Source organism: Phoca vitulina, unplaced genomic scaffold, assembly GCF_004348235.1.
Source record: "Phoca vitulina isolate PV1807 unplaced genomic scaffold, GSC_HSeal_1.0 scaffold26, whole genome shotgun sequence".
NCBI classification, from domain to species: domain Eukaryota; kingdom Metazoa; phylum Chordata; class Mammalia; order Carnivora; family Phocidae; genus Phoca; species Phoca vitulina.
The window spans coordinates 19,597,605-19,727,944 of NW_022589729.1; the positions used below are offsets into that span (position 1 = coordinate 19,597,605).

The following is a 130,340-nucleotide window of genomic DNA, read 5'->3' on the forward strand; positions in this document are numbered from 1 at the left end:
CCACTTCAAACTGAAGTTTGCAGTTCCCATCTTTTCTTTTTTTCCGTGAAGGCCCCTGAGGTCCCCGGCTCCCCGAACCACGGAAATCACCTTGATTACCCACTCCAGATCCCACGAGCCACAATAGGCCCGCCTCGGGGCAAACAGAAGGAAAAATAAACAGCATTTAGTGGAATTTATTTTATTTCTTTGGAGATGCAAATCAGAAGGTTCCAGATGAGCTCTGGGAGTGTCAGTGTGGGGCTGGAGGGAGTTGGCTCTGGGAATGGGAGCGGAGACTGCGGGAGAACAGGGCCCTGTGCAGCCGGAGGGCCTGCGCCCGATGTGATGCGGGGTACGGGGTAGAGGGGGGGAAGTGGGAAGCAGTGCCAAACCCCAAACCCCAAAGCATTGCATTTGTTATCTTGTCTCTGAGCAGGGGCTGTTGGGAAACCCCCGTCCCTGTCGCGCAGCCTTAGCCGTGTCTGCTTCCCGGGTCCCCGGGAGGGGGCAAGCTCACTGGCCCGGGGATGGTCCCAGGCTGCTTCCTCAGACGCCATCGCCTGTGGCATCTTCCCCCAAGTGGGCAGAGCAGGAGGCAGGGAGATCTGTTTTGAGCTTCCATTTTTTTCATTCATTCACTCATTCAACAAACAGATTGAATGCCTGCTGTGCCAGGCAGTATTCTGGGTACAGCGAGGACAGCAGTGAGCAAATTAGCCACGAGCTTCTGATCTAATGAGGACGTGACGCGCACAGACGATCAGATACAAGTGGCGAGGGGCATCGAGAAGAAAACCCAGGATGAAGGGGATAGAGAGCGGTGCGGACGAAGCAGTTGGAGAAGGTAGGCAGGGAAGAAGGGACATTTGAGCAGAGGTCTCCAAAAAGGGACCTGGCCGCCCAGGCCTGGCTCCACCAGCCACCCAGCCCTTCTGCTCGTCCGGACCCAGGGCTGAAAGTGTTTATACTGCAGTCTCAGGATCTACCCTAAACCTTGTGCACAACAGACCTCTCCGAGGTCCCGCAACGCACCCGTGAAGTGGGATCTGGAGGGCTAGCCGGTGATCACATGAGACGCCATGCACGAGCGCGTGCAAGTTAAATGTGTGGGCAGTATGCTCATTTGAAAGACGTCTTCCCAGTGTGGCCCTTCCAGCCACTAGGTTGCTACCGGTAGGACACAAGCTTGACTCCCTGCACGAGGAGGTAGCTTTGATGTAGTTGAGAAGGAGGCTTGCCCCCGAGAGGGAAGGAGCTTGGCAGCCGCAGCTGACCCAAATAGCTGAGAGGCAGTGTGAGCAAAGATGGAGGAAGTAGAAGGCCTAGGGGTGTTAGGGACCATGGTCTTAGATCCAGCTCTCACCCTTTCCCTCCCAGTTCCCACTTTCTCCCTTAAAGAAAGCGTGCATCATGGGGGTCACCTTGAAAGCACATTTGTGTATATATAAAACTCATTTGCAAATGTGGATCCCTTATCGGTAGTAACAGGTCATTTGTGTTATATACCTCCGACTGCCTGGGTTCTGAGCTCCTTGGTGACAGGGACCAGATTTTTATTATGTTTATTATCACTTCTAATTCCTGGCATTTGGCACACAGTGGGCAATCAGGAACTGCTTAATGAATGAGTAGCCATTTTTGACTGTCCCTTCTTCCCCTCTGCTGTGGCATTGGGCCAAAGGCAGGAGACTCTCTGAAACCAGAAATCTTAACTTAGGTCTACAACCAGCATGACTCAGCAAAGGATTAAGGGATTTGGGCGACGTAATCCTCCATACGTGACTCCTGGGCAATGTTAGGATGTTGGAACCAATGCCTCGGGTTTCCAAGAAGAGAGTGCATGGCACGGGGCTTCTCTAAAAGGGAACAAATTCATCTCGTCCTCACGATGCATCTGGACCTCAACATTAGAAACTAATTGCTATGATCACAGAAGAATGCGTCAACAATTGCTCGCCTTTCAAAGGGTTATATGTGTGTGTGTTCTCTTTTAAGTTGTGGTTATGGAAGTAGTTCTGCAAGTCAAGTATTAGCTGAGGCTAAGAGTTTGTGTTCAGCTGGTTGCCGTGGTAACCCATCAGCTTCCTTTGCTTCGCTCTGTCCCCCTCCTCAGTTACAGAGAAGCTTCCTTTCTAACCAGGAGGGCCAAGATTAGTGAGAGAGAAGGGGCCATTGTCCACGCCAGCCTCAACTGCTCCCAGATACCCCAGCTGAAGAGGTGTTGCTGTAAACCCCGTGTGCCTGTCTGCCTGCCCGCTGGGCTCAGGCTGGTACATGGACTGCCGGGCTCCCTGCTCCAAGGTCACCCGCCCCCTTTCCTGTTCAGCCCCCGCCCCACCCTGACAGCCAGGCTGGTGCTGTGGGCACAGCTGTGCCCAGGGACTTAATTATATACTTGGGATTCTGTTCTCTCCAAGACCAGGTATTAGTTTTTAAAATAGGGGCGGCAAGGGATTGGAAGGAAGACAGGAGCTCCGGAGAGGCAAAGACATCTAGGAAGAATGACAGACAGACAGAGCTGGAAAAAGAGCACAATAACCTTTTGACCTTTCGCTATTTTGAGCAAACAACAGTCCCCAGAGGTCACAGGTGGAGTAACAGAAGACGAGGTCAGGCTCAGAGCCAATGTAGCCTTAGCCCAAACATTCGCCAGCGTGCAGGTTACCACTTGACGGCACAAAGCATAAGAACCCACACCGCCCCTCCCCCCTGCCCTAGTATATAAAGGGCCTCACCCTTTTCTCTTAATATTTTCCAATATAGTTACCTTAGAGCAAGGGGACAGATCCAAAGAATCAGACTTGAGGTTCTGTTTAGACTAGATGACTGTGTTCCAGACACTGCTCTCATGCTAGCACAGGTATTAATTAACTCATTTCATCCCTACAGAAAGCCTTTGATGTAGATGCGATTAAAAGCCCCCATTTCACAGAAAGGGAAATAGTGGGTAAGGAAATTGTCCAAGGTCACACGGCAAGCAAGTAGCAGAGCCAAGATTCAGGCTCCAGGGTCTATGTCTGCAACCCCTACGCTAACATGGCTCAAGAGAACTGAGAGAACATCTTCTCCAACCATCTCACTTTACTCGGCGTAAGGAAGTGACTCGCCCAAGGTCATCCAGCTTGTGAGCAGCAGGTGCCAGGGCACGTGCCCAGATAACGAAGCCCGAGCTGATCCCTCCCCTCTGAAAAAGGTCAACAGGGACAAAGATCTTCAATCCCCCAATCCCAGTTGCCCCGCCGCCAAGGTTCGTAGTCCTTGCTGCCTTTGAGGTGCCCCTCCCCAGATGCCCCCGCCAGGCCTGCCTAAGGCTCACCTCCTGGGTGCAGGGGAGGAGGCTCTGCCCAGCCGTCCTGCAAAGAGTGACAGCTCCGCCTACCACCCTGTCATCTCTGCCTAGCTCATCCCTGTCAGCCGCCTCCCAGCTCCCAGCTGTCTGTCAGCAGCTGCTCAGGGATATAAATAACCAGCCGTTGGCAGATGCACCCTGGCAGAGAAGGGCGGGGGCGGGGGGTGGGGGGAGGAGACAGAGTGGAGTGGTGACGGGCAGGGAAGAAACTCAGGGGTATCCTTCAGGCTCGGGGCTCGGGGCTCAGATACTCTGAGCTGCTGCTCAGGGGTGTTAGTTGAGGCCCAAAAGAGGAAGGGGAATTTGGGTTTAGCAGGAAGCCACAGAGCAGAGGACTGGAGCAGGCCGGCTCCGTCGTGCGCCCGAGGCCCTCCATCTGTTGGGTGCCTGGTGATACTGAGTGACCCCATTCTTCTCTCCATCACCCGATTCTTGAGGCAGTACACAGGGGGCTCCTCTCCCCGCCCACTACTGATGGGGTATAAAACGGCTAATTCTATAAAGAGAAGGGAGGTCCCCCGAGGCCTGACCAAAGCACAGACTACGGCAGAAATAAGGAGTAAGAAGAGGTTTTGGCAAAACTGGGAGGACAAGAGAGTGGTTTAAGACTCAGCAAACATTTATCAGGCCCCGACCACATGTTGGGCACTTTCCCCCCATATCACCCCGTTTCCCCGTCTCTGTGATCCCAGGGGTGGGCATTATCTCGAGGTTGAGATGAGGACTCAGAGGAGTGATAAGGAGAAGCAAGCATAGGCAGGCCTGGAAGCAGCTTTCCAGAGCATCAGGTTCGGTCTCCACATTCTGCTCAGGAGACACAAAGAAGGGGGTGACAAGCCCAGAGACACACAGCGGGGAGTGACAGGGCAGGCTGGAAGCGGCTGACAGCTCCCAGCGGCCAGGCAGCCCCTGCCCCCACGCCCCAGCTGCATGGCAGACTGCGGAGCAGAGTCCGGTGAGCGGCCCTGCTTAGCTGACGCTGGGGGAAGGGGCTCCCTCGTGGAAACACCTCCGGGAGCTATTCTATGGCTGCCTTTCTAATACTTCTTGGTCTCTATAGAGCAATGGTTCTCGCACTTCCCCAGACGCCAGAACCGCCTGGAGAGGTGTTAAAATAGAGTGCTGAGCCCCTCCCTGGACTTTCTGAATCAGTGGGTGTTTTGTTTATATTTTTTATTTTCTGTATATAATGCTTTGACATCTTTAAAACCTTTCTGGAGGCCCCCAGGTGGCTCAGTTGGTTAAGCGTCCAACTCTTGATTTCAGCTCAAGTCATGATCTCAGGGCCGTGGGATGGAGCCCAGTGTCCGGCCTATGCACTCAGCACAGAGTCTGCTTGTCTTTCTCCCTCTGCTCCTTCCCCTGCTCACTAGCAGACACACACTTTCTCTCTTCTTCTCTCTCTCGCTCTCAAATAAATAAATAAAATCTTTAAGAACAAACAAACAAAAAACCTTTCTAGTCGGGGAGAGAGACTGCCCCTTCTAGGACTAACCAGTTCTTAGAGATGGCAAAGAGTTCAGGGGAGCATGCCTTTGATATGGAAACTCACCCCGAGCCACATGTCCTCTGCCTGGCCCCATACACTCTGGGAGGCAATACTCCTCTGCCTTAACCATCCCAGGGCCAGATACCTGGGACCACCCCTACCACTTAGAGCCCACCGAAATTATTCGAACTAGCCAATCATAACCTCTTTGCTCTGCTTTGCCTTTCCCTCAGAAACCCCAATAACGGCTGTGGGCCAGGCTCCCTCCTTTGCTTCAGGTCCTCCGCCTCCTGACAACACTGGTGTGGCCCCACATGGCCCTGCGCAGTGTGCTTCTGTTTCCAGAATCTGTGAGTATAATAAACTTTGTTTTCCTGAGCTTCTCCTGCATCTCTTCTTGTGGCTGCCTCTCACCGACCATCACATAGAAGGACACAGTATAGTAGGTGTGGGGTGAGGCCCAAGAATTTGAATTTCTAACAAGTTCCCAGGTGATGCTTACGCTGCCGGTCCAGGAAACCCACTCTGAGAACTATTGGTAAAGGTGTCTCCAAAGTAGCCAGAGAGGAATAGACACATTTGCACAGGGCTCAAGGAGCCTCTTGAAAGGAGAAGGGCCAAGACGTCGATCTCTTATTTACTCAGATGCACTAAGTCCTGATGGACCGAGACGGTGACCTTGAACATCACTGGCGGGAATGGACACCAAGGAGAATTTAGACAAGGCTCTGCATTGTGGTCCCTGGACTGCATCATCAGCACTGTATGGGGGCTTGTTAGAAATGCACCTTTTTAGGCTCCCCCCATCGCAAACCTGCTCAGCCAGAATCTCTGGAGGTGTGGCCCCGAATCTGTGCTCCAGCAAGCTCTACACAGGAGATTGTAGTACGCAATACGATCCGGGACACACTGATCTAGACTATCTGGCCTTCCTACTAGAGTCTAGAATATCTTGGTGGCAGACTGGCTGGTTCTATGGCTGGAAACTCTCCCTGACCCAGCTACTTAGCTGGCCATCTTTGGGGACAGTGGCTGAACCCGTGAGTAGACACTCATTTGTGGTATGTCAGGGGCCCAAGCCTGGAACACTCCTGTGTGGGGCTGTGCAGGAATCCGATCAGCAACAGAAAGCCCAGGGGACCGTGTGAGCCCAATGTGGACCATTGTTTCATTAGCAGGGACAGAAGCATGGGCTGCTCAGGCCCTCCAATGACCTGCTTACAGGTCCCTTCTCACTGCCCAAGCCCAAGGACTTTCCTAACAAGTATGAGGGGCAAGAGATGGGGAGGAAGACAGGAACATCGAGAAAGACATCCTGGGCTTCTCGCTAAATCCTGCCGATGGATGCTTAAAGGATTAATGTAAGTATCAAAAACATCTGCGACCTGATTTGTTACCCTGAGCTGATAAAGCACATCACCCCGATTATCTTTTGATAATTTCATATTTTATTTATGCTTCTGATAGAGTTGGTTGCTGAGACATATGTCGATGAGTTCTGACGCATGGTAACCTGAGGGCAAGGGCTAAGGAAGGTCATCCCTGGCAGCACAGCGTGGAGCCCAGCACGTCTACCCTGCCCTGTCCTGAAGGCCCGCACAGGCCAGCAGCTGAAGAGGCTTCCCTGAAGGCCTGCTGCCCGGGAGGGTCGAGGAGAGGGGGGATAGGGATGACGCCCCTGAGCACCAGGGCAAGTCCAGCCTCGTCCTCTCTGCCACGCCTTGCATCCACCTGCAGCCCCCGAGCCCGAAGGCTGGTTCCCACCTCGTGGCTCTGCCAAAGCTGTTATCTCGGTCTGCAATGTCTTCTCCACCAGCCCCGATGCCAAACACCCACGCCAGCCCTGCCCTCACACAGTAGGGCCATTTCTCGCAATGCCCCCTGCTGGATGCCCTATGTGCATCTGTCAGAACCCACACAAGTTCTGCCAAATCCCCAAAGGCAGAGGTCGCCCTGCCTTGCTCTCTCTTTAGACTCAGCATCTTGTTTGGTGAACAAGACAGCTGCTACCCAGGTGGAGTTTATACTCAGATGCAATTTTTATAAAGATCCAGAAAAGGAATTAAACCCTGATGACGAGCCCTAAATGCCTGATATTTTACCAATTAAACGACTAAGACTTGAGTACCTCATCTGCTTAAGAAACACTCCTGCTCTGAGAAGCTCCCAATTCGACGGGGGAACCCAGCTCCCGCCCCCGGGGAGCTCTAATCTGGTAGAGGTGACACATCCCTTGCCCTCGAGAAGTTCCCAGGATGATGGATAAATCTATTAGTCATGACACTGTTTCCTGCTGTTTACTGGTCCCTTTGCGTGTGGTGGCAAAGGTGCTCCTGGAAGCCCATAGCTAAAGTGCCCCAAGTTCACAGTCCAGAGGAAGAGTCCACGTCCTAATATCAGATCTCAGAGAAGGTACTATGTGGCCTGGCCAGGTGCCCCCCACCTTGGGCCGATGGAGCAGGGCGAAGGAGGGGCGGGCCGGTTGGCTGGACCAGTCTGCACAGAGTGGGTTTGCCATAGGAAAGAGTTCTGGCATGGGGGTGGGGGGAGGGTGGCATGTTGTGCTGGACACACGAAGATACTGCCCCAGGCTGCCGAGGAGGCTGGACTCATCCATCCGGCCCAGAACGTAGCTGTGGGCACATAGGACAGAAGCAAGTGCAGATCAATACCCCAGAGACCACGTAAATGCTAGGAGGATCCTGGCACTTGAGGTCAGGTGGAGTGAAACAGGGAACACATATAGGGGTGGTGAATCTCGACCAGGAGTTGGAAATCAGAGGGCAGCAGGTCCTGGGGGCACAGAGGAGACTGAGGGCTCCTTTCAGATGCCCCGGGGACAGGATGGGGTGCATTGCAGGGATACTCAGAGACCTAAGGCTCTACCATTCCCACAAACCTGGCCCAGGGCCCTTCCCCCTCTGCTCCCAGTTACAACATGGGGACACTACCCCCATCAGTGGTTGGGACCAGTTCTTAGGAACCCACAGTCTTAGGACTGAGGAGAAATATGCACATCCTTACTCTTTCCAGAGGGAGAGACAGGGGAGGGAGATTTAAGTCCCATGGAAATTAGGAATAATGGTAGGGGGAAGGGAAATTGAGAAAGATGGAGAGACAGAGACAGAGAGAGGTTTTTAGCCTGTGAAAGGAGCAGAGTACGGGGTGGAGAGAGAACAGGGGCAGCGCTCACTCCCTCACTGTTGTCATGGCAACACAGACAAATCCAACTGTGCCCGTAAACACCACTGTGTGTGAGTCTTTTTCTAAGCCAAAGTCCCAGGACAGAAAGGAAGGGGGACAACAGAGCCCAGGGTATGGGGATCACCCCCAAAGAGCTTGCACCTAGCATGGTTGGGCCCCGCACAGAGGCCCAGGGACCCCCCGCAACAGGGGCAGGAATGGGGGGCTCCTTTCAGAGGTCACCTCTCCCCTTGGAGCAGACAGAGGAAAGCCCCGAATGCCAAGGGCCTTCATCTAATAGAAAGGGACCTGATGATTACGCACAGGGTTTACCCACTAGGACCGGTGGGGCTGTAGGGGGAAGGGGAAAGGTTTCCTGTCAGGTGGGCCAGGTCTGCCCACACAGCTCTGCGCACACATATCCCACAAAGCCACAGGGGCTCATCCCCAGGACCAGGTCCCTGCCGCATTCTCCCTGGGATGGGGTGCTGGGCTCCAGATGAATCCCAGGAAGGCGGATCCCTCCAGTTGGCTGGGGGAGGGGTGGCCTGGGAGGAGTTTCCGAGACCACCAGGGAAGCTGTGTTACCCACCCACCCCCACCCTTGGCTCCCTCCCTTTTTAGTCCCTGGCTCCCCTATCCTCTGCTCAACTTCCTTTGCAGCTCTTCCCTTCTTTCCTCCCCGCCCTGCCTCTCTGCCCACCCACCCTGCTTTTCTCTCCTTTTCCTCTTCTCTTCTCTCCTTCAGGCTGCCTCTTGTTCCCCAGGTCCTCTCCCCACTCGACCCCTCCCACCTGCCTTCTCTATTTAAATCGATACCAAAGCCAGAGGAGTAGGTGGAAAAATACGGCGCTGGGGACAGCAGGGAGGAAGGCTTTAACGGTAGGCTTTTTGCTTCCTGCCTCAGTAGAACCAGAGCAGAGATCCCAAGAGGCATTACCATGGGGATGCAGGTCACCCACGCACCCTGGCACTCACATCCTGCATCCCAGCCCAACACTGTCCCTCCCTGATGGCAGGAGACAAGGAAGGAGAGAGGGGCCCCACACTGCCACACCACACTGCAGCTCACTGTGGTTCTAGACTCATGGGGAAACTGGAACTTAAGTGTGGTTCATCTTGGGCTCAGCCCCATAGAAATCTTAGGTATTCTGCATTTGTTGAAGCCACCCCAAAGCCCCTGCATACAGAGTCATATACTGATGTACCAAGGAAGCGGGGAGGTGGGGGGAAAAGGGGGCTGGGTCCCTGCTCTGGGGAGCTCCCAGAGTTGCTGGAACAGCTATGCCAGGGCTGTGTGCTGGATGGCCCAAGACCTGGGGCTGGGAGGGGGGACATAGGTTGGCCTGAATGTCTGGTGTGGACACATCGGTTGGGAAGACTTTCTCCAGACTGAAACTAAAGTTCAATAATAAAGAAGGTCCTTTGATTCCCATTCTGCTAAACTAGAAATGCTTTTTAGCTGTAAACCCACCCAATGAGATAGGAGCTGTTACTAATGGCCCGTAAACACATTTCCTGAGGCTCACAGACTCTTATCTTCGGTGGGGGGGGGGGGGGGGGGGCAACTACCCACTGAGGAGCCTTCCCCACCTGGAAATAGCTATACTAGGTGCAGGCTAGCCAAAGAATGTCCCAGGATGTCACCCTGGGCCCCCCAAGGGAACTGTCGGCCCCGGAGATCCCCCAAATGGATCCAGATTTATATCCAGAGTCACCCAAGCGTCTCCTGGACCCTAGAGTTTGGGCTGTGGGTGGTGAGGAGCGGGGCTGTCACCCCAAGAGCCTTTACTCCTGGTCCAGGGCCCCATGCTGTGGGGAAACATGGATTCTGGGCCCCCAAAGTGCCTGGGGTTGGGGTGTCAATGATCAATCAGCAGCACATAGAGCTGCACGTGTGTGTGTGTGTGTGTGTGTGTGAAATGACTGAAACACACACCGCGCAGAGAGAGAAGAGACAGGACCCGGCCAGCAAGCACAGGTGGTAAGCACACAGACTCAGTAGGGCCTGTGGAGTACTCCGCTTCTCCCGGTATTCACCAGTTTATACCTTCTGATCATAGCGGTTGTTGTGACATTCTAGAACACTTTGACTTTTCAGAGCTTTCTCATCTAATATCTCCCTTGATCCTCAGAGCAATTTCACAAGGATCACTTTCCTAACTGCCAGGATAAAAAGCTCTGAACTCAGAGAGGTTAAGTGACTTGCCTAAGATCACACAGCTTATTAGATTTAACGTTTGATGTTTCCAGTGGGCCAGAAATGTCTTCTTTTTCAAAAAGAGACAGCACATTGCTTTGTGGCTCATTGGCCTAATATATATCAGGTCTAACACTGGTCTAATACAGCCCAGGAACTTGCCCCTGTAAGACCTTCTGGGCTTGGGCCAGGGTGGGATGTGTGGGCAGCTGCCCGAAAAGATGAGACAATAAGTAAAAGACCAAAATTCTTGGAAAAAAGGCAGACCCCACAAGACTCGTGACCTGCACCTCAATATCAATTTATCTGCACACATACACATTACCTGGGTGTCCTCTCCCTGGGTGCCCCGGATGTCCTCTCCCTGCCTCTTGGCATCCTTGTGGCCAGGCCTGCTCCCAGAGCAGAATCCCCGGTCTAGAAGGGGGAGCAGCCCTCCTTCCTGCTCTCCAAGCTCTGCTCACGTGGGCAGGACACACACACACACAATGACTTGACACAGACAAAGAAAACAAACAAATGCAGAGGCCACAGCCAGCCAGCCACAGGAGCTTTGCACAGCCACGCCAGGGGGTGGATGAAGGAGCAGAGAAACATCACTGTGGGGTGCTGGGGCCAAACACCTGGGTTCTGGGTTTGGGAACTCACTCTCAGGCTAAGATCTGGTCGGTATGTAAGTCCAGAGTCCCCTCCACATACCCACATCCGGCGGGGGGAGGGGTGGGGGGGAGGGGTTGCTTAGACACCACAGGCCCTGACCCAGGTCCTGAGGCTCCCTTTGGGTCTGGAGCAGGAAGGTGAAGTGGCAAGAGGCCAGATGTTGTCCCCGGCGAGGGGTAGACAGGAGGTGCTTCTGTCATCGAGGGCTTGGCCAGCCACCTCCTGGGGCCAGAGAAGGCGACCAGAAAGCCAGGCGTGGCCCAGCCCAGCCACAGAGCTGCGCCAGCACCCCTCCTCCGTCCCGTGGGTCCTCCCTGACAATAACCGGCCTTCTGAACAGGCTGGGAGGGAGAAGCCACCGCACAAAGGAGGAGACCTAGAGGACACGCACATCAGGTCACACTCGACCCACCACCAGGCCCCCTTGCCTTCTTGCAGCTCCCTCTGGCCTCATCTGAGATCTTCTGGAGGTTGGTTTAAATCGAGCTTTAAAAAAAAAAGAAATCCCTACCTCGTAGCCCCCTGGCTTATGCTCCCTAGCCTCCAGTTTCCTGCTTGCAATTTGGACGGCACCGAAAGATATAAACATCTCTGTCTGAAGAGCCCCCTGAGGAGCCGACAGCAGCGGATCCCCGGCCGGGCGGCGATCAGAGGCGCCACCCTGCCTGCCCTGCCGGCCCCGCGGTCTGGGGGCGCCGCCGGCCATGGATGGGGTGCTCGCCGGCTAGCGGAGCGCCCAGGGAGACGCGGAGGAGGGCCCTTCGGCTCCCTGCACCACGGCTGTGTCTGCAGTTTACAGCCGGGCACCTAATTTATAAGCTGTTTTTACTGCTGTTGTCAAACAGCCACAAACCAAAGAAATAAAGTAGCCAAAGGAACAATGTCTCCCCTCTGCCTGGGCCCTCCCAGCCTGTCTGCTGGGTCAGGGCCTCTGTCTCAGGGGCTGGGGAGCCAACGTCCTCGGTGACAGACCCTCCACAGTGACTCCCTCCGGGCCCGGTTAGGGCGGGAGGCCCACTGGAGGAGGTTGGTGGGGAGACCAACCATATTGGAACACCTCAGTGGAGAGCTCCCCAGCCCCCTCCGGAGGGAACCGAGGACCTGCCCCCACCCGCTGCCTCCTGGCTGAGTGTACCTGGGACCCGCTCTCGGCCCTGTGTGTGGCTCCCTCGCCAGCTTCCCCGTGGTGCTGAGCGGACCAGGGCCAAGGAGGATGTTTGGCAGGAAGAAGGTGGTGATAATGTCATCACCCCAGGGCTCCATGCCACCCCCCTCACCCCCCAGGGACAGCCCAGCCATCACTCTGCCAGCTCACAGCCCTCAGGGTCCATAACAGATGGCCTCCAGACTAGCCCTTGAGTGGACTGTGCTGTTCCCTCGTGGGAAATAGTGTCTTCTATAAAATGATACCCTAGAGAGCTTTGGGGCCCCCTTCTTATCATTCCTGGGCAGGGCCCATGGCAGGCAGGTGATGGATACGTATGTGAGGGACGAAACAGCATGATTCGGGGAGGGAAAGGGGGCAAAAGCCCATGAAGGAGGTGGCTGAGTGGTAGATGTAAGGGACCCCAAGGGAGTAGTTGGTAACCACTCTGGACCCTCCCACTGGGCTCCGGGGAAGGGGGCAAGGGGAGCTGGCTATTTCTGACAGCCACTCCTCTCCGGTGGGCCTCAAACACATCAAGTGTTTGGTTAGATGTCGAGGGCCTCAAATGGCCTCTTCTGCGGTGAGAAATGTCAAGGCAAGGCCTCTCATTAATCACACACAGGAGTGCAGGCAAGAGAGATTGCTTCTCCCGGGGCATCCAGGAGCGTGTCACAGAGCTGAGTCCCGAGGCTGAGCTTCCTGGCTGGAGAAGAGACAGCTGTGGAGAGCAGGATAGGTCACGGTAACTCAACTGCTGAATCCTGTTTGCTCTGGTTCAGCGCAGATAACCAGTGGCAGCTACAGCTCTGAGTCAAGACCACCCTCTCTCCACAGCCACCCAAACCACAAGCTCACCTAGACCCACCTGGGATTCTGGTAGAACTGCCAGCCTAAGCGACACCCCGTCCACGTTCTTCAACCCAGACAGAGACAGACCACAGAAGCCCTGCTCTTTGTCTCTCCTGCCCAGGCCAGGCCGCCCTCCACTGGTGCAAACGCATCACACCCCCTCACTCTCAACCAGCACCCCTTCCCACTCACCCCCACACTCAGCTAGTCTGTCATTCCACAAGCATGTGGGCCACCTCAATGCAGGGAGGATGGGAGATGCTGGGGAGGGAGCCTGGACTGAGTTCTTGACTCTGCCCTCGAGGAGCTCACAGTCGAGTAGGAAATTCTAGCTTGAGAGTCAGGAGTGATGGCAAAGGCCACCCAGCCCAACCACCTCACGGGAAGGAAGCTGGGAAAGGTCACAGAGCAAGCCAGTGGCAGGACAGGGCTAGACTTTCATGCTTTTTCTGGAATTATGTTGTAATATGTACAGATTTGGCATCGGACCAGGGCTCGAGTTCTGGTTCTGCCATTTCTTAGCTGTGTGACCTTTGAAAAGTTACCTAATATGTCTGAATCTTAGTTTATTCGTGTTTCAAACAAGGGGACCAATGCGTTGCTTACAGGGTTCTCATAAAGGTCAGAGTAAGATGATGTAAAGCACAGGCCCACAGAATGAATTCAGTAGATGGTAGTGTGTGTGTGGGGGGGAGGGTGAGTCCAGAAGAAGGAAGGGCAGTAATGGCGGCTTAACGTGACCGTTGCAAGGACTCCACTTGCACTTCTTCCCATCCACCCTCTGAGTAAGCACTTTGGCTTTTGAGGACAGGTGAAGAAAATGAGTCACTTGCCCCAGGTTGCCTGGAGAACGGGGGCGGGAGAAGCACCAGCGGGCGCCCACCCCCCAGTCCTGCCTGTGCTCTCCTGGCCCCGCTGCCTCATACGCAGCCCTCTGACTCTCAGCCATACACATTTCTTGAGCCCCTGAGGCTTACAAAGTTACACGGAGGCTATAGAGAGAAGAAGGTGAAATCCTTGCCATCTAGGAACGTAGAGTTTGGGCAGAGAGGACATAAATATAACAAGGTAACCGACAGTCAAATCAACGCCAAATAATCCCATGTGAGTTCCAACCCAGGAGGGGTCACAGCGGGTTGGAATAATCAGGGAAGACTTCACAGAGGAGGCAAGGAAGTCCAACTGGACCTTGAAGGATGGGAACGTTCAAGAAAAATGGAAAGGTAGGGATAGACGTTCCAGAAGGTAGAAATGGAATGCCCAAAGCCCCAGAGGTAGGACTAGTCTCAGTATGGAGAGGGCACATTGAGTCCCACCTTCTTGTATCATCTTTGCATTCACTCATTCATCTTTTCATTCATCCATTCATCCAACACATCTTTCTTGAGCACCTGCTATTTGCCCAGCATTGTGCTAAACCCTGGGGATAGAGAGATGGGCAAGGTGTGGACACTGTTCTCACACTCAGTCTGGCTGGCAAGACTGACTAGACAAGGTGAAAATATTAAGGTAGACAAGTCTAGGGTGCTAGAGGAGCCAGAGGAGGGGCCCTTCATCCATTCTTGTGGGGCCAGGCAAGGTTTTCTATAGGAAGTAGTGTCTAAGCCGAAACATGAGGGACACAAATACGGAATTTTTAAAAAACATTCATATTCACTATCATCATGATCAGCATTGTCAAAATAACTTACATTTATTGAACCCTCACTAAGTACCAGGGATTAGATTGGGTACTTTACATATATTCTCTTCTAATACTTATGACATTCCTATGAAAGAGGTGCTATTCATTACCCCTATTTAGAGATGAAGAAATGGAGTCTAAGAGTATCTACAAGGCTCACCTGCGTCACATAGCCAGAAAGTGGCAGAGTCCAGATTCACACCAGGTCGTATGGGTCTTAACCTTTGTGTCCTCAATCATTCACCATCCTGGAAGTCAGGAAGAAGTATGCTTAAACCCCCTGCTATGTGCATGCGTACATGTGTGCATGGTTTGGGGCGGTGGGAGGGTGCTTGTTTAACCAACTGATGACTGCTGTCCAGTCTGCCCGCAGTACTCCCCAGCATCACTCCACCTGCCCGCACCGTCCAATGCTCAGCCTTCCCGACGTGGAAGGGGCTGATCCTTCAGAGTATAAACCTGGTGCTCCAAAAAGCCAGAACAACAAAAAGCAAAGGAGCCCCCAGAAGAGCCAGAAGCTTCTCCTCCTCCTGATCTTTCCCCACCCCATCAGCCCCTTTTGAAGATCTGGTCCCAGGGGAAATAGTGGGCGGGGGCCCAGAGCAAGGGTGGCTCTAAGTTACTGCCAGGTCAGCTCCAATGAAGTCCTATATCTCTTGTCACCCAAACTCCCCCAGTTAACAAACCAGGGCTGCCAACCAGAAATAAATGAACAGAACTCGTTCTCCAAGAGAGGCTGACTACGGTGGGCTGCAGATCAGCTCTGCCATTAATCACTGCAGGGTCTCAGGGTCTTCACCCACAAAATGAGGGGCTCTGTCCAGGCAAACCTAGTCTGTTTCTAAGGGAGATAGGAAAGGGGGTGAGATTCACTCCCAGCTGATTGTCTACCATCCTGGGAGCCCCAGATCAGGATGCAAAAGGTGGGGATGGGCCTAGACGAGCCACAGGGAGATGAAGAGTAACCAGAGCAGAATAAGGCCCTGTCTTTCCCCTCCAGAAGTTTAGGAGGGGTAAGAGAGCAGAGCTCTTGCGATTGTTCACTTGGGGAAGGAGTGAGGGAGGTTAAATGAATCAAGTCTTAGAATGGTTCATTCAGCACCCCCTCCCCTGGATACCCCCAAGGGCAGGCAGCACTAGGTACCCCACGACAACCACAGGGTGGGGCCTCAGATCACCAGGAGCCCACCATGGGCTCAGAGACTTGGCACCAAAATAAAGCAGCAGCACAACCAAGTCCTACGGTAATTGAATTCAGAATCTTCCTTAAACTTGAAGGTGAAGCTGATTAGGCTTAGGATAATCAAATAAACAAAATAAGTTTGTAGTCTTACTTCACAGGGTAGATAATCCACTTAGAATACAATACCCCAAGAGGAGGCATAGGCTGGAAACACACAGAGCTCCCAGATGAAATTATAATGATTCTGGGAAAATGGATTCATTGTAGGTTAGAAGAACTAAAGTATTTTAGTCATATTCCTAATATTGGAGAATCTAGCCCTTACAAAAGCTGAAGGTTCTTTTTTTGTAAAACAAAAACCAAAACCAGGAGATGGGTATTGGGACAAGCCACGGACCTTATGCAGATTACGCAAGTTTCACGTGCACTTGTATGTGCGCACATGCGTGTGGCTCTATGCAATCCTATCACACATGTAGAATTCGTGTAACCACCACTATAATCGAGAAACAGAACAAAGATCCCTCGTGCTATCCCTTTATAGTAACGCCATAGCCCGCTTCTCATTTTTAACCACCCCTCCTCCCCAAACCCTGGCAACCACTAATCTGTTCTCCATCTGTATAATTTTGTCACTTTGAGAATGTCATATAAATGGAATCACGAAATATGTGACCTTTTGAAATTGGCTTTTTTCACTCAACATAATGCCCTGGAGATCCAACCAGACTGTTGCATGTATCAATAGTTCATTCCTTTTTTTGTTGCTGGCTCGTATTCCGTGGCATGGATGTACCACAGTTTTTCTAACCATTCATCCACTGAAGGACATTTGGGCTGTTTCCAATTTGGGGCTATTACACATAAAACTACTACGAGCATTTACATACAAGATTTTATGTGGACACAAGTCTTCATTTTGCCGGGACACATGCCTAGGAAGGGGAGTGCAGGATCACATAGTAAGTATATGCTTAGTGTTTAAGAAACAGCAGTTAGGGGGTGGGGGATGAATGGACAGATAGACATGTCTGGGAACAGCAGGCTGGGAAAGGAATGTACACTTATTGCCCTATAAAGACTGAGGCTGCAGGAGACATGGCCGGGAAATGACCAAAGGCAACTGGAAGGAAGAGCTATCTGAGCTCCAAAGCTATTCAAAGCAATCTAGGGAGAAGTCAGAAACAAATTGTGAACAGCAGAGTGATACTAGCCTCCCATAAACCCCTAACCATGCTAGAAAGATGGGCTGACCAGAATGATTTTCAAGCCATGATCATGTGCTGGTAAGTCAGGGCCCTATACACAAAAAACACAACCAGGGAGGCTTAATTATTTACCAAGGAGCTGTGTGGTCCAGCCCCAGCCTCCCCTGACCAAAGGGGCTGCCAGGGGAGGGCCCCAGACCCTTCACTCTCTCCCTCCACAGACATGAGCTGAGGCCCTTCTCTGAGCATAGCACTGTGTTGGGCTTCTGTCTACACCAAAAGAAGCTGGTATCTGGACAAGCGGCAACCATTTAGAGATCACACCTAAGTTCTGCAGAATGAGAGGATGTTGAGGGCTGTCCCAGGGCACCTTAAGAATATAAGCATCTCTTTGGGGCACCTGGGTGGCTCAGTCGTTAAGCGTCTGCCTTCGGCTCAGGTCACGATCCCAGGGTCCTGGGATCGAGTCCCACATCGGGCTCCCTGCTCCGCGGGAAGCCTGCTTCTCCCTCTGCCGCTCCCTGCCACTCTGCCTGCTTGTGATTCCTCTCTCTCTCTCTCTGTGTCAAATAAATAAATAAAATCTTAAAAAAAAAAAAAGAATATAAGCATCTCTTTGGGGTGCCTGGGTGGCTCAGTCTGTTGGGTGTCTGACTCTTGATTTCAGCTCAGGTCATGATCTCAGGGTCATGGGACGGAGCCCCACATTGGGCTCCGCGCTGTGTGTGGAGCCTGCCTAAGATTCTCTCTCTCCCTCTCCTTCTGCCCACCCCCCCCCACTCATGCTCTCTCTCTTTCCCTAAAAAATTTTTTTAAAAAATTAAAAAATAAATAAAGCATCTTTCTCTTAAAAAAAAAAAAACAAGAATATAAGCATCTCCACCAGCTGGAGCTTCTTAAGAACGGTGGACTCCAGGACACGGGGACGGGGGTCTTAGGAACAATGGCTAACACTCACGGAACACCTTGTCAAGCACCAGGCCTGTGCCAAGCACTTGATAACAATTCAATACTGTAAGAGTCATGCAACAGGTACCTCCTGAATTTCCTACTATGTGCCAGAGTGACCGAAGAAGATGCAGATTTCACGGGATGGGGAGAATGACAAGACACAAAAGTGTCCTAGGATAGTCCCAGCCTGGCATAGTTAATGCTCTTCTGATTTCCTGTGCTGGATATCTAAGCAATGATTCAGTGATTCTCCAGTGGGGAGGGGTGGGGAAGTTTAACCTCCAGTTTAGAACTTAAGTAGAGATTGAAGAGCACATTCGAAATGATACTATAATTCTGCATTTGAAAAATAAACATTCTTTTACTTTTATAGTAAAAACTAGAGTAAGTCAGGCTTGATAAAATGGTCTTAGCTAGCACAGGATCATTCTTGAAGAGGGCAAAATTCTGGGGCAAGATGCAGCAGAATCTCTGAAGGCGTGTGTGCTATTTTTATGCTCATCACAGGAAGAGTTTGAGTGAAGAAAAAACCACCACACAATGTTGTTCTAGGGGGTATCATATTCATGCTGGCCCTACCCACATGACAGACCCTCTCTCGCAACCAAAGTCCGGTAACATGAGCTTCAGAGCACAAGTCGGGGGCCTTAGGTGCCTCCTGCACCATCTTTCTTTGATTGACACTGTCCCTTTCCTCCAAGAAGCCCTTTGTAGATGTCAGGTTGTTCCCCTTTTCTCAAGTTGTCCAAGGAAGAAAGCATCTCTCATTCTGGAAACTGGGGCCAGCTCTGCCTGAAAAATCCACTGTATTGGTCAATTTGCCCAAGAGTCTGTCTGGGTGGTAAAGATCCTTCGCATCAAGCACTCCCTTTGGGAAATCTGGCCATTGGAAGGCAGGGAGACTAGATAGTGGGAGATGATAGGGTCTCTAACCTGAAGCTCTCCCTGAACAGCATCTGGCAGCCCCTAGAATGTTCTAAACCTCAGTCAATGGGAAAAGAGCAAGATCAGCTTCTTCTCTTTGTCCTTAAGAAAGAAAAAAAAAAAAGATACATTCCAGATAATTTCACCGTGATGAAGAACCGCTGAAGTAGCAAAGGAAATAAATTAACACCATCTCAGCTAAAATCACACACAATTAAAACCTGGATCTGAATGTACTTTCCTGTGCAGAGAGAGCATCTTGAAAATGACATGCATTAGTCATCCACTCCAGCCACCCAAGTCAGTGTGTGGGGAAGCCATCCCTGAGATTGCAGGGGGGCAGGGAAGGAGAGGGGCTGAGTGCCTGACCCTGGTCCTCAGCTTTCTGTCCTCGCATGTGGAGGCTGAAAATTCTGCTTCTCTGTAACCCAGGCATCCAGGGCGAGACCCACCCAACAGTGGCAGGGGCCTGGGGTCCGTGAAGGGAATTGGACCATGAACTATTTGTGCAGAAATACACAAAAGTGGCCCAAGCTCCTGGATTCTCTGATAAGGGTCCTGGTCTGTAAGGAGCACAGCATCTGGGGGGCCATCTCCCCATGTCCTGCCTTCAGGCAGATTGGTCCCCCTCAGCTCAGGGAGACATGGCACGAATTTATGTCTTAGCTCACTTCTTCCCCCTGCTTTTCTTTTTCCTCTCCTTATAATTTTTCTTCTTCCAGAAAAGAAAAGAAAACCCCCAGCAAAGGAGATGAGTTTAGAGTGTCTGAAGAAAAAGAGCACAAAAAAGACTTTATGAACCAAAAGGCCCCAGGGTCCCTACATAGAGAAGTTGGTACCCAGTGACAGGCTGTTCATCATCTCCCCTGGGGGTAAAATGGGCAGAAACATGATTTGTGGCAGAAGGAGCAATAGGGATAAAACCTAAAGATGAGATTCCCAAAGGTGAACAGTTTAGTCCCTTTGACAAGTGGCTCTCCGGGATTGTGGGATCTCTTTTCCACAAGAGGCAGGGGAGTTATGGAGGGAGAAGAAAGGAAAAAACAAACAAATGAACAAACAAATCCAGTGGACTTCCACCAGAAAACCTGGGGCGCCCTCCGTGAGCCTCATAAGGACCAGAATGCTCCTGGCACAGAATCAGGGGCTCGGGGTCAATTTTACTCAAGCTGCTCATCATGCAGGACAGCTGCTCAGGGCAGGAAAATGGACCAGGCTGACCTCTGCCTGAAGAACCATCAATCCTCAGCCTTCTCTCCCTTGGTCCATTATAAGGCCTGATGGTCAGGACTTAGGGCCCAGGGTGCTTGCTTTAGCCTGCAACTAGGCTGGGACTGGGCTGGGACTAAGGTGAGGCAGGGAAGCACCTAGAGCCAAAATGTATTAAGGCATTCTCTCTCAGGGTCCTGCAAGTGCAGGGTCAGCTCCTGAGAGCGACTACTTCCGTAAAGGCACTAGCTTGCCTCTTTCTTGCTTTAGCCTTGCTGTTCAGCCCTCTGCCTTCGCTGTTCGATGTGTTTCTAGAACTGAAGAATATAACAGCCCTCGATGAAGCTACAATCCCAGGGGGGTCATCTGGACTCATTAGTTTTTACCGATTGACTTTTCCCTAAACCCATGGAGGTGAGATGGAAAGGACAAAGTCAGACTGAGCCAAAATCACCCAGTCGATAGTGCTGTTTGATACGGAGAACAACTCAGTCACTTATCCCTGCCCTAAAAACTCCTGGATGGGAACCCCCACCCAGAGGATAGGGGCCCGGAGGGGCAGGGAGTTATATGGGAGGATTCTGTCCTGTGCACAGAGAGCTTATGGGAAGTCTGCCAGGAGCAAGGTCTTCTGCCGGGCGCTCTGGGGAAATTGTAATGAATGATACAGTTTGTTGGGGGGAGTTTATAAGTTAAGTAGGAAGGCGGGATACCCAGATAAGGTAACTTCTTGGACAAAGTGCAAATGATTGCAAATAAACATAGAGTGGCATACACTGAGACTATTCCTGCAGAAGGGAAACAGAGTAGAGTGATCAGAATCAGGAGTGAATGGGTGAAGAATGGGGGGATGAGGGAATCCTGGAAAGAGTGGAATTTTCTCCATGGTTTATTAATAGTGGTCATTAAAGTGTGGTCCTCAGAACCACTTGGGGAAGCTAGTCAAAAATGCAGTTCAGGAGCCCCAGTTTAGTGCTACTAGGTGGGATCCAGAAAACTACATTTTAATCAGTTCCCCAGCTAGTTCTTTTGCACACCCAGCTTCAGAAGCATGAGTTTAGGAAGCAAAAATAGACCCGGGTGGTGGCTACTAGGACAGACCTTAGGAATGATTTTTTGGAGAGCCCTGTGAGCTCTAAGAGCTATGTTGGAATTAATCCAAATATTGGAAGTAAGATCATAAAGACTTCCTTCTCTGAAAGAAAATAAGAAGGAAAATAGAGGGGTCAGAGACAGTACAAAGAGAAAAGGACAGGATCCGGATACATGGAGTCCCAGTTTCTTTGCCCTGTGAACCACTTCTGAAATGCAATGTTCAGAAATGAATAGAGTCTGATTGGAAAAGAAGACAAGCAACAAAAGTAATGCCAAGTAAAAAGGCTGGATTTGAGTAAATACTTTATTCTTAACATGTGAGATACCCCATGTGTATCTTATTTGCAGGCTTTGGGAATAAATAACCAAAGTTTGATAAAGGCCCATGGTAAGGTGTGTCCCAGCCAGCCAATCATCCCCGCCGTGCCTTGGGCCAAGGCTTCAACAGACCTCACCAAAATGCCATCTCAAATGGAACACACCATGGAAACCACGATGTTCACGTTTCACAAGTTTGCTGGGGATAAAGGCTACTTAACAAAGGAGGACCTGAGAGTAGTCATGGAAAAGGGGTTCCCTGGATTTTTGGAAAATCAAAAGGACCCTCTGGGGGTCATGGGCAAAATAATGAAGGACCTAGACCAGTGTCGAGATGGCAAAGTGGGCTTCCAGAGCTTCTTCTCGCTAATCGCTGGGCTCACCATCGCATGCAATGACTGTTTTGTAATACACATGAAGCAGAAGGGAAAGAAATAGGCAACATTGAGCAACACCCCTGCCCGCCCAATGAGAGTTCTCCCAAAGGGTCTCTTAAGGAATCTGTCCCACAGCTTCCCCCTGTATAAAGTATTCCATGAGCAGATCGGGACCCTCAGAAAATGTACAAATAAATCCAACCCCCATTTGAGAAGCAGAGAAAGAAAAGTCAGATAAGCTTTTGATTTTTATATTGCTTGCATCCTCTTGCCCTCAATAAACAAATTCCTTTTTTAGTTCCTCAAAAAAAAAAAAAAAAAAGACCCATGGTAAGAAACACACTGAACACCGTGACTCAGTACACACATATGTTTACATGACACTGAACGAAAGTACTAATGAAGTATGTTGTTTCCTATTCTATTTCATTTTTAAAAACAAGTTCTTATTGTAACCTGCTCCTGGGTCTCCACCTGCAATTTGAAAAATATTGAAGTAGATGCGAGGTGGGAAATGAACACTTAGGGACAAAGTCTTTTTGACAGACTGTGGGTTACAATGAGGTGGGTCAAAAATCAAATGAATATGTCCTGCGCATCCCTCATGCTAATCCCTCAGGAAACCTAACCATTTTGCACGCCTGCCTTCAAGTGTCTTCTCAAAAATGTATTCCTCCAGGAAGATCATTCCAGATCAGCCTCATCCAATGTCAAGCACCCCAAGCCCTCTTAAATGTCCCCCATTCCTGGTGTGTGTGTAGGCAGCGCTCGACTTACAGACGTGCACATCAGAATCAGCCAGGTGTACTCACAAATGATGCTGCCTAGTTGGTTTCTTTTCAGATGTGCCATGGGGTACGAAACCTTGTCCCCCAGCTTCGGACCTCTGAGAGTCTCCCTCTTGCCTATACAGGTTTCATATGGAGGGAAGGGGGAGCCTCTCTGATCCTCTCCACCACTCCCTCTTGCACCCCCCAAAATGGCAGTTCTCCTGGGAATCTTTTGAATACATTAAATTAAACAGAATGGGATTTGGTCACCATATTGCCCGATTTAGCTGTTTTGTATACTCAGATTCAATTTAACAGAGCACAAGTGTATCATTTACAGTTGATTAAATATGGTGTTTATGGTATGTATACTTATTCCTATAAAAAGTTGGGCACCAGGACCTTGGTGAGGAGTGTAATTTCCATTATCACATTGTTTCTGGGCAAAAACAGATTCAACCTCCGTCATTTTTACCTGCAGTGCCTTTTCCAGGAATCTGAGGACCCCACACAGCTCCACACAGCTCTGCCATCTGCAATGTCCTCCTGCCCTTCTGGTTCTCTGTGTTCCAAGGGTATCTGTGGATCCTGGGAGCTCCCTGAAGGCAGGGGCCAGGGAAGAGCCAGGTTTCATGGGGGTCTCTCAAGAAAAAGAACCAATACAAAATTCAATCCAATGGTGATATTTCTTTAGAACTAGAGAGATCACAGCAATGTACGCAAGGTTTAGAAACTCAGATCCCTTTCTTCTAATGTCTCTTCGTTCAGCTGACCAGAAATGCTTACATAAAAATGCTTCCTATTTGCAAAATGGCCTCTCCTCCCCACCTAGAACACTCTACAACTTTCCAGCTTTCTCCCCTCATCCCACAAGTGAGCAACCCTAAAGTTTAAGCTTCATCAACTTTCCCACGAACCCACTTCCGGTAGGGACCCTGCGTTCACCTTTCACTGTTTCCCAGTAGTCAGAACAGGGCTCTACTCGCTGAGCCCAAGCAGGGAGCTGTCAGAGAGCGATGGGCACCTTGGGTCAGCGTGTCTCAAAACAGGGTTCCACTACTGACCTGAATCAGAATCACCTGGAGAGTGTGCCAAAATGCAGATTCCGAGAACTGCAGAATCTGGCTCTCAGGAAGACCAGCGGGGCCGGAATTTGTACACGTGCTCTAGGTGAAGCTTAAGCCTAGGGACCGCCGCTCTGAGCCGCACTCTCTACCTACCTAGAGCGCTGATGGTGCAACAGTCCCCGGGGACTCCAAAGGCCCCATCCAGGGCCTCCGGAGGTGGGGGCTGGGCAAAGGCTGTCTTCAGCAGTGGAACGCCCACAGAAGGAGGCGCCACCACACCCCCAGCCTTCCTTCCCTGATTCGGCTCATCTGCCAGGTTCCAGGAGGAGCCCCCCTCTCCTCACTGCCCCACCGCACAAACAGCATGCCTACATACCTACTAGCTTGGTGTTTGACCCCTGCTTTAAGTGCACTGAGGGGGATCACTCGTAGGGGCGTGTACTCAGCATCTCTCTCCACAGACACTCTGGGTGTCACAGCGTCCCCGCCTTCCTGGCAGGGAGTTAGGCATGGCTAAGCCTAGAGATTAAACTTACGGTGCAAAAGGTCAGTAACAGGGCCATTAAGTCCTCTGGTAATTATCTAAGAGCTTCCAAAAGACTGAACTGAGTCCCCATCTTTTCCCAGCAAAGTACCTGGCTCGGAGTGGCCGCCATGAGAGCCAGGTTGAGAGAGAGAGAGAGAGACTCCCATTTATTTATTGAGGTGTGCTATGTGCCAGACACGATGCTCGCTGCCAGACGTGCACAACCCATTACATCCTGCAACAGTCCTGTGAGTATGAATGAATACCCTTGTTACTACCCTCATCTTGAAGAAGTGTTGCTAGGTGGCAGTTAGGGCTTAGACTCGGCCATCAGATAGCCCTGGGTTTAGATCTCAGCTCTATTATTACAAGTTATGTAAATGTGAAACGTTTCTCCCCCTACCTCCAGAGTCCTAGGGTTGGTGGACTTGTCAATGAGCTGATGCATAAATGTGCTTAGCATCATGCCTTCCATGTTGGTACTCACCAAGTATTAACTGCTACCCCTTGAATTAATATTTTTACATAGGAAAGAATTAGAGCTCAGAGAAGTTAAGCATTTTTCCTGAAGCCACACAAAGTTGATAAATAGTGATAAATAGTTTCAAACCTCTGGCTCGAAAACCTACGCTCTTTGCTCTGTCCCATTGGGTTATGTGAAATTTAGAGTCAGCTCAAGAGAACATTGCCTCCTTCTCTCCCCACAGGGAATGATTCCCTTATCCCTTACCCACTGTGTGTCTTGCAGGATCTGTGACTTAGGACCCAGCCACTTGGCAAACTTTACGTGCTTTTGCCCCATCTATTCTTCAGCAATTGGTTATTGAGCATCTGCTGTAAGGTACTAGTCTTGACCTGATGCTGTGCAGAACGGTCTCAGTCCGCCCGAGGCGCACCGTCTGGTCAGGAGCTGAGACACGCATGGCGGCATGCAGAGATATTGCGGGGGGCGGGCACTGGATTGAACGCTCAGGTCATTGAGAGATAAAGGACTGGTAACCTCTCCTCCTTCTCAGGATCAGTCTGTGAATACACTGACCTTAGGAGGACGAGGCGGCTCCACTGAATTGACACAGGACCCAAACACTCATGCTCAAAAGCCTGGAGGCAAGTTTTGACCTCTTTCATTCAATTAGTCGGTGTTAGAGCTCTGCCGGGTCTTCCTGACAAAGGCCCACGGCATTTACTGTCCATGCTCGCTCCCCATCACTCCTACCACAGCCTCTTCTCTGGTCTCCCACCTTCCTGCCTCTTTTACCCCAAATCTCTTGTGCTCTGGGCCATAGCTGAACTGCTCAGCCTGGCAATTCAGGCTCACCAGCTGCCCTCACTCTGCATGCATATCTCCAATATAGTGTTATAGCAGGGGCACCGTGTGTTTCTAGAAGAGGGTTCAAATTCTGCCTGAAGATCTTAAACTCTCTGATCCTCCATGCTCCTGTCTGTGAAATGGGGTGAGAACCAACTCAGAAGGGAAAATAAGAGAAATATGTGAAAAGGCCTGGCATCTATTACTAGCTCTATACATTTCCTCCTGCCCCCTAGCCTCCACACAAGCCATTCTGCTCTGCTTGTCTCCACTTTCCTGCCTTTGCTGGTCCCTGTTTTCTCTGTCACTTCAAATCCTATCCTACCATCTGGACTCAGCTTGAATCTCAACTCCTCCATAAAACCTTCCATGAATAAACCCTAGCCAATAATGGCTTTTTCATTCTGTATTTCTATGGCACTTCCATTCCCTCGAAATGTTAAAATTTGTTTCATATCCCTCCAACTCATCCTCCTAAGCTCCTTGAGACCATTATGCCCCACGGCAGGGGTGGAGGGTGGGAGGGTGGGGTGGGGGTTTAGGAGGTACAATGGGAACTTAATACCTGCTTATTGGCTAGACGAAAGTGAGAACCCCCTCTGTGCACACAGAACACACAGAATTTCAAGCTGACTTTATAAAAGCCTCCAGGCATGGCGTTACCACTGGCTGTGCCCTTGGAAAAGACAGAACCAGAAAGCTCCGTCGGTGTTCCGTCCCGAGCTCAGCTCACCGGAGGCATTGAGCTCCAACCCCGAGAGAAGGAAGACAGGCTGGATGGATGCCACTCCCGGCAGGACTCCCAGTACCTTGGGCTCCCCCTCGCCCACTCCCCTGTGGTTGGTTCTGCAGGCTGCTCAAAACCCAGCCGCGGGGTGTGGCCTATCATGGAGCTGAGCTTGTGTGCATTCTGAGTGATCCAGCCTGAAGGCCCCCCACCCCCAAGGCAAGGGCCTCAAGCAGTTGCTTCCCGCAGAAGACTCACTCTACGAAGCCCCAGTCAGTAATAGTGACCCAGCTTTGCTAAGGCACCGGGCAGCAGCCCGGCACCATCGCCCCCCCCCCCCCGCCCCCGACCCCCCCCTGCTCTCCTTTCCCAATGTTCATAGCACAGCCAGCAGAACGGGCATCCCCCAAAGCCAAGCCCCTGAGCGGACTTGCCAGTTCCTGCCTAACACTTATGTAGGTTGCCATCCTTCACTTAGGGTCATGATGGGATCTTCCAGAATGCCAGAGCTGCCAGCTCAGGGGGCAATGCTGGAAGGGCATGAGAACTGGTGGGGGGCGGGGTGGGTATTCCACTTCATTCTTGAGGATGAGAGGTGCCTGTGCCCGGGAACAAGTTCTAACCCATTCATTGTATTCCTCAGTCCGCTGTTAACTTGGGAGGGTGGCAAAAATGTGGTCTTCCGAGCACGCTATGCCTGCCAGACGCACCTGTCCTCTAAAAGCTGCTGAATTTCCCCCTCTGTCCTCCTGGCCTTTGCAGGAGGCTGAGGCAGTATCAGAAGGGCCATCCCCTTTGCCCTCAGATCTGGGCTCCGTGCCCCCTTCTCTCAGCCAAGCCTGGCGTCCAAAGGCACAGGACCACCCCCGGCCCCAGCGACTCCAGCCTTAGCATCGGCCGCACCCAACTCCTCCCTCCGGGGTGCGTGTGCGCGTCAGGGAGAGGGGGGCCTCCGGCCACTGAGGAGTTAAACTGGCAGCGGGACCGGAGGGGGGGGGGGCGGTGGCGTGGCATGCAGGCGGGGAGGAGGCGACCGGAGCGGGGCGCGGAGGTTGGGAGAGCGGCGGCGAAGCGGGCGGGCAGGTTGGGCGCGAAGCCGGGAGGAGGGGCGCGCGGCGGGGCGCGGGGCGCGCGAGGGCCTGCTCGGTGCACTTGCGGCCGCGCCGCGCGGAGGGAGCGCCCGGCTGTCGCCCGCCGGCCTCCGGCCACGACGCGCAGGGCGGCGCGGAGCCCGGGGCGCGGACGGCGCGGGCGGGGGCGGCGAGGACGGCGATTCTGCGGCCGCGCTCGCCCGGCCGGGGCCCAGGACCGCTCCCCGGACAACTCGGCGGCGGGGAAGGCGCCCGCGACCCTGCCCGGCCTGCGCGGGCGGCGGCGGCGCGGAGGGAGGGTGCGCCCCGGCCTCCCCCAGCCCAGCCCCGGGCCGAAGCCGGAGCCGAGCGGCGGACGGCGGCCCCGGGAGCCCGGACGGCGCCCGCGGGTGAGTGTGCGGCCCCGGGCTGAGCCCCGGGCGGCGCGGGGGGCCGTCGGCGTGGCGGCGGGGGGACGCGGCGGGAGCGGCTGGGCTCGGGGTCCCCGCCGCCGGGTTTCCCCCCTCCCCCTCCCCCCCGCCGGGCCGGCCGGGGGCTGGGGGAGGGGCGGGCCGCGGGCGGCCGCGGGGACGCCGGCCCCGGGAGCCGGGGACTCCGGGAGGGAGGCGGCCGCCGGCGCTGACGGAGGCAGGGCGGGAGAAGGTAAAGAAGGCGGCCGACCGCGCGGGCAGCACCGGAGGCGGCAGGGGAGGGGGCGGCTGGGCCTTAATCCCCCCGGGGAGGCCCGAGCCGCCCCAAACTGTTGCTGGGTAGAGCGGCGCCCGGAGATGTCGGGGAGCCGAGAGGTGGCCGAGGGGATAGGGAAGGCGGGACAGGGGCGGACTGGCGGGGTGGAAGCTCTCCGGGGCCGCGGGGACCTCCCCTTGCTTGGAGCTCAGGTGTCCGTGCGGAGGGACAAGGTGGCCTTGGTGTCTGTCCGAAGTATCTGGAACCAGGAACCAGGCTTCTCCCGGGCCGGCAGGGGTCTGTCCGCAGCCTGAGATGGGACATTTGGGGTGGGGGATGGGCCGGCCTTGGGCCCAGCCTGGGGGCCCTGGGAGTGGCAAGCGGCTTCGGAAGGACAGGTCTGGGCCCACCGCGGCACCCAGGAGACAGGAGGGGTTGGCCAGCCACAGGTGGTCCGTCTGTCCTGCAGGCGAAGGGCGGCGCAGGCTCTGGCTGGCCAGCCAGCGAGGAACCGCCGGGTGTGAGGGCGAACTGACCTCCATTTAGGGCTGAGCTGAGAAGCTAAAGAGGTGCAGGAGACCTGGGCACTGGGGGTGGGCCCTAGGGGTGTTGCTGTGCACACCCCCCCACCCCACCCCCACCCCCCCGTCCCTGTTCTTCCTCCCCCGCGGAAAGAACAGGAAGGAAAATGTCAGCTGGGCTTTGTGCTCTGTTCCTCAGGCTGCCGCAGCTCCCATCTGTTGGAGCCAACGCAGCTTCTAATTGGGCGACGGCAGGGTCGGGAAGGGGTGGGCTGGGCACAGCATTCAGTTGCCAGAGATGGACGGGTCAGTGCGCAGTTTGAACACCCCAGGTGGTGGGGTGGTAGAGAAAACAGCCTCCCGGGGTCAGGGTAGTAGAGACAGCTCCCCCCCAGCTTGGTCACCATCATTGAGATTTGTGTCTTTCCACGCACCCAGGCCAACAGCAGACTCCCTCCTCCCCGCCAGCCTGGGATGGGCTCTGGCCGGGTGTCTTCTTCCTGAGTGAGAAGGCCAGGATTGGTTCCCACTGCCCACTGCTTCTTAAAGGTCCCACCAACAAAGATCACTGGGCATGGGATGGGCAAGGGCTGTGATTAGGGCATTGAGACAACCCCCCCCCCTTGCCTGTTGTTATCAGAAAAAAAGTCAGATGTAGGTGGCCTGACCCACTTTCCTGGCTGGCCAGGTGCCCTTGTGTGGAGAGGGAGGAAAGAGAAGGGCACAGCTGGGGGTCTGAGCCTTCCAGGCCCTTCTCGCTCCCCCTGGGCTGGTTCACCCTGAGTGTCCTCCTTCCTGCCTAGGGGGTCCCTCTGGACCTGGATGGGGCCTCATTCTCTGGCAGGGATGGAATTAAGGGCACAGTACTTCAGGGATTGAGACCTGCCCGGGGCCTGGTGGACACCTGGTATCCAGGAGCACCCCCAGATGCACACCGTCCCCCTGGCACAGCCTGACTAACCCCAAGGAGGCAGCAGAGGCAGTGGGAACTCAGGGGTCTACTGAGATGAATTCCCCAGCAAGCTGAGACAGCAGCTTTCCTCTGTAACTGTCCACGATTGCTCCCCACTTCCGTTCTTTTCTCCCTATGCCTCCCTCCTTCTTCCTCTTTCTCTCCTCCCCTCACTCTCTTTCTTCCACAGGCATCTCCTTGTTTCCCTTTCCCTCACACTGCTCTCCAAGACCTCTCCCTCCCTCCCTTCCTGATCTCTGTCTCCATCTTTGCCCCCCTTCTCTTCTGAAAACTGCAGCATAAACCACAAGCCAGGCAGGTGCGATCGGTTCCCGAACATCCTGAAGGTGGGGACACACACACTGTTGGCTTTGCTGTATCCCCTTTGCAGAGGAGGAGCCTGGGCTGGTGGGCCTGGCAGCGACATTTCCCTGGCATGCCCCCTGTCCCCTGTCATTTACCCCTCCTAGCCCACCCCTATCCATCTTTTTATTTGAAAGAAAGTCCATTGCTTTAAAAATAAAAAAAATCATTCGCAATTTATTGAGCACCTACTATGTGCCTGGTACTATTTTAAGAGCTGAGGATATAGCAATTAAACAAACCTCCATGTCTCAGGGCAGAACTGAACTTGTATCTGGACTTCCCAGCTGATTATTTCTGCGCCCACCAGGCTCTTTCAAAGACCCGCTGCTTGGGGGCGGGGGAGGGTAGTGTGAACAATCCTAGTGAATTGTCGTCATCATCATCACAGCGAGTGACCTCTAGCAGGACAGGCTTAGCTCCTTACAGCATACCACTTACCACAGAGCTTACAGACCCAGGGTCATCCTGTCCTTAAGACATTTCTGATCTGAAAGGCTGGACTGTTCATATCTCTCCACTTATCTGAGAGGTGGAGCAGACAGCCAGTGTTTTAGACAGAGAACGGAGAAAGAAACAAATGTGTTATTTAGCACCTACTAAGCACCAGTCTGTCAGGAGCTTTACAAAAATTATCCTATTCGATGCTCCTGACAATCTAAGGTCCAGATTATCATCCCCTTCTTCATAGCTAGGATACTGAGGACCACAGAGCATAAACTACTTGTCCTAGGTCACATAGGTCTCTGTTTTGAAATCACTAATTGTCTGCAGTTCCTTTCTCGCACAGCTGTCCCAAGTTACACTGTAACCGCCTTTTTCAGAAGCGTGCCTCTTCTCCTCAGAGTATTAGAATATATAAGGATCTGCTGCATTCAGATTCATGGCATGAGTAAGTTTTCTCAAGTGCTCGGGGAGGGCTTCTTGGAGGAGTTGGGACCCTGAGAGGGGAGGCGGGAAGGGCAGCGGATCTTCCTCATCCCACACAGATGGGTGACAAGCCGTAGGCAGGCAACCACCCCCCACCAACACCCCCACTCTGCATCCAGGTAGAATTGATGGGAAATTGCTGTTTTCATTCAGGGTCAGGCTGTAGGAGCTTGGTCCATGGCCAGTAAATATTGGTGTTCTCAGCCTCCTTGGGCAAGCCTGGACGCTATAAAAGCTCCAAGGCCAAGAGTGGGGGTAGGAGGGAGGCTTTGAAGCACGCAAGAGCTACCGGGAAGGACAATGGCGGGGGCTGGATGGGGCAGGAAAGGGGGAGAGTGATCAAGGAACAAAAGGGGAGGAGCACAAAGGCAGAAGATAAACTGGGAAACAACAAAAACAGAAGGCAAGGGACAAGACAGAAGCAGACAGGGCAGACAAGGTGTGCGGTGGGATCGCTAAGAGAGCGAGTAAGAAGGGCGCTTTTATCTTCTACTTCCCTGAGAAGCTTGGTTTCTCCGTCCTGCTGCTCAGAGGCTGGAATAGTCACCAAGTTAGCCTTAAACGGGCACTGGCTTCTGCAGTCAGCCCATCTTTTCTAAGCACGTACTGTGCGCCCAGCCCCGTGCTAGGTGCTAGGGACAGAGACTCATCAGATGTTGCCCCTGCCTTCCAGGAGTTCACGGTAAGAGCATAGAGTCTGGAGCCACACCGCGAGGGTTCAAATCCAGGCTCCACCTGCGTGGAGCTCCACTTCTAGCTGAGTGACATTGGATATGTCACCTAACCTCTCTGCGCCTCGGTTTCCTTGTATCTAAACGGGATAATCGTAGTACCTACTTCAGAGAGTCGTCATGATGATTAAATGAGTGAATACATGTAGCGAGCTCGGAACAGTGGCTGGCATAGTAAATGCCGTGTGACTACCATTATCATTAAGTAGGGGGTCAGTCTTACAACAGTGAAGCAAGTACCATAATACAGGGTACAGGGATGCGCTGATAGAGAGGTGACTGGCTCCGTCTGCAGGTTAGGAAATGGTTCTCAAAGGACGTGACATTTGGGGCAAGGCTTGAAAAGGAGTCAGCCGGGCACAGATGGTGGGTCTGGGGACCGTGGTGCCGAGGGGGGTCTGGGGCCCCAGAGTCGTGGATGCTGCGCTGTATGCGTGTCGCCGTCTGTGGATCTCAGGAACACCTGGGACATGTCCCACCTTGGCCTCTTTGTCTCCAGTGCTCAGAGCTGAGCTTCCAGTGGGGCTGGCAGGTTGCCCAGAACATCCCCACACTTTTCAGCCTAACACTGTTGGCCTTTGGGCAAGGGATCTGGTGTATCCCTGCTGGGCCTGGTCTCATGACCATGGCCTCTCAGATGTTCACATGGGCTGAGGGAGCTGCCTTTTAGGAGGTGAGCAGAACCAGGTTTGGTTTAGAACTCAGTTTCTCTTTGTACATTTCTTCCCCCCACTCCTTCCCTGCTGATCAGCATTTGATGGACTTGAAGTGGGTCCCGCGTTGAAGAGGAGGCAGGGGGTTCCTGGGGCAACAGCTGTGTCTCAGCCTCCACCTCTCACACTGAAATGGCACTCACGATAGCCGCGGGCGTCTACTGAGCACTTACTACGTGCCAGGCGCTATGCCAAGTGCTTTACGTACGTTAGCCCATTAAATCCTCCAAAACACCCCTATTGGGTAGGTACTTTTATTATCTCGAATTTAAACACAAGGAAACCAAGACTCACGTTCAGTAACTTGCTCAAGGAGTGCAGCTAGAAAAAAAAAAAACAGAGGAGTTAATATTCTCTCTGACCCGAAGGCTCTTGCACCACTCCCAGAATCCAGTGCCCCTTGGACCTCCTGGAACATTCTCTGGGAGCATCCTGCCCATTCCCCTCCCTCCCTAGGCTGAAAAGTTCCCAAGTCCTGTCCAAGCTGGGAACTGCCTGTCCCCTTTGGGGGACCTTCAGAGAGGGTTTCCCCTCTTCTTGCCCCTGTAGGTCACAGTTCTTCGAGAGCCAACATTGCTTCCTTCTGTTTCAGCTCGGTGCCTCTGGGGCCGCAGGGAGCCAGGGGCCTTGGAGAAGGGGGACCTGAGAGCCAGTCCCCACAGCCACAGTAGTGGGAACCAATATGAAGGTGACTGCTAGGAGACATGAGGATGGGGCACGGAGCCCAGATTAGGCAGATTAGGTGGGGATGGTTTGGAATTAGTGCCGTCAGTGGGAAGGCTTGTGTGTCTTGGGAGGAAGAAGTACAATCCTTCACATTTACAAACATGTCACAAGGTGGATCATCCAGGAAAAAAACATATGCAAGAAGAGGCAGCAGAGTTAGACAGCCAGCATGGGTCCCCAGGAAAAGTGGGTCTGTCTTACCTGACCCTGTCTTTTTAGAGACAAAGGAGGAGGAGAGAAGAAAGGCAGAAAAGGTTATGTTCCTCTATAAAGTGTTCTCAAAATGAACATTCAAAGGCAGGGGATGAAGTGTCTGTCTTTGGCCTGGGAGGGCAAAGGTGCGACATCCAGGGGAGGGAGCGAGCACAGAGGGGCAGCTGCTGTGCAAGCTAGAAATTAAAAAGCTGTGTATGGGGGGGGGGGGGGACTTGACACTTGCCCTTGCCTGAAAGTGCCCCCCCTTCTACTTTTGGACAGACCTCCCAGTGGGATGAAGGTAGCTGGGGCTCACACAGCTCCAGGCCTCTGAACTTCGGAAGGTGCTTCCCCGGAGTTGGTCCAGGAGTGGAATCCTGGAATCCCACTTCTAGAAGGGACTTCCAGAATGTTCCTGTCCATGACCCATCTCTGAGCCATCTCAGACACAGCGTGGGCCTGGGATCTCTTCATTCAGCAAGTATTTATTAAGCATCTGTGCCAGGCACTGGGGGCACAGAAAACAGTGAGCACCCAGAGATCTCCGCTCTTGAGGAGCTTAGACTTTATGGTCTGGGGAATACAGTGAAATGAATAGTACGTTTGAGAATGGCAAGTGCTGGAAAAAAAATAAAGCAAGGCGGGGGCAGTGGGACAGTCTGTGTTAGGAAGAGGAGAGTTTGTAATTCTGCACAGGATGGCCTGGGGAGACCTTGCTGAGAAGGTGACTCGTGAGTAAAGATGAAGTGGCAGAGAGATGGGAAGGGTGCGCCAGGCGGAGGGAGCAGCAGGTGCAGGGGCTCAGAGGCGGGGCTGTGCCTGGTGGGTTTGAGGGACATTAGGAGGCCAGAGCTTGGAGAGCCCTGGAGTTGGAGTGAAGAGTTTTCCTCAGAGCCAGATGGGGAGGCATTGCAGGGATTAGGGCAAGGGTGACAGGACCCGACCCTTTAAAACTTGAGGTTTCCTCTGTCCATTTCAGTATTTCCCTGGGTGGCTAGTCAGGACCTTCTCCAGCCATCGAAGCCAATGGGGTCCATCAGTCCTTACCCACTCAGTCCCCTTTCCACGGGGACTGTCTCCCAGGCAGGGTGGGCTCTGGGATGGGGGAGAATGTAAAGAAGCATAAGACACGATCTTTACTGGTAAGGAAACCCACCAGTCAGTTGGGGAGGCAAAACTTACACTCACAAGCAATAACGAGGGAATAATACCAGACAGTTATTTAAAACCAAGTGCTAAACTGTGTGATTTAGACTATAAATGTTATCAGAACTGCGAGCTCTGTGTGGGAGTATATAGGAACGCTTCCTCGAGGAGGTGCGTCTGACTTGGGCCTGGGAAAGGGGGTACAGTGTGGCTCTGCAGAGGGGAGGGCTCTCCCGTGGGCAACTTCCAGCTTGGGGAGTGGGAGGGGGAGAAGGGTGACCGAGGCGGGGGCATGCATGGGAGGAAGGCCCAAGGGCAGGCCCTCAGTCACTGGTACAGTCCTTACCCCAGCATCCTGGGACGGGAGAGCAGCCCTTCAGAGAATGAAAACCACGCTCCTGTGCTCTTGCCCTCTCCTCTGGAGAGCCAGCCATCTCTGTCCTGTGAAGCCCTCTTGCTTTGAGAAGGCCCTGTTTCCAGCTCTCCAGTTGTTTTCCTATATCTGCACTCTCCTGGTCTGCTGCCGCCCACCAGCCTCCCCCCTTCCCCCTCCCCCCCTGGCGCATCCCCCCCAGCTGGTTCTCTCTAATTCCCATGAGCTCCATTTTTCCACCCTGTCTGCAGCCAGCTTCTTGTCGCCCTTCCCCTCACCACCTGAGCTCCTGTTGGGTAGGTTACTCCTAGGCCATTCCAGTTAGTTTCACTTAGAGTGAACTGGAAATATTGTGCCGAAAGGAGCAAACATTCCCCTATGGGGGTGGCGGGGCGCGGTGTGAGTCTGTCCTCACCCTGGAGAGAGGCTGCCTGGGGCTTGGCGGTTTGGGCTCACTCCAGTTACGTGGAGAGAGATCGCTCTGGAATGGAGTGGGACCCCTTGATAGTGCCCTGGCCCACCAGGGCCACAGGCGGACCCTCCCTGCCCCGGCCGCGGGACCAAGCCGTCTGCTCAACAGCCTTCTCCCCCTCCTCTGGGCCGTGGGCAGCCTGAGAAAGGAGAGCCCAGCAGCTCTACCCCAGAGGCTCCTGGCGCAATCTTTGGAAGACACAGGCCTAAGCCCGAAGCTGTCCTCATGGCTCACAGACAGAGGGACCAGAATCAGAGCTGGGTTAGAGCCGCTTCCCTAACCACAGGCCCTTGGGCATTTGACCTAACCTCTCTGAGCCTCCGTTTCCTCATCTATACATCTGGGTTAATAGTGCCCACTTCATGGGGTGGTTAATACCAAGAGCTAACATCGGTGAGTGCTCGGGATGTACTGAAAGCTTTACCTCATTTATCTCATTTAATCCACAGAACACTGTGAAGTAGATATGATTTCCCCCCATTTTTCAGTTGAGGAAACCACGCTGGGAAGCATTAAGTAACTTGCCAGAGGCCACACAGCCAGCTAGTGGCAGAGCCGGGATTCAGCCCCAAACCTTTCCGACGCCAGAACCCTGGTTCTTAGGCACCACATTAAAGGAGCTAATCTGTGTAAAGTGCCTGCTACAAAGTAGAAGCTCAATAAATGTGAGTTCCTTTTCTCCTCCATGTCCCCAGGGCCGCTCCTCCAAAGAACAGCTTTCCCCACCACATCACATTTCTTTTCCAGCATCCCCTGAGACATTTGACAGAGGGAGCGATGAGAATGAGCTGTCGGCTTATACCAAGGGTAAAAATAAGGCTGAGAGAGGGCGAGGAATTTGCATAAAATCTTAAAACACCAGGGCTGTGATTAATACCCGGGGCACCTTTCTTGTAAGAGTTTTGTTTCGCTGTACTGGGCCCTGGGAGGTCAGCAGGGGGTGTCTTGCAGAGGTAAGAACAGAAGCCATGCCGAATGGGAGGAGGAACAGAGCCCACCGTGCCCCCCAGGGGCAAGTCAGGGCCTGCCCCGCCTGCAATGCTAGAGTTGATCATTACAGGCCTCAAAAGGTGCTAGCAGGAAGATTCTAAGACCTGTGCTTTCTGAACTTGGGTACTGGTTTCCCGAGTTTGTTATAAATAATCTGAGGACTCCTCTGGATAAATCCAGGAAGAGGACAGACAGTATTAGAGGTCAGAGTATGGGAAGGAAGGATGCTCTCTCCACTTTATGACTATGAAATCAGCATCCCTTCTGCACCAGGTGCAGTGCCGAGCGATGTGGGTGAGTAATGGGCAACAAAGAACAAGGTCATGGCCTCAGGGAACTTTCAGTCTGATGGGAGAGATTGTACACTGCATACACAGTTCCATCTGACCTTCCCTGGAAATAAAAATAAGAACAGATGATGGCAGAGGAGTCTGAATATAGGGGTGCTTACGGAATGCTGAGGAGAGAGCCGAGACAGGTGGGTTCCCCAAAACATCCCTCCTGCTCTCCTCCCTGGGTCCCCCTTTCCTGGTGGACATAGAGACCCATCTCTCTGCACACCCCATCGGGACAGCCCAAGCCTGCCGACATTCACACTCCAGGGGCAGTCCGCAGGGTTCCTCCGGATTTCCTCGCAAGGATCCCCCAGGGAGGAAAGAAGGCGTCCAGGTCATGGTACCTTAAAACCGGTGGCAACCGAGAGTCCTCTGGTCATGTGGCTTTCAGACATTTCTAGAAATGGATCCGTTTTTGTTTTTGTTTTCAAAACAAAGTATACAGCTGACCCTCGAACAGCACAGATTTGAACCGTGCAGGTCCGCTTACACGTGGAGGTTTTTCAAAAATGTATCGGAAAAACTGTTTTGTAAATAAATATGAATTTCTTTGTCATATCGTTCTCATTTTTGATGTCCAGCGTTAGTAACACGTTTAAGACCTCCGGTGCTTTGTATCCTGTAAGACAGTATCGAAATAGGTACCGACAGATGATTCATCTTATAAACAAATGACATAAACTTACGGTATCAATAAATACAGCCCAGCGCTGTAAATATATTCTCTCTTCCTTTTGAATTTTATTTGATTTATTTTTTTTTTTTTAAGTAGACTCCACACCCAGCATGGAGCCCAACGCAGGGCTTGAACTCACGACTGTGAGATCAAGACCTGAGCTGAGATCAAGAGTTGGACCCTTAACTGACTGAGCCGCCCAAGCTTAGTCTTTTGACATTCTTAACAACATCTTTTCTCTAGTTTACTTTATTGTAATACAGTGTATAATACATATAACGTGCAAAATATGTGTTGGTCAGTGGTTTATGTTAGCAGAAGGGCTTCTGGAAGGTCAGTAACAGGCAGATTCCTGGCCTCCCAAAGACGTTCGCCTACGAATCCCCAGAACCTGTGAATATGTTACGTTATACGGCAAGAGGGTATTAAGGTTGCAGGTGGAATTAAGGTTGCTAATCAGCTGCCCTTCAAACAAAGAGATTATCCTGAATTATTATCTAGGTAGGGCCAATGTAATCAATCGCAGGCATCCTTTAAATGTGGAAAAGGGAGGCAGAAGTCGTTAGAGCAATGAGAGGTGAGAAAAGACTTGCCAAAAGACTTCCATCTTGAGAAGACGGAAGGGGCCATGAGCCAAGGAATGTGGGCAGCTCTAGAAGCTGGAAAAGGCAAGGAAGCAGATTCTCCCCTCCGAGCCCCCAGGAGGAGCACAGACCTGCCTGACGCTCTGGCTTTAGCCCAGTGAGACCCATTTGGGACTTCTGGCCGTCTGAACTATAAGTCAACAAATGGGTTGTTTTAAGCCGCTAATTCTGTGGCTCTACGTGGCAGCAGCAGGAGGTTAATATAAAGCTGCTGCCAGTGGAGGAAAGCTGGGGGACCGGAACCCCACGGCCTCGGCCTCCTCCTGGCCCATAATCGCAGACGAACCCCTCCAAACGGAAGCTCTGGGGAGCTCGGTTGGAGATACACTGTGTGTGTGTGAAGCACGATCCAGTTGTTTTCCAGATAATGAAACTGAGGCCGCAGAGAGAAGGGCCTGTGTCAGAGGCCACACTGGGCTAGCAGAAGGGCGGGGGCTGCTCCTGTCTTGTCAGAAATCTTGGGGGCTTACACGCATTCGCTCGTCCACTCATCCGTTTTCAACAAGTGTTACATGTGTGTTCTTGCAATAAGCACGGGGCAGAAGCAAAAGTGAGTTTCCAGGGGAAGATGGGAGAGCGTTGCCTGAATGCTGGTCCTGCCTGCAGCCCCTCCCTGACTCAGTTTCCTCCAAACCCGGACAGTCAGCACAGGCTGCTTGGGGCCCCAGGGCCAACCCCCAGCTGGGCCTTATCACAGCCACCTGCTCAGGGTGCAGGCACAGCTCCATGAAGGGCGGGGCTCGGACCCCTGGCCGCCTCGCACCTGCCCTCCCGCAGCACCTGACTGCAGGGCCGCAGGGGTGCCGGGCGGGCCTAGGGAGGGGGGCCAAGGCCCGGAATCAGCACCCTGAGAGTAGAGCACCTTCTCTCCCCTCTGCCAGGCATGTGGACCTTCCCAGCTCTCCCCACAGCACACCTGAGCCACGGGGCCGGCCCCAGGGCTTCCGGTATTGGTCCTGGTATTGGTCTCCATGGCAACCCCGCATTTGCCGTTCTGGTTTCTAATGACTTATTGGCATGTGTGGTAATTTGCAGAGCTTGGCAGGCAGAGCTGGGGGAGCTAGTGAGGAGGTGGGGGGGGCAGCGAGAGGGCCACGGTGGGGAGGGGGTTGGGGTTTGGGATGAGAGAGGCATGCTCTTCATCCCGCCCCACCCTTTCTAGTCCCTGCTGATTAATCTCTGGAGTAAGGGAGCTGCTTCCGGTCCAGGGCCTCCTCTCTCAGGAGCATCAGCTTTCTCCCGGCCCCGAGAGGGAGACAGATGGACAGACAGATGTAGAGTACAGCTGCTCACCTGTCAAGCAGAGGCGGGCAAGCGTGGGGGGGGCGGCCAACAGCCGTGTTCATCCCCGGCAGGTCAGAGCGCTTGTGTTTCCTGACGTTCTCCTGCCTGCTCCCTGGGCTCACTAGTCGCTCTGCCTCATGCGGAGGGAAGCAGGGAAGGTCTGTCGCCAGGACGAGTCCTTGCAGCTCCCTGGCCTTCGCAGGCTCAGAGAACCAAGCCCGGCAGCACTGAATGAAATGCCAGACTGCATAGGTAGTGGGTGAAGCAGCCAAACAATCAAAGGGGGCGAGATGAGCGAGCGCCTGACCCTCTGCACTTTTCTTCAGCAAAACTTACCCAACCTCAAAAGCAGCTCCCCAGGTTAAGGCAGTAGGGAGTCTCTGACTGGGTTGCTAGAGCCTTCCTGCTCACTTCTCTGCCTCCACTTTGCGTCCGACTCTCTCCATTCTGTTCTGTTTGTGCACCATAAGAGGTGGCCCCATGTGCCACAAAGATCACTGTCTTTAAAGTTGGATACCTCTGGGTTAGGATCCTGTGGCCACTGCTTACCAGCTCTATGACCTTGGACATGTTTCTCTACCTGTCTTTGAGCCTTGGTGTGCTGATCTGTAAAATGGGGTTGACGTACCCATCTCACATGTTGTGGAAAGGAAACCAGCTCATACTCGTAAAATGCTTGCACCTAGTAAGCACCAATAAATACTAAAGAATATTAAAAGTGATCTTTTATCTACACAAATACATAGGAGCAATGTGATCAGTAATTTTAAAAATTCCAGTGGGCTTGGTAGGGTTTTCTTTTTTAAGTATTTGAAAGTAGTCTTCATTTATTCAGTAAATATTTATTGAGTATCTACTGTGTACAAGATACTGGGTCAAGTGCTGGGTCTTTCCTGATATTTTGTGATTAGGGTGGAATTAGGCTGCGTGTACATTCTCTAAGCATATCACATCCGATGGGAGACGGAGGGAGAGGGAGGCCAAGGAGGGCCAGTAGTCTCGGGAGGGTGGTCCAAGGTCAAACACAGAAGTGGATCATCCGTGGATTTCTGAGAAGTGGCTAGCCCCAAGAGAAAGGTGTGCATTGTGAAGGCTCTGTCCGGGTCCTGTGCAGACAGACCTGCTGCCTGACTCCTCAGAAACAGTGAGTCTGTTTTTGGAACTGGAAAGTGGGTGAAGGAGCCAGTGGGTGGCTGTTCCTCCACTTTCATAAGCCACTGCTGAGGCTTGAGGGGGCCGCCAGGGACCACCCAGCCACCAGACAGAAGAGGGGCAGACGCACCTACCCTCACCTGGGCACCTGAGCAGATCACAGCTCCCTCGGCTGGTGCTGGGTGGGAGGCGAGAGGAGCAGGGGGGAGCTGGGAGACTTGGCTTCCATCTCTGCCAGCAGATGGACTTCTGCCTGCAGCAGGAGTCTGTCTGTTCTTCCATCAGCCTCCCCACAGCCCCCTCCAAGACCGAGCAGCAGAGATGCGCACAACAGAACGTCAGACACGGCGGCGGCCCTGAGGAGTGTCTGGCCCATGCTTCCCCACCTTCTCATTCACGTTAGAGCACACATACACAGTGATGATGGCTCGGGGACTCTGACCCAAGGGCTGGGGTGGGGGGTGGGGATCAATATCTCAGCACGCCTGAACCCATTTGTGGCTCCCTGACATCATTTGGGAAGGTCTAGCTTAGCCAGTCCCCCCCAACCTGTTTTTATTGATGAGAAATCTGAGACTCCAGGAGGGGAAAAGACTTGCCCAAGGTCACACAGCATGTTGGTCTCGTCAGGACTACCTGTGAATCTCCTAACTTCTGACCCTGTGCTGTATCTATTACCTCTTCTTACGACTCCTCCCATTTTCTTTCCTGAACTTTCACTCTGGAGAATGTACTTCAGAGTGAAAGAGAATATAATTTCTCTAAGAGACTATTATTCCCAAATCTCATAAATTCAGGCTACACCCCTCCCCCCATCATCACCAGCCACTCTCCTCATGCAGTGAAGCCTTCGACATCTGCCCATAGGCACCCTCTCCTTTCCCAGTCCATCCATTGTCCTGGTTGAGACCAGCGACTCCATGGGCTGCTCTTACTACCCTAGACCATCAGCCCTTCCCGCCTCAGCCAGTCACCTGAAAATCTGCCATCACCTGAAGATCACCTGGTGGAGCACCCTGCTTTCTGGTCACCCCCTGTTGGTCACCAAGCTTGCTTGTCCAGTGACTCCCGAACAACCATTCTGTGGCCTCATGGGGATCTTCCATCCACTGGCCCCCGCAGCCCCTCTCCTCTCTTGCCACCTATCACCTTCCTCTGCCTTTTCTTCTCCAAGTCCAGATACGTTCCATGTCCCATCATTTTAAGAACCGCCCCCTCCAGTGTCCCAGACTCTCTGGACCCCCTGTCTTGTTACTGCCCCCGTCTGGCAAAGCCCCAGTTCTGGATGAATCACTATCTGCTGCCTTCCACCTGCATCCAGATAACTCAACCCGCTTAGAAAAAGGCACAAAAGAAGGCAGATAGGTACCTCCAGAAATTCACCGTCACTAACCCACCTTATTCTTCAGGAGTGCCTGGTGTTCCCACCACATTCCCCTAGCTGTCTCTCTCATGACTCTCCACAATGCCTGTTTCCTACCTTCTTCCCCAGACCTCAACCTACGCCCTCACTCTCTGTGGAGGACCTCACCTCCCACTTGCCAGAGAAATACAAGTCATTGGGCAGGACCCCTCAACTCATCGCACCAACTCCCCCACCCAACACACACCTGCCTCTGCGCCAGTCCTCGCTCCCCACCCCTTCCTGTTCCAGCAGAGGAGGCCAGGTTCCCAGTCCCAGTCCACTTCTCCCTCAACCTCTGGTCTTGGTCCCGCCATCTGGTCTCCTCGGGAACATCCTTCCCACCGTGCTCAAGCTTCTCCCATCTTCAAAAACAAAAGCAAAAGCCTTCCTCAAGCCCAGCTCCACTCCCTGCTCACACCTTGGGTCCTTTCTCCTTCTGAGCCAGGTCTCTTGGAAGAGTTGACTACCCTAGCGCTCCTCACATCCGCACCTCCGGCTTCTTCCTCTGCCCCACTTCAGCCTGGCTTCCTCCCCCATTGCTCTTCCGAAACAGCTCTCCGTATCGCTACACCAGGGAGCATATTTTAGTTCTCAGAAGCATTTTTCACTCCTTTTCTGACACTTTCCTTTCCCTTGGCTTCTCTGGTCCCATATTCCTGGCTTCCCTGCTCACTCCCAAGTCATCTTGCTGACTCATCCTTCCCTTCTCCAACTCTAAACGTTGGCGTTCTGTCTGGTCTGGTTCAAGGCATTCTCTTCCGACTAGACACTTGTCCCTAGGCCATCTCATGGAAGGCTTCTGTGATCAGCCCCATGCAAGTGACACCGAGAAGTACGGCTCTACCCTGCATCTTTTCATCTCAGTTCGTATCCTTACATCCACCCACCTAGTTGACTCAGTTGGACGTCTCCAAAAACCTCAGACTTAGCATATCTAAAGACAGAGTCATGATTCTCCTCCTAAACCCCTCACTGCCTTCTCCGCCCCCTGCTGGGTCCCCCTCCAGCCTAACCTGTGTTTGTGAATGGCCCCTCCTCCAGCCAGTTGTGTACCCTGGGAGTCAGTGTCCAGGCTTTCCCCTCACCCCTCTGCGTCCAGTCCCTCACCAGTGCCTGTCTGATCCCCGGACAGCATGGAGACCGGCCACTCCTCCCTGTCTCCACTTTAGCCCAGCCTGCACCACTGGGGTCACCTTGTGACTGGCATGCGAGCATCTCCCCTTGCACTTCAAGTCCTGTCTCCAAATAGCCGCCAGAATGACCTTCTAGAGACACGAGTCTCTAGATCTGGTCACCATCTCTCATACTCTCAAAACACTTCAGTGGTTCCCAGTACCCTCCCTTGCTCTGCACTCTGCACACTGGCTTCTTCAGTTCTTTGACTGCTAGGCTCTTTTTGCCCTCATGGCCTTTACTCATGCTGTTCCCTGGCCCTTAGTCCCTCTTTCCACCCATACTGGTCCTCCCTAAACTCTTGTGATCTTTTAGATCTCCACCCAAATAGCCCTTCTTCGACAAGCTTCGCTAGGCTACCTCCAGAATCTTTTCAGGCCCCGTAGACACTCTCACAATGTCCTGGATGCTTCCTTCCCATAACGTGCATCATGATATCTAATTAGATAATTGGGTGTTTATTAGATAAATGTCTGTCTTTGCCAGTAGACTGTGACTCCATGAGAGGAAAGGCCCTAGCTATTGAGTTCACCATTGTGGCACTGGTGCCTGGCACCTATTAGGTGTTCAAAAAATATTTGGGGAGTGACTTCATTAGTGAAAGACCTTTAGATACAAAAAGGATCTCATGGGAAAAGCTGGAGAGAAAAGCTACCCTCTGAGTGTGGCATTGGTAGACCAGATAGCCGCTGCCTGGCCCCTGCTCCTCTCTCTTTTCCTTTCCTTTCTCTGTCCTTCCCTCACTAAAGACTCTGCCCAGATTCAAAGGGGACTTACTCTGATTTTCCAACCAGAGGTGCAGGTTGAAAGAACCAATTTCAGGAGCAATAACAATAATCATTCATATCTGAACAGTTCCTTACAACCTGCAAAGCTCTTTCACATACATTATGGTGTTTGATTTATCTGTGTCCCTGGAGCCACACCCCAGCTTCTGGTGCCTTAGGAACCCTTGTTTCACGGTGGGGGAACCTACAGCTCGGGACGGTTTGGTGGCTTTCCCACAGTCGGGGTCAGTCATTCGGAGTTCGTCACTTGAACCTGGTGTTTGTGGCCCCACTTCTGTGGGGCACCGCTCCATACACAGGCTTGTAGAAAAGAGCAGCTGGATTCCACAGTAGTGGAAGGAGGAGTGGTCCCAAAAAAGTCCACAAAAGACAAAAATCCACGTGGGGTGGGGAGGAGAGAGTGGGTCTGGAAGGTGACGTGCAGTTCGGTTTGCAGCAGGCTTATGTCCTATGTAATTAAGGCCAGTCCAAGTTGGCTTTGCAGAACCTGCCAGGCCTCTCACTTTCTCAGATACTTACAACCCCTCATTCAAGGCTGGGACAGAGTCACTGATCCAGCCCTCTCTGGGGTCCCAGCAGCAGGAGCGCCCTGGGAATCCACAGAGTCAAGAGCAAGGGTGGCTGAGGCTGATGGAGGACAGTGACTCCTCACCCCCTGCCTCCTGAAGGACAAAGTCTGAGCTCTTGAGACGTACACGGCCTCCCTGGCTTGACTTATGCCTACCTTGCCAGCCTATTTCCCTGCCACTCTTTGCCCCCAAAGGCCCAAGTAAAACCAGCTGCCCCTGGTTTCTCCACCATCCCATGCTGCTCATACCTCTCAGTTTGGCTCGGACCATTCCTTCTGTCTGGGTGCCCTTCGTATTCTCCTGGCTGACTCTTGCCATGCTTCAATACTTGGCACTAATGACATCTTTTCCAGGAAACCTTCCCCCAGACCCACAGAACTCCTCCCAGGTACTGGGCACACTCAACATATCCTATTAAAAAATCTCTCTTTGCTGTGTCTTCCTCTTCTGCTGGATAGGAAACTCCTCAAGGACACAGACTGTGACTTTCAGCACTCCAGTGCCTGGCATGTTGTGGTCACAACAACGATAGATAACGAAGGCTTATGATGTGCTAGACGCTGTGTGACGTGCTTGATATTAACTCGTCAGACCTCAAAAAAGCCTTATGTTCTAGGTACTATATCCTATTTTTTAAAAAACTTTTTATTTTAAAATATGCATAGGTTCACTGGAACTGCAAAGAAATGTCCAAGGAAGTGCTGAGTACCTTTCATCCAGCCCTGCTGGTATTAACACCGCACCGTACATAACTACAGTGCAATATCAAAACCAGGACACTGACATTGATGTAGATCATAGAGCTCATCCAGATTTCCCTGGTCATACATGCATTCGTGTGTGTGTGTGTGTGTGTAGCTTTGTGTACCCACCACCACAATCAAGGTTACTTACCTGGACCATCACCAGGCTCCCTGTGCCAACGTTTAGAGCAACACACCCTCATCCCTAACCCCCGGCAGCCCCTCATCCGCCCTCCGTGTCTACAATTACGTTAATTCACAAATGTTACATAAATGGAATCACACAGTCTATAATCTTTTATTATTGGCTTCTTTTTTTTTTCCATCAGCATAATTTCCTGGAGGTTCATCCAGGTTGTTGCCTGTTTTAGTAGTTTGCTCCTCTCTGTTGCTGAGCAGTATCCTGCGATAGGGAGCTCCTGCAGTTTAACTACTCATGCACCGCAGCACGTTGGCGTTACCCCATTTCAAGGGAGGAAACCGACTTGCCCCAGGTCGCACAGCTAGTAAGTGGCACTTAATATACATTTAGTAACAGGCACCCAGTAGTTGTTTATTGTACCAAGCTCAACTCATTGAGGACACTTCCTGCTCTTCTCTGGTGGTTTGCACCGAGGAGGTGCTCCACAGAGGGTTGCCAGTGAGCATGGGGAGGAGATGGCGTCTTACATTTGCACAGGTATCAGCCACGTCTAACGTATCCCTGTGCCTAGGCATTCGAGAGAGAGGGTGTAGGACCCTCCCAAGGTCTTACAGAAGCGCCCTTCCACGGTTTCTTGGAATATCAGAAAAGGAAAACTGGGGAAGTAAACATGATCATATACAGGGCTGGCACTTAATTGCCTAAAATGCCCAAAGCTGTTGGTTCCAAATTAATATATGCCATACTTGCGTGGTATTTTGCATCTGATTTGCAGGTTGCTCATTTTAGCACAACGCCGAGAACCCCTCTGGGCTCATGCTTCTTGTCGCCGCTGGCCTCTCAGCCGTCTCCGGGTCAGGCGTGCTGCTCCTGGGGCAGGCTGTGGTGGGGCAGCCCGCAGACACAGCGGGTTGGGTCCTGAACGTGCCCACCTGAAGCTGGAAAGCCCGCCAGGCTGTTTTCACCTATGGAAGAGGAGCTGCGTTATTGCCACTCGGCAGGGGCCTCCGGAGGCTTAATTAAGGAGGATTTGTGGAGCTGTTGGAAGTCCTCAAGCTCAGGTGTGGAGAGCCAAATGCGATTAAGTGATTGGAAAGGAACCACAAGTCGGACTAGTCCCGCTCGTGGGCACAGTGCCCAGGAGATGGGCTTGCTTAAGCACCCCAGCCGTCCCCCCTTTGGGAGAGGTGAGGTCACAGGGAGCCTGCCCCAGCCTCCAGCGACACATTGTACATAAGTGGAGCGTCCGGGCTGGGACTCTCACAGAGGGTGTTGGGGAAACATGTCGCAGGGCCTCCAAGGGAACCCTCGGTTTTATTCCAATCAGGGCCTTACCAAGGGCCATGCGTTAGAGGGACACATAAAGAAGGGTAGGTCCTGCCCTCAAGGAACTGCTAATGGGTTGACCTACCCTCAAAGCAATTAAGAAATCATTAAACACCAAACTAAATGGTACCGGCCCTAAAGCCAGTGGTAGTTGGTGGAAAGGACAGACCAGGTTAATTGGAGAAGGTGTCCTGGAGGACGTGAGACACAGGCCCGAGTGCAGAATAAGCCAGGGAACAGCTTCTCAGCCGTGCCACCCCCGTGACTCAGATTCGGGGAGGAACTGCAAATACGGAACTAGGGGGACGTTCACAAAGAGGCATAAAACCAGACTTCAGAGTAATTTTGACCTCTCGGCAGGCCACCTGGGATTGTGTCCTCAGACCCCTGGTAATGCATGACCACTCACTGTTGTCAGAGGCACTTCGGAGGAAGAGCCAAAGAAGAGTGGACCCATGGTTGGGGGTAGTTGGGGCGGTAGAGGTTCTGCTGGGTAAAGGGCAAGTGGAGAAGTGGGGCCAAGGTGCGTGTGATTCAGGACCTGTGTTCTAAGGACGCAGGCGGAGGTTTGCTACTGCAGGGAGCTGAAGGGGGCGACGTTACCCCTGACATGACAGGGGTCCAGGAGGCTACATGAGGCCATAAGGAGAGGTGCCACGGAAGAGTGGGGAGAAGCTGGTCCTAGAGGCGCCCCAGAAGAAAGGGATTTAGCCACGTGGGGTGATTCTCACCAGAGCTCCAGAGCCCACCGCTGAGAAATGCTGCTGGATGGAGCATAGCTGGGAGATTGAGAAGCAGCTCGCGGGAGTATCTGCAAGAGGCTCTGTGTTTAGAGGGAGTAACAGACAGAAGGGGCAATTTGATGGTGGTTTTCAAAGGTGGGGAGCCAGTAAGAGAAAGAGTAGGTTTCCCGAGGACGGGGGAAGGGAAGTGTTTCCAGGGAGGAAACCTCTCTCCCAAGTCAGAGGGAAGCAAGAGGGAGTGGGCAGCGAGGAGGTGGGCAAAGGAGGTCACACCTGCCCGGCGCACCGGCCCCATGAGGCGGGCCAGGTGATGTTTGCAGAGGACAGGGTGTGGATGGAGCACGGTGAGCAGCAGATGTAGAAGAGGGCTCTGCAGAGTGCCAGGGCAGCAGCGGGAGAGGAATGAACAGATTGCAGCAGAGTGCGGGTGAAGCGAGAATCCTGAATCTATAATAGGGCTGGGCTGTCGGCTTCCGTACGTACTCCTGCAGTGCTTGGGGAGGAGAGGACCAGAGGCGAGTGGGGAGAATTGCTAGGTTCCTCACTGAGGCAGGGCAGCTGTGGACTGTTTCCCACGCTGCCCAGCCTTCTGCAGAGAGACCCAGCCTGGCCTCCTGCTTTGCACAACCCAGCAACACGGTCTATTTGCCTGGCCTTGCCCTTGCCGTCTGGGGAGCTCTCCACTTCTCAGAGCTTGAAGCCATTTCTTCTTGGCCTGACTTATCAATGGGCCCGGTTTTAAAAGAGTCCCATTTGCCCTCCACGGCTCTCTCTGCGCTGTTCTCATTTTTCTCCCCTCCTCGATCTTGCAGCCGCAGCTTAATAGGCTGCAAGAGGGTCAGACTGGGAAGATGAATGCCATCCTGTGGGGGACTGCATCCTGCGTCTCCATTAGGGAGGTGATGGAAGGCGGGAAACAGAGAATGGATAATCCAAGGAGACAAATAGGCACAAGGAGCAGCTTGCAGGATAATCCAAACAGTGTTGCCACGCGTGCTTGGTGTGTGCTGTGGTGAGCTCCAGGCCACCGATTTGCTGGTCTAACTAGGTCTGACTTCGAGAACGCTGGTTTCATTTCCCAGGGCAGAGTAGGCCGTGAGAAGAAACCAGGATGGGCAAAGAATGTTTGCTGGACAGAAGCCACCAAGCGAATACTCCTCTAGTGCACACATGAGCAGAATGGAGCGTCTGTGACGGCCACCACTGTAAGACTTGACACCCTGGAGCAGTCCAGATGCTGGCAGGTCACCCCAGAACACAGCGCCCTAAGCAGCGTGTTCCTCGCATGTTGTGTATCGACCCCTTCGTGGCCACGTTAACGGGGGAGAGTGCCTGGAGAAATCCCTTAGGGGTGGGGTCAGGGCAGCGAACCAGTGTGACATCCCGGTCCCTACCTGTACCTTGCTCAGATGCCCCAGGTCCACGGGCTCCTGCCTCTGGGTGCTCTTTGCCGGAGGGACTGTGAAGACTCCCAGGGGCTACTGCCCTGCCCTCCCCCCTACCCCCAACATCGGCTGATGCTTCCTTTGCACTTTTGGCATCAGCTAGTTCATGGTCCAAATGAAGGAGGAAGGGGAGGGCCTCTGAGGCAAAGCACATGAGATCGAAGGGATATCCCAAAAGGCTTCTGGAAATGAACTGGTTGAGCAACATGGGTTCTGGTTACCACTCTGGCCTCGGCGTCCTGTATAATCTTGAGCAGCTCACCGAAGCTTCCAGGGTCTCCATGTCCCTGCTAAGGCCAGCTTTCCGTCTCGGTCCCTGGATGGGGGAGGTTAAGAAAACCAGTTTCCAGGCATCATGAAACCAAGCTGTGCCCTAGGCAGTGGCGTCCCCAGATCCCCCCAGATGACTTCTGACAGCGCTGGGCTGTGTTTCTCGGGGTCCAGACGAGGGACGGTGGCACATTTGGAGCCATCTGACCTGTGTTGAAGGCCTTGTTCCCACTATTGATTAGTTGTTTGACCTTGAGCAGGTTAACCTTTACCTGAAGGTCAATTTTTCATCCATAAGACTCATACCCGTCTAACATAAGATGTTTGTGAAAATCTAATAAGATAATGTGTGAGAAAGCATTTTTGCAAATTCTTACATGTGCTGTCACTCTTAGAGGTTGAAAGGGAGGGATAGCAGGGGACAGGGAAAGATCGAGGGGCTCGAGTCCTACAGACCAGAGTTCACAGTGCAGCTGTTTGGGAATCTGTGGCTTGGATGAGTTGGTGAATGTGTCTTCATCTTGGTTTCATCTTCTGTAAGGTGGACATAAGTAAGCCAGGTCAGGGAATTATTGTGAGGGTCAAGTGACATGGTGTTTATAAAGGATCAGGTACATGGTAAATGCTCCCCAAACATGGCTCCCTCCCTGTACCTCAGGCCTCCCAGCCCGTCTGCACCCTCCCCAGGGTCTTCTCTTTAGCCACGTGCCTTCAGGCTTGGGTTCCTTCCTCCTGTCCAGCAGCAGGTACTTGCTGAGGAATGCACGATGGACCATACCCAGTGCCCAGTCCCTGTAGTCAGTGGGCCATTCCAATGTCCTTGACCTCTGCTTCCCCAGCCACTGCAGCTCCGACGGTGCCCAGGGGGTAGGAGTGCTCGAGAGGGCTCCTTGCTCAGAATAATGCTTTTCCCTGATGAGGGGGCGCACTCCCTGATCTAATCCTTTTTTTAAAGATTTTATTTATTTGAGAGAGAGCGAGCAAGCGAGAGAGAGAGAGAGAGAGAGAACGAGCAAGGGGAGAGGGAGAAGCAGGCTCCCACTGAGCAGGGAGCCCGATGTAGGGCTCGATCCCAGGACCCTGGAATCAGGACCTGAGCCGAAGGCAGACGCTTCACTGACTGAGCCACCCAGGCGCCCCTGTCCTGATGCTTCTTAGCCCGGAGAGCTGCCCCACCTTTCCATGACCTGCTTCCTCTATGCGGCAGTGTGGCCAACCCTCCCTTACCCTCCCTGCCAAGGGCATCTGGGAGTCCTTAACCACCAGCCACCCCTCATGGCTCCCAGCAGGATGGCACTTAGGCCATTTGGGCAGATGCCCAAGTCCCTGTGTTGTCTCATCTGTGGACCAGCTGTCTCAAAAATCACCCTTGGAGACGATGGGGATGTTAACAATGCACATTCCCAGGCAGCACTCCAGACCAAATAATAGATTCCAGGGCATCTAGCACTCTGCATTTTAAATAAGTACCCGTGTGATTCTTATGCACAGTAAAATTTGAAAACTACTGGTGTCTTTTTTTCCCCTCATTTTTATTGAGGTGGGACTCATACAGCGAAGCCCACAGATCCTTAAGTGTGCAGCTTGATGCGTTCATACACGGGGTTTGTAATAACCCCCCATGTGACCCCAGCCCAGAGGAGGATGCAGAACCCCCCCAGGGGCTCCCGCACGCACCCTTACACTCAGTTAACACCTGCAGAGGTGGCCACTATTCACAGTTCCAGTGACATAGGTTATCTTTGCTGTTTCTGAATTTCATATGACTGGAGTACTTGGCTTCTTTCACTCAGTGTTATTTCATACTACCTACTCCTAAAAGCCCAAACAACTTCTCCTCCATTCCCTGCACTTACCCTTCCCCCGATAGGTCGGTAGGTAGGTAGGCCAGCAGATAGATAGGAACAAATGAAAAAAGAAAGAAACCCGCTCTTTCCAGGTCCTCACCTTAAACCCCTCTTGTTGCAGCTTCCCCCTTCCCCTCCTCCAGCCTTGTGGAGATCACGTTTGGTCACCAGCCCTCAAGCATTAGTGCTCTGGGAGGCTGAGCACCCATCGCCCTGTGGCCATGGAAGACCGGGGCCCGTTCCCCTGCCAGGCTCTCTGTTGGCTGCTGGGGTCCCTCATTTGTTGTGTGCGGACTGCCAGAGAGTCCAAGCACATTCCAGATGAAATTGGCCAATTTAAGGTACAAATGAAAAGACAAATGAGATGGAAATTGCACAGAACAAGCCTACTCCTCATCAGGAGGTATCAGTCCTGACATGCTGAGTGGAGCCCCCTCTTTGGGCCTTTCCTGCAGCCGAGGTCAGACAGGCTTCCCGGCCGTGGGAGCCCCATCCCCTTGGCACCCGGCCAGGCAGAGCAGCAACCCAAGAGGCTTTGGGGGGCAGCTGGTGGGGGGAGTGGGGGGCAAGTGGAGGGCAGAGGACACAAAGCAGAAACAGAACAATACAGAAAGAGGGTTCTGTCATCCCAAAAAGAAGGGAAATAAATATTTTGAGCATCTACCATGTGCTAGGCCCTGAGCTGGGTGTTCAGACTACAAAGACTGACAAAGCTCGCCCCTAAGGGGCTCCCAGCCCAGGGGAAGGAGAGAGAAAGAAAAGAAGGCGTGAGGAGGACAGAGAAGGCAGGAGAGATGGAGGGCAGTGGGCACACACAGCTGGAAAGGAGGAGCAGAGCATGCCCCCCACCCCCCAGGCAAGCCAAGGCCATTTCAGGACCAGGGATATTCTGGAGCAGTAGGTACAAAGCAGGGAGGAAGGAACTGGAAGGAGGAGCAGCTGGGCCTGCCTCTCACCCCTGCACCAGGGAGGGACAACCTTGAGGGCAGCCTGGAGAGAGAGACCTCACAAACAGCTCATTGGTTCTTGGTAAAGTGGCAAGGAGTGAGCTCACTGATCTAGTGAAGGGGACGAACCAATAAGCAAAATATTTGGACGGGGATGTATTCCGTATTGTGTAAAGAGGAGTCAAAAACCCAGGAATTCTCAATCCCTGGGTCTCATGCATTTTCTGAGTCCAGGGAGTTGCAGAGAGGCAGGGCATGCAAATTTGTTTTCATGGGGATCCAAGCTAAATACAATTTTTGTAATAATAATAATAATAGCAAACACTTATAAAGCACTTACCATGATCCAGGCTGTTCTAATTCCTTAACTTGTATTAATTCATTTGCATCGTAAATATGTGGGGGGAGGAGGAATAAGAATACATTTCAAAGCCAAACACGGTGACTTTTGAACTATCTATTTCCTCCCCACCCCACGAAGTCAGCACAGATGAAAGCCGACCACTGAAAGAGCTTTAAGCCCACTCTCCCTCGCTTGGGTGACCATGAAGCAGAAGTCCTGGGGGGGCTAGATTTGGAAGCAGCTCCAGGAGCACTCGAATGATTCCAGATCTTGGGCCAGAGGGTCACCCTCTCCCTCCCTGTCCTCATCCTCAGCCCCTGAGCTGAGGTGCTCCAAGCGAGGCCCCACGCTAGGTGCTCAGGGAGAGAGGGACCAGGAGACGTCCTGAAGGCGATGGCTGGTCATGACGGTGAGCATGGCCCTCTCTCTAAGGACTGCTCTCTGCCCATTACCAGAGCCAGAATCCAATGCATCACACCATTGTGGATATCACTAAGCCCCACTGTCACCAGGGACCTAGTTTCCATAGCAACAGAGGTACACTAGACCCTTGACATCTTGAGGGATCCATCACAGCCCTTCATGGATCCATGGAGTAGACACTGTCATGTAATTTTCCCCATAAAATGCAGCCAAGTAGGACTGAGCGCTGCAGTGAGGATGGTTAGTGAGGGCAGTCATCGAACTCAGCTCGCCGGGACATTCCTCGGGATGAGGCTCCCGGCCCGTGCAGCTCGGCACTGCGCACTCCTTCATGTCAGGTAGGGTTTGCCTGTTACAGGAGAAGTCACTCTATGAGAAACCTGACCATGCCAACCGTCTGCTGCTTTTCAAATGACAAAGCAAAGAGGGACTTCGATTAAACGCAGTAGACAGAACGCGTCCATGTTTCCGTCTGCTACCACACCCACATAAGAGCAAAGGAGTAAAAAAGATGCAAGCCTGCAAGGGCACGGGAGAGGAGAACACAGCCACTCGGCAACGCCTATACCATTTTGGGAGTTGGGAAACTAACTGACTTGGGTTGATAGAGAAACACCTGGAGACCCCGATGGAGGAACCAGTGAGAAATGGGCAGATTCTTGCCCTCGAACCACAGAAAGGCTCGGAAATTGGTGACCTCTGAAAACAGGGTATAGAGTAGGGCCCAAAACAGGAGAGTGATCCCCCAGAGTGATTCCTCACCCCATTTCACAGCAGAACTATCCCTGCTTTAACCTAACAGCCTCCTGGGAAGAACATCAGGGACACTGACCCCAACAAGTGCTGGCTTGGGGACATGGGGACAAGCATGGGTGGAGATGAGACAATATATTGAAAACTGGGCATTTGCTCAAGTTTGCAAGACAATTGGGAGCCCCTTGCCCATTTCCTCCTGCTGGCTTAGGGAATGCTGGCGGCCAGACAAATGGCCACATCTGGGGGCTCCCCCGAACCCCCCCCCCACACTTGGTGAAACCAGCAGTTAATAGGCTCTGTCCATGCACGCACAGTTCCGGGCACCTTCGAAATGCCTCACTCCTGAATATGAACTGGCGGCTAAGGATTACTAGATTTTTGAGGAAAGCATCAAATATTAAAAAAAAAAAAAGCATAAAGCCAAAGTAAACAGAAAACAACTTGAAGAAGCAAGTCCTATGCAAGGAGCCAAAGAAAACATAAACACCACCACCACCACCACGACCGCACCCTGGACATCCTCAGGGAGAGGAGAGGATTTAATGCCCACAGAACATCCCAGGGGCCTTTTTAAAAATTTGAGAAATAACTTACAAACCCTAAAATTCACCCTTTTAAAATATACGGTTTAGTGGTTTTCCCTCTCTTTACAAGGCTGTGCACCCATCACCACTACCAAATTCCAGAACATTTTCATCATCCCCAAAAGAAACCTCATACCCATAAACAGTCACTCCCCGTTCTTTCCTCCCCCAGGCCGTGGCAACCCCTAATCTACCCTCTATCTCTGGACATTTGCCTATTCTAGACATTTCATAAGTGGAAGCATGTATGTACAACACGTGGCCTTTGTGACTAGCTTCTTTCACTCGGCACCATGTTTTCAAGTGGCATTTGTGGTATGGCATGGATCAGCACTTCATTCCCTTTATGGCTGAATGACACTGCACTGTAGGACTATTTCACATGTTATTCATCCATTTATCACTTGATGGACATTTGGGTGATTTTTGTTTTTTAAGGAAAATGCAGAGAACAAGAATGAGCTCTTATAAATTGAACATATATATTCTGCTTCCTTAAATGAAAATGATTATTTCCAAATTGCAAGGATCCACTAGGTGCCCAGGACAATTAGTGAAAACAGACCCTCACGAGGACACATTTTGAAATTTCAGAACATCGGGGATAAAGATTCTACAGCTATCTAGGAAGAAAGAGACAGGCCTTAGGGTAGCAGCGGACTTCTCCCCAGTACCCTGGAAGCAAGTAGATAGTGGAAAAATGCCTTCCAACCTGCCAGGGGAAGTTATTTTTAGTCTAAAATTATATTTCTAGTCAACCTGTCAATTAATTATGGAGAACAATTAAAGACATTTTCAAACATGCAGATTTTCAAGAAACTTACTTCTTTTTCAAAAGTAACTAAAGGGTGTGCTGCACCAAAATAAGAAAGATGACCTGAAACCCAGGGAGAGAGACAAACAATATTTACCACCATAGGAAAAAGCATGAAAGGATATGTACCAATATAGCAGTGTTTAGCATGAGGAGGTGGAAAAGTAGGTTGTTGGGGGGGAGCCTGGGTGGCTCAATAGGTTGAACGTCCCCACTCTTGATTTTGGCTCAGGTTGTGATCTCAGGGTCGTGATATCCAGTCCTGCATCGGGCTCCGCATTGAGCAGGGAGTCTGCTTGATATTCTCTCCCTCTCCCTCTGCCCCATCCCATCCCCTCCACCCACCCCCGTACTCTGTCTCTGTCTCTCAAAAAAAAAAAAAAAAAAAAAGATATGGTTTACTTCTCCACATGTTTTTCCATATTTCCTAATTTTCCAATAATAGTGCTGTATGGTACCCAAATTACTGTCTATTTGTTGGCAGATAAGGATACAGAGAGCCCGAGCCGGGAGCGGTGCAGGGGAAAGACGTGCTGCTCTGAGGGCCAGCTCTCACCACCGCTACCCTGCCCTGTTGGCGCCCCTCCCAGCTCCCGGGCCGAGTCAGATCTGAGTGTCTATCAGCTCTGCTGGGCTGAGAGCGGCCCCAGGACAGAGCTGGGTCTTGTTCATCTCATTTATCCCCGGCGCGTGGCAGAGAGCAGATACAGAATCTGTGCTTCAATGAATGGAGAGAGGGAGGGAAGAAGGAGGAAAAAAAAAAATAGGAAAGAGAAAACCGCCACCAAAAGTAGACCATAAACTGAATGACACCCCCAGGGTCGGGATGCCGTAAAGTTTTTATAGACCCCCTGGCTGGGAAGTCAGGGTGGCTAGTGATCAAGGAAAGTGACCAGCCTTGGGCTTCCCTCAGGGCTCCCCAGCCTGGGGCCAGAGGAGCCAACTCCTGCAGTCGATCATCCCCCCAACATAGAACTTGAGAGTTGAGAGGGACTAGTTTTCACGTGGCCGAGTCCTTTCACCTTGCGTATCAAAACCAGAAGCCCAGAGTTCCAGTGTGTGACCTTGTACAAGTCACTTCCCTGCTCTGGGCCTCAGTTTCTTCCCTTGTAGAACAAGGTGGATGTGCAGGTGCTCTCCAGCTCTGACCTTCCCAGGCTCTACAACATCCCAGGAAATGGAGGACCACCTCACCCGGCTTAGGTGGGGAAGCCGCTCAAGGCACAGACCCCCGGATGAGGGTAGAAGGTGGGGGGAAGGCTCCGCCTCCCAGCCAGCTCTTTCCAGCAGCTTCTGAAATGGATACAGGAGCAGGACAGCCTGAGGCCGTTTCCCCCCAGGAGGCAGACACCGGCCTGGAACGGCGAGTGTGTACCCAGGTGCCTGTGTCACGTTCACCTGCTTGGGAACGAGTTCAACCTGCAGCTTTCTGGGCTCAGGGACCAGAGGGGTGGGATGGGTATTTGCATGTTCACAAGCGCTCCAGGTGATCCTGGGGCATGTTGATTTGAGAAATGTTGGATTAAGGGGGCTGGGATTTGGGAGAGGAGGTTCAGTGCTCATAATCGAAATAACTACCATTTATCCAGTACCTGCTCCATATGGGGCACTTTTTGACATCTCTAATCTTTACAACAACCACCCTGTAAAGTAGGTATTATTACTGTAATTGTACAGAAGAGAAAACTGAGACCCAGAGCAATTAACTTGCCAGACATCACGCAGCTAACCAAAGAGTCAAAAATTTTAACTCCGGTCCTTCTTTGCTCCTCAACGCAACCCTGGCTCCTTGCTTCACGCCTAACCAGCTGCTTCTTGCCTGCCTCCAGTGTTTGGAGGTGCCCCGCTGAACTGGGGGAGGAGGTGGGGTTCACGCGAAGGCGGAGCTGCCGAGCTGAGGAGGAGCGGAGTGTCCAGGAGGCCCACTGCCCATCTCTGCTTTTCCCTGTTCCTCTACCTCTCGGGCATTCCTCAGGCTCCTAGGTGCTGTTTTGACAGGGCGTGAGGCGTCCACAACCTCCGGCTTCCCTCCTTCCCAGCCTCCTATTGTCTCCCTAATTAAAGACGCGCAGATTCCTTCCCCCTGCTGTGTGGGGCTGGCAGTGTGCGCGCAGCCCGCTGGGGAAGGCGGCACCTGGTACCCTAACTCCGGGAGACACCTGGGCGCCGGCAGAGGCCAGCCGCCGAAGGTGGGCGGAGCAGGGGAGCCCCGCATTGGGGACGAGGGGGGTGCCAGGAGTTCTCACCCGCCCCCCACACCTTAGCCAGAACTGCCCAGTCCCCCTTCTAAAGAGTTTTCTGAGTGAGATTCCCCATCAGCCCTGTCACCTGCTCCTGTATTCCACTCTGTGGCGGCTCCCCTGAGAGGCGCCCCCCTCAGCCTCTGCTGGTTGTTCTCTCTGCCTCACCGTGACCAACCCTTTGGCTTGCCCAGGACGGAGGGGGTTTGGGGCGTTTTCAGGATTTAAGTGCTAACACCAGGAAATGGGGATGAATGAGTCAGCTGACCCTGCCTCCTCATTCAGGTCTCTATCCACACGTCCCCTCTTCAAAGAGGGCTTCCCTGGCCCCTCAGAGGAAAATGGCACCAAGTCACTCTACCCTAACTCCGTGTTTACTTCCTGAACTCGTTTTCTATTGTTGCCATATATTTACCATAAATTTAGCAGCTTAGGGGCGCCTGGGTGGCTCAGCCGTTAAGCGTCTGCCTTTGGCTCAGGTCATGATCCCGGGGTCCTGCATCAGGCTCCCTGTTCAGTGGGAAGCCTGCTTCTCCCTCTCCCACTCCCCCTGCTTGTGTTCCCTCTCTTGCTGTGTCTCTCTCTGTCGAATTAAAAAAAAAAAAATTAGCAGCTTCGAAACAGCACCAACGTGGTGTCTCACAGTGGTGTAGGGCGGAAGTCCGTCCGGATTCGCTCGGCTCGTTTCTCTGCTCCAGGTTTCAGAAGGCCAAAATCCAGTGTCCACTCTGGAGAGAATCTGCTTCTGAGTTGACTCAGGTGGCTGGTGGAATCGTGTTCCCTGAGGTTATAAGACTGAGGTCCCTGTTTCCTTGCTGGCTGTCAGCTCCTAGAGGCCTCTCTTTGGTCCCTGTGTGTCTCAGAACAAGCAATAGGACATGAAATGCTTGAATGCTCGGAACCCCTCTTCTGCTTCCCCCTGGAGAAAGGTCTCTACTTTTCAGGGCTCGTGTGATTGGATTTCTCCCATCCAGATAATTCAGGACACTCTCCCTAATCTCGAGGTCCTTGACCTTAATTGCATCTGCACTATTCCTTTTTCTGGGTTAAGGCTAACAAATCCGACAGGTTCCAGGGATGAGGGAGTGGACATCTTTGGAGGGCCATGCTGCTTCCCGTGTTCCTTCAGAGCCCTTGGCACTATCTGATGTCATATTTACTTACATGTTGAGTCACCATTCATTGTCCATCCTTCTTCACTATCATAAGCTCCATGAGAGAAGGGATTGTGTCTCTGTTGTTCACTGCTGTGTCCCTAACCCTCCTTAAACAGTACCTGGCACACGGGAGGCCATTGGTGTTTGTTGAATGAAACCTTGCAAGGGCTGTTGAATGCTCAGTAGAAATGAGAACTTCTGGGAAATGGAAGGAGACTTCCCAGAGCCCACCGCTCAGCTGGTCAGATTGCACACATTAGGTAGGGAGACACCCGAAGGCTAGAGCGCCCCCTCCTGGTAGCTGGAAGCCCTGAGCTCTGGGGCTTCTGAGCCCCTGAACCTTCTGACCAACTGCTTCCCCAGCCCTGCCTTTCTGACATGTTCTCCCCTCCTCCCACCCGGGACCCCCAGACCCTCAGTCTCTCCCTGCCTGAGGATCCCAGAGGGCAGAAACCCGAGGCTGGGTGGCTACCCTGAGGATGGTGACGAGGTGGAGGACCAGTCCAGGAGGCGGCAGAGATTGCCATGCCTCAGCTGGGTTCAAAGCCAATCCACCTGGGACTTCAGACAATTAATTTCCCCAATCTGCAAAACGATCAGCTTCAGAGGGAAAACAATTAGCCCACTGCAAATTGTAATTGTCATCTCACTCCTGATTTTAATTTGGACTAATGAGGGCTAAGTGATTCTGGCTTCCTCCCCCCTCCCCCCCCACACACTGTCCTGTGGCCCTGGGTCCTCACCTGCGAGGAGGAGGAGGGGCACTTAACCCTTAGCTGCCCGCCTTGCACCAGTGGCTGAGGGACATTCTGGGGCTGGCACGGGGCTGGGGCTGGGCTGAGCACGAGAAAGCAGGTCCTGGCAGGAGGAGGGGAAGAAGAGAGTGCCTCCGGCCCACAGGGGAGCTGCCTGTTTACAAGGCTTCTAGGCAATCAAAGTTTTATTGAACAGAATTGACTACTGGCTCGTCCTCTGTCACAGCCAGTTAACTCTGACTGCGCAGTCTCCAGGGACCCGCTTCCAGGAGAGTCCGGCTGCCTCCCTTGGGCCGGGGCGCCTCTGCCTGGCCTTGCTCTTCCCCACCCTGCCCACAGCTCTGGCGCAGCGAGGCTGTGATTCTCTGCAGCCGGAGAGGGCTCGCAGGCCCGCCATCCGCTAGTCCTGGGGGTCGGGTGGGTGGTCTAATGCCGACTCCCACTGAGCAGACGCAGGCCTCGCAGGCCTCGAGAGGGAAGGGACTTGCTCTAGGTCACGCAGAGGTCTGTCATGCTTTGTTATTATTGCTGAATTCCGTCCTCCCTCCCCAGACTCTTCTTTCCTCTCATGTCCCGGGCTTGACACCCAGCACAATGCCTGGCGTGCTGCAGATGCAGGACAGAAGGAAGAATGCAAAGTCCCGAGTCCTAGTCCGTGTCCTCCTACTACACCTGTCCCCGCACTTTGCCTCCACTCTGGTTAGGCTGATTCGATTCACACATTCACACATCATTCATTCTTTGCTCCCTGCGGTAGCAGTGTGCTGGGGGCCATACCAGGTGCTGGGATCCAGAGACCAGTAAGACCCAGCCTGCCCTCAAGGACCTCACAGTCTAGCGGTTCAGCCCTGGGCCCCCAAACCCTCAGCAGATCGCTCTTCAGGGAGAACTGACCCCAGGTCCTGAGCAGCAGCTGGTCAGGGAATCAACCCTAGCTCCTGGCTTCGGCCGCTGGCTGGGGGGCAACCCTCAGCTCGCCCACATCTTCAAGGAGCTGCTGCTTATAAGTTTGGAATCGGGAATCCTGAGGTCTTGTATCAGCTTTCTCAATTTTGCTCTGTGGCCTCACACATGCCCCTTCCCTGGGCTCCCCCATCCCGAAGCCAGGGCCCTGGGCTCTGCAGCTTTCCTCTCTGGATCCTGTGACTCTGGCAGAAGCTTCTCCCCAGCCTCACCTGCTAGTGGAGGTCCAGTCCAGGCCTGCAGCCACCACCATGTAGCCTGAAATCCCTGTTCCTCATCTGCTAAGTGGGGAAGGTGGTGACAAAAGTGTGTTGCGTGGTGACAACCCCGTGCAAGTGAAAGTGTTTATACAAAGTCGAGAACGAGCCCCAATTACCCACATGAGCCGGTGAGGAAACCCTGCCGTCACACATAGGAGGGTGGTGTTGGCGTGCCCTGGTGGTCCCTACTGCCCCTCGGGCGCCACCCTTCAGCCCAGTGGAGGCAGGTGGAGAGGTGGGAGGCACACGGAATTGGGAACTGGGAGAGAAGGGCTTTCCTGTCTCTGAGCCTCAGCTTCCTGGGGCCACTGGACTGGGTCATGTCTCAGGCTGCTGACCCTGACGCCCCCAATCCCGCAGTGCAGACTCCTCTGACGGGGTGGGGGGCAGCCTGTGAGAGCTTGCAGCTTCCTCTGGGCCCCTCTTGCTCTCCCCTGGGGGAAAGCTGCGCTTCTCCAACATTCTCCTCTTCGCATTTTCTCCATTGTCTTCCCCCTCTACTCCCAGGCCTCCAGCCCTTCAGTTCTAGCCCCTTTGTCTCCCCCATGGCTTGTCGGGCCGCCGGGCCTTCGGTGACTTCAGTGCCTCGAACTCCCCCCTCCCCACGCTGCCCCACCTCTGCTGCAGGAGCGCACCTCCCTCCTGCCCCTCCTTGGCCTGGCCCGAGGGCAGGGTGTTGGGAGGTCAGCTCCACAGCCTCGATACCCAGTCCGCTCAGAGGGAGCTTAGCACCCATCATCATACACCTGTCTCTTGTCACTAAAGAAGAACCAGCCACTCCAGTGCGGCTGCCTCCTCATGGCAGGCGTTCTTACAGTGACCCCTGTTGCTGCAGCATGAGCTGTGACCCCCAAGTGTCCAGGTGTGTGGTCCCCCCCCCCCCCCCAGCTTTCCCTGCCCTCATAATGCATATCTGGTCTTCCGCTTCTGCTCAAACATCTCACGCCCAGCTGCTGAGGGGGCTGACGGAAAGGAAGCCTGCTCCCTGGAGAAGTGGGTGACGCGCGGGGGACGGGAGGTGAGGGTTCTGTCCTCAGAATCACTAGACCTGGGATCTCCACCTGTGGCTATCCAAGAACACCTCCAGAGTACGTTAAGCATGGAGGTTCCTGGGTCTGACCTCAGAGGATCCAATGCTGGGAGTCTGGGGTGGATTCCAGGAATCTTCATGATTAACGGGTACTCTGGCTGGGTGTTTATGGCTCAGGGGGACCATGGACCACCCTCTGTGAAACATTCGTCTGGATCCATCGAGAGGAGCTCTTGTCTCTTACTCTGTAAGGCCTTGGAACTTAGGATCAGAGAGAGAAACCATCAGCTCCCCGCTCTGGCCTTGTCAGAGGCCTTGAGGACTGGCTGACCCTAGGTTTTCCTCATCCTGCCTTGCTCAGCCCTGGTAATCCTGACCTGCATCCCCAGTGCACTGGCTGAGGAGTGGGAGCAACAGGGGAGGAGAGGGGCTGGTTGGGGGCGGCAGCTGGGAGCAGGGATAATCTCTGTGGGAAGGCTATTTCTTTCCCCAGGGATAAGGCAATGCTGTCGTGTCCCTGGCTAAAGGTTTGAAGGCCCCTCTCACCTTCTGTAGACATACCTTGTGACCAAAGGACTTTGAATTCTTCACGTGGGGTCAATCGGCTGGTCACAGCCCCAGGCATCAGATACAGATGCTATGGAAGCTTTAGCTACAGCCCCTGGCTGGTTTCAGACCCCAACCCAGGGGGTAGTGGTGTTTTTGCCAGAAGGCACCAGCACATCATGTCACCCTAGGACACACAGGAACACCAGTGCTGCACTCCCTCCCCCTCCCCCGTCCCCGGGCCACCACGGCTGCTTGCCCTTCAAAATGATGCAGGTGAGGAAACAGGCTCCCGGAGGTTAGGTAATTCATATTAAGGGTCTAACTTTTGGGAGGACTCAAGGCACATGCCCCAATCCTTTCGTTTTACAGTTGAGAAAATCGAGGTCTACAAAGGGGTAGTGGTTTCCCAGATTCTCACAGAGAGCGGTAGAAGAGCTAAGCGTGCAGCTAATCAGTGATGAGGCCAGAAGAGCATTCAGTCCTGGCCCCCAGGAACGGGGATGGGGAAGCGGGGCACCCGTGTAGCTGGTGTCAGGTCACAAGTTTTCCACACATCACATGATTCAGTCCTCACACCAAGCTCCCAAGAACACTCTACCACAGTTTCACGTTTGACGAGATGAGGAAGTTGGGACTTGGAGAGGTCAAACGACTCAACCAAGGATCCTTGAGTAAGGGGTGGAGGTGGGATTTGAACCGAGGTCTTTCTGACCCAGTCCGTGCTAGCGCTGTTGAGTGAACTATAATGCAAACCACATGTGTGATTTTAATATTCCCGTAGCCACATTAAAAAGTAATAAGTAGGGCGCCTGGGTGACTCAGTTGGTTAAGCGACTGCCTTCAGCTCAGGTCATGATCCTGGAGTCCTGGGATCGAGTCCCGCATCGGACTCCCCGCTTGGTGGGAAGTCTGCTTCTCCCTCTGACTCTCCCCCCTCTCATGCTCTCTCTGTTTCATTCTTTCTCTCTCAAATAAATAAATAAAATCTTTAAAAAAAAGTAATAACAGGTGAAATTAATACCGTTATTTAACCCACTATATCCCCAAAATGCTCATTTCAAAATTTTATCGCCATAACTTATTAATGAGCTGTTTTGCATTCTTTGTCCACATTAAATCTTCTCAAGCTGGTGTGCATTTGCGTGTAGAGCACATGTCACTTTGGCCACATTCCCAAAGCCGGATGACCACATATGGGGGCTACCATATTGAACAGGGTGACTCGGCATAAAATTCGGAGCCATCTTCCCAGGCGTCTGCTGCCCCTGACTTCCTGCTGTCCTGGGGGAGCAGCCCCCCCCTTCCTCTGGGTTCTCTCCAGATTGTGTTCTTCTTCTCTCCCCTCTCCTCCACCCGTCTTCCAGTACGCCTTCTGTCCCTCTCATCCCCTCTCCCTCCTTAGCTCTCTCCTGGAGAAGGTCTTGTTGTCAGACAAGAAACCTTTAAATAGGTGAGACAAAGGTGACAAATGTCCCTCATTTACATTGAGGTTCTCTCTGGCATTTTTGGCCCTGTTGAATGGCACCTCTATCAAAACGTCTCATTTGGAAGCGTTGGAGTGGCCTTTGATAAGTCATCAGTCACCCTGATGGCGGCTGACAGACGGGTAACGGTGTGGTGGCATCTAATACACTGCAGAATGCGTCTTTTGCAGTTGCGTCGTATTTTATTTATTCAGTGTGGCATGAAATCTCTCTTGAAGGAAAGAAACTGTTAACCTTGCCACGCCAGGCTCATCAAGGGCTTCTTTTGCCTTTGCTTTCCGGTCTCCTTTCCCACCTGGAGGTAGAATCTTCCAGTTACTGTAGGCCACGCTCTTGGGCACCTCCTCTCCCACTCCCGCAGGACTCAAGCCAGCCACCCTCGTGCCACCCCTACAGGAAGCTGTCAGAGCTGCTGGCCCCCTGCAGGGCCCTGGCTAGGAATCCAGGTGCTTGGAGTTGTCCGTGAATCTCACCTGGGTCCTGAAGCAGGGAGGAGATGGGGCCCCCTTCTCAGGCACCCACCGTCTTCCTGGATGCAATTGCTGGTCCCTTTTCCCTTCCCTCTCTCCTTCCCACCCTGCCCTGGCTCCTGCAGCCCTGCTCTCCCCAGGGGCTCTACTGCTCCCCAGCTGTGCGCTAACCCAAGCACCTAGGGTCCCTACGTTCTCGCATTTCAACGGGAACAGGTGTAGGTTTTTGGAAAGGAACGTTCACTAAAAACTAAAGAAAAACAATAACACACTTGGGGGAGAAAACTCAAAAAGCATAGAAATCAGTCCCAAGTTTTTTCAGATCACATATTTCCAATCAAAAGTAAAGGCAGCTCAAGTCCCTGGTGGGATGGGCTAGTTCAGTCCAAGCAGGCTGCTCCTGGCTCTTTCCCCCATTTCACCCTTGTGTCTGGAGTTCCCCTCCGTTTTCTCACTCTGGAGGGCTTTCTCCCCCACCCTCTCCGCACTTTCTCCCCACCCTTTGGGGGTTACGGCTTTGGCCATATAGTGCAAGTAACCAAACATGGTGGGTTAGAAACAGCCAGGACAAAGGTTCCCGAGTTGTCACTGAGTTAGAGGAAGAAATCACTATGCTGGGCACCTGGGTGGCTCAGTCGGTTAAGGGCTGGACTCTTGGTTTCAGCTGGGGTCATGATCTCAGGTCATGAGATCGAACCCTGTGTGGGGCTCCGCACTCAGTGGGGAGTCTGCTGGAGATTCTCTCTCTCCCTCTTCCTCTGCCCCTACCCCTGCTTGTGCTCTCTCTCTCTCCAAAATAAATAAATATATCTTTAAAAGAAAAGAAAAGAAATCACTATGCTAAAATAGCCATACCTCATGGAGATGGCAATGCTTGTTTAGAGCTTTACCTTGTAGACATAAACCCTGGTGTGAAATCCTCTGACCCACAAACAGACATGTTGGATGTCTGTCCAAAACCACATCGGCAACTGATTGAAACCATCCTCCAACTATTCTGTCTTCGTCATCGGTGAAGAAGAAACACCACATGCGTGTCTGTGCACACACACACACATGTGCACATGCACACAGACACAGTGTTTCAGTGTGAGCCTTTCCCCCATCCCTGTTTCTTCTGGGTGCTTTGTGATGGTTTCTGCAGAAGACAGCATCTTGTAAAGAAAAGAACGCTCACTCTAGAGCTGAACAAACCTGGCTCTGATTTTGCCCCTTCGTGCATGGCTCTCTGCAAGGAAGCCAGCCTCTCAGCCTCAGTGTCCTCATCTGTGAGATGGGTCAAGGATGCCAGTCTGGTAGAGCTAGACCTTACACTGCCAGTGCTCACAATTGTCAGCCCCTTCCTCATCCCCTCCCCAGCCTCTCCCTCTCTCATGCAGGTGTGAGGTGGAGAAGGTTCCAGCTGTCCTCTGCCCTTGCCTCGTGGCTTGGAGTAGCCAACTGCAGAATCCAAATGGGATGCACACGTCACCCTCTGTCACCTGCCTATGTGTGCAGCCGGGACACAGGCTTGGGCCCTACGTCAGCAGGACCCAAGCTAGCCACCCTTGAGGGGTGACTGCCTCCTTCACAGGAAGCCTTCTGTTAAGGGGGACCCCACTGCCAGCCGTGGACAAGCACACCATTTGTTATTTTACCCCAGCCCACATTTATTGACCGCGGACCGCTTGCCAGACTCTGTGCAAGAGGAAGGGGAGGCTGGGATGGAGCAGGCCCAGCCCGTGCTCTGCAGAAGCTCAGCCTAGGGAGGCAGGCGGCCACCCCGTGGCACCTGCTAAGCCAGGGAAGGTGCTGTGGGAGCAAGAGGAGGGAGAGAATGTGCCACAGAGGAGATGACAATTGAGCTGGCACTTGGAGGATAATTAAGAGCTCCCCAAGCAGAGAATGGAAGGATATTCCAGAACAAGTTCAAAGACCTGAAAGCCCAAAAGAGAGCAGCCAGTCCCTGTAGCATTTGGGGAAAGAGAAGAGGAGGGGAGGGTCTGGAGAGGTGGGCAGGGATGGGACTAGGGGGGAGCAGCTACGGCTGGAGAGCCAAGGGGTCTGCCCTTCAGTCGAGGGGAGAAGCGACCTCTCATCAGAGGGAAAGAGATGGAATGGAGAGACGGGACGTGCACGTGGCAATTGTGGAATGTCAGGACAGAGCACTGTAAGGGACACTTCATGGAAGAGGAAGGGCCCCAGGCAAGCCACAAAGGATCGGAAGATTCTGGTCAACGCGGGGAAAGTGGCCTCTGATTGCCATTCACATGTGACCAGCAGCCACGCGCCTGGGGTGCCCTTTCCTCAGATATTATAGTGACGCAGCAGACGGATGGAGGCACGCAGGTCCCTACCCATGCCTGCCGGGGAAGAGGACTCTCGCTGAGCTCCTTCCGTGTGCCCACACTATGCCAGATTGTCAGCAGGACCTCAGTGAATCCTCAAGATAACCCCGTGAGGTACTATTCCCATTCTACAGATATGGAAACTGACAGAGAGGCCAAGTAACTTGTTCAAGGTCACACAGCTAGTAAGACACAGAAGTAGGATATGAACTCAGGTCTTTCCTACGCTATAGGCTTTGTTCTTTCCACACTGCTGTGCAGAGCGTTTGGTTCCCAGCTTCCTGAACCTGGTCTCCTCTTAGCCGTGGGGCTCTGGAGGAATTTATATGACATTGATGCTGCCTTCATCATCAGAAGGCTGTCATGAGAGTGACAGGGAACGGTAGATACGGAGCTGTCACAATGAGAAAAATGAGGTGAGGGGGAAATCACTTCATCATTGCCTCTGGCTTAGAGGCAGCCACGACTCTGCCTGGCAAAGGACTCTGTCATCGGTCTGCATTCGCTGCGTCCCCACACTCGTCCCAGCCCCCCTCTTCAAGCAGGTGGAATCCACCTCTGCATTCCGAAAGATGAAGGGACCTTTATGGAAAAGTTAGGCGCCCATCACCGTCAGAACTGACCAAGGAAGAGAGCCGCACTTCTTAACATTTTGGGGTCATAGACCCCCCTGAGAATCTGAGGCAAGTGTTGGCCCTTCCCTCCAGGAAGAAACACGCACACACACACACACACACACACACACACACGTGTTTGCACACGGTTGTACGTACTTCCACACTCTTCAGTCCATCTGTGGACTCGAGATTCAGTAGGCTTTCTCTCTGGAGATGCTGGGGAAATACATTCACGATAAACATAGTTCCTGACCGTGTCTGCCCTACTGGCCCCTTCTTTGCCCTGCAGTGTTTGGAGAAAGCAAAGGAAATGGGACTGAGGTCTAGCAATTTCTTTCAAGAGTGTGTATGGCGAGGTTGAAGCCGCCGGCCGCATGAGCGCCTTGTCTTCTCTGCGTATTTAAATTGCTTGCTGTTCTTGGTGTCCGTCAGGGAGTGGGTAGGCTGCCTGGGCAATCTGTCCTGGGCTCTCTGTCTGAAACTCTGTCTGGCTCCCCACCACTCGGGACCCTGGGAGCACCACCTTGCACTGAATTCCCTGGAAATTGCTTTGGAGGAGAAGAGCCCATTGCGGCAAGGCCCCCCCCCCCCCCGGCCACCCCTGGAAGCTCCTGTCCCTCCCTGGCTGGAAGCATGTGCGCCCTGAGTAAAGCTGCCTTATCACCTGTTTACAGTAGACATTTGGTGCGTAACAACTCCTGTCTGGGACCAGAGAAAGCCATCAGCCATCCTCTGCAGGGACCAGACCCGCCGGCTGGGTCCCCGCGGGCTGTAGGAGCAGGGCGGCAGTCCTCCCCGAGGCGGAACTGGTTGTGTGCGGGAGTCCAGGGGTGGTGATGAGGGCACTTTTGGAGGTTGGGCAAAGACAGCTGACACCTCGCTCCCTCCCTGACCCTCTCTCCTACTCCTGGGTGCGAGGCCATCCCAGAACGCGAGGGGGATGGAGCGGGGAGGCCCGGGGTCATTTCCCAGCCCTGCCGTGGCAGCTAGAGGGACAGGTCAGTCTCGTGTGCACCTGCGCTGGCCTCCGAGCTGGAGGAGTCGGAAAGCGTGGTGATGCTGAGGCTTCCCGGGTCCCAGGGCGGGGCTATAACGCCAGCAGATTTGCTGTAGGCCCAGAGTTTTGAGGTCTGGGGAGAGAGGCGCTGGAGAAATATAAGCTAGAGCTGTGTTAATTATTATTATTTTTATCCTTATTACAGAGGAGAATGTTCCCCTGTTAATTCCCTGGGAAAATGGCTATGAAAACAAGTTGGCACCACCCAGGCCTTGTGCCCAGGAGAGCAAGCACTGGCAAAGTACAGCCTCCAGATCCACTCCCCTCCAAGATCCACTCCGCTCCAAGCTGGTGCACCGAGCTGGGCACACACCTCTCTGCCCGCTGCCTCCCCTGACACGCACGCGCTCACACATGCACACGTACACATGTCTACTGCCCATGCTGCTCCAGCAGAGCGAAGGGTGACTCGCCCCTGGAACACGCATTCTTACTGGAAGAAAGCTGGTGAAGCTCTATATAGCAGAGCCATGTGAGGGTCCGCGGGAAGACCCCCTGCTTTCGTTGTTCTGGAGATTTCTGTTCACAAGCACTTTCGCACACGTCATTCCGTAGGCTCCCTCCCAGCCTGGCAGTTGAGGACTTCAGCATCACACAGTGCCTGACTTGAGTCACGGCTTCTCTGTGTCCTAGCTGTGTGATCTTGGGCAAGTTGCTTAACTTCTCTGTGCTGTCACTTCCCTGTCACTCTCATGGCGGCAGGGGGTGGGGGGCAGGTTGTGCGGACTAAGTAAGAAATAAGCTTTGTAAAAGGCCCAGCACATGGTAAGCATTCAATAAATGGTACCTATTGAAATTCAAGACAGACATTCTTGTCAGCATTTGACAGATGAGAAGAAACAGGGCTCAGTGAGATTGTCCCAAAGTTGGTAAGTGGTGGAGCTGGGATCAAAACCTCTGAATTTCCACCCAGACAAGATCTCTTACTGCCAAACCCTTCAGAGGCGGATTTTTCCCTGGGAGACTTGGTGGTAGTGTGGAACTGAGGTCCCTTGAATGGGCCCTTTGGCCCCCCCAGCAGCCAGCCCTGCCTTCCCTGATGCGCACCCCCCCCACCGCACACACAGCCAGCCCTCCAGGGACTTCCCGGGGGGGGTCACTGGGGCTAGCACCCATAGCTGTATCTCAGTTTCTGCTAAGTGGAGTGAGACAGTGGGGACAGATACGGGAGACCCCGGAGCCAGGTGGAAACCTGAGGGTCTGGCAGGGGCAGGGAGAGGGTGGTGATGGATAAAGAGCAAGGGTGGGGGAGGGGCAAAGGACACAGGCCTCCGGGAGCAGTGGGGTTCGCTACAGCTCCCAAGGGCCTGTTCCAAGACGATGCAGCCCACATTCACAAAACCTGTGTCCTCCTATCAGACAAGAACATATCTTTAAGCCTGGTGGCAAATCCGGCTATTAAATTTCCTTTTCAGATATAATGTGATTGTGAGTTTATGGTACATGAATTATTATCTCAACGCTGTTATTAAAATATATAATCATGTAATATATACATGTAGATGCCCATACACATATCATGTGCATGTTTTATATAGATATGCATTGTTAAGAGCACTGGTTCTTGCCCTTGACTAGCTGTATGACCTTGGGAAAGAGGCTTCATTTCTTTTAGCCTCATCCTTGCCATCCGCATAATGGGGATAATAGAGTTACTATGAGGAGTAAGAGACAAGGGCCAAGTCCCTGGCGGCCTTAATGAAATTAACTAGGTTTTTTGCATCTGTTTTAGCCTGCAGGGCATATGTCATTGTCCCCATTTTAGAATTAGGACACTGAGCCCAAGAGGACTGTCCCCCAGGACAGATCTGGAGAGCAGGCACCGTGTCTCGCTCATCTCTGCGGTGCCGTGCCCAGGGCGGGGTGCAGGGAATGTCTGCACGGGGAGAGGCTTCCCCTCCCACCCCCAGCACAGCTCCTAAGCCTGGGCTCTCCCCTCAGGCCTGGCTGACCAACTGGGCAGGCTAAGGAGGCCCTGGAGGCCCAAGGGCCTACCGGAGCCCAAGTGGACAGTGGGCCTCTCCTGAGCTGCCCGGGGGTCATGCTGGACTCCCCATGCTTGGGCTCCCCACACAGGAGGGACTCCCAAAGTTGAGGAGCTGAGGAGGCCCACCAGAGGAAGGTGTTGTCAGGACAGGGTCCTTTGGTGGGCTCACAGAGCCCCAGAGACCCTTCCCCAGCCCAGGGGCAGGAACCTGGTGGCAGGCCCCCATAGACAGGCCCAAAGCCCTCTCCACTGAGGGCAGATTGGGTGTTGCTGCAGTTTCTTGGCAAGTCACACTTTCTCTCTTACCTGCATCCTAGTGTTCTTCATCTGGTTTCCTGACCTTGGGTCCTAGATGGAGATGGGTGGCCAGGAAGAGGGGTTGGACCCTCTGAGCCTGTCGGCAAGTTCCCGGGGCCTGGGTGTAACTTTCATGAGACAACTTCACACATTCTAGGCCTGATGGGTTAGGAGGTCAGGGTCCTGGAACCCCCACTCCCACCCAGCTTCACCCTGGAATTGTTTTCCTGGCTGGGTGGCTGGAGTGGAACCCATTCTGCAGGGTGAAAGAGGAGAAGACCCCCAACCTTGGGAGGCAGCAGGGGGTCCTGCTTTGAACCATGGCCTCTGCGCTAGGCCTGTCTGGGCTTGCTTCTCCTCCACGCATTGTACTTACAAGATCTTGGGCAAGCTACTTAGCGTCTGTAAGCTCAGTTTCTCCTGCTATAAAAGGGGAATGCCAGCAGGGCGTACTCCAAGGGTGTGGGAGGACTCAGTGAGATAATGCCTGGGAAGCACAGGGCTTGGTGCGGGCATTGGGAGGCGTGTGTGCTGGATCCTGCAGCAGGGTCGGAGGCCTGGCCCCAGAGGTACCGAGTGTGAAGACGCTCTGTGAACGGCGACACTCGAGGTCCGTGCTGCTGATCATGGTCCCCAGACTGCTGCCCGCAGACCTAGGCCAAGGCCCAAAGCTGGGGGGGGGGGGGGGGGGGGGGGCAGTCACAGCTGGGCCCCCTACGCTCAGTGAATGCTTTCATGAAGCAGAAGGGAGGCCAGGAAAAGCAAAGAAGAGAAAAGAAAACCCCAGCAAATTCTCTGTCCTCCCCCAGCTCTGCAGCTCCTGGGGGATCTGAGCTGCATAATACAATGGGATTTAATAAAATGCCTTTAACTCACAAAGTTTGTCTGCTGCCAGCTCCTTAATTAAATTGCCTAATGCAGCTTTGCGCGGGTAGCAGAGACTCGCGTGTTTAAAGGGCACGGTGTTGCCATGGCGCTCCCCCCGGCAGGGCAGGCAGGCTGTGGAGGAGCATGCAGATGAGGCATGAGGCGTGGGGTCGGCCCTGCCTGCAGTGTCCTCCCCACCACCCGCGTGTGCACACACGCACGCACGCACGCACGCACGCACTGCAATAGCCTCTGCTCTGATTTTTCTGGGATAGCATTGAATCCCTGCTAAGAATGCTGAGCCAGAGCTTTAGAAAGGGGACACTCGGTATTTGAGCAGAGCAGAGCCAGCCGACCAGCAGGGCCACAGTGGGTCCCAGGCACAGCCCTGGGCGCTCAGGGCCACCCCATGAGACCGGGGGGGGGGCAGCCTGGCCCCTCCCCGGCCGCTTCCTCCTGCTGCGGGCAGCCACCTCTGCTTCCCCAGGGGCACTGTACAAATACACTTTCCTGTGTGTGCCCCGACCAAAGAAGGGTTGGGGAGTACTGGGCCAGATTCTGATGCAAATGATGAGAACGGAGGGGCAGGCGGGGTTGGGGGGTGGGGATGATGTTCTTTCACAAAGGGAGGGTGAAGGAAAGAGAAACACACATGGGTATGGATTTTTCCATCAGATGCAGTGGTTCTCAGTCCTGGCTTCCTATTAAACCACTTGGGGATTTTTTTTTCCCCAATATTTTATTATGAAACATTTGATATATATGGCAAAGTTGAAGGGATTTTGCAGCGAACAACCGTATACCCACCATCTAGATTCTACCCTTAACCTTTTCCTAGACTTGTTCTCACCTCCCTCTCCCATCTATCCATCAATCCATCTTATTTTTGGTGCATTTCAAAGGAAATTGCAGACATCAGTACACTTTTCCCTAAATACTCCAGCATGAACGACAATGGAGTTCAATTTCGGTTTACAGGGTTTTCTCTTTTGATGTAAGATTTACATACAAAGAAATCCTGGAGAGTTGTTTTGTTTTGTTTCTGTGGGGTTTTTTTGTTTTTAATACCATGCCTGCATCATACCCCCAGAGATTGATTTCACTGGACTGGAGTGAGATGTAGGCATTAGAATATTTTAAAAGATCCCTATATGGGGGCGCCTGGGCAGCTCAGTTAGTTAAGCCTGTGACTCTTAGTCTCAGCTCAGGTCTTGATCTCAGGGTTGTGAGTCCCCCACTTTGGAGAACTTCCCAGTGAGGAGTTACTTTAAAAAAAATAAAAAATAAAAAATAAAAGATCCCTCTATGATTCGATGGTACAGCCAGAGTTCAGAAATACAGAAATAATAAGAAGCAAAGGACGGTCATTTTTATTTCCCCCAAGCAGAATGTGGAGGTCCCCTGCCTGCTTCCCTTCCCCTGGTGCTTTCCACCTGTGCATCATACAACCATGCCCATGCTTCGTTTGTGGGGGGCCTCTGGGTCCATGTGAATCCACTCAGTCTCGTGTTAGCATTATAGAGGTCTTACCATCTAACGTGTATTTCCAGTGGCAAAATCCGTATCTGTTTCAGATTCCATACCTGTCACAGTGATGAAACCATACACATTTTCATATGGTGAATAGGGTACTTATGACGTGGCAATAGATGGAGGAGGTGATGGGGTGTGGTGATGGCAGCCAGGGCAGCGCGATGGGGCTGGGGCTACTGGTGGAGATGGTAGGAGGCAGGTGCGGCAGCCACCATGATGGTGCGGCATCATGGCGGTGAATCTCAGGGCATGGCATGTGGCGATCATTATCACGGTGATGTTGCTGGTGTCACCTGTCCTGTGAGGGCCATGTGCAAACAGATGCTCCTTCTCCACACTAATACCATCTGGGAAGAATGTTGGTTGTCACAGGGCCGGAAGGTTGGCCACCCTATTTGAGAACCCCACTGCAGCAAGGTGCAGCTCCTTCCAAGATTCTGAGAAGTTACCTGAGAACCTTATCTGCCCCCAGACACCTGGAAGAGGGCCCAACAGAGGGGCCACAACTCCACGCTCAGCCGCCCCGTCCCACCGCACTTTAACAAGACACAGCTCCCGTATTACATACGAGTGGATCTTTAGAAATGTGTATTTAAGACGAACAGTCCTGGGAGCCAGCCGGAGTGGGATGCCAGCCATCTCATGATCAATAGAGATTTTATTTGCTGCCTACGTGGTTTCCTGTTCCTTTCATGCCTGGTACGTTCGAGGGAAGACAGAGGAAAAGTGCTCTGGGTCCCCCTCCGTTAACCCAGCAGGAGGGGTGCAAAGCCCCAGAACACTCCTGATCTCTTGTTACGGCTCTTAGCTGGCGTCCCTCTGAACTGTCCCGGGCTACCAAGGTTGGGCTGTTAAGACATACTATCCTTTTAAAATACATACATAAATAAGCCCAGAGAATGATGCCGGAAAATACCTATAAAATAATGTTGTCCAACCCTTTCATTTTACAGATGAGAAAACCAGGGCTAAATGGGCAGCAAATAAAATAGTATTGAGAGGCACCTGGGTGGCTCAGTCGGTTGATTGTCTGCCTTCGGCTCAGGTCATGATCCCAGGGTCCTGGGATCGAGCCCCGCATCCGGCTCCCTGTTCAGCGGGGAGTCTTCTTCTCCCTCTGCTCCTCACCCTGCTCATGTTCTCTCTCTCTCTCTCACTTTCTCTCACTCTCTCTCTCTGTCGCTCTCTCAAATAAATAAATAAAATCTTTAAAAAAAAATAGTGTTGAGAACAACAATAAAATCCCCTTCGTGGATATAATATCTCTAACGATGCAGACATCTCACACGTGGGATCTGACTGGGTTTTTAGACCCGGCCAACGAGCTGGCACCATCTGACAGACGGTTCTTGGGCCCCTTCCCAGATTCTTGCCACCAGCGATGAGCCCTCCTGACATTTGTGTAGCACTGACAGCTCAGGGTGCACCTTTCACACTCATGTATTCATCTCCTCTGTACCATATCTCTGCACAAAAGACAGAAGGTGCTAGTCTTATCCCTGTTTTTCAGAGGAGAAAACCGAGGCTCCTGGAGGGGAAGCATCTTGCCAAGCTTGTACAGTTAGTAAACGGAACTGGAATCCAAGTGCCCTGTAGCCGTGTGCTGGGGCTGCCCTCTCAAAGCTCCACAAACTGGGGGCGCTTAAAAATAATAGACATTTATCATCAAAAACTAATGATGTAATGTACGGTGATTAACATAACAATAAAAAATTTTTAAAAAATAATAGACATTTATCATCTCAGTTCTGGAGGCCAGAAGTCTGGAGTCAAGGTGTGGCAGGGTCACGCCCCCTCTGAAACCCCAGGGGAGACTCCTTGCTCACCTCCTCCTAGCTCCTGGGGCTGGCAGTCGGCCCTTGGCGGTCCTCGGCTCACAGCTGTCAGACTTACATCTCTGTCTGCACCATCACATGGAATTCTCCCTGTGCCTCTTTGCGTCCAAACTTCCCTCTTCTTATAAGGACAACAGTCCCTGGAGGAGGGCCCACCCTAATGCAGTATGAACTCATCTTAACTTGATTACACCTGCAAAGGCCCGATTTCCAGATTAAGGCCACATCCACGGGTACTGGGAGTTAGGACTTAAATATATCTTTTGGGGCTCACAGTTCAACCCATAATGGTCCCTACCCCAAGCCAGTGGTCTTTTACAACATGCTGCTTGCATGCTGTGCCCCATCCCACTCCCCCTCTCTCTTCCCCATGCCACCACGGAGAAGGTTCTCCCCTCTCCTGCAATGCAGAAAGGGGGGCTGGCTGGGGGCATGCTTCATCTTCTGCTTTTCCCAAAGTATTACAAGCTACTAAGGTAGAATCGTGAAATATAGGTGGGCTTTTTATCTTTTTTATTCCCCAACAGTAAAAATCATTAAGACTTGTTCTTAATTAGTGTAATTTTGAAGCTTCTAAATATTGATTTAACCTACACTCCTTTGTACTTGCCGCAGTCACTGAATTATGCCTGTTATTGATCACAGACGGAGGCATTTTCATCCACTGGGCTCTGCGGCCCCCGGGGGCCCTCCAGCCCCCAGCAGGTGCACTGGGCTCAGAAGGCATGGACGGGCTTGGAGGGGAGGGTGCCCCTGCCGGGTTGGAAAGGGCCTTCCCTTTCCAACTCAGCCCAGGCCAGGGGCCAGTTTCTTTCTCTTGTGTTGGCCCACGCCAAGGGAAGTTGAATAAGAAGTCACTGGAAATCTCCCCCATTGCATTCTGAGTCCTAGGAGAACTGGGCAGTGGGGGATGGAGGAGGAGGATGTGGGGTCAGGGTCTAGAGCACAGGTTTTAGAGCAGGGTTTAGGCTTTGGCACCAGCCAGAACCTCGGCTGAGTCCTGTCTACCAGCTGGATGTTCTTGAGCAAGTTCCCTACCCTCTCACATCTGTGAAATAGGGCTCTAACCCCCTCTCATAGCGTGCCTCTGAGCACTCAGCGCAGGCTCATGTCAGGCTTCTGGCTGGAGGCCAGGCTCATAATCAGTTTTCAATCAACAGCTGCCATTAGCAGCATTGCTGTCCCACCGGGAAAATAAGGGCCAGCCTTGGAAGCACAGTGTATCTTCTAGCCCTGGCTCCAGGACTTGTTTGCTGTAGGACCTTGGGCAAGTCATTTAATATCCTTTCCAGTAAAACAGGGTAATGACTCGGGGCCCCTGGGTGCCTCAGTCGGTTAGGCAGCCGACTCTTGATTTCGGCTCAGGTCATGATCTCGGGGTTGTGGGATTGAGCCTGGCGTTGGGCTCCACGCTCAGCGGGGAGTCTGCTTGTGATTCTCTCTCCCTCTCCTTCGGCCCCTCCGCTGTTCTGGCGCGCGCGCGTGCACTCTCTCTCTTTCAAGTAAATAAATAAAATATTTTTTTTAAATGCGGTAATGACACCTATGACCTCCCAGAGCTTTCGTGAGAATCACATAGGATCACAAACACGGAAGAACTGAAGTTGCAAGGTGCATCCTGTCCTGATAGACTATGATTGATGACAGTGGTAGCTGCTGCCTGGATGCCCCTTCGGCCACACTTTGCATGCAGTATCATGTCCAGACCATTCTGGCTCCAACCGGCTGCTCCAGTCTCTTTGCCACATCATCCACATTTTCGGGCCCTACGGGGGACCACGCAGTGCTTGGAATTCACTTCATCTGCTTTCATTCCAGGACCTTTGCTCCTGGTGTCCCCGACATGCGTAGAATGCCTCCCACCATCTGTGCATCTACTGACCTACTGATGTAGGCAACACTTCCTCTGTGAATTTGCTTTAAAGAACTTTATCGAAATACAACTTGCATACCATCAACTCCACTCACTTCTCTTGTACAATTCATTGACTTTTAGTAAATTTGCCCAGCTTCCCACATGCAGCAGAATCGTGTTCTCTCCTCTAGGCTGTGCCCCTGCTGCCCTCAGTATATACTTGTGTGACCGCTTTTATCAAATGTTAGTAGATCGAGGTTTTTTTTTTTTAATCTGTGACTCTCTGCCTGCCCTTCCCATCACCTTGCATCCCTACCCCCTCACAGGGCCAGGATGCAGTCGGGGCTCTATTAATGCTCATTGGGTAAAGCGTTTCCTTGCAGCCGGGACAGAAAGGGTGAGGGGGTCTGGGATACCCGAGCCTTCACTGTCAGCATGGTGATGAGAAGCTCATCATCCACGTGGCTGTCACTGAGCGCTCCCAGCTGACACCGTTCCTATTGACGGAGTTCTGATCTCAGCTGGAGGGGCCTTAGAGATGATCTGGCCCGGCGATTCTCGAGCAGGAGCATCTGCCAGAATCACCCAGCGGAGGGCTTGTTCAGCCCAGGGCCCACCCTCTGAGCTCCTGATTCTGCAGCCATCCTTGGGCTGGGCTCAAGAACCTGCCTTCCTAGCAGGTTCCCAGGTGACGCTGCCATGGCTGGTCCGGGGACCAGAGTTTGAGAGCCGCTGCTCCAGCCCAACCACCTCGTTTCACAGATGAGGAGCCCAGGGCCCAGAGAAGTGAGAGGACACGTTCCAGGGTCTGTCCCCAAGCTGAGACTAGAACGCAGCCCAGTCCTGTCCTGTGTCCTCTACCACTGGTTCCCGTGTCCTGACCTCTGCTTCCTGCTCCGGGCCTCAGGGAAGATGGGCCAGGGGCGGAGAAGGCTGGATAGAGCTTCTGAGAAATGCTCTTCCCAGGCCTGACCCGGGCTGCATGGGGAGAGGCCAGCAGCACCGGGAAGGGGACCCTGAGGAGGTGCTGAGGACAGACAGGCCATCGTCACTGCCGGGGCCTCAGCCGCAGCCATTTATCCCGCAGGCTGCCCCGCTCCCGGACCGAGGCTCCTTCCGCCGCGTGATTGATCTCCGAGCTTCATCTGGCAAACCTGCTGATGAGACGAGTCTCTTTGTCTCTCCGCCTCATCAGTTTTCATTCTGATTTCATCTTCCCCTTTTCCGTTAGGAGAGGTTTGGCCTTTCTCCTTGTTTAATTGGTCTGCTCCCCATTCATTCTGCCTCCCTTTCTCCTCCCTTTCTCCAGGCCCCAAACCCTGCCCCCCCACCCCGGGCATCTCCCCTGACCCCCAGTGTGCCCCGGCGTCCCTCCCTCCACCCCCAACACTGTGGAGAGAGAAACCTCCTCGTCTAGCTCCCCATTCACCTCAGACAGCGCTGATTCCCTCTGTTCTTTCCGGGGCCACAGAGCTGTGCCAGGACAGCTCACAGTCTGAGAGAGGAGGTGTGGGCTCTCAGAGGAGGGGGGAAGGAGCAAGGGATTGATGAATTTGTAGGAGAGGCCATGGTCAGGGAAGACTTCAGGGATGGGAAGGAAGTTCTGAGATACACAGGTGAGGAAGGGGCCTTCTGGGCAAGGACCCTGCTTGTGCAAAGGCTCAGGGGCAGGAGAGAGCATGGCTTGCATCTCTCCGAAATCTACCCCCAAACACACCCCTTCCCCCTGCCCTTGCACCTAGCTTCCAGGAATCTACTGTGTTTGAAGAGATATTCTGGGGCCCTGGCTGCGGGGGAGGGGAGCCTTTCCAGACGATGCAGGAACTGCCCAGCACCCCCACTTGATTGTAGGAGGGCCACGGAGAGTGACAGGGAGGGAGGCTGGAGAGGCTCACGGGTCAGCAGCTGGGCTTGGGAGGATCCACAGCCAGTGTGGAATGACCATGGGCCATTGGCAGGCTGGGACATCTAGAACTCGGCTACTAGGAGGGGCCCTCTCCCAGCTGCCAGAGAGCATCTGGGGGGAACAGAGCCACTGCTCACCTAAGCCAGGAGGAGCCTCGTTGTTTATTGGGTGAGATTTGTGTCGGACATCAGTGACCTATAAATGAGCTGGGTCCCAGAGCTGTCCTGGAGACTAGAAACAGGACCCCACTTGGAGGTCCCAGGGAGGGCAGCCAGCTGCACAGGGAAGGAGTGGCAGCCTGCGGTGGAAGAGTCCCTAGGAGAGGGTGCCTGCCTTAGAGGCACACGACCATGGACGGGCCAGTCTGGTGCTGGCTTGCTGCAGAGATGGTCTAGAAGGCAGGGGCCGGGCCTCAGACAAACTGAGGTGGATAAAACAAGAAGAGGGTGCTACTGAACACCAGGCACTTTACAGACATCATCTCTCTCAGGCTCCCCCATGAGGTAGGCTCTCTCCCCGTGCCCAGAGGAAGAACCCAAGTGAGGATGCTCAAGGTCACACAGCCACACCAGGATTCAGGCGCAGAGCTGCTTCTAGAGCCCACCCCTGAACCACTAACCTACGCTCTCAGAGGGCTTGGTGGAGTCCACAGGATTTCCGGAGGGGGAGCCTGGGAGAGCTCTAGAAGGGCGAGGATCATCGTAGGATCATGTCGAATCCAGAGGCAGAGAAGCCTGAGTCAGAGAGAAGTGCCTTCTCCACCGGAGGGAAGGCGCAACCCCGGGCCAGGGGAGCCAGGTGCATGCCTAAGGATACAGACCCCAGGAGCAGTGTGTGTCTCCTTCCAGGTGCCAAGAAAGGACGCAGAAGGGCCTGAGCGCAGACTCTGACCGGCCTGGTCTCCAGGAGCACTGGCGCAAGCAGCCCCCCTCTCTCCCTGCTCTGCCTCAGCTGCCCTCCCTCTTGCTGTCCTGCAGATGGTCCCCGAGCTCCTACTGTGTGCCAGACTTGGGAGCAGGGCCTCACAGTCTAGTGGGAGAGACAGACTGAAAGGAACCAGCGGTTCATGATGGAGGGATGCTGGGGCGTTGTGGGAGCCGGGAGAGGGGTCAAGCGGTCAGGGCAGGCGTCCTGCAGGTGGGCAGATGATCAGCAGAACCTGGCAGGACAGGGCGACGGCAGACTCAGCCTGCACGGCTCCCTGCTCCCCTGCAGCCTTGTGCAGAGCAGTGCAGCCAGAGGGCAATGGCCCTGCGCTCCCTCCTGGCACCCTCCACTGCTCATTAAGAAAGAAAGAGTCAGGCTCCCTTCCAGACACCAGAATTCTAGCATCCTCTGCCCAGGCCAGCCAGGAGACAGGGAATGGAGAGACTTCGTTCGGCTCAGGACAAGGCCCTGTCCTCCAGGGCCAGGGAGGGGTTTTTCCTGGAACGCTGACTCCTCCCACTGCAGAGGAAAGGGGGCAGGGGTGGAGGAGGGAGCCCCACATCCTTTCCCCAGGGGAAGCCCTCCCGCTTCCCTCCCTATTCTCCTCCAGCCACCCCCCCATACCCACTCTCAGAAATCAGCTTTGGCACCAGAGCCATGGAAATAGAAAGGGCTGGCAATGACACTCTGGATTCCAGTCTGGGCTTCCCACATGCCAGCTGCGGGCGTTGGTCTGACCCCACAGCTCCACTGAGCTTGAGCTTCCCGCTCTGTCAAGGACCCACCTCTCAGGTGGTTGGGAGCAACTAGAAATCCTGGCACAGAGCAGGCGCTCAGGAATGTCATAGCTTTCTTCTGAGCCTCTGCTTTATGTCATCCTCCCAGTATCTTCAACCAGAGCGGAAGGGACTCACCTTACCCAAGAGAGATGCTCGGTGGAATAATGGTTTTCAAGCTTTTATCACGGTGACCCAAGGGCAAAAAAAATGCATGGTTTTGCATCATGTTCCTGACTGTGCACAAGTGTGTATGTGTGCATGTAAAATAGAGAGCTAAAACTTCTCAAAACAGTGCTTTAGTGTAGCTGCATTCAATGATATTTTCTATAGTATTTCATTTTTTTTAAATGCAGATTGTGACTCACTTTAAATTGTTTTCATGACCCACTACGTGGGTTGAGATAACAGTGCACACAGTAGAACGCCTCCAACCCCTACAGGGAAAGTGTGCCCTGCATGGGGCTCTGAGGACACATGAAGCAAAAACAAAGCACCCTTTCCTCCACGAGCTCACAGCCTGGTTGGGAAGACAGACTCACGGACTGACCACGAGGAAGGTGCTATTCGGGAGGAGGTCTGTTCCAAGAGTCTTGGAGACTGCGATGGCGGTGGGAGAGACCACCCTTCTCGGAGGGAGTCAAACCTGTAGAAAGTGTCACGAGAGGAGGTGGCATAGGGGATGGGCTTTTATGGCTGAAGAGGACCTGACAGTTGGAGTTGGAGAAGGGCTTCGCGGAGTGAGGGGCCCCAGGTGTGGAAGGAAATAGCAAGTCCAGTTTCGCGGGAGCATGGGGTGTCTGGGAACGGGACGACCGCAGAGAGGTGAGCGGGAGGCCCCCGAAGAGGCTGATGTAAGGGTCACGACAAGAAATGAGAGGGGAAAGTAAGTGCAAGCACTGTGGTGGGTGTGGGGAGGTGGGAGAGGGACAGGTCAAGGTGGTGGAGATGTCGGGTCTTGGAGACTGCTGGACGGCAGTGCTGCTGATGGACAGACGTGGGAGGGCAGGAGCAAGAGCAGCTGTGGTGGGAGATGTGGGATGCTGGATGTGGGACAAGTCGAGTGGAAGAGCCTCTGACACAGCCGGGTGGAGAGGGCCGGGGACAGTTAGCAGCGAGTCTGGGCCGCTCCTCCCTGGCCAGCCCCATATTTGTCCTCGTGCCTGGTGCCCCATTCTCTGTAATGAGAAGACCTAGGGGGTTGGCGGTGGAAAGGAAGCATCAGTGCCACCCCAGGAGGTGGCCAGGACCCCGCAGGGATTTGGGGAAGGGAGACTGGAGGAGAGACACAGGGCGGCCAGGGGTGCGTGGGGCAGGAGGCCATTCTGCCATCTTCCTGCCCCGGGCACATGGCACTCACAGGCCCGGCCATGAGGACTCAACCAGAGCAGGGGCCTAAGGTGTAGAGCAATTTCCAGGTTTGGGAATTGTAGAACAGGAAAGGGGAATAAGAGGAAACAGCCTCCCTGCCCTCCTGGAGATGGCTGATTAAGTGTAAGACCCTGTCCCCGCATCGGGCTCTGCGCTGGACATGGAGCCTACTTGGGATTCTCTCTCTCCCTCTCCCTCTGCCCCTCCCCTGCTCGTTCGCATGCACACTCTATGTGCTCTCTCTCTTAAAAAAAAAAAAAAAGAATAGTGTGAGACCCTGAGAAGTGTAGCCCACTTTGAAGCAGGAAGATGAGGTAAGGGAATTTCAAGTCTGAAGTTCTGGAGTTCCCTAAAGCCAGAGTCCACCGTTTCCAAAGACCCCGGTCCCAGGTTGTGATGGAAAATGAAGAGGAATTCTGGGTTTAAGAGATGAAACTGATGGATGGTGATGGAAGTCAGGACAATGGTTAAGTGCAGGTGGGGGCTGGATAGTGACTGGGAGGGCCCCCTGGGATCCTTCTGGAGTGCTGGAAATCTTTACATCTTGTTCTGATTGGTGGCTGTCCGGGTACGTACTAATGGGGAAATTCATGGAGCCGCCCACTTGGGACGAGTGCCATGGAAGCGCTCTCCTGTACATATGTTACAGTTCAAAATATTTTTTTAAGTTTATCACAAAAGGTGAGAGCTGAGAAGTAGGTGGTAAGATGGAATGAGAGGCAGCTGTGAGGGGGGCGAATGAAGGGAACGAACAGCACTTCGTACACCTGACCTCCTGCACGCCCCCCAGCGGTGGTTCTGGGAGGAGGGTAATACCCCCTTTCCAGCTCAGGCATCTGAGGCTCAGAAGGTTGCCTGCTTGGCCCAAGGTCACACTGTAAGCGGCAGAGCCAGGCCCCTTCCGCTCCACCGCTCCTCCTTTGCATAAGTAATTTATGGAACTCAGACTCTGCAAGGCTAGATAAACGCTCAGTCCTCCTCGGCTCTGAGGTCCTGCTTGTCTGTGATTCGGTGAGAGGTGGGAGTGAGGAGCCCGGCTCACCTCCCAGGACGAGCAGGAGGCCAGGTGCGCAGATGGAGGGCTGGCCTCCCCCCCCCTGCGCCCCTCCCACCGCTTATCTGCTGGTGAGGAGGCCGGAGTTTATCAACGCTACACTCAATCATGCTGCCCATCTGTCTCCGCAGCTCAGGGGGACCTGGCACTGAAGCGGCGAAGGCCAGGCCATCGACCACCACCACCGCTCCTCCCTCCGGACCCTTGGCTCTGGCTCTGGGAGGCTGGGTGGAGGCTGCCTGGAAGGGGAGAGAAGGGAGGGGAGGGAGAGACTCCGCATCCACCAAACCACCTAGAGGAGCGCACTGTCAAGACCCGCAGGAGCGCCGGGACTGAGCCGGGGGCGGGGCGGGACTCAGCCAGGGGCGGGGCGGGGCGGGACTCAGCCGGGGGGCGGGGCGGGGCGGGACTCAGCCGGGGGAGGGGGCCGAGGGAGAGGGCCGAGGGAGGGGGCCGGTGGGGCGGGGCGGGAGAAGGAGCCGCCTTTGACAACAGCTTCTCCCCAACACTTCATTCAGAGCTTTGCCAAGGGTCTGAATTTAATAGGGAGTGTAAGGGACCATTCCACACTTAATGCTAAATCCAGAGCAGCTGCCTGGAAGAGGTGGGTCCCACGTAGCTTGCAGAGCCAGCTCTTGCAAAAGAAACTTTGCGCCTGGAGTGGACAGCCCTGCTTCCCTGACTGTGGCTCCAGGGCTTTCAGTCTCCCATCACTGAAGGCCAAGGCTGGCCAAGAGCCCCCAGCCCCCAATCAGAAGGCAGGCTGAGGTCCGTGTGCAGCCTGCCGGCTGTTTGTCCCTGTGGTGCCAGGGCCAGCCAAACTCACACAGGGACAGTGTCTTCCCTGTGCTGTCCAAGTTGGGGGGGTGTGGTGTCACTCTAGCCCGAAATCAAGGAGGGGTGTCTGTGGGGGCCCATCAGGTGGCTGTGGGGGAAGAGGAGCTGAGGACCCAGGCCAGCTCTTAGGCAGGCACTCCAGGTCGGCCTGGTGCTGCGCTCCTTTAAGGCAGACTTGGATCCACCAGGCAGCAAGCCTTGGCTGGACTGGTGGCTCAGGTTCTGGAGTCCAAGACCTAGGTTCGAATTCTGACCCCGCCACATGGAAGCTGTGTAACCTCTGAAAAGTCACGTAAGCCCTCCAAGCCTCAGGTGCTTCCGCTGCAGGACCAGACTGAATAATCCCTTCTCTGCCTACACACGGGGTTGATGGGAGGGTCATCTGTTTCACCGCTGGTGTCCTTTACCAGTACCCTCCGCGTGCCCAGCCCTGCACTCCGAGCTTTGGGTGCACAAAAAGCGTGTAAGACATGGCCCCTGCCTCAAGGAGCTTGAAATTCAGTTGGGGAAAATGTCCACACAATCATCTGAACTCCTGCTCACCCCGGAGATTATAGATACAAGACAATCAGCTTTCTCTGCAGCTCCCGGCAGAGATCTCTAATCAGCCTGCATGAGTGGGCATGAGTGGGCATGTGCAAGACGGCCTGAACCCGTGTTGGCAGGTGAGTGGGCAGCTCAGTGCTCCTCCCTGGAGGGGGCTGTGTGCTCAGCAGTGAGGGGGAGGACTTGTCTGGGCCTTTGCCAAGCATTGGGATCAGGGGTGCAGCCAAACGTGTCATCCAGACCCTACCTCTCCCTGGGTGCCAAACCCCAGCCCTGGGCTCCTGGCTGAGGAGCAGGCACTCTGCCTCACCCACCTGCCCAGCCAGAGGGTCACTCCATAAAGGTGTGACGTTTTACTTATCTCTGCTCATTGTTTCCCCATGCCACCTGGCGGCCATGCTGGGCCACAGTGGGCAAGCTCCGTAGGGGCTTATTGAGCAACAGGATCTGTTGCCCCTGAGAAGTCCTGTAGCTGCAGTCTCCCAACCCTGAGGATGACCGGAGCTGGACGAGAACTCACATTTATTGAGCTCTTTCTTTGTGTGCCACACTCAGCTCCCTTGATCCTAATGACAACCTCACTTTAGACATAAGGAGCAGATGCTCTGAGAAGTCAGTACCTTTTCCCAGTGTGCTCTGGTAGGAAGGGGTAATAAGATCTTTTTGCAGGTGGGTTCTGCTCCCTCATGCCAGGTCTAGGCAGGAGGCAGGGGCCTCTGGTATGTAAGCGCCGGCCTAGGTCCAGCCCCATGACAGGGCCATCCTGGGGCTCAGCTGGTTCCTGCTGCCTCTCCATCCACACAGTAGACTACAGAATCCCCCACCCTCTTCCTGCCCACCACTCCCTGGCTTGTGTGGCCAAGTTCCCTGGGCTCCCCTCCGCACGCGTATGCGGGCATGCGTCCGTGCGTACACGTGTGTTTGTTTGCTCTGAGTTGTACGTGTCAGGGCACACACACCCCCACGCAAAACCTCTGTGCATTTTAAGTCATGGTTGTTTTCCCACCTTCAGAAATAGCTGCAGAGGAAGGTGGGAAGTAGTCAAATGTAAACAGGCGTACTGCTCTCCTGCTCAAGGGAAGGTATCCCTCCTCCGACTGCTCCCCTCCCCAGCCCTAGCATCCGGGAAGCAGAGTGAGATGGGCACGGAGCCCCTCTGGGCAGCTGAGAGGACCCTGCCTAGAGGGTGGTAGTAGACGTCACCCCAGGGGACAAGAATGGGCACTCAGCCTCCTGCAGCCACACCCAGGCCTGGGGACGAAGAAGGATGGTGTAAGTGGCCCAACCTCTGGACTTGGGTGGATTCCCGTCTCCTGCCGCTTACCGGCTATGTGTCTTGAGCCAAGTTCTTTAACCTCTAATGAACCTCAATTTCTTTATCTGCAAACTAGGGGTATTAATGCTTATCTGGTCGACTCGTTATGACGTTATAACGGTTAAATGAAATAAGATATTCAGAGTCTTGGAAGGGTCCATGCAGATCTCAGGTGCCCAGTGAGTGCTGGGGTGCTTCCCTGATACCCGCATTTGGAAGACTACCCGAATGGGACCTCTGCTCAGGAGGGGACCGGGCCCAGCAAGGCCCCCTGGTTTTTCTCCCATGTTGGTTGTAGGCCAAGGCTGGACTTGCCTCCAGGATGACGCAGCCTGGCCTTGGGATCTGTGGGAGAGCCTGGATTAGCCATACCTGGGAGGTGGGAAAGAGCAGTGGCTTCGATTCTACACTGGGGGTGGGGACACCCTCCTGAGGGGATGGGGCCCTGGAGCCACAGAGATTGATTCACACAGTAAACATTCACTGGGCACCTGCTGTGTGCTCCAGACACAGTGATGACCAAGACAGGTTCCCAGCTGGGGAGCCATTTCCATGAGATGTGGTCCGGGTTAGGACAGAGGGGAGCATGGGGCACTCTAAGAGCATAAGGCGGGCCCCTTAGGCCAGCCCGGGGTGGGGAGGTTTGGGAGAAGCTTCTGTAGGAGGTGACTGACCTTGAGTTGAGGCTCAAAGAACAAGTAGGCCTTGTCTAGGAGACAGTGAGAAGGAGACATGGGAAGCGGGGCGTGTCAAGGTAACTTCAGCTCAAGAGTGTTGTGCACAGTGGGTAAGCGGGAAAGCCCAGGCCCAGGCTTCTTAACCCCACCGCCTCCTTCCAGGGAGCTCAGCCAGGCTGTTGGGCAGGGAGAGTGGGGAAAACCAAAGCCATACATGAGGAGAGCCCAAGCAGACCCCAGGCAGGACCAGCCACTTCCCCAGCCAGTCTGGGTGTGGGCTCAGGGACCACTGCCTTTCCACTTCCAGAGTCCTGAGAGCCCACCCTGGAATTTAAAATCTGTACTGTTTCCACCACCCCCTACCCACACTGCTCAGGGGGATGCCTGGAAACTCTCACTTTATTTTCCATTTACCCAGTGAGCCAAGGAGGGAGGCGGGGAGATGTGAGAAAGGTAGGAGAATCCATTCCACGTGTCTCGGCTCAGAAGGACTGTGGAGATGACAGGAACTCCAGCATCCCCTCTCCTCTGCAGACACGCACGCACACACACCCCTTCCTGAGTTATCCTGGAAGCTTCTTGGTTCAATCTTTCCCTCCTTCCATGAAGACTCACTCCCCCAGCAGATAATAGAAAAGGACACTGAAGCTTAAGAGTGGGACGCCTTGGGGCACCTGGGTGGCTCAGTCGTTAAGTGTCTGCCTTCAGCTCAGGTCATGATCCCAGGGTCCTGGGATGGAGCCCCGCATCAGGCTCCCTCTGCCTGCTGCTGCACCTGCTTGTCCTCTCTCTCTCTCTTCTCTCTCTCTCTCTCTGACAAATAAATAAATTTAAAAAAATAAAATAAAGCCTGAGGGCTGTAGGACAGAACCCAGGAGCCCTGGCTGTGGCCCAGTCTATCTCTCTCAGCTCCTCTGCCCTCTGCAAACAGGGGTGACACGGGCGGAGGGAATGGATTCTGCTTCTCTGCCACCTCCTTACTCTGCATCCTCTTCTTCCAGGGCTGCCCTGATGGGGTGTGGTAATGAATGAGCTGGCCCAGCCCCAGCGGACAAGGATGGAGAGCCACACCCAGAAGGGTAAGAAGCGATGCCCACCCATCCCCACGTAGAATGACTGTCCTGGGAGGGTGGATCCCCAGGCCCTGGCAGGGCTGCTGACCCTCAGCCTGCAAGCTGCTAAGAGTGGAAGGACTCCAGACTCTTCTCGTGGATGGTCCCCTACCCTGCTGCTCCATCATGAGGCTCCTTGTGGCCCCCCTCTTACTGGCCTGGGTGGCTAGTGCCACCGCCGCTGTGCCCGTGGTACCCTGGCGCGTGCCCTGCCCCCCTCAGTGTGCCTGCCAGATCCGGCCCTGGTATACACCGCGATCGTCCTACCGGGAGGCCACCACCGTGGACTGCAATGACCTGCTCCTGACAGCCGTGCCCCCCGGGCTGCCCGCGGGCACACAGACCCTGCTCCTTCAGAGCAACGGCATTGTCCGTGTGGACCGGAGTGAGCTCAACCACCTGGCCAATCTCACGGAGCTGGACCTGTCCCAGAACAGATTTTCGGACGCTCGAGACTGTGACTTCCGTGCCCTGCCCCAGCTGCTGAGCCTGCACCTGGAGGAGAACCAGCTGACCCGGCTGGAGGACCACAGCTTCGCAGGGCTGACCAGCCTGCAGGAACTCTATCTCAACCACAACCGGCTCTACCGCATCGCCCCCGGGGCCTTCGCTGGCCTCGGCAACCTGCTGCGGCTGCACCTCAACTCCAACCTGCTGCGGGCCATCGACAGCCGCTGGTTTGAGATGCTGCCCAACCTAGAGATCCTCATGATCGGTGGCAACAAGGTAGATGCCATCCTGGACATGAACTTCCGGCCTCTGGCCAATTTGCGCAGCCTGGTGCTAGCAGGCATGAACCTTCGGGAGATCTCCGACTACTCCCTGGAGGGCTTGCAAAGCCTGGAGAGCCTCTCCTTCTATGACAACCAGCTGGCCCGGGTGCCCAGGCGGGCCCTGGAGCAGGTGCCCGGGCTCAAGTTCCTAGACCTGAACAAGAACCCGCTCCAGCGGGTGGGGCCCGGGGACTTTGCCAACATGCTGCACCTCAAGGAGCTGGGGCTGAACAACATGGAGGAGCTGGTTTCCATCGACAAGTTCGCCCTGGTCAACCTCCCCGAGCTGACCAAGCTGGACATCACCAACAACCCCCGGCTGTCCTTCATCCACCCCCGCGCCTTCCACCACCTGCCCCAGATGGAGACCCTCATGCTCAACAACAATGCTCTCAGTGCCTTGCACCAGCAGACGGTGGAGTCCCTGCCCAACCTGCAGGAGGTGGGTCTCCACGGCAACCCCATCCGCTGTGATTGCGTCATCCGCTGGGCCAATGCCACGGGCACCCGTGTCCGCTTCATCGAGCCACAGTCCACCCTGTGTGCCGAGCCGCCAGACCTCCAGCGCCGCCCAGTCCGCGAGGTACCCTTCCGGGAGATGACGGACCACTGCCTGCCCCTCATCTCCCCCCGCAGCTTCCCCCCCAGCCTCCAGGTGGCCAGCGGAGAGAGCCTGGTGCTACACTGCCGGGCGCTGGCCGAACCGGAAGCCGAGATCTACTGGGTCACTCCAGCCGGGGTTCGACTAACGGCTGCCCGCGCTGGCAGGAAGTACCGGGTGTACCCCGAGGGGACCCTCGAGCTGCGGAGGGTGACGGCGGAAGAGGCGGGGCTGTACACCTGTGTGGCCCAGAACCTGGTGGGGGCTGACAGTAAGACGGTCAGCGTGGTGGTTGGCCGGGCTCCCCTGCAGCCAGGCCGGGACAAGGGACGGGGGCTGGAGCTCCGGGTGCAGGAGACCCACCCTTATCACATCCTACTGTCTTGGGTCCCCCCACCCAACACAGTCTCTACCAACCTCACCTGGTCCAGCGCCTCTTCCCTCCGGGGCCAGGGCGCCCCTGCTCTGGCCCGCCTGCCGAGGGGCACCCACAGCTACAACATCACCCGCCTCCTTCAGGCCACGGAGTACTGGGCCTGCCTGCAAGTGGCCTTTGCTGATGCCCACACCCAGTTGGCATGCGTATGGACCAGGACTAAGGAGGCCACTCCTTGCCACAGAGCCTTAGGGGACCGGCCCGGGCTCATAGCCATGCTGGCCCTCGCTGTCCTCTTGCTGGCAGCCGGGCTAGCCGCCCACCTTGGCACTGCTCAGCCCAGGCAGGGCGTGGGTGGGCGGCCTCTCCTTCCAGCCTGGGCTTTCTGGGGCTGGAGTGCCCCCGCGGTCCGAGTGGTGTCCGCGCCCCTCATCCTGGCCTGGAATCCAGGAAGGAAGCTGTCCAGGTCTTCAGAAGCAGAAACACTGTCCCCACCATTGCTGCAAAATTCTCGAAGCTCAGCCTGCTCTCCGCAGTAGACACGTAACTAGGACTCCTTTTGACCAAAAGGGAGGCAGTCTGGGCCAGATGCCCTGCCCAGAAAGTGACAGGGACCCACGTGCTTGAGGCCTGGCAGCCGGACCAAGACAGACGGGGCTTTGCAGCGCCAGGGGCGGCTCCCGCCGCCTCCACGAAGTCGCCGTTACCTTCTGGGGGCCTGTCTGCTGACATTCTGAGGAGCATCTCCGAGGAACAGGAAGGACTCTGGCTAGAGCCTCCCATCTCCCTAGTTGTCTGTGTGCCCAGAGGCTCCTGGGCCTCTGCTTGGATGTCCCCTGCCTGTGTCCCCAGGCCCTTGGCCCACAGGATGCACCCCCTCCTCTTCTCTTTCTTTGTACAGTCTCAGTTGCTTGCTCTTTCCCCTCCTGGGCAAGGGCTGAGGGAGGCCTCTCCTCCCCACCTTGGGGGACCGCTCCCACAGTGGGTCCCCGGCCGGATCTGAAAGACATTTGGGGAGGGGGATGCCCAGGAACGCCTCATCTTGGCAAGCCCGGGTTGGCACTGCGAGGTTGACTTTCTATAGGCAATTTTGTACCTTTGTGGAGAAATGTGTCACCTCCCCCCAACCCAGTTCACTCTTTTCTCCTGTTTTGTAAAAAATAAAAATAAATAAGAATAACAATAATAAGGGGGGAAAGGAAACAAAAGGAAGCTCATCTTTGACTACTAAGCATACCTGTAAAGCCCTCTGCTCTGGAATCTCTGCGAGCCCAGGGGCTGGCGGGGGGAGGGGCTGGGACAGGAGGGGAGAGGGAGATGGTGACAGAGGGCACAGGTGTTCCCTGGAGGGCTGAGTCCGGGCCTGCTCCCTAGAGCCCCTGTGACTGTGAACGGGAGAGCTGGGGACAGAAGGGCAGAGAGCAGGAGAAGCTGACGGGAAAGGGAGGAGAAGGTGCGAGAAGAAAAGGGAGAAAAGCTCAGAGAGATGGAGAGAGTGGAAATTTCCATCACCAAACATTGTCACCCCTTCTCTTTCCCTGATAAGCAATTAACATGCCAGCGCCTGGGAAGCACTTCCCGGCCTATTTCTAATTAAACAAACCCAAGAGGCAGAGTCATGCAGAGAATTGCAAATCATCAAGACAGCGAGAACTTTGGCTCACTGGGGCAGGAGGGGGTGTGGGGTGATAGAGGATTTGGGGAGGCGAGGACTGTGGGAGAAAGAAATTGCTGCATTGATCTTTCCGGTCCATTTCGGTATCATTTGCAATGAGCCTGGTTTGCTAAGACAGATTGACTTCTTAGGACCAAATGTGAAGAGGAGCATCTGTCCGAAAGGCCATAGACCCCGGGGCAGGGAGGGGAAGGAGGGGGGCTGCTGTGGCCAGTCAAGGGGGCTGCAGCTCCAGAGCAGAGGCCACTGGGCCACAGCTCTTGTTTCTGGAAGGGGCTAGGAAAGCCACGGGTCTCCTGAGACCGAAGAAGCAACTCGTGAGGCTGAGCACCCCTGCGCTCCAGACACAGAGGGCAGCTCCAAGCCACTGGGCCACGGAGATGGCAAATGCACGTGCAGGTGGACACGGAGCGTCGGCCCCACGGAACCTAGAAAGAGGACACTCGCCCCAAGCCCGCTGGCAGGGCTCCCCTCTGCAGCCCTTGGTGGCAGCTGGTCTAGAGGCCTTCTTTCTGTCAGGCAGGGGGCGCCCGCATCGGCCCGCATCACAAGCACCCGAGGGCTTGCGGAACACGGGGGGCTGGGCCCACCGCCAGTTTGGGCTCTAGATCTGGGAGGACCTGGGAATTTAGATTTCTAGGAAGTGTTCAGGTGACGCTGCTGCTCTTGGTCGTGGGACCACACTCTGAGAACCCCGGAGTCTGGCCTGTGGGGGCTAGAATGTTTCACTCCCTCCGCTGCAGGCCCCGGCGTGTATAGGGGTACCGGTCGGTGTACGTTCCCAGGAGAGTCAGGAAAGGGGCTGGAGGACTGTCCGCCCCTCCCCCTCCACGGGTGGGCTGCTCAGGCCCCATTAGGAAATGACCACCCTCTGCCCTGAGGTCAGCAGGCCCCATTCATGCCAGCTTTTTCCCATGGGCCAGGCATGTGCTCTTTAGGGGAGGGGCTGGGAAAGCAGAGACGGGCTCCCCCTCCCCTTTGGGCACCCAGGGCCGACATTCCTAATCTTCCCCATGTTCCTTCCTGATGAGCTTTGGGATCCTGTCAGTTACTCCGGGCAGCCCCGCCCACCGACTGGAACTGGCCTCTGGGATCTAGCTTGTTCTCCATAGGTGAGGGTTGGGGCCATACTCCGATCCAGAGCCCTGTGGGGAAGACGTGGGAAGACGTGGGGCAGGGCCTGTTGCTGAGCACGAAAGACAGGAGTCGGAAATCGATGCCTCTCCTTTCCTCTAGGACAACGGGCGCTGGCTGTTGTCCGGCCCACGTGGCACGAAGAATCAAAGTGCCGTTCCCCCTAAATCAGCCCCCAGAGCCCCGGGAAGCCTGGGGAGCCCTGCGGCCCCCTCCCGTCAGCCACCTCCACTGCCACCAAGAGCTTTCCTACCAGCCCTGGGCCTGGTCCTAGCAACCCAAAGAGTGGCCGCCTGCCCAGCCGGGGGCCCAGGGCCTTCGACCTGCTAGCTCAGAACACCTGTTCTGAGTCCCCTTTGCTACCCTCCTTTCGCACAGCCTTCTCAGTTGCAGGCAGGAAGCCCTTGGGGAATGGTGGGAGCCGTGAGCCCCCCGGGAAAGGGGATGTGGCTCTGGCTCCTGGGACTCACCGCACTGCCGCCTCCCAGCTGCCGTGGGGCTTACACTGCTTGCGCCCTTGACAATGAATCCCTCCTTCTTGGGGGGAGAAACAGTTGTGGTTAGATGAACCTCTCTCAGCTGAATCCCCAGTCCTAAACACTGGCTATCCCAGAGAACTTAGGTGGAAGAGGAGGGAGGGAGGGGTCTCTTCTCTGTCCCAGAGACACCACCTCAAGGCCACAGCCAGCTGGGGGAAGGGGTAAGAGGCGCTTTGCGGGTGCTATGTCCTAGAATAGCTAGAAAGCCAGCAAATGAGAGTGAGCAGCCTCTCCCCTGGTACCGAGCCGGGTACTTGGCTCGGGTGTGTGGGGCCCAGCAGGAGGACAGCACCCCCACACCCCTCGAGGTCTGTTTAGACGGTTTAGACACCGTCTCTGGGGGGAGAGTCTCTGCTTTCACACTGGACCGAGCGTGTGGGCAACTAACACAAAACAAAACAGCTATTAAGCCTGGTCTCTTCAGTACATTTAAGATGGCTTTTTTTTCTTTAACCCTAAATAGAAAGCAATATTTATTTCCCTTTACATTTTAAGTTGTTACATAGGGTCTGTCATTTCCATCGATCGAGACGATTTCAAAACCGGGCCCAATTGTTGAGCATATTAGCTTTCCATCCCTGGTACATGCCACTTCAAGATTCCCCTGCCTTCCACGTGCTCATCCACAGCTCAGACTGTGGACCCGGGACACGGTTCCGTGGCTCACCGCGCAGCCTTCCCACCATCCTTACTGGCTCCATCAATCAACATGTCTACTGCGGCCACTCAGCCAACTACACGCTGCTCAAACACACTATCTTGCAGCCCACATTTCTGCATCCTCCCACAGATAGACTTTGTGGAAGGCTGTGAAATGTGGAGATAGTGAGCTGGAGACATTTCTGGGAGCTAGCAGCCTAGTCCCTGCATCAGAGAAGTAAACACAGTTGGCTAAGTGAGTGTAGGTGACCAGTTAGAATTTTACTGGTCTCAGCACTGAAAATCCTTTGTTTCAGGAACTCTCCCAGTCCTGGACAAACTGGTATGGTTGGTCACCCTAGTCTAGCAGCCTCTTTCTAACTGTGCCCTCTTCCTTCCTTCCTTCTTTCCTTCCTTCCTTCCTTCCCTCCCTTCCTCCCTCCTTTCTTTTCTGTCCCTCCCTCCCAAGCAACAGATAGTTAATGAACATGACTGTGTGGGTGGCACAGTGGTAGGAAACGGGGATGCAGGTACAAATCTCTGAGCCCGTGGACCTTGCATTTTCATGCGCAGAGAAAGTTGATAGACAGGACACACAGTAAGAATCTGTAGTATGTAGGATGGTAATGAGGACTATGGAGAAAAACCTAAGTCAGAGAAGAGGATGGGTGGGAGGGTGGGGCCTTGCATGGGGTGCTCCGGGAAGGCCTCATGGAGAAGCTGGCGTTTGAGCAAAGCCTTGGGGGAGGGAACCAAGTAGTTGTCTGGGGGAAGAGTGATCCAGGCAGTGAGAACAGCAGGGGTGAAAGCCAAGAGCAAGAAGGTTAGTGTGGCCACAGCAAGAGAGGAAAGGGAAGGGCAACTGTGAGACTTGAGCTCAGACAAGGTGGCGGGGGGCAGGGCGGGGGGATGTCAGGTGGGGGTTGGGCCACTGGAAGGGCTTGGACTCTTCCTCCAGGTAGAAGGGAGCCACAGCAGTCTCCTGGGCAGACGTGGCATGCTCGGACTTGAGGGGATCCCTCTGGCTGCTACACTGAGAAGAGCATGGGGTGTGCAGTGGCAGAGGGCAGAAGCAGGTGGGCCAGGTGGGCCTCTCCAATAATTCTCTCCATGTAGTCACCACTTCTAGAACTCTGCCAGGCATGGGCACTAAGTGCACCTCTGTATCTTCTAAATCTATCCTCCTCCCCGTGTTTAAAATCAAAGCCCTGCTGGCTCTGTTGCAGACTCCTGACCGCTCAGCCTTCCCGGTGATTCTTCAAGGTAGCTCCTACCATCACGTTTGCAGGTTCTATCAGTGTCCTGCCCCGCAACAGCGAGTGAGACTCATTCAAGGGAGTGAGGAATGACCTTGACTGGCCTTCAGTTGCATCCCGTGTTTGTCATCAAGCACGTCCCTCTGAGGGAGAGGCTGCAGGGACAGCAGGAGTCCCTGCCCTGTCCTTCCTCTGTCGGCCGCTGACAACTCAGTGGCTATTCCAGGCCCGACGTCCGCCTTCCTTCTTGATGATTTTCCCAGGAGAGCCCTGGTGTGTTCTGCAGAGGTTTCCCCAAGTGTCACATCAACCTGTCTTTCACCTTCCCCATACAATTCCAACCCTTTGGCGTGATCCTTTTGCAGTTGCCCTCTGATTAAGAGCATCTCCTGTATTTTTAATAGAATGCTAATAATGGTGGCTACTGAGCATTTCCTACGTGCCAGCCCCTCTGTTTGGCCCTCACATGCCCCATTTCATTTCATTCCCTTATAGACGGGATACCACTACCCCATTTTACAGATTTAGATATCAGAGCTCAAAAAAGTCAAATGACTTATCCAAGGTCACAGAGCTAGTAGGTGGCAGAGTTGAGATTCAAACAGGGATTCCAAGGGCTCAGTTTTAACCACCCCGCTCAGCTATATTCAAATTCATATACTTTAAACGTATGTCATTAGTTTTTCGAGAACATAAGAACTTCTAAAATTTTCGTGCACTGGAGAGCTCCCCTGTGCAGCCACCTTTATTTTTAGATGCTGCCCTCTTTTCTTTCTTTTTTTTTTTTACACTCAGGATAATTTGTGACTTCATTGTCAGGACTTCAGTTTTAAAACCTCTTGAACTCGATTCTCTTGAGAATCACAGTTTTGATTCCTTTCTCTGAATCTTTGAAACATGCTTTGTAGAAGTCTGGGGGTGTGTGTCTGATTTTTGCCCCCTCATCTTTCCCGTCCTTAGATACCGTGAACTCTAGAACTGCGTAGTGGCTTCCTCCAGGGGTCTGATCTCTCCCCTCACCAACCAGTTCTTTGTTGTTGGTCAGAATTACGTCCGGAGCAGCTTTGCCAGTGAATTTCCATTGTTTCTGAGCCAGACGGCAGCTGGGCAAGTCAGGAGCTCCTCAGAGACTCGACACCGAGCCCAGCAATGCACCAAGCAAGTATCTAGATGGCAGGAGGACCCGCCGCCACTTCATCTGGACTTCACACCCATGTTATAGCATTGATTAGAAAATGCGGTCCCCGTGGCCTCCTTCCGGCCAAGTGGCCCAGATCACTGCCCTAGCACAATACTCGCCTGAGCTATTCTCCTGTTATCTTCATCCAAAAGCTGGTTCTGCTGCTTGTGACCTTCCACGGCCCGGCTACAGTCATGAATCAGCACCCCCACTCTGTCCCGAGCACACCCTCAGCGTCTTTGTGCCCCTCCAGGTTCTCTTTCCTGTAGTCCCCAACCAAGGACCCCAGAGTTCCCCCTTGCCTTGTTTGTAGAAATTTCCAATCCCCTCTAGAACCTTCAGTTTGTTTTTCAGAGTCCATAGTTCTAGAGGGGAGGGGCGTGGGAGAATGGGTTAGCCTGGTGATGGGTATTAAAGAGGGCACGTTCTGCATGGAGCACTGGGTGTTATATGCAAACAATGAATCATGGAACTACATCAAAAACTAATGATGTAATGTATGGTGATTAACATAACATAATAAAAAAAAAGAAGAAGAAGAACATAGCAGGAAGGAAAGAATGAAGGGGGGGAAATTGGAGGGGGAGATGAACCATGAGAGACGATGGACTCTGAGAAACAAACTGAGGGTTCTAGAGGGGAGGGAGGTGGGGGATGGGTTAACCTGGTGATGGGTATTAAAGAGGGCACATTCTGCATGGAGCACTGGGTGTTATACACAAACAATGAATCATGGAACACTACATCAAAAACTAATGATGTAATGTATGGTGATTAACATAACATAATAAAAAAAAAAAGAAATTTCCAATCCCCACAGTCCCCCACTCCCACCTTCAGCACCACTCTGCAGACAGAGGTGGTCTTGCTGGTGGATGTCTTAGAGCTCTGAAAGAGCCATCATTGAAAAATGGCAGCTCCCTTTGACACAAAAGGACATGAGTAGGTGGACGTTGTGGTAAGGAGCTCTACTTCATCCCCTCATTGCTGTCGTCAGGAATCAAAAAGGGCCAGGCTGTCAGCCTATAAGGAGGGAAGAAGGAACCCAGGCTCAACTTCATGACAAGAATAACGTGCAGCCCATTGTAGCCCATTACTAAGCTCCTGGATGTCTACTTTCTCATCTGCTCCTAGTAATAACTCAAGAAGTTAGGCAGAACAGATAGGATTATTATCCCCATTTTACAGGTAAGGAGACTGAGGCTTGGGAAATTTAAATAACTGACCCAAGGTCACACAACCAACAAGGATAGAGCTGGAATTTGAATGCAGGTCTTCTAATTCCAAATTCTCCTGCTCTACCCACCTACCCACACTATCTTCTACATCGAAAACAAGGGAGCGAGTGGAGTACTCTCCTCTCGGGGGTCTGGGACGTGAGAGGGCAATAATCGGGCACTAACTCCAGAGGATAAAGAGGAGGTGCTATCACTCGTACAGGCAAGGATTAGAGGGATGGATGTGTGGTGGGCGGGAGTAAGAGCCCCAGGACGCGTGGGAGTGCAGCTGACCGAGCTGAGGAGCCTCAGTGGCAGGTCCTAGTTTCAGAGCTCAATGGCCACCGGCCACTGCTTGCTGAAGTCCCAATTCTCGCAGTTGAAACCAGACACAGGGTCCTCTAACTCAGGTCCCTGCCTTCTAATGGCTTCAGTGTTGTTATCCACAATGAGGGGTGCAAGGGAACGAGCACTCTAGTGTCCTGGCTCAGGGCAGGGCTGGACTGAGCCCGCCTCCTTGGGGCCCTCCACTAGAGCCAGCGGCTCAAAGACGGACTTGGAGGGTCCGTGGGCCTCTATGAATTGCTGACAGATTTTTCTGGGTATATGATTGTGAAATTTTCTTGAGAGAGGGCACTTTGTATTTAATAAGACTCTGAAATGGGTCCAACACTCAGAAAAATCAAGAACTACCGCATTAGAAGATCCAAGAGTCACACTCACAAGTACAAAGCCTTAAGAGTACAGTTGGGAGTTGCCAAGGGAAACAGAGACAGCCCCAACAGTTTGAGAGTCTGTCAGGGAGGATCCGAGTGACGAACATCCACCATCTCTGCCCCTAAGTGGGATTCGGATTTACTCATGTAGACATTTCCTTTAAAATGAGGAAAATGAATTACCAGTGTTTTCATTTGCAAAGCAAGGGCTCCTGTGTCTGCCCCCTAACCTTCAGTCAACTTCGGGCTTTCAACTCATCAAAATCTACAAGGCTCCTGGACTCTGCTGCACCCCCATGTCAACTCCATGGGTTCCCCAACCCCAAGAGCCACAGTAGAGATCCCTCGGCCAGTCAGCGACATCTTTCTGGCTACCGTGTGCAGAGGGCTGGCACAGGATTCACACAAGTGCCTTGGGAAAACCAGTCTCAAGACTTTCTCCTCTTTAATCTTAGGTAGATCAGAGTCATCCATCCTGTTCTACTTCTCCTTCATGTCCCCTTCCACAGTTCTTCAACATCTCTGACAAACCCCCCCAACCCTGCACGTACACACATCAGCTGTGTGCACACGTGCCCATGAGTGTGCTTGCACCAACACACACAACTTTGCAAATGTCATTTGCAGCTCTGCTCCAGTCCCCCATTCTACACACCATCTGCTAGAAGCTATTTTAGGGACCTAATAAAACTGTTTTAGAATGAATCCTGGGGTATTCTGCCCTTTGCTTCCCTAGGGGCAAGAGCAACTGGGCTCCAGATGGAGCTACACTTTGGCGCCAAGCGAAGAGGAGAAAGAATCAACCCGGAGCTCACAGGAGACCCCAGTCCCTTCCCCACAAGCAGCGTGGTGTGTCTTGACTTTGACCATAGAGGACCATCCGTAAAAGGGAGGACGTTCGGGTCTGAACAGAGGCATACACCTGGATTCAAATCCCTGCTGTGATCCTTCCTCGTGGCTGTATCTGTCTGCCTCACCTGTGAGGGAGGGAGGGCTGCTGGGGCCTCCCTCTGGTCCTCACGGAGAACTGGAACACACAGCTCAACCAGCTGGAGGATGCTCAAAACCCAGATTGCCTGGCTCCACCCCAGAGCGAGGCTGGAGTGCGGCTGGGAAATCTGCATTTCTTTTTTCTTTTTTTTTTTTTAAGATTTTATTTATTTATTTGACAGAGAGAGACACAGCGAGAGAGGGAACACAAGCAGGGGGAGTGGGAGAGGGAGAAGCAGGCTTCCCACAGAGCAGGGAGCCCGATGCGTGGCTCGATCCCAGGACTCTGGGATCATGACCTGAGCCGAAGGCAGACGCTTAACGACTGAGCCACCCAGGCGCCCCGAAATCTGCATTTCTAACACAGGCTCCCACGGTGGGGCCCAGGATTCGGGAAACCATGGGCTAAGACGCTGCGCCCTGCCTCATGAGGTGTTGTGAGGATTCATGAGAAAACACAGGTAAAGCACCTGGCGCTTGTTAACGTAGTGGTTCTCAGCCTTGGCTGCATTAGAATCACCCCGGGAGCTTTAAACACTGAGACCCAACTCCACAGACCAATTAAATCAGAGTCTCTAGGGGTGAGACACAGCCATTAATACTTTTTTTAAAAGCTCCCCAGGTGACTCAAATGTACAGTCAAGGTTGCGAGTCACTGTAGTAGGAGCTCGATACATTCAAAACCACGTTTATGACTGAGCCAGCAACCCCTCTTTTCAGGACCTCTCCTCTTTCCCCAGGGCCCCAGTCGCCCACTCCGGCTTCCACGGGAAGGACTGTGGGGAAGCAACGTTGCCTCTGGCTTCTAGAGTGGCCAGGTGCTAAGGCTCACTGGGAGGATGGGCCCTGGTTCCTGCATCCAGTGAACCTAGTCAGGCATTCACTCAGTCATCAGCCAAGGGGCTAGGGCTGTATTTACGCTGTGTCTGGGGGATGCGGGCATGAATAAAGCCAGCCGTGTCCTCAGGAGTTCGCACCATGATACAAAAGATAGAGACTAGTCGACTCTCGGATCTGGAAGAGTCCTCCAGCCCCACCCCTCCTCACCCACCAGAGAAGTTCTCTCTACAGCCACCACATCGTCTCATCCCAGCTTAAGTACTGTAAGTGACAGAGAGCTCATGACCTCATAGGGCAGCCCATCCGGTTTAGTTTGTTGAAAAGTTCTTCCTTGGGGGGCACCTGGGTGGCTCAGTCGTTAAGCGTCTGCCTTCGGCTCAGGTCATGATCCCGGGGTCCTGGGATCGAGCCCTGCATCAGGCTCCCTGCTCAGCAGGAAGCCTGCTTCTCCCTCTCCCACTCCCCCTGCTTGTGTTCCCTCTCTGGCTGTGTCTCTCTCTGTCAAATAAATAAATAAAATCTTTAAAAAAAAAAAAAAAAGTTCTTCCTTGGACTGAACCAAAAGCCCGGCCCTGTGATTCCTACTCATTAGCTCTGAACTTTGGGATCAGCTCAGCCCAGGCTTCCCCTCCCACGTGAGACAGGGGGCTCCTTCGGTGGTGGGAGGAACTTAAAAAATCGGGGGTGCATCTGACATCGTCGTCAGAGCGTCAGAAGGGCGAGACGGAGGTCCTTGTGACCTGAGTGCTAACTCTCTGGCTCTCACAGGTTGTGCGGGGACACGAGAGTCAGCATGACACAAAATACTCACCGAGGAACCGACCACACTCTGGCCTTAACCCCCACTCCACTGTTCTTTCCCGTTTATCCACAGCCCCAGGCCAGGCGTCAGAGGTCTTCGTCAGTCCCTGCTGATGGTGGGTGGTGGTCACCACACAAAGGAAGGCGATACAAGACCACTGCAAAGTGAAATTGCACATCTCGACCCCCAGTGGGAGAGCAGTGTTTCAATCACCCTCAGAGCCACTGAGAAAAATAAGGCTGGGGGATGGCGGGGCGGGGGATCAATAAATAACTGGAGACGGGAAAATCAACAAGGATCACGACACAACAGCTCCGTCAGAAGTCAATGAGCTGGATAGAAAAAATTGAGAGAGGCCCATGGGAAACGGATGAAGCGCTATGATATTTTTACGAAATAAAACCTGTGTTAAGATCCCTCTGCAAAGTCCAAGAAGAAGTGAAGAGCCTTTCCCCCCGGGAGTCTACTGTGTGATTAGGGAGTCAAGTCTTGCCCAGTGAAAGCATTTCTATACTAGGCCGGTAATGCAAGACGGCGACGATCCAGAGGTAGGTGGAGGGGAACACAGATGAAGAGCTCGGAAGAGGAGAACCAACCAAGACTGGGGAGGCCAGGGGGGCTTTGCCCTGTTTTTAAGAAAGACACCCTCAGCACTGACTCTTCCTCCTTGCCGACCCCTCGATGGACACCCACCACATCCTGGTGGAGAGAAGCCCCAAAACTTAGGAAAACTGAGTACCCGGCACATAGAGGAACTCAACCACAGTGTGTGTATGGTCAAGACCCGCAAGACAGACATACAATGGGTCCGGCCAAATGGCAGAGCGGGGCTTGGAGCTGGAGAAACCCCTGAGGTGGCAGAGAAGGGTGCATCTGAGAAACCACACAAGCCCCTGGGTGCCTGAGGCCCAGCCCATCAGGGTGTGCTGCCAGCAGGCCCAGGCTGGGACCCCCAGTGGGTCCGGCTGCTGTAGCCAGAGGTGGCATGAGGAAGGGTGATGTGGCACTTGAGCAAAAGGGAAATCCGCAGCAGCCTTCCCTCCGTGCTTACTCTTCCCCAGATGGATCAAAGGGGCTGCCAGTCTATCATCCCAGCCATCCCCTGCCTCCAGCTGGGCCTCAGCTAGTTTTCTGGAGAGAAACCAGGTGAGAGAAATAGGGAGGGAGAGACACCCCTGGGGGAGTGTGAGACCAAAAGCAATATGGCGTTTCCCTTCTCCCAGCCTGCCCACTATTTTTGCAGAAAAGAAACAGGCTGAGATTAATACAGAGGGGGAAGGAAGCGGTAAATATGTATTTGAGGGGAGAGAGAGAGAGTGTACGTGTAGAAGGGATGCAGTCGAGGACTTGGCAGCTGTGACCCTTGGCCGTGTGGGTCCCAGCTAAAGGCTCAGCTGCTTCTCCGCCTCCTCCAGGTGCCTCTCAGTCCTCGCCAACCCCAGTGAGGACAAGGGGATGTCTGGGGAGGTAACGTCCTTACCTGGGGCAGCCCAGGCGAGGGGAGTCAGAATCTGGGTTGACCTTCTCTCACTCCCTGCTGACCTCAGAAAGGGGAAGCTATTAATACCCCCACCGCCCACCCTTGCCCCTGCTTGGCTTTAAAAAAAAAAAAAAATTATGTAAATGATATGATTTCTTCTTTTTAATTTTTAATTATGGTTAAAAAACACATAACATAAAATTTACTAGCATAACCATTTCTAATCGTGCAGTTCAGAAGTGTTAAGGGTATTCACATGGTTGTGCAATCAGGATCCAGAATTTTCTCATCTCCCAAACCTGAAACTGTTATCCATTAACAAGTCCCCACTGTCCCCTCCCCCAGCCCCTGGTAACCACCCTGCTACTTTCTGTTTCTGGGACTTTGACTTCAAATAAGTGGAATCATACAGTCTTTTAGTGACTGGCTTATTTCACTGAGCATAAAGTCCTCAAGGTTCATCCATGCTGTAGCAGGTCTCAGGATTTCTTTCCTTTTTAATGCTGAATATTTCCTTGGATGTAGAGACCACAGTTTGCTTATACATTTCTCCACTGATGGGCACCTGACGTGCTTCCAGCTTTTAGCTCTTGTGCCTAATGCTGCTGGGAACATGGGTGTGCAAACATCTCTTTGAGACCCTGCTTTCTCTTCTTTGGGGTATAGACCCAGAAGTGGAATTGCAGGATCATATGGTAAATCTATTTTTAATGTTTTGAAGAACCGCCATGGCATTTTCCATTCCCGCACCATTTTCCACTCCCACCCACAGAGCACAAGGGCCCCAGTGTCTCCACCTGCTTTGTTTTTCAGAGGTCACTGAGTACAAGGGGTCCCCAGCATCTCTGGACTTGAAATAAGAACCTCACTTCCAATGAGTGGGGTCCTGTCCTCCCCTGCCTTCTCCTCCGAACCCCCATGTCCACATCCGGGGCAGTCCCATGGCCATGACCCAGCCCTGTGCTCCGGCAGGCCTGAGAGGAACAAAGGAAACAAGAACGTCCAAGGCAGTGAGTCGAGCAAACGCCCAAGAGCAATGGTGCTCCTATAATCGCTCCGCTGCAGGAGCGCTCCGCAATGAGAAAGGCCTGGGGTAGGAACAGGGGACGGGGCCGGTGGTCAGAGCCCAGGGCAAGGGGCTGACCACGGGGGAGGCTGGCCGAGGACACCGGTGTGGAAGGCCAGGCCACCATCAGCTCTCCCCTGCACCACTATGACAGTCTCCAACCTGGCCTCCCTGCCTCCCTTCTGGGGTGTGGCAGGGAATCAGCAGCCAAGAGGCTCCTTCCAAAATTCAAATCCAATCCTATTACTTCCCTGCTTAAAATGCATCATGGCTCCCCACAGCCCTCAGACGAAACTCCTGGACACATCACCACGGCACTTCACCACCCAGCCCTGCCTACCTCTCAGTACATGTGCCATGTCACTCCCTCCTTGTCTGAGATCCAGCAATTGCTATCTATCTTGGGACATGGCTTACAGTGTTCTATCGACTTGGAACATTCTCCCCACAACACCGTCCTTCCTCTCTTCATCTAGCTGGTTCTATTCATCCTTAGGGTCTTACTTAGATGTCACTTCCTCCAGGAAGCCTTCCATGGCCTCCGCAATTCTGAGTCAGAGCCTCTTCTCGGCATTACCGTGGGGATCGTGAGAGGATTTGCACACTGGGTGTATTCCCTGGTGACTTGCTTGTATTCCAAAAACACTAGGTTCTGGGAACAGAGCAGAGTCTTGTTCACTTGTTATTCCTGACACCTAGAAAACAGCCTGGTTCAGTGTAGGTGTTCATTATAAGTTTTTGATGAGTGAATGAATGTGTGAGTAAATGCACGAAGTCCTGAATCATGAGGCTGATGAAACACGGGAGGAGTGGGGTGGGGGGTGGGCTGGCCAACTTCCATCCTCCTTCCACCCACGTAAAGTGTTCTAACGTGCAACCACTAATGTCAAGTTTAAAATTAGCCAGCTCTTTTGACTTCTTTCCTGTCTTCTGGCCTTCAGTGCCTTCCCAAAGTTATGGGAAATGAGGGTAGGCAAAAAAGGGCGGGGACCAAGCAATGAAACACGAACGCTGGAGTTCCTTTGGAATCTGATCCAAAGCTCTGGATTACTGATGTATTTGAATTTATCTAGCTGTCCCCTGTCCTGTGACACTGAGGAATGAAGAGTTTATGGTTTCTTCAAGGCCTCCCTGGCCTCCCAGTTTCTGCCCAGTGATCATGTCCTTCTCCCTTTGGCCCTCCTGCCCATGGCTGGAAAAACAGCTGTGATCTATGGCCTGTTGCCCAGGGAGCCAACCTGGCCGAGGGGCCCTAGGAACCAGGTGTGAGGTGATGCATCTCTCCAAGCCCGGCAGTAATTGGCCATTCCCTGCAGAGTGGAGAGATTTAGCACGACAAAAATCTCCCCTACAGCAACTGATAAACGGCAAGTCCCCAAACTGGGAACATTTGGAAGGGAAGAGCAATGATCTGGGGGAGAGGTGTGCAGAGGGGGGTCCATCCCAAAGTGCTGGTACTCTCCCCAGGGCCCCCAGAGCTGTACATTCTGGGAACACAGAGGACTAGGGACTTTTATGTAAATACGGTTGTTGTTATCATGCTAACTAATCCAGCATGCAGGACCCCAAAGAGCTTTCATTTCCATTAGCCCTGTTACTTCCATGCCATCGCTAAGAGGGTGGGAGCGGCAGCAAGGGCTCCTCACAGTGATCGCTACTATTCTTCATCAAGCGTCCCTGTGAGAATGTGCACACATCAAGCGTCCTTGTGAGACAGGTGTTTTGCACACATTCTCTCTGATCCTCCCAGAAATCCCAGGAGGTGAAGAGTATTAACCTCATTTTATAGACAAAAGTCCAGAAAGTTTATGTGACTTACCCAAGATCAGGTCCAGGATTCAAACCAGAGCCCGTCTGCTCCCCAAGCCATCCTCTCATGTGGCAGGTGGGTGAGACGTGGCCCTTTGTCACACAGCTAGCCGAGGGCGATGTTGGGAAGGAAGCCCAAGACGCCTGAACTCTCTCAACAGCCATGCTGTGGCGGGCAGGGGAGAGCAGAGCCCCACGCGCCATCCTCTTCACCCCTGGGTGCATTTGGCTCTTACCCATCTCAGGAATTGGGAGAGTCCGATAGTGTCCAGGAGCTCTTGTGCTCATTCCCTTCTGTGCATCAGGAGTCACGTTACACCTTAATGAGGAGGAAATCCAAGGCATTTAGCACGGGGTTGCATGCAAGGAACACATCTACGGAAAACAACCATCACCCACATGCACAGACCCCAGAGGACTCTGCCTGGGCTCAGGTGGAAGGGCAGCGTGCTCACTCCTTGCAGCCTTAGACGGGTGGCCAGAACTGGGCTTCTGGACCTCCTGGCTCCCACCCCAGTGTAGCCTCCTAACTTATCTCTTTGCACTGAGGGCTGGAGGCACGGGGAGGGGGAAGGTCCGAGGTTATCTCATGTGCAGAGCTCAGCTCAGTCTGGAAGATGCTTTTTCCAGTGAAATGAGATTCAGTCACATCCAAGGTAAGAATGGAAAGGCCCAGGTCGACGAGGCTGAGACAAATGCTCAACAGCTGTTTTCTAGATTACTCCACTACATCACATGCACACACATGCGTGTGTACACACACGCACACACACAGAGTGCAGCTCTGCTCCTGAAGAGACTGCTGCCAAGCATCACCCCCACAAACTCACGTGCAAGCTCCCCTCCCCCTCTCCCTGCGCAGAACTTAGACCCAGAGGCCAGAATCACAGGTGACTCAGACCAGGACCAGGGGAGCTTGTCGTTCCTGCCCTCTCATATTATTTCCTGCTTTGAGCTAAGTTCCATAGTCATTCAGCCAGGCAGGCCAGAGCAGGGGAAGAATTTCTCTTGCCAAAAAAGCTAACGCAAGGTGGAATGGCATTAATAACAGCACAGTGTCTAGACAGGAGGCAATGGTCTGGAAAGTCTCCGCACCGGGCAGACCTCACCTCGCTTTCCTGAGCGCCCCATGCTAATAGCATCCACGACCTGGGCCCCCCCGCCCTCCCCGGTCAGCGAGTGCACCGGAAGTGGGGTCAGCTGCGACCCTCGCACGCTGCAGCCTGCGAGAGGCAGCCTCAGACCGCAGTAGGACGGTCGGGTGCAGGCGGGAGGAGCGCCGTTCTCAGGAGTCCACAGAGGACACTCAGAACAGGTCACGCGAGTCACAGGGAGGGAGGCTTCAGCCCCACGTGAGGAAGTTTTCCAACAGCCAAAGCTGGCTAAGTGATGTATATATGCCGCACGTAAGAGATCGCTCGTATCCGCAGCTGTAGCCAGAGCAGGAGTTACCGTGGGAGGTGGTGAGACCTCTGTCACTGTGCATATTCCAACGGGACGGCAGAGGGTTTACGACCGCAAGCCACCAAGTCAGATCCGTCTGGCTTCAATTCCTGACTCGCTCACTGACTAATTGGGTGACTCTGATGAAGCTACTTGAAACGGTTTCTTCGCTGGTACGTACGCATAATTACCTCCTCAGGTTATGAGGCTTCTATGAGGTTAATGTCTATGCGAGTCCCTCCCAAGGGTAAGAAAGCACTAGATCAGTTGTACCTAGAACAATCAACCAGCAGACACCAGGGGGCTGCCAGCTGGGGGAGGTCGGCGGAGAGTCTCGGAACGGTGGGGGACGGTGCTGGATCATCTCTGAGATCCCTTCCAACCCGAAGATTTACTCATTTTGTTTTCGGTTCTTTTTTCTCATTCTGTGACAGAACCTATGCGAGCCTCTGAATAAACAAGGGATGAGGGACTGCCTCACTCTTCCCTTCCCTCTGAGACCTCTTTAATCATCCCTGGCCTGGAAGCCCTCCCCAGCTGATCAGAAAGATGAGATATTGGCCAAAAAAAAAAAAAGAGATATTGGCATGCAACACACACAAACACACACACACACACGCGCACACATACACATACACACCATAGCAATCACTGAACTCTGTGCAAAGCCTAAATGTTTTAGGACTTGGCTATTCGCTCACTCCTGTAGCCGGCCCTGGCTCAGGTACCACCTCCCAGTCTGTCTCTGAACCTTCTTGATGATCCACCCATGGCAGCAAAGTCTGTCTGCCACAGCCTGGTTCTAGTCCAGGAATCTATTCCTTGGGAAAACAAACAAACAAACAAAGGTCTGCAGACCCCCATCATTACAAATTGACCCTGGAGAGCAGGGACCCTCATTCCGCTAGGAATAATTGTCTGTTTCAGAACAAATCTTAGCCTCTACATGGATGGGATCTGAAATAACCAGCCTGGGCTGAAGCAGCTGACCAGCCCCCATAGGTTATTGTACCAAGTCAGGAGCTCAGGGCTGATTTCTGCTTTTGGAATGGTGGGCATTTAACAATGGTGGGTTAGTCTTGGTGAGACTCCCTGGTTAAGCCTTTGCCAAGCCCTCAGCTTGGTACTGTGGTCACTCAGTTCAGAAACCCACTGAGCAAACCCTGGGGTTGCTGAGGGAAAATTCTAACTAACATCCACAAAGTGGACCTTCTTGTCTGCCCAATTACCAATAGGAGCTTGGTAATTATCCAATGGAATACAAATATTCTCATATTCTGTGTGCATTCTAAGAGGCCCATCCACATATCTTTTACTAAACTTGCTTGTCACCAATTCTTGCATCTTACCCCTTTCAAGTTCTTGACCATCTGGCCAAACCATTAACAAAGCACATGAATTAGTAAGAACCTTACCTCAGGCCATCTTTCCTTCCAAGCAAAGTAGTCAACAGGTTGTACTACTCAAAGTACTCCCACCAGGAGGACATCTGTTCTCTATTTCAGGGGCACTTCTGAAGAGCTATAATGCTAGGGTAGTTTACTTTGGGTGGATATCAATACATCATGAAGAATTTTGCAAAGCAATCTTGATCATTCTCCTCCTTGGTCAACTTTGCAGGGATCTATGGATGTAGACTGAGGACGAGGTGGCAGAGCTCCAGGAGTGGGCACACTAGGGAGTTTGAGTGACTTGTTACTAGAATCTACGTGAGCCATTGGTATCTGCTTGGTCAAGTCCATTGACAGCATTAGGGCTTGGTGCTGAGGTGCCGCTGGGCATGCCTGAATTTACGGCTTGGTCCACATGATGTTAGCTTTGGCTGCAAGCTCACGTGTTGTCCAGGGCTCAGGGGTTTTGTCTATCAGGGCCAGGACAAAGCCAAAACTATTGCTGAAAAGAACAGTGGCTGAGAGACTGAGCATATGTTTGCTCCTGATGCCTCAGGACCTCCGCTGGGATGCTCCTACTGAGTTTGCCACATGTGACGTCAGCATCATAAAACTGGTCCCCAAAATCCAAAGGGACCAGCTCCCAGTCAAGAGGAAGTAACAGGGATAGGACTTACCCTCCCACCAAAAACAACCAAAAAACCAGACAAAATATATGAAACAACCACTTACAGGACATGGCTACCAGCCATTGCAGATCCTTTTGAGATGGGCAATAAACAAGACCATTGCTATGATTGCCTAGGCTCACTACCTTCAGAGAGTGTCCAGGCCACAGGTGGGGAGGGGCTCCCAGGTGGAGCCTGGTGGGCTCCTGGAGTTGAGGAGACAGTGCTGAGGGTACAAGGCAGGTAGAATTCGCAGGAAAGAAAACTGGAGAGAAAGAGTTGCACAGAGTGCGGACCCTAGAGATCCACAAAGAGAATCTCCCTCAGTTACTCAGCTGAGTACTCATCAGCATGTGCATGTGAAGAATCTGTGTGAAGGGGTGTGGGGGGAAGGAAACCAAAAAGGTTAAGGTGAACAGTGCTCACCACTCACGCAAGCGAGGAATGGTGCCTGCTCCTACAGCCCCCACCGGAAGACCCCTGACCTGTGGGGCATCAAACACCGCACATCAAAGAGTCTTGTCTCATCAGCTCCAGATTATGGCTTCTCAACTTTCTCGGTTAACGTTTGGGGCCTTTATAGTTCTTTATTGTATAACAATTGTAAACATTTATATACCGTATAACAGAGCTCCAAAACATGTGAAGCAAAAATTGATAGAACCGTAAGGAGATACTGACAAAACCACAGTTCCAACCAGAGATTTCCATCCCCCACACTCCATACTTGCTAGAACAAGCAGTCAGAACATGAGCCAGGTTATCGACGATTTGAACAACCCTCACCCGACTTCACCTAGTCACCACCACAGAGCACTCTACCCAACAATAGCAAGGGCACACATTCTTTCAAGTAAACACGAAACTTTTTCAAGAAAGATCATCTTCAATCCAAATCAAAACCACATTGAGATACCACCTTACACCAGTTAGAATGGCCAAAATGGACAGGGAAAGAAACAACAAATGTTGGAGAGGTTGTGGAGAAAGGGGAACACTCTTACACTGTTGGTGGGAATGCAAATTGGTACAGCCACTTTGGAAAACAGTGTGGAGGTTCCTCAAAAATTTAAAAATAGAGCTACCCTATGACCCAGCAATTGCACTCCTGGGTATTTACCCCAAAGACACAGATGTAGTGAAAAGAAGGGCCATATGCACCCATTGTTCATAACAGCAATGTCCGCAATAGCCAAACTGTGGAAAGAGCCGAGATGCCCTTCAACAGATGAATGGATAAAGAAGATGTGGTCCATATATACAATGGAATATAACTCAGCCATCAGAGAGGATGAATACCCAACTTTTACATCAACATGGATGGGACTGGAGGAGATTATGCTAAGTGAAATAAGTCAAGCAGAGAAAGTCAATTATCATATGGTTTCACTTATTTGTGGAACATAAGGAATAGCATGGAGGACATTAGGAGAAGGAAGGGAAAAATGGGGGGGTGATTGGAGGGAGAGATGAACCGTGAGAGACTATGGACTCTGAGAAACAAACAGGGTTTTAGAGGGGAGGGGGAAGGGGGGATTGGTTAGCCCGGTGATGGGTATTAAGGAGGGCACGTACTGCATGGAGCACTGGGTGTTATATGAAAACAATGGATCGTGGATCACCACATCAAAAATCAATGATCTTTGTGTATCATATGACCTCACTGATATGAGGAATTCTTAATCTCAGGAAACAAACTGAGGGTTGCTGGAGTGGGGGGTGGGGTGGGAGGGATGGGGTGACTGGGTGATGGACACTGGGGAGGGTATGTGTTCTGGTAAGCGCTGTGAATTGTGCAAGACTGTTGAATCTCAGATCTGTACCTCTGAAACAAATAATGCAATATATGTTAAGAAAGAAAAAAAGAAGAAGAAGAATGTAGCAGGAGGGGAAGAATGAAGGGGGGGAAATCGGAGGGGGAGAAGAACCATGAGAGACAATGGACTCTGAAAAACAAACTGAGGGTCTAGAGGGGAGGGGGTTGGGAGGATGGGTTAGCCTGGTGATGGGTATTGAGGAGGGCACATTCTGCATGGAGCACTGGGTGTTATGCACAAACAATGAATCATGGAACACTATATCTAAAACTAATGATGTAATGTATGGGGATTAACATAACAATAAAAAATTTAAATAAAAAAAAATCAATGATCTTTGTATGGTGACTAACATAACATAATAAAATTAAAAAATAAATAAATAAAATAAAAAATAAAAAAAAAGAAAGATCATCTTCTGGACTGTAAATAACACTCAATAAATTTTAAAGGATAGAAGTCATACCAAGTATGCTCTCTGACACAAGAGAAATAAATTAGAAATCAATGCAGAAAGATAACTAGAAAATTCCTGAAGATGTGGGAACTAAGTAACACACCTCTAAACAATCCATGGGCCAAAGCAAAAGGAAATTAGGAAGTGTTTTGAATTGAATGAAAATAAAAATACAACATCTCAAAATCATTGATATTGGGATAGTGGTACTTACATGCCTTTATTATTCATCATAATAGCTAAAATTTATTGAGCGCTTATTATTATGTACCAGGTGTATGTAAGCACTTTACATATATTATCTCATTGAATCCCTAGAAAAATTTCATGTGAATAAGGTACTATTATTATTCTTGTTTTGTACATGACGAAACAGAGACTTAGAGAAACAAACAAAAATCAAAGCAGTCCTTATGGGGAATTTATAACACTAAATACATGGTGTAGAAAAGAAGCAAGGTTTCGAATCACCTCTCCAGGCTTCCTTCTGTCACTGCCCTGCTGTCATGATCTGTGTGTATCTCGCGCTCTGAGGACTGTGCTGTATCTTATCCATCCTTAATCTACCGAACTGAATACATGCCCAGTCCCCCCGACCCCCACCTCCTCCCCCAGCCTCCAGAAACATGACTTGACTTGACCAAAATTCCACCCTCACTGGTTTCCCTGTTCTAGGAGTTAGGGAATGCTGTCTGGGTCTGAGACTTTTACTCCATTCCATCTGGAATAAACAAAATTCTGGCCCCTAACATGGCCAAGGTATGCCTGTGGGGACCTGGAGATGGGCCCAATCCCAAGCCCGGTCTGTGAGGGAAGACAGAACCAGCCACCCAGACCCTTGAAAATCCAAGCTCTTTCCTACCATAGGGCTTTACCCTTGCTTGTCCCTTGTCCCTCACTTCTTCATGTGTCCGGCCCCTTCTCATCATTTTGATGTCAGCTCAGATATCCCCCGGGAAGCCTTCTGAGATGAATGTGCACCTGATGTTCCAACATGCCCACCACCTGTGACCCCTTCTTTGGGTTTCATCACTCAGACTTTGTTTGGGGTAACTACCTCTCCCCCCAACGGACCCAGTCCTGGTGAAGCTGTCAGTCAAAACGCCCTACTCTCCCCTACCTAAGAGTCAACACCTGGGTCTCTGGATTGTAACTCCTGGGCAGTGTCACAAAAACAGAACATGGTCAGAAGACATTTTTCCCAAAGGCCACCCTCTGAAGAGACTGTCTGTTGGTGCCTGCCACAAAATAACCCTGGCTCCTATGTCTCCCCTTATCTTCTTTCTCTTTTATCCTTTCCTTTGATCCCTTATGAACTCTCCTTATCCTTCCAGAAATTTCCTCTTGCTGAGTCAGTTTCTATTGCTCAAGGGAAGGAACTCTGATATTAGCTTCCCATCCTCAGTCACTATCTATTTACTCCTTCTATAGCATTTTTCAAAATCCAAAATGATTTTTAAAAATTTGTTGATGTTGGGGCACCTGGGTGGCTCAGTCGTTCAGTGTCTGCCTTTGGCTCAGGTCATGATCCCAGGGTCCTGGGATCGAGCCCCACATCGGGCTCCCTGCTCAGCGGGAAGCCTGCTTCTCCCTATCCTGCTCCCCCTGCTTGTGTTCCCTCTCTCACTGTGTCTTTCTCTGTCAAATAAATAAATAAAATCTTAAAAAAAAAAATTGTTGACATTTGGGGTGCCTGGGTGGCTCAGTCACTTAAGCATCCAACTCTTGATTTGGGCTCAGGTCATGATCTCAGAGTCCTGAGATCGTGCCTGCTTAGGATTCTCTCTCTCCTTCTCCCTCTGCCCCTCCCTGCTTGCGCACTCCTGCACACTCTTGCTCTCTCTCTAAAAAAAAATAATAAAATAAAATAAATAATAATAAATAAATAAATAAAAATTTGTTGGCGTTCATTGTCTGCTTCTGCCACTAGAACGTAAGCCCATGTCAGGAGGGACCTTTTCTGCCTAACTCCCTGCTGTCCCCCAGCACCCAGCCCCAGGCTGGCATGCAGTGATGGGGGGCTCCAGAGAGAGGCAGGACCACACTGTGACCTGGGTCTCACTGCGAGGTCTGCTTACTGGAATGCTGGGCTATGGGAAAGAGGGGAAAGGAGAGGACAAAGGGAACCAGTGAAGGAGCCTCCATCTTTCCGGGGGGAGAGCAAACTCCAGCTTGGGAATTCCCAACCACAGTTTCCAAGACCTGATCTCTCCTCTGCTCCCCCTTTGATCTCTACCAATCCTTTGTAAATCTCACGCAGTGTCTTGTAAATCTTTAATTACCAGAAATTGCAACCCAACCAGCGAATACACGGAGAGTGTTGATAAATATTTAAAATTGCTACAGCAGCAGATCTGAAGGGATTAAGAAAAGTTATATTGGAATGACAGTTATTAAACACTACATCCCAGTAAATGTTACAGAGCAGATAAATAATGCAAACTCCTGACAGCCTTTCTGTGCTCTGTTGCCGACAAGACAGGGGTGATTTACTGGGGACATGATGTCAGAGGAGGGAGCCACGGACTTAGCTCCCTGCCTCCTGGAGGCTTGTCCTGCCTCACACTTCCTCAGCATGGCTGTGTCCACAAAGCCGTGGTAGATGCTGGCTGGAAGGAAAGGGAGAGAAGTCTCTGCAATGGTTGTATTTGGAGAGCTCCAGCCACTGAGCCCTCCCTCGGGGCTTTTTCTTGAGCAGCCTTCTTTCCTTCCTTCCTTCAGCTCTCTCCTCATTCACTGATTCACCGTTCACCTAGTCCCTCACTTATGCCCTGATGGACCCATTTATTTCTTCATAACTCACTAGTGTGTGCATTCTTTCCTGCATCAATTCAGTGACTTACGCTTGTACTAATTTATGTAGTATTTGCTCACTCACTGGCCACACATGGATTGAGCACTTGCTATTGCAGAGGAGATACAAACCTGAGCAAGACCCAGCCCTTGCCCTCAAGATCTGAGAGCCTCATGGGGGTGGGGACCAGAAAGATAAAATATTACAATAAAGGTGACGCTTGGCATTTGTAGATTCTGTATTTGCTGTTTGACTATTCAATAAGCAACCACAGAGGTCTGTGACTGTCTCAACAACACAGATCTGAGCTACACATGCACCAAGGCTGGTTGTGTGGGAATGAGGAAGACGCCTGACCCAGGCTGGAGGACGCAGGGAAGGCTTCTTGTAGGAGGTGATGTCTGGGCACCACCTATATGCCTGGCAATTTGCTGTATAGCATGATTACTTACAACAATTTCCCGTCTCATTTTATTTTTTTAAAGATTTTATTTATTTATTTATTTATTTGAGAGACAGCGTGTGTGCACATGGAGGGGCAAGGAGTGTGGAAGCAGAGGGAGAAGCAGACTCCCCGCTGAGCAGGGAGCCCCAACCCGGACTCAATCCTGGGACCCTGAGATCATGACCTGAACCCAAAACAGATGCTTAACCGGCTGAGCCACCCAGGTGCTCCTCCAACTCATTTTAAAGATTAGGAAATCTGAGATCAGTTTATCTAAGGTCACAATGATAGTGGCAGAACAGAATTAGAACCAGAGACAGACTCCAAAGTCAGTGCTCTTTCTTTCTTTCTTTTTTTAATTTAAATTCAATTAATTAACATATAATGTATTATTTGTTTCAGAGGTACAGGTCTGTAATTCATCAGTCTAACACAACACCCAATGCTCATTACAACACATACCCTCCCCAATGTCCATCACCCACTTACCCCATCCTCCTACCCCCCTCCCCTCCAGCAACCCTCAGTTTGTTTCCTAAGATTAAGAGTCTCTTATGCACTTTCTACTACACTTGACAGCTTCCCTGGGGGCCTGGCCAGCCACCTACCTACAGTGAAGAAGAGTGGGAAAATCTCTTCCCTAAAAACAGGGCGATGGGGGGCGCCTGGGTGGCTCAGTTGGTTAAGCGACTGCCTTCGGCTCAGGTCATGATCCTGGAGTCCCTGGATCGAGTCCCGCATCGGGCTCCCTGCTCGGCAGGGAGTCTGCTTCTCCCTCTGACCCTCCCCCCCTCATGCTCTCTCTCTCATTCTCTCTCTCTCAAATAAATAAATAAAATCTTTAAAAAAAAAAAAAAAAAACAGGGCGATGGGGTTATTACGTGTATTTATTTGAGATGTTGAGTCGACCATTCAGTAAGCTTAGACAACTATATACAACCATGTAACAAACACATGCAGCCGAGGCCACCACGATTCCCAATTTCTCTTGCCATAGATTGAGTTCGCCAGTTCTTGAGCTTCACATAAATGGACCTAAAGCTATAAAGGGTTTCTTCCTCTTTTTTTTAATTAATTTTCTTTTTTAAGTAATCTGTGCACCCAACGTGGGGCCTGAACTCACAATCCGGAGATCGAGAGTTGCACGTTTGGGATGCCTGGGTGGCTCAGTCGGGTAAGCATCTGCCTTCAGCTCAGGTCATGATCCCAAGGTCCTGGGATCGAGTCCTGAATTGCGCTCCCTGCTCAATGGGGAGCCTGCTTCTCCCTCTGCCCCTCCCCGCTGCTTGTGCTCTCTCCCTCCCTCCCTCTCTCTCTCTCCCCCTCAAATAAATAAAGAAAATCTTAAAAAAAAAAAAAAAAGAGTTGCATGCTCCACCCCCCAGCGACTGATCCAGCCAGGCACCAAGTTTCATCCTCTTAACATAATAAGAGAAGGTTTTAAAAGGAGACTTTGTGGGGCGCCTGGCTGGCTCAGTTGGTAGACGGTGCAACACTTGATCTCAGGGTTGTAAGTTTGAGCCCCATGCTGGGTGTAGCAATTACTTAAAAATAAAATTTAAAAAAAGCGGGGGCACTTCTGTATGAAGTTAAGGGCAATCCCTCAGGAATGTCCAACACAATGACGTGACATATCCCCAACTGTAGAAAAGGCAAGACTGGATGGCACTGCTGAAGCTTACAAAATCCCTAGTTCCATTTACTTACCCTCTAGGAGGTGGGTGTTAATCACGGAAGCTCAGGGCCCCAACTTCTGGTGCTGGGGAGCCTCTGACCCTTCCATACCTGTCCCCTTACCTCTTCTCAAGGTGTGAGCACTGGGAGCACACTTGGGTACGCTTGTCATCTGCTCTCCTACTGCCCTGGACCTCAGGAGTTACCCTAGCCTCCTGAGTAGGAAAGGCTCATCTCTATCTGGCCTCTAGACTCCTTCCCAGCATTTTGTTGTCCTGTACTTGCCTGCCCACACCTTCCTCATGTCTCCTGGAGGCAGGAATCTAGGCTTGTTCAAGGAGGCCCACCATCTCCTTGGAGGTCTTGGGCCACCATCTTGGTTCTGGCTTTTAGGAGCTTGGCAGCCTCTACAGTGGACGCAATCTCTGCAGGGGCTTCCGCCTTCTCACGAGCTTCTCTGTGAGTCAGCACCTGCCCCATGCCTCTTATCTCTGTCAAAGCGGGGTTCCCTTTCCAGAGGCCCACCAAGTCCCTGTTCCCCATGTAAACAGTGCCACATTTCTCCTTTAAAGAGCAGGAACAACAGAAATGGCTTGACTCACAGAATGAACAAGTTAGTTCAGGGAACCAGCCTTCTCAATTGAGGGTATGACATCCAGGTGTTCCCCAGGGAGGAGCAGAACATTCCCCAAGGCTGCTCAATTATATTTTCACTGTCTGGGAAAATTACTTTTATACATGACACAACAGATAGCAAAATTTCCTGGCACGGGTGACTGGGGAAGGGGAGGTGGGTCCCCCAAGTGTCTGCAACAACAGAGACCCCTGATGTGACTAGAACTGGGTCAGATGCAGGAATGGGGGCAGTGACCTCAGGGCCCCCTGGACACTCCAGTGTCTTCCCCTAAAAAGGCTATGGCTGAGCCAGAGCTGCTGGGAATGACTGACTGAATCTTTTTAATTGATGTCCTGAACATCTCAGCAGTAATTATCTGTGGCTCAGACTAATGTGCCCTGTGGCATCCTTCCAACATACCCCTCACAAAAGACTCAGGCTCTGTCTCACCAATTATCTGCGTTGTGCTGCTCATCCCAGAAGGAAGGAAGGGCTGGGGCAGGATAGTGTCCCTGTTCAGAGTCCATCCATCAGTCAGTCAACAACCTTAAGGAGCCCTTCAGAGGCAAATGCCTCTTTCATTCACTCTGATCTTTAACTACCTGCTCTCTTGTACTATTTCCTAATTGTCTTTGTTTCTGTCTTTCTCTCTGATGTAGTCATTTATTCAACAAAGATGTAATGAACCTGAGAGGCAATCTAGTACAATAAAGAACACCAACTCTGGAGCCAGATTTTCTGAGTTCGAACCCTAGCTCTTCCACTTACTAACTCTGTGGTCTTGGGCAAACTATGCTTCGGATACCTTGTCTGTGAACTGGAAATAATCTAATACTCACAGAGTTATTGCAGAGTTAAGTCAAATACGCAACCTGCTTTGGAGGGTTTCTGGCACATAGTGCTATAGATGTATTCGCTATTAAAATAAGCATTATTGGGGCACCTGGCTGGCTTAGTCAGTGGAGCATGTGACTCTTGATCTTGGGGTTGTGAGTTCAAACCCCACGTTAAGTGTAGAGATTACATAAAAATAAAATCTTTAAAAAAAAATAATCACTATTGCTAGGATCAAAACATAGTGGTAGACAGAGATAAACAGTGATCGGTAAAGAAATTACATCTGCCCTCATGGACCTTACATCTTAGCAGGAAGCTGCATCTTACAATTGCGACTAGAGGGAGGAAGTAGAAGCCAGGGGCTCGGAGGGATGTGACGGGGAGAGGGCACCCCAGCTGGGCTGGGACTTCAGGAAAGATGTCCCTAGAGAAGCTCATGAACCGAATTCCACAGGATGGGCAGGAGCTGGCTGGGCAAAGGCAGCAGCAATGAAGCCATCTGAGGACATGAGAGGTCTGTGTTGATGGAGTTCACAGAGATCCTCAAAGTGCAGGGCAGGGAGGGCAGAAGATGAAGGAGCTGGGGAGTCAGCAGTCAGGAGACCACTGGTGTGGTCCGCATAAAAAGTAGATGCAGCACCAAAGGCACAGCCCATGAGAGAAAGAATTGACAAGTTGAACTCATTTATTAAAATTAAAAACTTCTGTTGTATGAAAGACACTGTCGAGAGAATAGGAAGACAAGCCACAGACTGGGACGGAATATCTGCAAGAGACACATCGGATAGGGGCGCCTGGGTGGCTCAGTTGGTTAAGCATCTGCCTTTGGCTCAGGTCGTGACCCAGGGTTCTGGGATCAAGTCCCTGCATCGGGCTCCCTGCTCAACAGGGAGTCTGCTTCTCCTTCTCCAACTGCCTCTTCCCCAGCTCATGCTCTCTCTCACCCTCTCTCTCTCTCAAATAAATAAATAAAATCTAAAAAAACACAAAAACAAAAAAAATGACACACCTGATAAGGGATGGCTATCTGAAATATACAAAGAACTCAACACTCAACAGTAAGAAAACAGACAACTTGATTAAAAGATGGGTGAAAGATCTGAAGAGACACTTCACCAAAGAAGATACGTGGATGGCAAATGAGCACAGAAGAGGCCCCACATCATATGGCATCTGGAAAACGCAAATTAAAATACTACACAGCCTATCAGAATGACCCAAGTCCAGAACACTGACCGTAGCAGACGCTGGTGGGGATGCGGAGCAACAGGAACTCTCGTTCGCTGCGGTGGGAATGCAAAAACGAACAGCCGCTTTGGAAGACAGTTTGGTGGTTTCTTACAAACCAAACATACTCTTACCATACGATCCAGCAATCAAACTGCTTGGTATTTACCCAAAAGAGTTAAAAACTTATGTTTACACAAAAACCTGCACTCGGATGTTTACAGCTGCTTTATTCATCATTGCCGAAACTTGGAAGTGAAGAAGATGTCCTTCGGTAGATGAATAAATAAACTGTAGTACATTCAGACAATGGAATATTATTTAGCACTAAAAAAAATGAGCTATTGAATCATGAAAGGACATGGAAGAAGCTTAAATTCATGTTACTAAGTGAAAGAAACTGATCTGAAAAGGCTACGTACTGTGTGATTCCAACTACAGGCCATTCTAGAAAAGGTAAAACTCTGGAGATGGTAAAAAGATCAGTGGTTGCCAGGGAGAGGGATGGATGAACAGGTGGAGCACAGAGGATTTTTAGGGCAGTGAAACTCTGTATGAGACTCTAATGGTGGACCCACGTCATTACACATTTGTCCAAACCCACAGAATGGACAACCCCGGGAGTGAGCCCTCATGTCAACCATGGACTGTGGGTGATGATGATGCGTCAGTGTAGGTTCATTAGCTGTTACAAATGCACCCCTCTGGTGAGGATGGGGATGGGGATGGTCGGGGAGGCTGTGCGTGTGTGGGGCTGGAGGATATGGGCAATCTCGATACTTTCTGTTCAGTTCTGCTGTGAATCTAAAACTGCTCTAAAAAAATAAACCCTATTAAAAAAGGAAAGAAAGAAGAAAGAAAGAAAGAAAGAAAGAAAGAAAGAAAGAAAGAAAGAAAGAAAGAAAGAAAGAAAGAAAGAAAAAGTCAACGAAGGCAGCATCAGTGGGGAGGGAGAGGGAGACAAGTTACATCTATGAGGATGAACTGGGGTGAAGGGCAGAGGAAGGTTGGGGGTGATTCCCTGTTCAGCCCTGGGCCCTGGGGGTTGGGTGAGGGGCCCCATGGAGGGTCTGCTGGAGGAGGAGCCAGCCTGCATGTGGGATGGGACTTTGGTCTTAGACACACTGGCTTTGTGAAAGAGTCAGGGCAGGTGGACGGGCCAGCGAGCATTTAGATTCATGGCTCTAAAGTTCAGAGATGAGAGGACGCCTGGGCGGCTCAGTTGGTTAAGCGACTGCCTTCGGCTCAGGTCATGGTCCTGGAGTCCCGGGATGGAGTCCCCGCATCGGGCTCCCTGCTTAGCAGGGAGTCTGCTTCTCCCTCTGACCCTCCCCCCTCTCATGCTCTCTCTCTCTCTCAAATAAATAAATAAAATCTTTTTAAAAAATAAATTAAAAAAGTTCAGAGATGAGGTGTAGTTCTGGGAGGCACCAGCATGTTTAAGCTGCTGGTTTAAGCCAGAAGATGGAGAAACTGCCCAGGACAGCGTGAAGAGACAGAAAAGTAGGCTCAGTCTCTGCAAGGGTTGTGCGTGGCCCCCCCTGTGCACCCCAGCCGCCCCTCCCCCTCCCTCTGAACCCCAAAGTTGGGCCTTCTTACCAATGCCCATCAAAATCAGACAGCTGGAGTGCCCCCTCTTGGGAAAAGGAACCCTGGTCAGAGACTTCAGGGCCCCGAGTCAGGTGGGGGTGGGGTTGGCAGCCTGAGAGTGGGGATGGGGAGCTCCGGAGGCAGCTGGGGGTGGGGGAGGGGAAGACACCCAGGAGAGGAAAGAGGTGCAGGAGGGAAGGGAGTGGAGGGGTAAGGTGAGAAGGAAAGAGAGGCAGGCCTGGGGGAGCCAACCCAGCAGGAATACCGCTAACCTTTTTTTTCAACTTCTAGAAGTTAGCATTTACCTGCCGTGGGAAGGTTGCTTCTTACCAGATAGGTGAATGCAGGTCAATGTGTTAGGCTCTAGCTCATTAGGGTTGATTACCAGCTGAGGAAAGCAAAGCTGTGCCTCATCCAGCCAAGTCCTTACTGGTCATCTCCTCCTGGCCATCCCCTCCCATCAACCCTCCTCCCACCCCAACCTGGGCCCAGCTCTTTGCACCGCTCTTGCATCTGCTGTGGGTGTCCAGATCCTTCTTCCTCTGCGTGCCTCACTGTCCCTCTCCAGCTCTAGTCACTGACTCCTTGGCTCCGGAGCAGCCACTCCCCCAGCACTGAGCTACGTCCCCCTTCTCTCAGTCGAGGCCTCCCACCCCACCCTCCTGTCCTCGGTCCGAGGTGACTGGCGGGTTTTCACACAGCTAACAGTTCTGCGTGATCCCTGCTCCTCTTTGCTGACCTGAGCAGGGACCAGCGACTCTACGACGCACCACGTAAGTGCTTTTCCACGTCATATACAATCTGCGTGGCATCGGTCCCGCTGATGCACTCTATCCCATCTACAAGATGTCCGCTACCTAACCACCGCCTACTGTTGAAACTGTTGGGCAATTGCTCTTTTTTTTAAAAAAAAGGAAGGGTCCCCCCACCCCAGAGTGTTCCCTAAGAGCCTGAGCGATGAGGAGTACATTCGTCCCAAATCTTGGAGCAGCTGAGTCCCAGAACTGTCTGCTCTGCCGAGAGCCTGGGAAAACGGTGCTTACCTGTGGCCTGCCTGACCTACCTATCCCCCTGTAGCCCCGGCACCTGGGATCGAACAGGGAACCGGAGAGGGGCCCCATCCCAGGGACAGGTGGACCACTATCACTGGATTTGCCACACTGCTTTCTCACACGCCCCAATGCCCACCTCCTCCCGTACCCCCCGAGTATTGTGAGCGCCAGGCCAGGTCCACTTCATCTCTCTTCGCTCGGCACGTGGCATGGTGATAGAGAGAGCAAACACTGAGTGAGCCCTCGCTCTCTGCCAAGTACTTCACCCGTGTGAATAACCTAAGAGGTAAATGCCACCAGTGTGCCCATTTACAGATGCCGAGACTGAAGCCCCGAGAGGTTAATTAACACGCCCACGGTCATACAGGTAAGGGAGACCCAACTGACATCCAGGCTCATGGATTTCTAGAAACTTCCTTGAAATATTCACATGGCAGCAGAAGTCTGGAGTCTGCTCCAGGTCTGGGAGGGCGGGCTTGGCGAAAACACAGCCTCCTGCTCTGCTTCTGCTGAGCGACAGGAAGCCTCAAAGGAGGTGAAATAATGGCCATAAATACCTTTATTACAGGAAGACTTGTGCGGCTTTTGCATGTGTTTCTGGAAGTACTTCACTACCAAAGATCTTTTTCGGTGCTGTGAAGAAGCAGGGCGGGAATCCTTCTATTTCTGATAAGGAAACCGAAACCTCAGGGGCGCCTGGGTGGCTCAGTTCAGCGTCTGCCTTCGGCTCAGGTCATGATCCCAGGGTCCTGGGATCGAGCCCCGCATCGGGCTCCCTGCTCGGCGGGAAGCCTGCTTCTCCCTCTCCCTCTGCCTGCCACTCCCCCTGCTTGAGCTCTCTCTCTCTCTCTGTCAAATAAATAAATAAAATCTTTAAAAAAGAAAAGAAACTGGAACTTCGAGAGAAGTAACTCATCCAAGGTCACAGCATGGTGAGGGCAGGAATGGCATCCGTGAGACAGAAAGACTTTCAGAATAGGATGAAGCAAGCTTGTCTTGACTATGTGCTTGGGGAACAGCCCTCCCTTCTGCCGCTCCCCAGTGGTCCAAGGTATCTGCGGGTGGAGAGGTCTCTGCTGGGGGCCTGGGGCTCTGGGGCGGTGCTGCGCATGCACCAATCTGCTCTCGTCTTGGAGGCCAAAGCTGCATTTGTAGCTCGGCGTGCATGGTGTGGGGAGGGTGCAGGGCCCCTCTGGCTCAGCGGCTGCACCCTCCGAAGCCAGCTTTATGAAGGAGGACCAGCCATTATTTCCCACATAAAACACCTTTATGGACTTGCAAACGCTAGGCTCCAAAGTTGGCTCACTCAGTTGGACCTGCTTGAATAAGCTATGCCGTCAGTCATAGAGAAATGGGCCGCTCCCTCCCGAAAGTGCCCTACACCAAAGCCTGTAAGTCTAGGCTGAGCTGGGAGGGGGACACCAACTGAGACAGGTAGTCCCTGGCCTCCCAGGCAAAGCGTGCGGTTTGGACGTCTGGACAGTGATGCATATGCACACTTGATAAACCGCCACCAGATACCCAGACACGTAGGAGGCTCCCAGGGGATCAGCTGCCCAGCAGCCCTTTTTCTAGAAACTGCACGTCCACATGGTCACAGCAAGAGTCCCCGGGCTTTCTGCTCCTGCCACAGCCTGCAGCTGGACCGCGGTGGAAGTCCCCCCGAGCTGAGCCAATCAGAGGTCTTCCTGGAGAATCTGAAACCAAGACATTCCAGGGAGGTCTGGCTTTCTCACAAACAAGAGGGACATACACTTCAGAAATGTTAGTGGTGAAAAAAAAAAAAAAAAGGAAATGTTAGGGGTGGCCATATTCTGCTATACAGGCAAAAATACAGAAGGAGCTGGTCTAGAGAGCAAGAGAAAAGAATGAGTCAGACCTGAAAAGAGAAGACCCAGTTGCATCTATGCCCTTGGGTTCCATGATACCCTACGGTTCTCCTAACAAGGTCCCGATCTTTGCTTAGAGTTGGTTTCTGTTACTTGCAACCAATAAATAGTTAGTGGAGTGGAACTCAGTCATTCTCAACCTGGGGTGACTTTGTTTCCCAGCGGACATTTGGTAATATCTGAAGACATTTTTGGTTATTCAAACTAAGGGGTCAGGAGTGGGTAGAGCTTGTGGGTGCTGTCCACAAAGAATTATCCAGTCCAAATGTCAAGAGTGCAGAAACCCTGGTATAACTGAATCCAGCATGGATGTCTAAGGCGGGAACATCCCCAAATGAAGGTGAATTCTATGTATCACTTCTCCGTTTAGCAAAAATGATTTTATATTAAATGCTAATATTCAATGGTGAGAATTCTCCTACGTTGATAGTGGGAGGAAAGTCCATTAGTGCAACCCCTGTGAAGAGAATCATTTAACAGTATCAGGGGCCTTAAAATATTCACTCTTAGATCCAATAATTGACTTTTTAGAATTTATTCCTGGTAGAAAAATCTTAATTCAGAGATAATACACCAAGATTTATGCAGGAGGATGTTCATTGCAGCTTTATTTATAATGGTGAAAAACTGAACCAACTTGGCTATCCAACCACTGCATATTGGTTACATAAATTGTGATACATTCATATCACAGAATAATATATGCAGCACTTAAAATTATGTTTGGGAAGATTATTTAGTAACACAGAGAAATGCTCATTTGGCCAACTGAAAAAACAGAATATAAAAATTTTGAAATATATATAAGCACAGAAAAAAGGCTGCAGGGAAATTTATCAAAACATCAGCTGTGGCCATCTCGAGGGACCCGGCTCACAGCTAGTTTCAGTTTCCCAGTCTTTGAAATTATTTTCTAATTTTTCTGTAACAAACATGTATTACTTTTATAATCAGGAAAAAATTAATACTAAAAAGAAATCCTGGAATCAGAATTGAAGATAGCATAGATTTATTCATTCATCCAAAAATAAATACAGTAGTCCCCCCACCCCCACCCCCAGCTGATCCGTGGGAAATATGTTCCAAGACCCACAGGGGATGCCTGAAACCACAGATACTATCAAACCCTATGTATCCTATGTATTTTTCCTATAAATACATACCATGATAAAGTTTAATTTATAAATTAAGCATAGTAAGAGATTAACAACAATAATTAGTAACAAAATAGAACAATTATAACAAGGTACTGTAATAAAAGTTATGTGAATGTGGTCTCTCTCTCAAAATCTCTTACTGTACTGTTCTCACCCTTCTGATGATGGGAGATGATAAAATGCCTTCATGATGAGATGAAGTGAGGGGAATGAGGTAGACCTGGTGACCTAACATTAGGCTACTGTTGACCTTCTAATGATAGGTCAGAAGGAGGATCACCTGCTTCCAGACCACAGCTGACCGCAGGTAACCAAACCATGGAAAGTGAAACCATGGGTGAGGGGGGGACCACTGCATGTATATGAAGGATCTACCAAGTACCAGACATCGTGGACAAAAGATAAGGCCCCTACCTTCCTGGGGTCTCCAGTTGAGAAGGGAAAGCACTTTGGAATTTCCAACCACTTTCTAATTCACGATCATAGAATTCCTTTGAAAAGCCTTTCCTATGAATAGTTAAATAGCTACCATTTGTTGAAAGCTTATTGTATAAGTACTAGATGCCTTACAATTTGGATCTCATAATCTCTGCACGACCCCTCAAAGAAATATGATTAAGTCTCGGTCACACAGCTGTGGGCAGTGGCCAAGACCCGAATCAGATTACGCTAACGACCAATTACCTACCTACTCTGCTCCCTGCCTCAGTGGCTGAGGATTTGGGAGTATGAGGAGCAAGTAGACATAGAATCCATTCCAGAACCAAGTGAGATGACAAGTGGGGGTCACCAGGCAAGACTTTAGGGTTGACAGAGCCAAATGGTAGAAAGGGACATTCAGGGGGCAAAGTAGGCCATAGACAGGGTATCCAACTGGAGGGCCGAGGGTTAGTTGTAGTTACAGGGAAGGTGGTGGGGTCAGGGGCCAAGGGCACTGTCACAGTGGTGCTCTGAGCAACCCTCAGAAGGAAGAACAAGGCGGGGGGGCAATAAAGGGAGGAAGAGAAGGAAAAGCAAAAAAACATTTCAGAGACCGGGATTTGAAAGAAGAGGACTTTGGTGCAGGCTGGATTAGCGGCCGTTGTGGCCACAAAGAACATTCCCTCCCCAGAAGTAAGTCCATTGGAGAAGCTTCAAAAAAGGGAGAGGCAAGACAGAGGGGACTGGGTTTATACTGCGGACCACAGCCCAGGGAACTTCGAGGATGGAAGGAAATCAGGGGACCTCCCCAGTCGTGCAGGGCTACGGAATTTGCATCCTCCCCGAGGAAACCAACGGAAAGGCCCCTGCTTCCATGGTGACCAAGAACCCCAGGACAGGTGGGTGCGGAGGTTGGGAAGCACCAGAAGGGAAACTGGAGACTATTAGGAACTCAGGATCCCTGGATTAACTTTGCAAACTGAATTAAGCATCCAGACTGGATGCGGGCAGAGGAACAGCCCGGACAGCGTGCACCCAGGAGGGAGGGGACGGCTTCTGCACTTCCCCAGCCGGCTGACTCAGAGCCCACTCAAAGCCCACGTCGCTGGTCCTGGCCCCTTCGGTGGCAAAGGCAGAAGCTCATCGCTGGAAAAACACCCAGGCCGCCTGAGCTGATTTCCACTCACAGTCTGGCTCTTTGCTTTAGTTCAGACCTCTTGTCCTGAGAGGGGCAGAGAAACTTCCAGGGGAGAGCACGGGGCTGGGAGTCAAGAGGCCTGAGTTTGGGTAGTCAAGTCTACCGTATATCACCAGACCAGACACCTGTCCCGTAACCCCCGCACTTCCACGTTCTCCATTGCCGATTGAGCTTGAGAGTGCCTCTCCTCCCCTCCCAGGGAAGTCTGTTCCCCCAGGACCTCAGTGTCCCCTCCACACGCAGGAGGTGATCACAGCGCCGGCTTTCAAGGCTGCGGCCGGAGCTGAAGCAGGTGACACCCGTGGCCAGGTGCCACCCCTGCTGCTCCCAGGCTGATCCGAGACCACAGACAGGGAAGGGATTTGAGAAATACAAAGCACTTCGGGTTCAAATAAAAGGTGTTACTTCCATTCTCCCCTCTTCCCACCTAGGTCCTCAAAACTCCCTTTTCCACACCAGGCTGCCATACCAAACGACTACCTGTGTACAATCACCCAAAACAGGCTCCCCAAAGGCCCCCGCCTGTGTCTGGTTCCCTCCCCCTCCCGGCCCACAAAGCCCAGCCCTGACCCACCTCCCACCCGCCTCGGGGCTGGGCAGCCTCCTCTGGCCTTCACCAGCACCTGTGCTGGCCCTTAGCTGCACGTCCGGGAGTTGTCTGTGCTTCCAGTTCTTATTTTGTTTTGTCTCTTTCTTAGCCTCCTGCCTTTGCCCAGGTCCCCCCAGCCCCCCACCATGAGCTCCCTGTGCGGACAGGGTGTCTCATCTGTCTTCGTACCCCCGATTCTAGTGAAGTCTAGGCGCGTTATTGGAGGCCCGGGAAGCGCATGTGATTTGAATGAGTGGGCAAATAAGATAATGTATCTGAAATCACTTTTGACAGTGTTCAGAGTGATCACGATGAAGAGTTCATTCCACAAATACTCATTGATCACCTAGCGCTCTTTGCAGGGCCTTACAAGCTGCCCTGGGCAGTGCGTAATGAAGTCCCTGTCCCCGAGGAGTTCGCAGGGTAATGAGGGAGAAGCCCTGGTGTAACTTTCTCTCCTACAGACTACAAGAACATAAACATAGTAACACAAGGATAGGCTGTCAAAGAGGCCCAGGCAAGGTTGTGCAAGGTCAGGAACTGCTCCCCTGGGGGCTTCGAGAAGGCTTCCTATAGGAGGGGCTGGCTTCAGAGCTGCCTTGTCCGAGGGGCCTTGGCAAAGCCCGGGGCAGCTCGCTGCACCCCCGCACCCCCCGGCCCGGCCCGGGCCCTGAGGCCTCCGCAGCGCCCCCTCTGGCCAGGGCCGCGGGGCCAGCAGAGAGAGAGGGCAGAGCCGCTGACTGAGCCAGGCTTTGGCTGGAGGCCTGGCGCTCCACTTCAGGGCCGTGTGACTCGACATAGTTCCTTCTTCCAAGCCTCAGGGTCCTGGGGTATAAAATGAGGACAACGGCAGTGACTGATGTGGGTGGTGACACTTTAGTGAAATAACACACATGGAGAACCTGGAACATAAAAGAAGAAACCTCTCCATGAATGTCAACTCTCTTTACCTCTGGGACCCATCAAACAGCAGTGCCTTTCACGCGGGGGGCAGGGGGGCCTCCCAGTGACACGGCTGCAGCACCCAGCCGGCCCCTCCCTGTGGTCTTCGGGTCCTGCCTGGGTTCCCAGAAAAATGATGCAGGTTTAGTGAAGCCCAGACATCCGAAATTTTACAGAGATGGTTCAGAATCTCCCCCAGCGGGCTGGGGGACGAACTAGTCTGTAAGTAATCCAGTCGCAGACATCTGAAAGGAGAGAATGGTCTCATTTGAGCCTCTGACCCCGTGAAACACAAAAGGGCAGGCATAATTATCCTAGATGTGGAAACCAGGCCCAGAGAAGGGAAAAGACTGGGCCAAGGTCACCTAGGGAACCAGGGGCGGAGCCCAGACCAAGTCTACTTTTGCCTCTGCTGCCTAGAGTTACCATCCAATAGGCTTGATGTCAAGGGCTGAGGGCCCCTGCCATCAGGAGTCACACCCAGAGCCATCCTACCTTATTCACGTATTGCTTAGGACTGGGGGAGACACTGCTGGGGGATGATCAGAAATGTCTAAAACCCTCAGTGAATAGATTAGCTCTCAGCCCTGCAGTCCAGGAGCTCTGGGACCTTGAGCATGGCCTTCTCCCTCTCCTGGTCTGCCCTTCCTCCTTGTGGAATGAAGCAGTTGTCCTTGAGGTCTCCAAGACCCCTTCTCGCCGATTCTCAGGGGCTCCCAGGCATTCAGCAGAGGGGGTTAAGGCCAAATCTCAAGCCAGGGCCTCCTTGTCTTTCACGGGACACAAGCCCCACAGATATCCGGCTGCTAGCACTGCTCTCTGCCCCGCCCCCTCCCCTCTGTCCCCTGCTTCCCGAGCAGATCTGCCCCCTGTCCATCTGCCCCTTGTGGTCAGCATGGCTGCTGGCTGGAGAGAAGGAAGAGGCTGTATTCATAGCAGCTTTGCCCATATCTACCAAGTGTATTGACCCAGAGCCTCCCCCGCACCCAACTCGCTCTGACATGTATCCTCTCCAGTCTCCCTTCTCCTCCCTGTACCCATGCCCCAACCTCACAGATGCCAAGGTAAATAGCCAGAAGCTACTCGTAGCTGGACTCTTTGCTGGGGGCATGGGAGCCCTCTGACCTGAGCATCTCAGGGGGAGATGAGCTGGGCCTCTGCTCACTGGGTCTCCTCTCCATCCCATCTGTCCTGCGGCTGCTCCTTCGGTGCTAGGTTGGGAAGGGCAGTCACAGACCACCTCGCCTCATACGTTAGAGCTGCAGAAGCCCGGGAAGTTTCAATGGCTTGCTCAAGTTCACATGCAGGAGCCAGGGGAGGAAGCCACTCACTGTCTGATAGAGGCTTGGCCCGGCCACCAGGCCACCCCGTCCCCCATCCCCCATAGCCACGTCCAATATGGCGGTTGGGTAGATAGATATGCAGGAGAGGTGCTCTGTCTTCTAAGCCAGTTCACTGTGGAGATTCAGAGGAAACTCAGACTGTAAAACTGGCAGGGGTGGGAGCACAAAGCGGAAAAAGATAAATCAAAGATCACACCCCCTAAAGGAGGCAAGAGGAGGATGGGGCGGGGCAGGGGCTAAGGACCTACATTCGGTTACAGCATCGAAGAGTGAACGGCACACAGCATTATGAACGTGTGAACCGGCACAAACAATCCCTCTCTCCTGTCTGGTACTCGGTCAATATTTGCTGAAGGAATGACTGTTAACAGCTTGTGATTCTGTCTTTCCTGTTCTGGTAGGTCATAAAATCCGTGCAGCCAGATCAGCATTCAACCTAGCTTACCTGCAGTCTTTGTTTTAGGGCCCCAGGCCAAGGTGAAAACAATGTTTGAAAAGAAGTGAGATTGTCCATTTGGGACCATTCGCTTTCTCTGTTTGGTAGAGGAGGGCCTACTTGGTCTGGTGCTGGGACTGGAGGGTGGGCTCCCCCCCTCCTCCCTCTGCAGTTCTCTGGGTCCCAGACAAACCGGGGTTAGGCTGCTTTCCTATGTGGAGTTGCCTTGGGACCCCACAGGCAGCCCCAGCGAATGACCGCCATGCAGGAATTCATGACTTTCTTGCTGAGACCAAAACTGGGCAGGGAAAAAGGGGCCATGCCTGCAGGATAGATTCTGGCCTCGGCTGGGCCCTGCTTCACTTGCCGCAGATACGCAAGTCTCTCCCTAGTGCGGTGATTGGTCTGTCTCTCCTTGGTTTCGAGTTCTGCAGGGGAGTCACACGCAGACCCTGGTCATCACCTGTACGCCAAGCACGCTGAGAAATTCTAGGGACGATAATTTCTGAGTAAATTACCTAGGTGCAAAAGGGTCCACCATGGGAGCTGGGGGAGCATAGAGCAGGGACAGGAGGTGGGAATACGTGACTTGTGCATTAATCACAAAGCAATCAGTGGATAACAAGGGGCCCTGTAGCCACTGGGTCTGTCCAGCTGGACTCAGCGGAGGGAAAGGTCACCCTTGCCAGGGAACTCCCATCCATCACCAAGACACCCACTTACCTGACTTCCATGTTCCCAAGCCTCCTGTATTCCAGCTGGGCAGAGATGCTCTACTGGCCTGACTCATTGTCCTTGATCCATAGCCTCAGGGGCCATGCCAGCGTCCTTGTGCCCTGCCACACCTGGCCGGGGCCACTGAGTCTCCTTGGCCCAACACACTGCAGAGGAGGCGCTTTGGCTGGTTAACCTTCAGGAAAGCATTTACTGGGTTTGGCCAGCTCCTGAGGCCTGCCTGCTTCTCTTCCTATGCCCTGTATCTTCCCTAGTTACCAGGGTCCAAGGAGAGAGGGAATAAGTGCTCACCACTCTCCCACCAACCTACTTGTCTGACCCTCCCTGGCTTCTTCCTTCTCCTGTCAAATCTACACCCCCCCACCCCACCCCTGCCCGCTTCAATCCCCACTGAACACAGAGGCCCCTGCTGGACAGAGCTCCCAGCTCACCTGCCCCTGCCCTTCTCTGGGTAGGCCCTAACCCTTGGATCAGTTTGTTTCTGACATTATTTTCCGTGCAAGTGTGCTATGCCTTCTCGGTCGTTTCCATTTTAACGGGAGCAATGTCTTGACACACGTGTAACACTTAGCCGTGGATTTCAGCAGTGTTGATGGGTTTGGGGAGGGAAAATCATCTTGACAAGACAGACCCTTCCATGGCCCAAATCCATAGCTCTGGATTCAGACCCTAGATTTAAATCCCAGCATGACCTTGGGCAAGTCATTTAACCTCTCCTAGCTCTCCATCAAGAGCAGGAATAAACACATCCACCTCACAGGGGTGAGGAGAGGATTTAATACACATATATTTTAAGATCCTGGTTACAAGGTTGAAACTGCCCTCCTTAGCATGGTGAGCCTAGTGCTTCAAACATGGGAAAGGTGAGGGGAGGGAAATCAAACTGTCCTCAGCAGCTGAACCCTAGCAGGGCAGGTGATTTTAAAGGCACCTGGCCCTGAATATCCACAGCACCTGTTCACCCATCCTCTGGGTAAAGGATTATTTTCTTTACATTTCTTTATCATTACAGTCATTCCTCCAGATAAAGCATTATTTTCTCCCTGCCCCCACCCAGGGTCCTCTTTGGACATGTGAAAATCCTTGGGAAGTCAAGGTCACTAATACTGTAATGTGAAAAGTTTATTTATTTTTTTTAAAGATTTTCTTTATTTATTTGAGAGAGAAAGAGAGAGCACGTGCAAACACGAGCAGTGGGGAGGGGCAAAGGGAGAGGGAGAAGCAGACTCCCTACTGATCAGGGAGCCCAACGTGGGAGCCGATCCCAGGAGCCCAGGATCATGACCTGAGCCAAAGGCAGACGCCCAACCGACTGAGCCATCCAGGCGCCCTGTAATGTGAACATTTTAAGCAAAAGATTTTGTTTATTTTGTTTGTGAAAACATAGGGTGCCCTGGGGCTCCGAAACCAGGAGGAAGCATGAATTGTCCCAGCTGTGGACGGCAAGGTGTAGGCTTACCCATGACCTCATTCCACCCCTACAACTGAGGAGGTTAGTGGCAACGGACAACTGTTTTAAAGGTCAATCAAGACCCTTGGGCAAATGTAAAAGTAACACATGTCAATGATTTCATCCCACTCAGCAACTAATGAGGGACCTAGTAAGATGTCACAAATGCTCAGAGAATCCAGACAGACACATATACAAGCCATCAGGAAGGCTGCACTTAATTCACTGAATAGAAGCAAACTGGTCAATATCTGCAGGGCAATAATCAGTTGCATTTCCGCTGGATACAATTTGTATCTCTATGGGCAAAATCATTTGCATTCTTATCTGTTTTCTACAGTTTTGCTCAAAGACAAAGGAAGACAAAGATAATCCAGAGGGAGACTAGACAGGACAGCCAATAATAATCTTTTCTGCCCATTTCAAAGTCTTTCACAACTTTTCCTAACATGACAATTCTCTTCCTCTTATGACAAAGCAGAAAAGATGAAGGCGGGCACAGCAATTCCATCCAGTGCCAGTCCCTTGTGAGAGCGGAGGAAGTCCAGACAATGATGTCACGTCCGGGATGACGTCAGAAAGATAAGAATGAGTTAACTCTCCCCATGGAGTTCTAGGATGTCCTTCAAAAGACTGTCCTTTATTGGAGATTACATCCTTCATATATTTATGGCATTCAAACGTCCTTCCTGAAAACATGGTGGTCATAGATAATACTACTACTACTAGTTGTTGTTGTTTAAGATTTTATTTATTTACAGAGAGAGTGAGCACAAGTGGGGGGGGAG

General features: G+C 52.6%; 2 protein-coding genes across 5 annotated transcripts; both read left to right on the top strand.

Moving 5' to 3' along the window:
- Positions 1 to 21,572: 21,572 nt before the first annotated feature.
- Positions 21,573 to 22,113, top strand: LOC116643585 (protein S100-A10-like). Its single transcript, XM_032422489.1, has one exon. It carries the CDS (start codon positions 21,573 to 21,575, stop codon positions 21,867 to 21,869), a length of 297 nt encoding a protein of 98 aa, XP_032278380.1. The 3' UTR covers positions 21,870 to 22,113.
- Positions 22,114 to 27,062: 4,949 nt separating this feature from the next.
- Positions 27,063 to 89,539, top strand: LRRN2 (leucine rich repeat neuronal 2). Of its 4 annotated transcripts, none has more exons than XM_032422141.1 (2): positions 27,063 to 27,128; positions 86,179 to 89,539. In XM_032422141.1, the coding sequence occupies exon 2, from the start codon at positions 86,416 to 86,418 to the stop codon at positions 88,576 to 88,578; it is 2,163 nt and encodes a 720-aa protein (XP_032278032.1). In that variant the 5' UTR covers positions 27,063 to 27,128; positions 86,179 to 86,415; the 3' UTR covers positions 88,579 to 89,539. The 4 variants fall into 4 exon arrangements, with proteins under 4 accessions (XP_032278032.1, XP_032278030.1, XP_032278031.1 ...); XM_032422139.1 differs by lacking the exon at positions 27,063 to 27,128 and adding an exon at positions 27,629 to 27,687; XM_032422140.1 differs by lacking the exon at positions 27,063 to 27,128 and adding an exon at positions 27,865 to 27,940.
- The last annotated feature ends 40,801 nt before the right edge of the window (positions 89,540 to 130,340 follow it).

Bases quoted from the DNA above. Each gene is read 5' to 3' on its own strand.
- LOC116643585 (XM_032422489.1), top strand. From the start codon at position 21,573: ATGCCATCTCAAATGGAACACACCATGGAAACCACGATGTTCACGTTT.
- LRRN2 (XM_032422141.1), top strand. From the start codon at position 86,416: ATGAGGCTCCTTGTGGCCCCCCTCTTACTGGCCTGGGTGGCTAGTGCC.